The sequence below is a fragment of the Xyrauchen texanus genome, chromosome 4 (assembly GCF_025860055.1).
Source record: "Xyrauchen texanus isolate HMW12.3.18 chromosome 4, RBS_HiC_50CHRs, whole genome shotgun sequence".
NCBI lineage: Eukaryota > Metazoa > Chordata > Actinopteri > Cypriniformes > Catostomidae > Xyrauchen > Xyrauchen texanus.
This window is the reverse complement of record NC_068279.1, coordinates 25,110,067-25,243,363: the sequence shown is the minus strand read 5'-3', so window position 1 is coordinate 25,243,363 and position 133,297 is coordinate 25,110,067. Positions and strand designations below refer to the sequence as shown.

The window sequence follows — 133,297 nt, the reverse complement described above, 5'->3', positions numbered from 1 at the left end:
TGGGCTGGCCCGGACTCCGGGCTTCCGCGTGATGATTGGAGGATCTGTCGAAAGACTGCATCTCCTTTTGATTGACAGCGAATCTGTACTATAAGAAGTCACTGAAGCTATTTCACGCTCAGTCCCATCGCGGATTTCTCGAGTGTAGTCGAAAGACGAACTGCTGCAACCTATTTCTTTATATTTGTTTGGCGAAATTGCTAGTCAATTTGCATAATACATTTCACACAATTATACACCACATTCCTTGTTTCAGTTTTACCAAGTTTAATATATTTTGTTTTAGAGCGTTCGTTCGTTCGTTCGTTCGTTCGTTCGTTCGTTCATTCATTCATACAGTAGGCTAGGCTAGCGTTGTACGGGTGAAACTGCGCACGATGGCAGACGGTGCTAATATTGTCGACCTGATTTTGGCGAAGCCATTTGAAAGTCTTCCTTACGAGGAAAAAATTTGAATTAAACAGCAGGGCAGATCAACACCTAAGATTGATTTAGTGCAAAAAATAGGGTAAATAAGTTTATAATGTAGGCCGAAAATGAGCTTCCCCTCTTTAAAAGACCAGCAGCCGCCACTGGTCTACAGCCATGTCATGGCCTGCATTACTCTCAAAACATAAGCTTGTGAGCCAAGTAAACCATTAAAGCAATTTTGTTATTGTTGGTATGAAGAGTGCTTAACAAATATTGGATCATAACATGTCAGCCGTACTGATGTGGTTCCCTATCTGTCACTCACTCGACGTTGTGACGATGAGTTGACACTAGGGGTCGCTCCTGCGGAGCCCAGACATCTCTGCTCTTGAGAAAAGGCCAATGGATATTGGCGTGTGGAATTTGCATGCCACTCCCCCAGACATACGGGTTTAAAAGAGTGATGCTGCAAACACATATCAGATATCTTTTTGGAGCCGAGCAAGCATGTCACAGAGCTGAATTCCTCTGCTGCCTCCATTCATCTCTACACGCTGTTGGAGCGATTCTCCCCCTCACACACTACGTTGTGCTGAGCATGCACCCCTGGGCGCTTCAGCAGCAGAAAAAGTTCACAGAGTGAATAACTTCGTTATATATATATATATATATATATATATATATATATATATATATATATATATATATATATATATATATACCTGCCTATATATACATATATATATATATATATATATATATATATATATATATATATATATACACTCACCAAAGGATTATTAGGAACACCATACTAATACTGTGTTTGACCCCCTTTCGCCTTCAGAACTGCCTTAATTCTACATGGCATTGATTCAACAAGGTGCTGAAAGCATTCTTTAGAAATGTTGGCCCATATTGATAGGATAGCATCTTGCAGTTGATGGAGATTTGTGGGATGCACATCCACGGCACGAAGCTCCTGCTCCACCACATCCCAAAGATGCTCTATTGGGTTGAGATCTGGTGACTGTGGGGGCCATTTTAGTACAGTGAACTCATTGTCATGTTCAAGAAACCAATTTGAAATGATTCGAGCTTTGTGACATGGTGCATTATCCTGCTGGAAGTAGCCATCAGAGGATGGGTACATGGTGGCCATAAAGGGATGGACATGGTCAGAAACAATGCTCAGGTAGGCCGTGGCATTTAAACGATGCCCAGTTGGCACTAAGGGGCCTAAAGTGTGCCAAGAAAACATCCCCCATACCATTACACCACCACCACCAGCCTGCACAGTGGTAACAAGGCATGATGGATCCATGTTCTCATTCTGTTTACGCCAAATTCTGACTCTACCATCTGAATGTCTCAACAGAAATCGAGACTCAGACCAGGCAACATTTTTCCAGTCTTCAACTGTCCAATTTTGGTGAGCTCTTGCAAATTGTAGCCTCTTTTTCCTATTTGTAGTGGAGATGAGTGGTACCCGGTGGGGTCTTCTGCTGTTGTAGCCCATCCGCCTCAAGGTTGTGCGTGTTGTGGCTTCACAAATGCTTTGCTGCATACCTCGGTTGTAACGAGTGGTTATTTCAGGCAAAGTTGCTCTTCTATCAGCTTGAATCAGTTGGCCCATTCTCCTCTGACCTCTAGCATCAATAAGGCATTTTCGCCCACAGGACTGCCGCATACTGGATGTTTTTCCCTTTTCACACCATTCTTTGTAAACCCTAGAAATGGTTGTGCATGAAAATCCCAGTAACTGAGCAGATTGTGAAATACTCAGACCGGCCCGTCTGGCACCAACAACCATGCCATGCTCAAAATTGCTTAAATCACCTTTCTTTCCCATTCTGACATTCAGTTTGGAGTTCAGGAGATTGTCTTGACCAGGACCACACCCCTAAATGCATTGAAGCAACTGTCATGTTATTGGTTGATTAGATAATTGCATTAATGAGAAATTGAACAGGTGTTCGTAATAATCCTTTAGGTGAGTGTATATAAAACACACAAAAAGAGTGATATTTTCTCTAAAAGAGTGGCAGAAACGGAAAGCTTCTTTTTCAAGATGCCTTAACGTTTGTGTTTATTTCCTGGTTGCGGTCGACGTCTCTCCCTGTCTGATGGCCACGATCGCTGCCTTTTGTGTCTGGGTGCCACCCACACAGAGTCAGCGTTTGTGGATTGTTCATGTCCTCACTGCGAGGACATGACAATGGCTACGTTGCGGTCGCGGCTCGCCCTCGTAAGAGTGCAAGCCACCCCAGCGGGGTCGGTTAGCACTGGGGGCGATATGGGGACCTCAGTGGGAGTTTCTCCGCCGGGTATTCCTCATGAACCTCCCACACCCCATCACACTCGTATGCTCCAACTGAGCGCTGGGGCGAGGTTGCCGGTTAATTTCATGGTGGACCCGCCATCTCGTTCATTGTGCCTGACGAGGATGAGCTATCGATCGTGGCATCGAAGAGTGGGTTCGTTATGTCTGACACTAAGGACTCGGCTGGACTCCCACCCTCGGGTGCGGCGGCTCAGTTGCAGGCTGAATTGAAGCTGATGGCCATGCTTGCCTGGGCAGCAGTGAGTGTCGGGCTGTAGTGGAATCCTCTGCCCCCCATGAACTCTCGCGGCTCGACGATTGGTTCTTGGGGCCAGAGCGCAGTTCACGTTCCGCCCCCGTTCCTTTCTTCCCGGAGGTCTGAAATCCTTTCAGAGGCTCCTGGGGCATATGGCATCGCCGTGGTTTTGTCAATTTGGGATGCACCTGGCCATGACCCAAGTGGAACCCCAGATACCGTACCTCCACACGCCCAATCGCGCACTTCTTAGGATTTGCCCGCCCGCCGCAGCGATCTCAGGACGGCCCTCAGATGTTGCATGTGCCGCTGCCAGTCATTGCTATAAATTATGATATCATCTCAATAGGCAGCGGCGTAAGCGGTGTGAGGTCTGAGGATCCGATCCATAAGACGCTGAAACGTGGCTGGTGCCCCAAACAAACTGAAAGGAAGTGTCACAAATTGGTGTAATCCAAACGGCGTAGTGAAGGCGGTTTTCTCACGGGACACTGGTGTCGAGGTGATCTGCCAATAACCCTTCGTTAAATCCAAGGTCGAATAAAAACGAGCAGTACCTAACCGATCGAGCAGTTCATCAACACGGGGCATTGGGTATGCGTCAAATTTAGACACTGCGTTGACTTTTGGGTCACTTCCTCTTTTGTTTGAGCGTCCTGCGTCACTCTATATAGCCGATCTTTAATCATGGCAAAATACGGTTATGAAATGGCGATGCCCGGCCAAAGCTGTTGACCATCAATTACTCTCACTTGGTCAAGAGCATGTTTAAGGGTTTCGTCCCGCGACTGCTCTAGAGGGAAGTCCCCCTCAGGGAATTCCCTGAGAGGAGGGGTGGCCACCTCGCCCCTTCCCTCGTCATTCAGAGCAGCTGAGGACCGCCCCGGCTCCTCCTCCCCTGCCAGAGCATCGCACACCGCACACCTCTTTATGCAGGACCCATCCGCGCAAATACCCTCTAAAATATCTTTCAAACTCGGCCAATCAGTACCCAAGATTAGCGGATGAGTGAGGCGGGAACTAACCGCTGCCTCCACACTATGGTTTCTTCCCCTGAATTTAATCTCCAAAGTCACCATGGGATACTTGTGAACATCCCCATGCACACACCTCACCCTCACCAGTTTAGCTAAACCCAAAGCCCCGGGTTGAACCAAGCGTTGGTGGATGGTGGTCTGATTGCAGCCGGTATCCAGCAAAGCTTGGTAAATACCCCTCTGATCCTTACCGGAATCCGGTATGCTCCAGCCCGATTGGGGGCAGCCTGCGGGACGTCGGAGACCTGCACCACCGTCCCCACCTCCATCAGCAGACACTGATCCCGGAAGTGGTCCGGGTCTCCGCACCTCCAACAGGCCGGCCCAGGCATTGCGGCCGCACTTGTGCTGACACCTGAGGAGGAGAGCGGCTGAATGACGGGGAATGGGAGGGTACATTCTCCCAAGGCCGGGAAGCTGGTCTCTGGAAGTCAATTAAATTTAAACAGAACATTTCAAAACAGAACTTGTATCAACTAACACATCAAGAAATAACACTTGGCAAATTCCATTCATTTTCAACACATCTGTTTGTGTGTTTTACTTTAATAAAAGGAACTGTTACATAACTTTTATATAAGTGAATAATACAAATAAAATAATAAACCTTATTGGGGAATCAATAGTGATAATGAACATAAAAATAACTGATTAATTCCAAACCAAATCAGTTAGAACAGTAGGCTATGCAAATCATTGTTAATATTTATCATTCACAGTTTTTTAATTATTCATATTAATGAATATTAAGTTAATATAAAAAAGATTTTATGAAATATTGTTTATACTAAAGAGCAAATGCAGAGTTTAAAATGGTTTCAAATTACTAACTGCATCTCTGTATGTTTTGTGGGAGCTTAATTCATACCTAATATCTCCTAAAAGGTAAGAGAATAATACTCTTTTTTTTAGATCCCCAGTGAGCAGAGACAGACGCCAAATGAATGGCTTACAGTAAGTGTAAAAGGATCATTAATTTAAGTCCTCTCCTCTTTTCTGGGTGGCCCTTGTTTCATACTCACCACTTCGAGAGCTCAAGGCAATATATGTATGTCTGACTGTCACAGACTTTGCTGGACAGTCCCCGTTTCTGTCTGTTGGGCATGTTGGTGCATGTATCTGTGTTTGTCTCTCTCTCAGTATCATGTGTTGCAGGTGCCACTTGGAGAACGGCAGCTCCATTGCCAGGACTGCAGCTTGTTACTCCACTCATCTCATCATCAGCGGCACCTGGTTCTTAATACCCTTCCCCTATTTATTATCTCCCTTGTCTTCTGTTATTGTTTTGTGAGTTTGTTAGCATGTGAGGCTTTGTTTTTGTGAGGCTTGAGGGGCGGAGCCCTGGAAGGCTCGAAGGGCGGAGAAATTATGAAAATTATTTTTGAAATAAAAACAAAAAAGTAAATACATGTAATAAAATGTATATTTATATATTGAATGAAATAAACCAGTACAACAACCCTAAAATAAATCTGAAGTGTGTATTGTTTGGACATTTTATTCAGTGTACAAAAACTCATGGTAACATATTCTATGAAGCCCATATTTATAATAAGTTGTAAAGGCATTATACTACATTCATAATGTCTCTTAAAACACATTAAAATAGGTTATAACTTCTCAGAAATAATTATAACTACAGTAATAATACATTATCTTTCCCTATTCATAGTTATACTTAAGGGTATAATGCATTATAACACAAGTAACATCCCATTTTAACACAGAAGTTAATAAAGTTAATGGTATTAGTGCTGTATAATGTAAACAGTCAAATGTCTTTATGATGTGATCATATTATAAGTGCTCTTTGTCTGCTTTAAGTAAAGTTACAAAAGCAATATCTTCTTATAAACAGCCATGACATAAACGTTTAACACAATATTTTACAAGTCAAGCTTATACAGTTTTTTTTTATTCTTAAGTGCATTTACATGTGTGATCAGCATTCTTTTTTTTCTGATAGAGAGAATTTCTGATATATTTGAACCTTTTAGCTTTACAAGTGTTTTATGTAATATCTCAAAATTGACATTGAATGTGTGTTATTTTGTATTGTTTGCATGTGTAAAGTATATAACGTCCAGCATGACTTGTAATGTCTTATAACCACTTACAAATATATTATGGATGTTTATAAAAAGACATTGCTTTTGTCACTTTACACACCTTTAAATGTTTTAATGCATTATACTCTAAAGCTATAGTTATACATAATTATAATTATACTCTATAATCTATAGTTATCTATGAATTGGTAATTATTATAATGTATTTTAATTGTGGTTACAAAAATTTATTACTAATGCATTATAATGCCTTGACAATGCATTATAAATATTTATATGGTTTTCATAGAAAGTTTTACCAAACTCATGAGTGATAACAGACAATTTCAATGTAGGTTAAATGGTGCTTTCAATATTCTATGTGGTAGTTCTTCGAAATACAGGCGCATCTACTCAAACTTCCCCCTAAATTTATCTCATGGGATTGAAGCATTGCGCTTAGGTATGTGCATATAGGCCCTAATTTAATCTTAGAATGGAGCTATTAATAGTACACTGTAAAAAAGCCAACTTACAAAAAGTCCTCCCAATAAACATAAAACAGTAAATTGAACTTAGATATTTTGATTGGAAGTGTTCATGCGTGATACTAAGTTCATTCAACAAATTAGTTCCTTGAATGTTAAAAACGTGCAATGTTTTGTTGATCTTACTAAGTTGTTTTCGATTTCATTGAATCTCGCGATTCTCGTCAGCGCGTGCGCAGTTTGAACATTGAACGCATGCGCAGTTTGAAACATAAGCTACTTCAACACAGAGTTTCAAAAAGTTGATGCAGGAGCAGGGTTGCCAGATTGGGCGGTTTCACGCCCAATTGGGCGGTTTTGCAATCTTTTTTGCGGGCAAAAATGGGTTTGGGCGGGTGGATAAAAATTGGGCTGGTTTCGGATCAGTTCGGCGGGTTTTTGTAGCCGAAAGATCGGTACTTCAGATCCTTCTTTCGGGGACTCTCTGTTCAGTAGCCTACTCTCACTCACTCACACACACACACACTACAGGTCTGGCTGACGTGCCCCCTAAACTCACAACAGACACTCCCTCTCTTCAGCTCACGTCACGCACGCCGGCACCGCCCTCCCTCAAACACACTAGATTGCGCGGGGTTTTCAAACTTAGCTAGCTGACTGACACTGACAATATGCCAAAGTGGCAAAATATAGAAAAAGTTACAGGAAAGAGTGGGAAAGAGATCCAGACTTAAAGTCATGGATTGCACCGGGTGCAGAAGAAAGAAAGGCACACTGTAAATACTGCAACGCTGATATCCGTGCTCATTTAAAAGATCTTAAAGATCATGCATCCACCAAGAAGCATAAGGCAAGGTGCCAGCCAACGGTCAGACAGTTAGCAGAGTGGGTGAGTCCAGTAACCCTGACAACAATGACCAGAAACGACGAGAACTGCGGATAGCAACGTACATTGCATGCCACACTGCCATTAATGCTGTTGATGAACTATCTGATATACTGAAAGATGAGACAGGTGCATTCCAGATGCACAGAACAAAAATCTAAATCACCTCTCTGTATTGTTCCAGAGACATGGCTCTTCTCATTCAGCACTGCGGAAAAATATAATTTCGGGTTTGGCCTTAGAATTAATTAATATGGACATTTTTTCCATATTAATTTGTGAATATTTTAAATGTTTAATAAAGGGGCAAAAAGTCATAAACAATGCGTCAATATTTTTTATTTTTTTTATTTTATAAAAATAAATATTTATTATATATTTATTTTATTTATTATACAATATATATATTTTAACTGCATCATTTGCAGTTCAAATTCAAATTTTGGTGTTCAACTTTGTGTTTTAAAAATACAACAACCGTTAATTTTTGATTACAGGTTAAAAAAGGAAAAACGAATGGACGCAAAGTACACGGACCAATGGGTAATTTTAAAACTCGTTAATGATTATCATGTGTTTAAACGAGAAACCATAGCGAGAAACAAGCCAAAACAAATTTGGGCGGTTTTTTGTGCATTCTCGCGGTTTTAGACGAGGTTTTGGGCTGGAAAACCTTGCTGGCATCTGGCAACCCTGTGCAGGAGGTGAGAAGACGACGATAGCGCCAGCGGTTTCCAGAAGTTGATGCTGGTGAAAAGTGGATGACAGTGTCCTGCCTAATCAATCCGATTTTTTTCCTGCACAATAACTAGTATGTATTAATCATAATCGCCTATGTTATTTGTCATATAGATGTGTTGTGCTCTTTACAAACTGATGGTGTAACGTAATCACTCCTGATGTGGAGGAGTGGTGTCGTCTGATCAATCCAGCTTTTCTTTAAAATAACCGCTGTGAATTAATCATGTTTATAATCGTCTGTATGTTATTTGAAATATTTAACGAATATTGTGTTCTTCACAAACTGACGGCCTAATTTCATTTCACAGTGTGTTACTGATTTCGCGCACTTTTTGGTCCTTTTCGATGCTGATGTGAAGGAGTGGTGTCGTCGTGCCTGATCAATCCAGCTTTTCTTTAAAATAACCGGTGGGTATTAATCATTTTTATTATCGACTGTATGTTATTTGTCATGTGATTTTGCGCTGTTCCCAAATAGACGGCCTAAAGTTACTCTAATTTAGCAGTGTTTGTTACTGATTTCGCACACGGGAAATGTTTCAATCGTTTTAATAATAAGGTCATAGAGCATCTGCAGATTTTATAAACAAAATATATATTTTTTATTTTTAGGTGACTGACATTACCTCACATCGGAAAAGAACAGCTCTTAAGGGATTGCCAATTTTTCTGCGTGAGAAGCCAGCATGTTTACTCAAGATGTGCCTGGTAAATTACCATTTCCATTTCTAAATCCTTTTTTATACTATATTTTACATGTATTCAGGTTACTTACACAACAACGATGATGATAATAATTATTGTTATATGTAAATGTACATTTCCATTAATACCCCCCCCCCCCAAAAAAATGAAAGTTCTTTCATCTTTTACTCACCCCCAAATTCACACAGGTTTAGAACAATGTGGGGGTGAGTAAATGATAAAACAACTTTCATTTTTGTGTGAACTATCTCTTTAAGGCAAAGGTTGTAACAAGTGAATGCTTAACATTAATGAATGCATTGAAAGAAAATAGTATTGTTTTTTTAGTCGTTTTTGTGGGAATTATCCCTTGAGGCTGGAGTTTCTCCTAGAGTTTTTTTTTTTTTTGGGTCGAATTAATTGTGTTTGATTTCTATGTAGACACTGGTACGTCCAAGGATCTAGGTCAGTGGATTACAGGCATATCATTGCAATTTTCAATGTTGTTCTGACAAAAAAGTGCTGTGCATTTATAACAGCTGAGTAATGTTTGTGGTTTACTCAGATGCTTTCAATTGTTTTGGGTTCTTGGACACAATAGTAACTTGGTTTTGAGGAACTCTTAGGTTGATGTTAAATTATGCAATACAGTAGTTTTCACATAATTGTTCCTTTAAAAATCAACCAAAAATGTTAAATACATGTGAAAATGTGCCTCATGCCACAAGACAGCTAACGTATTATGGTGTACTTAACACTGTGGATTTCTCTAACATGCATTTGTACCATGCATGGAGTTAAGTGTAAAATGCATAGAGTAAAGAAGTTAAAATGCAAAGTCTGCCATACAGACTTGGTACTGTAATGTTGTTGTTGTGCATTGACACAAAGTGTTTAAATAATAAAAAGTTAAAAGTTATTTGACCCGTGTTATGGTCTGTCTTTAATTTAATTAGACTACTTAAGTAATTAATCCGTCTATATGCCTATAGATAATAGGCCTATTTGTGTTCAGTAAACCAAAAATATTGTTCCGTTATTTATTAGGTAAACATGACTATTTATGTTGTGACAACTTGCGATGTTAATGTAATATTTTAAGTTGGGTGGACTTTAGTCCCTGATTGTCAAGTTTACTCAAAAAAGCGCTTGCGATAAGTTGCCTTATAATTTAAAGTTGAATCAAATTGTTTTTTTTACAGTGTAGGCCTAAATGTCATTCATTCTATTATAAATAGTGCAAAGAATGCTTTGTAGTGAGCTGTTTATTATGAGATATAATTTGTACCTCCTGTTTTATTTATTTATTTTTGAGAATCGAAAACACGAGTCTGGAATCGACTCTTGGAATTGGTTCCATCGATTACAAAACCAGGAATCTGAGTCGATTCCCAAATTTCTGGTATCAAACAGCCCAACCAAAATCACATAATGGCAACATAAAAGTATATCAGACCACTCTGGTGGTTAAATCCATCTCTTCTGAAGTGATATGATAAGTGTCGGTGAGAAACAGATTTCTCCTGTTTTTATGATTTACATTCTTTGTGCATATCACCTTCTGGGCAGGGAGGAGATTTAAGATAAAAAAATTACTTAAATATTTATCTGTTTCTCACCTACACCGATCAATTCATGTCTGCCCACTGCAGCCTCGGTTTCCTGTTCTTAGCTAACAATAGTGGTACCTGGAGGTGTCTTCTACTGCTGTAGCCCATTCGCCTCAATGTTCGAAGTGTTGGATGTTAATAAATGCTTTGCTGCATATGCATATGTATGGTTACTTGGGTTACTGTCACCTTCCTGTCAGCTTGGACCAGTTTGGCCATTGTCCTCTGACCTCTGTCATTAACAAGCTGTTTTCAACCACAGAACTGCTGCTCGTTGGAGGTTTTTTTTTTTTTTTTTTTGCACCATTCTCTTTACACTCTAGAGACAGTTGTGCATTAAAATCCTTGGAGATCAACAGTTAAGAGAAATACTCAAACCAGCATAAAATTAATTACCACAAAAATAATTTTCTAGTTGTCTCTCCTTTAAATAAAAAATGAGAGCAAAAATGGAGGTAACAGGGAGGCACTTACAATGGAAGTGAATAGGGGCCAATTTTTGGATGGTTTATACAAAGAAATGTGAAGCTTATGATTTTATAAATGCACTTACATTCAGTGTTCTGTTAAAATTATTTGGGCTGTTAAGTTGTTTAAATAAAATTTTTACAGGCGTTTTACAATTTTAGGTTTTGTTGACACTTTAACAACAAAGAAGTAAATGTAAACTTTACACAGAAGTGGTTAGTAAGTGATTTTATCACTCTAAAATCTATTTTACATGCAAAATTTGTATTTTTGTGGCTATACTTTTGAAAAAGTGAGTATTTAAAAAAAATAATAATAATAATTGGGCCCCATTCACTTCAATTTTAAATGTCTCACTGTGACCCAGATTTGTTTTCTTTTTTTAAAGAAAAGGATGGACGAGTCTAAATAATTTTTTTTGGTAATAAATATTATGCTACAAATGCTTTCAAATGAGCTTAACTTTTATTGAACCGGAAACATTCCTTTAATGAAGATATGGCCTGTAAAACGTGTGGTTTGTTAAATACTTATTAAAAACATAATCTAAATAATTCCAAATTGATATAAAACTAGTTGTGACACACTTTATCTGTCAAGCTGCTCTTCTCATTATTATTAATATATATAAAAAAGTCTACGAGCATTTACAGGTGTATCTCCTTAAAATACTTAACTGCTCCTCAATATTTAAATCTGTACATGTTGGTTCCTGAGACACTGATGTTAATATTTGCATTTATTTATCTATTTATTTTTTGGAGACAAACATATCTAAGATGAAACAGGTTATAATTTAACTGAAATATCGTTGTGCTGTGACTATAATAATAATAAAAGTTCATTTATATAAGTTATTTATAATATAATTCATTATAAGCATAAACATTACACATAGCATAAACATACTTTACTGGTTAATTACACTAAACAATCAGCATGTCACTTGAATATTATTGAAAACAAAATTTTTATTTATTCTTAAAGAGATAGTTCACCTCAACATCTGTGCCATAGTCACCATACTGTATTTTTTCAGGTGCTGCAAATGAGATTTGATCAATGAAAATTTTAATTTCAGTTGATGGAATCCAGAATGACAGAATTTTCATTATTGGGTGAACTATTCCCTTAAGTATTCATGTACAGTACATACTATACATGGGCAAAGGTGAAAACACTTGAGGTCATAATGAGACAGTAATTCAACATTTACTCAAAGCAAAGACATGAACAGTCAAGGTCTTTGGGAAGCTCTAATGAGTCTCTGAAGTCCAATAACAAAATAAAATAAAACAAAACCCCATCATCATGAAATTACAGTTGGTCAGTAACAGGAACAAGATGAAGATATGATTACAAATATTTTGTTCAAATATGAGGTTTGCTGTTCATCATGGAAACATTAATAACCAAACAAACGTGCAGCTTCATTTGGTTTTTAAAGCATTGATGTTAGTCAAACATTACCATTACTGACTACAATTGTTGAGGAGAGCTATTGATCCACATGGTTAAAATTTGGAATTAACAGAATATGATCTTCGTGTGTAACATAATTCAATACACCACCCGGTTACAATTGGCTGTATAAATTATGTAACGAAGCTTCAGTTTAGGGGAATTGGAGAACATTCACTGTTTTACAAATGACTCACTGACCAACTAAAATTTTTAAGTATTCCAACATTCCAGTGTTGAGAAACAGCCCATAGACATCCTGATTTCTAAAGGTCAACCACAGTGAGTTTGCCAAGACAAAGACTCATTTCTGAGGCAGTCAGCCAACTCAACGCTCTAATGCCAACTTCTCGGAAATCTAAGGGTGACAGAAGAACTGAGTTAATGAGATCACAGTCCTGGAGTTAACAGAGATCTCTACTGTGCATTGATAAAAGAAGGACATCCATACAGTTAGTGTCCTTGACTTTGCTTCGGAAAATATATATATATATATATATATAAAGATATAATACAGTACTCTGTATGTAACAATAAAAGTTGTAGTGTGCTACATGGTTTTTGCATGACCTTATGTTATGTTGTAGGACCATATGTTTTTTTTTTTGAGGAGCTAGATAAATAAAATTACAGTTAAAACCTAACAAATATAGGTGTACCCCTGATGCATGGGTAAATAAGTGTATAATAATTAAATAAGTATAAATACCCAAATTAAAAAAAACTAAAACCCTGCGTATTGTACTAAGAGTGCATACAAATAAATGAACATTTCTAAAAATGTCATATCTTTCCTCCATTGGGTTCTAAACTCACATTCATATAAACCACCCCATTTCCTTTGCTATATTCAACAGTATAATGGGGCTTTTCCACTGCACGGTATAGCTAGACTCAACTCGACTCTGCTCGCTTTTTGGGGGTTTTCCACTGTGGATGGAACCTGACCACCTCGGTCGAGGTTCTAAGCGAGCCGAGACTACATGTGTCGTAAAAATCCTGCAGATCACTGATTGGTCAGGGAGAATAGTCACTACCAGCGTCACTGGATTTCCGACATACCACATCAACCCGCTAGTTTTAAAGTTAGCAACAGCGAAAACAGTATCATTTGTTCACGCGATTTTGGAATTATGAAAAAAGAAATGGCTGTGCGCAAAACCACGCCGTGGTCAATAAACAAGGTGCAGATGGTCCACTTGTTAGCAATGAGCAAAACGATAAAGTCTCTCAGGAAGTGTATCAGCTGTTGGCCGTACACGGCTACCACCGGACCTACCAGCAGTGTAGGAAAAAGTAAAAAAATTAAAAAATATAATAAAAAGTGACTACAGAACCATCAAGGAAAAGTGGAAGGGGTTCGACCAAATGGACTCTATCTAAACCGGCAAGCAATGGGAGGGAGAGTGCCCTGGACTGGTGTTGATCCACGTTGGAGGATGGTATGTTTTGTTATGTTAACTCTATACTCTGCTTGAAAGCTTCACTTTATTTAGTTGACCAGCTACTGGAACTTGCTTCTAAAATAACCAGGCCAATTTAAATGTTACACTTGTGTAAAATCAGCATGCAGCAAAATGAGCTAGTAGCAAACAGCTAGTGGTTGTGTTATTGTTTTGGTCAGTTTGTGTCGTGTTTAAGATGATGTCACGGCAGTAGAGGCGGCACAACTATGACGATCAGCCTATAATCCTACCCACGTTGAGGTGGAACTAAACTGCAATTGAAATGCACGCTCAAAAAATTAAAGCGAGTAGATTTGAGGCGAGTCGAACCGTAACGTGCATTGGGAAAGTGCCATAACGCTCCATTCACACACCACTTTGTAGTGAGTACAGTCAGCAGAGTGTACTTAATACCTGTTTAGATATGGGTGTAGTGTTTTTGCCCGACTGACACTGTACCATGTTAGTTTACTGAAGTGGTCCCTTGGTTTCAGCTGCATTTATTGTACCAAAGCAGTCTCTCGACTGGCCTTTAGTCTATGCTCTTCCATTACCTGTTCATGTATCCATAATCTTAGTGCTACATATTTGCTTTCAGTCCCCTTTCTTGTCATTCCAAGTCCAGTATCCCCTCTGAGAGGGCATCTATGGCTTTGGAGGCAGCGGAGTAGGAACGTCCTGCTCCTGAATCCATAAACATGTGAGGGATCTCGCTTCCAAAGTAAATCTTACTATTAGCAGCTATTGCCTTAAATTTCATCAGCTGGAGATATTCAGGAGTCAGTTTCAGCTTAGAGGAGAGAAGAACATGTAATATCTCATATAACAATTAGCAAAGGATAATCAGCCTGGCCTCATGAAATTTACGTGAGCATTTCCAAGCAAAAGTAGGTGAGTCTGTAATAAAAGTGTTAAAATGTATCGTTTTTAAATCATGCGTTAAAGTAAAAGTTTTTGTTATCATAACATAGCGGGGTGTAAATAACAGTGTTAAAAATAATCAGCAATTCGTGATTTGTGTGACAATGAATAAAACGCACAGTTGTTGTAGTGCCTCTAGTGTTCATTTCACCAGGAAACTGCAGCGAAACGTAGACAGTGGCATGTAAAAGTCAGTTTGCAAAAATGTTTATAGAGTAACGTTCATTCTATGAGGCCAGGTTGCGATAATAGGGAGCAAATTTGGAAATACTGTGGTAATTTACCTTATTGGCTTCAGCTGCTCTCTGTGCTGTGTAGAACTCTGCATCTGCTTTTGCTCTTTGTCTAGCAAGGAAAACACCATCTATAACATCAGAGAGAGAGATAAAGAGGAAAGGAGACACTGAGGGAGAGCAAAATGAACACCACAAAAACATTATTCTGTTTTAGAGCAGGATTTCAGCACTTCTGCCTCGTACAGTTCCCTTAGAACCTCACATGCAGAGCCGAGTGATGAAGGACTGTCAATAGCATTTTAAAATCATTGTTATTTAAAATTCACTCTAACCATCCCATTTCACATTCATCAGAGAACATATGCAGGCACCCACATGTCAGCACTCTAGTGAACAAACTGTCATTCAAATGACATCCCTTGAAGAGGTTCCCTGCTCTACATTTCAAGCATTTTGTCTAGTGTACATACAGTAAATCAATCCTATACACACCCATACCTACTTCAAGACTTTTTCAATAAATAGTCAAGTTTAGCATATTTGTTGCACTTTTGCCTGATTTGTCATGATTTTTAAACTAGAGTTCAAACCCAGCAAATATTATAACTGTAGATGTGCACTTTCCAGATTGATCATACTGTGAATTGTGAAATTTTTGACCTGTGTTTAACAAAATTCTAACCACTGCACCCCAGTGGCCGAAGCTGTAAGGTGAAATGTCCACAAGGTGGCACCAAAAGTGAGTTGTATTTTATGTTACTCAAGTGCAAGCCTCAACCTTAAACCTAACCTGTCAGGCCTTTATTTTGCTATGCTAGCCTGACATAGAGAACTGATGAGCCCTTTTAGATAAAGACAAATCTGGCAGTGTGTATTTGGAAGAATCTATGATGATGGACTGTTTTTATTTATTTTCTGTCCAATTCATCCTCCCCAGTGGATCACTGATTACAAATGAACAGTTCCACACTGCAGCACCTGCTATTAACATCAGTTTTGAGAGTTATTATCTCAAGTGGTTAGAGCTGAACATATTTGTAAAAAGGGTCCAAATGTTTTGTGATCCAATCACTCAAACTACTTTCAAAGCACAACTTATGTGACCACATGATGTATTTGATATGGATGTTAATATCAGGTCAAAGAATGTGAATCACCAAAAACAGAAGCAGAAGAAGAATGTGAAATTGAAGTGGAGATTGACTGAGCAGGGAGAATTTATAGTTAAAAAAATACTTAATTATTGATCTGTTTCTCACCCACACCTATCAAATTGCTTCCGAAGATATGGATTTAATCACCAGAGTTATCTGGAATACTTTTATGGTGCCCTTATGTGGATTTTTGAGCTTAAAAATATTGGCACCCATTCACTTACATTGTATGGAGCTACAGATCTGAGATATTCTTCTAAAAATCGTTATTTGTGTTGAGCTGATTAAAGAAAGTCATACACATCTTGGATGGTATGAGGGTGAGTAAATGATGAGAGAATTTTCATTTTTGAGTGAACTATCCCTTGAAAAGACCTCTTGCCAAAAAAAGGTAATAAAATAAACTCCACTGTAGGAGCCAGAAAGCAAGACATTCTGATGGCCAGCCAGACTACTTATGAAACTATAATGCAACACAGTGGAATACTGTATCCATGGCAGCTGTTAAAACAGCATTATGCAAGAGTAGTTTGCAGATGTCTCAGGAGATTGAAGGGCAATTAATTACTGTTATATTGTGGTGCATCTAAATGAACTGTTTTTACTTAAGTCACTAATTTGATTTGACTAAATCAACCTCAGAACATAAGACTACACAAATTAAAGCAATTTTAAGGGATGCAAATAGAAAACGAATCAAACAGAATCAACTCCTTAAAATAACAACAGCACAATTTCACTTTGTACTGTTTCTGTAGGATTCCAAAGGGCTTGGAAAAAAGTGTGTGTGTGTGTGTGTGTGAGAGAGAGAGAGAGAGAGAGAGAGAGAGAGAGAGAGAGAGAGAGAGAACAAGTGCAAACAGAAACAGGGCACAAAGAGGGCCTGGGTAGCTCAGCGAGTTGATGCTGACAACCACACCTGGAGACGCAAGTTCGAATCCAGGGTGTGCTGAGTGACTCCAGCCAGATCTCCTAAGCATCCAAATTGGACCGGTGGCTAGGGAGGGTAGAGTCACATGGGGTAACATCCTCGTGGTTGAGATTAGTGGTTCTCGCTCTCAATGAGGCATGTGGTAAGTTGTGCCTGGATCGCGGAGAGTAGCATGAGCCACCTCATGCACAATGAGCCACGTGATAAAATGCGCGGTTTGATGGTCTCAGAAGCGGAGGCAACTGAGACTTGTCCTCCACCACCCGGATTGAGGTGAGTAACCGCACCACAACGAGGACCTACTAAGTAGTGGGAATTGGTCATTACAAATTGGGAGAAAAGGGGATTAAAAATAAATAAATAAACAGGGCACAATGGAATGAAAGTAAGGGACACTGAATTACACCAACATAAATACATGTAAACCTACCTTCAATTTCTGATATCTTTTTCTCGGTTTCTTTTTCCATAACTTTCTGTTCAAAATTGATTTCAGACACCTGAGCCACCTTCTCTGCTTCTGCAGGCAAGAAGAGGAAGCAGAACACCATACTGTTAATTTTATGTGAGCTATAACTATAATTATTAATAATTATAATCTAATCCACACAACCAAATAATAACATGCAAGTTCACCGATGACAGCTTTTTTACTCTCCGTCTCTGCCTCCTTCTCTATCACTTTTTGGGTCTGAGCTGCAATCAGTAACTTTGTCCTCTCACTCTCCCTGAGAGATGCACATGAAAAGAAATGGAGAAAAAGAGAGGAAGACAGAATGGACACAATAGATTTTTTTAAAATTAGGTCAAAATGTGTCAATAAAACAAACATTTCAATGGATGATTATGTACTGACAAAGCATCTCGCAATAGAACTGACACAGAATGAGTGCAAATACAGAATGAGCAGCTACGTTGTTACCCATTTTGATCAATGAATGACAGTTCATCCAAAAATAAATATTAAATGAATATAATATAATATAATGAAAACAAATAAATATGTTGTTTCAAACCTGAAAGATTTTACTTTCTTCTGTTGAACACTAGAAAACTTTTGAAGAATGTATATGTTGCTCTTTTCCACACATTGGGCCTCATTTATGAAACACATGCAGAACCATTTTTTTGTGTAAATTGTTAGTTGGTACGAACAAAATTTACATCTGCTCCTGACCACGTGTAAATCGTATGTACAAAAATCAACTCTACAAAAGAAATTTATGTTTTGTGTTCTTTCAGGCAAACTGCCATGATTACATTTTGATGGAAGTGAAATGAAATACAGTAAGTGTATGTATATAATACATATACACTCACCTAAAGGATTATTAGGAACACCTGTTCAATTTCTCATTAATGCAATTATCTAATCAACCAATCACATGGCAGTTGCTTCAATGCATTTAGGGGTGTGGTCCTGGTCAAGACAATCTCCTGAACTCCAAACTGAATATCAGAATGGGAAAGAAAGGTAATTTAAGCAATTTTGAGTGTGGCATGGTTGTTGGTGCCAGACGGGCCGGTCTGAGTATTTCACAATCTGCTCAGTTAGCTGGGATTTTCACGCACAACCATTTCTAGGGTTTACAAAGAATGGTGTGAAAAGGAAAAACATCCAGTATCGCGGCAGTCCTGTGGGCAAAAATGCCTTGTTGATGCTAGAGGTCAGAGGAGAATGGGCCGACTGATTCAAGCTGATAGAAGAGCAACTTTGCCTGAAATAACCACTCGATACAACCGAGGTATGCAGCAAAGCATTTGTGAAGCCACAACACGCACAACCTTGAGGCGGATGGGCTACAACAGCAGAAGACCCCACCGGGTACCACTCATCTCCACTACAAATAGGAAAAAGAGGCTACAATTTGCAAGAGCTCACCAAAATTGGACAGTTGAAGACTGGAAAAATGTTGCCTGGTCTGATGAGTCTCGATTTCTGTTGAGACATTCAGATGGTAGAGTCAGAATTTGGCGTAAACAGAATGAGAACATGGATCCATCATGCCTTGTTACCACTGTGCAGGCTGGTGGTGGTGGTGTAATGGTGTGGGGGATGTTTTCTTGGCACACTTTAGGCCCCTTAGTGCCAATTGGGCATCGTTTAAATGCCACGGCCTACCTGAGCATTGTTTCTGACCATGTCCATCCCTTTATGGCCACCATGTACCCATCCTCTGATGGCTACTTCCAGCAGGATAATGCACCATGTCACAAAGCTCGAATCATTTCAAATTGGTTTCTTGAACATGACAATGAGTTCACTGTACTAAAATGGCCCCCACAGTCACCAGATCTCAACCCAATAGAGCATCTTTGGGATGTGGTGGAACGGGAGCTTCGTGCCCTGGATGTGCATCCCACAAATCTCCATCAACTGCAAGATGCTATCCTATCAATATGGGCCAACATTTCTAAAGAATGCTTTCAGCACCTTGTTGAATCAATGCCACGTAGAATTAAGGCAGTTCTGAAGGCGAAAGGGGGGTCAAACACAGTATTAGTATGGTGTTCCTAATAATCCTTTAGGTGAGTGTACACATAGACCTTTTTCACTGACTGTGATGATGTGTTTCTGCCTTAATCAGCAGCATAAATCTAGCAAACTTTTTATATGACAATTTTTTTTAAATATTGAGTGTAGGTTTATAACATTTTGCTTTGTTTTATATTACCTTGGAATTAGTTTTAAAAAACAAATTACCACTTCTGCGAGGGGGTTTGTATTACAGCTGCTGAGAGATTGACAGTAAATTTGGCATCTTCTCCCTTCTGACTGTCTTCATCTCTATTTATTTTTTCTTCTGGAAAGTCATTGAAATGTAATAGTAGACTTTATCTTTTGCTCTTAGAACAAATGGGTAAGTGAAAATAATATTTGCCTTGTTCTCTTATTCACTCTGTCGAAGTTTATCCTGCAATCATTTACTTCAGCGTTCCAAAACCCAGAGTGTGAAAAAGGTCAATTGAAAATGTTTCTTTGATGCTTACATTTATTTCTCCAAAGTATATAGTTTATTTCCAAATGTGCTTCAAAGATTTTATTTTGTTATTCCCAGCAGAATTGCTTGGCATGGGGAGAAAAGTTTGTGGGAAGACAGTTTTTTTTTTTTATACCCTCTTAGTGACTGGTTTGACAGAAATCATTTGATATACGCTCTATAATTTAGGTTTCATAGTTCAATATAGGCATTGACAAATTGCATTCAGTAGATAACGTATGTTCAATGCTAATGCTGTATAACCTATAAATCAATACATGTTGCAGACAGGTATGTACAACGAAAACCAAAAATGGTAAAAAGACCAGAAAATGGCAGATTGTGGCAAAGGGGGGCCAGGTTGGGCCGAGAGGACGCACGACCAGCCCCTAATCAGACCAATCAAGCCCATGAGAGGGATAAAGGCGGCCGGAGGTGGGAGTTCAGCAGAGAGAGAGAGAGCTACAGGCAGCAGCCCTGTATGCGTTTGTGTTATATGTCTTTTGCTTGAAGTTAATTATTAAATTATTATTTATATTGTCAAGGCGGTTCTCGTCTCCTCCTTTCCTTTTTACCCCATTACATTGGTGCCAAAACCCAGGAAGGAAGAGGGATGCGCCGTAGTAGAGTCCTCGCCACGAACATCCACCCCAAAGGAGCAGCCATGACCATCCATCGGGACTGAGGAGCCCGGCCACCCTCTAGTGGAGGAATAACCCTGGCCACGAGGGGAGGAGGGGCTCCCTACCGACAGCCTGCAGCTGCGGGAGAACCGCTGCCAGGAGTGGAGGAGACCCCTACCATCCACCAAAACACGCCTGGGCATTCTGTCCGCCAGGGGCCAGAGGACTGCCTCCGATCCACCCAGGGAGGAGCGGCTGTCATCCACTAGAGTGTGGAGGAGTGACCGAGGACCAGGCTACAGCGTATCAGAGAACCGGCGAGCATGTTTTTTCTCTCTCTCTCCTCTCTCTCTCTCCCCCGCTGTCGCACCATGTTGAGCTTTCCCTTTCTATTTTTTTTTTCCCCCTCCCCTTGCAAAGGTGGGAGGAGTGTGGCAAGGAGGGCGGGGCCGGGCATGATGACACGCCCGGCCCCTAATCAGGCTATTCAAGACCACGAGAGGGATAAAGATGGCTGGAGCCGGCAGTACGGCAGAGGGAGAGCTACAGGCAGCTGCCCTGTATGCATTTATGTTATATGTCTTTTGCTTGAAGTTAATTATTAAATGATTATTTATATTGTCAAGCTGGTTCTCACCTATTCCTTTCCCTTCTACCCAGTTACACAGATCTTTCATAGTTTACAGCATTTTGGTCAATAGAACCAGAGAACGTTAATGGTGGTGGACATACTCCTGCTGGCGTGTTCTGAACATGTTTTACACGTAAGCTTCATGCGATTTTTATTGACCTCAAAAAGAGCCTCTGATGACTGCAAAAACATGTGATGACAGTAAGTTCCTCACTTTCTTTGAGACACAATTGTGTTTGCTAAATAAAAATTTTAGGATGTGTATGCCCTTTATTCATAAAAACGTTTTCATTACTTTTCTGCAAAGATGCTAAAAGCATTTTCTAGCAAGTCTGGTGCCTTCTTGGTATTTTCAATGGTCGTGGATTAGGATAATTGTGAATAAATGTGCACATGCCCAATATTTACAAATATTTGGAATTCACTAACATACACACAGTGTTCCAAAGAAGGAAAGTCCTATGAGTTTGGAACAACACAATGATGAGTAAATAATGACAGAATTTAGATTTTTGGGTGAACTTTCCTTTAAAACTGCAATTACTTGTAGTTTGCTTCAACAGGCCTATTGTAAAGTGGGCTCATTAACTCACGTTAGTTCATAGTTCCTGCGAATGCTTTCTGGAATGTTTGGTTTGGTAACACGTACTGCCTGCATATGAGGGAGAGAAGGAATAAAGTAAGAGAAGTATTCATATTTTTTAAGGGCTTTGCTTTATGTCCAGATGGATTTGATCAAAAATATAATCCTGCTAAGCCAAACCTCAATATAGCATGACAAAGACACATCAACAAATACACAAAGAGGTCATATTCAGTTTACTTTCAGAGAACATGTCTTTTGTGGTTTTTAAACAGTAGATAATAATAATAAAAAAAACAAAGGTTATTTTTCCAAAATAAATCTTTCTGTTTTGCTAAGCCCTACTTGTCACCTATGTATTATATGGATTGTTATTGACTAGAACGGAAGGGAAAAATTATGAATGGATTGACAATATCTGCTGAATCCCACCTGAATGATGAGGCCAGGTGCGATGCTGGTCAGCTCCTGCTGCAGGGTGAGCTTTAGATTTTCATGTATTTGATCTAAAAAAAAAAGAACGATAGAAAAAAAGAGGTAAATGTATCAATATAGGATGAACTCATCGATTAGACTATCACAATGTACTATGTACAATTGCATATAAAACAACAGCTAAGAAGCTTTCAAAAGGTCATTTATGGATGTCAAGAAAATGTAAATGAACTACTGTATGAAGTTTCATTATGCCAAAGAAGTGAGTTATCTGAAATATTTATATTTTCTAATTAAAAATTATGCAAACCTTCCCTGGAAATCAATTTTTGTAGTATCATGACCACTTGGGCTATAAGCATCATAGATGTTTTTAATGACCAATTCTTGCATTTATATTTTTTGTTCCCACCAATATTTGGCTGCATCATTTGACATAACTTCCTTTTCAGCAGGCAGAAAAAGATAAAGTACTAAGAAAAAACCAACAGGGAGAAATTTTGCGATAAATGTTGTACTTTCTGTAAGAAAGGTTACATGCTAGGTCTGGTTTAGTCAGTCAATAAGGTTTGGACTATATGGTTTATGTACAGTTTAATCAACATATATTTTGAAAAGGTGAACCACTAGAGTGTGGAGGAGTGACCGAGGACCAGGCTACAGCGTATCAGAGAACCGGCGAGCATGTTTTTTCTCTCTCTCTCCTCTCTCTCTCTCCCCCGCTGTCGCACCATGTTGGGCTTTCCCTTTCTATTTTTTTTTTCCCCCCTCCCCTTGCAAAGGCGGGAGGAGTGTGGCAAGGATTTTAAACTTGGTTTTAAACTTGTTCCAGCAGTTCTAACAGTATATACTGTATATTGTAACTAGAGCTGGGTATCGATACCTAGGGGGAGTGGTGGCTCAGTGGTTGAGGCTCAGTGTTACTGGGTTACTGATCAGAAGGTTGAGGGTTCAAGCCCCAGCATCACCAAGATGCCACTGTTGGGCCCTTGAGTAAGGCACTTAAATCCAGGTTGCTCTGGGGGGATTGTCCCTGTAATAAGTGCACTGTAAGTCGCTTTGGATAAAAGCGTCTGCCAAATGCATAAATGTAAATGATACAGGTTTCCAGATTCGATTCAATTCAATTCCGATTGACAAGCTCTTGGTTTGTTTTGATTCAAAATTGATTCATATGAGTATATTTCAGATATAATGTCTCTTTTGCTGACATATGAAAGAAACAAATTATATTTTATTAGTTTTTCATCATTGGTCACATTTTGCCTTTTTTTTTTTCTACCCCTCATTGTGGCGTAGTGACTCGCCTCAATCCTCAATAAAAAAAAAATTACATTAATTTACAATATTTACATTGATTTGCTGAACACGTGCTAAAACTAGTACTGTCTCTTTAACAAAACTGGTATTTCTTTTAAGAGCATCTGTAGATGAACGCATGTTCACAAGAGAGGACTCTAGTGGATTTATCTCATCTGTGCTCAGCATGATTAGAATGACATTTTTATTTATTGTAGTTTTTGATCAACAACTTCCAATAGAAAACATAAAGGGTATTAAAAGACATTATTCAATGACAAATGGGTTGCGTAGATTCCGTTTTTGGACACACATTACACAAATCAACTTTTACTCTCAACACACAGTGAAAGGATCTCGCTGCTGAATACTCCACCACTATACTACACAATCACTGGTAAGTGAAATCGGAACATTTACCAGCCAGTTGCCAAATTTGTACATTTTGGTCGCATAGCGTGAAATTCGGTTGCATATGCGAATGTCTTCATCTCATGTAGTGGACAGTTGCACACAGAGTAAAAGATTGGGATTTAAGAATCAATATCAAAATTGTTCAAATAAAATGGTCATGCATTCGAAAATCTATATTTTTACCCACCCCTAACTGTAACAACTATACTATGGATCTTAGTCAGAGTGGCATCATATTACATTTTTTATGGGTATGGAAACAAGACTGTGAGGGTTATAATTTACAGTAGATGAAAAACTCTTGAGAAAGTTAGATATTATCTAGGACATTTATACAGTATTTTACAATGCATGTAATTGAAAATACTGTAAGTCTATGACTCATAGCCTTAAAATAATACATCCATATTAAAAATGGCACTCCTCTGAATGGATCTACACAAATAATAATTAAAGAAATGTTCAAGGTTTAATATGAGTCAAGCTCTTGCCAAAGAAAATAAATTTGTCGCTTAGATTCCCACACTTCAGAGGAATACTCTGATCCATTGCACAAGGCATTGAATGCTGTCAATAGAGTTTAACTTATAAGGAACATTCCTGAAATTAATTAATAAGAGAGTAGGGCTGGGCGATAAAACGATATCGATATATATCATGATAAAGAAAATCCACGATAAGCTTTTGAGGAATTTTCTATATTTACTGCATGTCACTAAAACACAAGCAGTTCGACTTTCTGTTCTAATTTTGTGAGAATTAATTAGATGTCTGGAATGGTTTTTTAAATTTTCTCTCGGGACACCCCTGAATCCACATTCAGCATCATTCCACAGTCACAAGGGCTTCTATGTCCCCTACTTGGGTATCTGAATCTAAAGAAATATAAAAAATATTTCATTTTAATGTAAAAATATTCCAACAAATACTGGACTGCTGTCACTATGCTTCAGAACAAACAGATGATCTTTTAACATTCATTTTCAATTGATAAATGGTAAAAGACGGTAAAATTGGTAAAAGATCCCACAGACCCCACTGCTTTGGCCATCTCTGGACCCCCTGTGCAGTTTTGTAGAGACTATTTTGACTGTTTAGAATTTATTTTTTCTTCTTTTTTTACGTCAACTTTGAAATAAAAAAAGAAAGTGCAATGTGTAAATGTATATCGTGATAAATATCAATATCGAACAATATGAAAAATATTATCGTGATAATAATTTTGGCCATATCGCCCAGCCCTATAAGAGAGCTACAGAAAAGGCCTTTGACAAGCACTACGGGTTTTAAAGCAGGGAAATCTTAACAAGCTTACGAGTTTCTAAATCATCAACTTTGGCATCAATATGTCCGTGGGTGGGTCAAAACTTACCGAATAAACCTATGTAGACCTCCTGAAGTGAGTGCACACTACAGAACTGATTCAACTCATGGTGAACTTTGTTGAAAATCAGGGCTTTGTCGTAGTCGGCAGTGAAGTTTCTTACAATGTCATACACTGCGGCAGAGGGGAAGATGATGTAAGAAAAGAAAAGGAACTGATGAGATGAACAGAGCAGATAAAAAAATTAATTACTTTCACAGTTCTACAATAGACAACTGTAAAGAAGAACAAAGTCATTTTACCTGCTGAAGGAATAAGGTAGTTCATCACCTCAATGCGATCAAAGTAGATCATTACACCTCCGCTGCAAGCCAAAAAATGCCATAAATGAATGAGTGTGAAAACCCATACAAAAAAAGAACTGAAGATGTAAATTTAATGTGGGGTTGCCCTGACTTCAGAAAGAAAGCATCGGCACTTATCTCAGAGATGACCAGCACTACCAAACATTAGTGAGCATTAAATCAAATTCGACCCAACAGCCTTATAGCTATTTAGCCCATTTTTATTTATTTATTTGCAAACTTGCATTCAGATCTGGCTACATGTTGGTATAGAACACTCACTTCTCACAATCCAATAAATTCCTGATGGATAAAATCAAGTTTTTCTCATTGAATCCCTATATCACTCAGAAATACAATTATGTCACATTACAAAATTAAAATGGGTTGTGAAAAGTGATTTAGATTTTGATGAGACCAACTGCATTGGAATACTTCAAAATTTGTATCTCTCTTCTTCTTGTTTGTGGCTTTCCAAATGGTTGTGGGGATTTTGATTAATTATTCATTTTGATTTCATTCAGTGATTGGTTCAGTGACCATTTCTGGAGATTGCATATGTATGCCAGTAGGTGGCGACAAATGAGCATCTTTTATGTAATGAATGAGTGAGTACTGTCCAGAAACAGTTGAAGGCGGTGTCCCACTTGCTGATTTTTCCAATGATTTTCAGGCGTTAACTTCATTAACATAATCACCGTCCAGAAGAGGGAGACAGAGTGAGCATTAGCATCTCTAAGTGGGAGGTGTTAATATCTTGACTGTTGGGACTCCCTGCTGAGTTAATGGCTTCAAAAACTGGAAAAAACACACCCATTTTGTTAAAAACAAATTATAATTCTGTCACTGAGGCAGGGTTTTGTGTTCTCATCAAGTGACCAATGAGCTTCTTCTGTTACTGAAGAACGGACAAAACAACAAGCTGATGTGAATGTTTTCATCGTACTCAGATTCCTCCATTTTTATTACACTAAAATCAGTCACAACAGTCTGTTTTTATTGGATGCATTTCTTTACTCACTGAAAGCTGCATGTGGACATGCATTCTACAATCTTTTACATTTAATACTTTGGTCTTATATTATTTTATACAACGTAAACATAAGCTTTATATTTGTAAACAGCTTTAGATGATATCTAAATCGTAATATTGTAGTCTACATTTATATAACATTATGTATAAATATGTATATCTTACAAGTTTGTACTTTTGTTTAATTTTAGTTCATGGTACTTTAATATACTTTTGAATAGTTCACTTTCTATCAAACGACACACATTTGTTGCCCAGCTCTTTGCACAATGTGACAATAAATGTTTAAAAGAAAAGGATGCAATTTCTTTTTACCATGTATTCTCAATAGCACATGTCTTTAACAAACAACCAAACATAGCAGATGCTGAAGATTCTTGGAGTAATATTGAAAAATACCTGTGTATTCAAAAGCTTCAAGTTGATTGGCTGTGAAAATAGGGGGTGAGAGTGAAGCGTTGAGAAAAGTCAAAGGCAGTCATTAAGTGTGACACTTTCCCTCCATTTTTAATTGGTAAGTGTGACCGGCTAACTGACTAGGATGGCAAGATCAGCAAAATCAGTCACTAAGTGTGACACCTCCCATCCAAATTTAGTTGTTCTGAGTCTGCTAGTGTGGAGCAAGCTTTAGCAGAGAAGGACAACTGGTACAACTGGAATGTCCAATGGATATAGAAAGGAAGTCCTGCCTTACAGGTAAAAGAGCCAGTAACCTTTTCAATACAGACATTCCCTCAGTCGACTTGAGAACGTGCACGTGCATTAGCTGAACTAGTTTGAGAGATGATTTTTTTTAGCGTGATCTAAGCTTTATGAAAGTATTGTTGTTAGACTTTACTGCTGATTTTAAATATGTTCTTTGTTCATAATCTAGACCAACTGTTTTGGAGATTTCAGTGTTTTCCCATTCAAGTAAATAGAAACTGTACTTTTGCCATGTTTATTGAAAATAGCTGCCCAGCTTTCCCAGGGGCATTCCAAAGATAGCCACAGAGTGGAATGTCTTGTCTTGAACGGGACTTTGATGAGTATGAGTGCAGGGAGTTGTGCATGATAATTTGGCTTCTTTTGGTAATATTTTAGCTGGCGGAGAAAACAATACATGATCTCACTGGCAAGTTTTGTCTGAAATGTAAGTTATTTAATATTATTGACTTGTTTGTTGAACTGTACAGTAGAATAAAGCAATATCACTCACATTAACGCTGTTATTCTGTATATCATCACGTGTTGGCATGTATCAACATGCATTTCACTAAATGTGTTTAAGCACGTGCACTAGCCCCAACTATTTATTTAAAAAGAATCAATAATCTATCAATAATCTCTGACATATGCTTGTCAAACTTCTTCTCACTATACAAACTCGTAGACTCATAGAGAGTTCACCAAACTGTAATTTTGCTATGTCGCAAAAGTGTTTGCATGCGTATGAAAGAAAATGTAAGCAACACAAAGTATTGTCACCACACCGTTAGTCTTTAGAAGATCTGATGCATTAACAATCAACATTACCTTGTGCCACATGGAACATTCTTTACTTCATCTGTTTGTAAGGTTGTCTGCAAGAAAAGAGATCCTGTAAGATACAGAAAACTTTAAGTTTGGCTATACTGCTCTCTGTTAGTCTGTCTTTCACCTGTACAGACTTAAATGTCGTAATAAACGGAAGCATCAGATGAAATCCAGGACCGCTGGTGGCAGTCAGCAAAGCTCCACCCCTAATAGAAGAGAAGCATTCTCAGCATCGGCTTGGTTTTGCTTCTGGAAGCATTTTATTGGAAAATCTTGAGCAACTGACCTGTAGTAAACACCCACATGTCCTTCTTCAATCTTAAGAAGGGCAGAAAATACAGCAGCTCCTACTATGGTGAGGATCACTGAGGCAACTGCTCCCAAAGTCATCCTGAAAAATAAAGAAATAGATTTACTAAAGAACAGGATTTACATGATTTATAGATTGGGAGAGCATGTGGAATTTAGTGACATTGCTGAGACTTTGCTTTTTAGAGGATTGAGCGAACCATCCAACTGTTCGTTTTATTTAGCATGACTGTATATTTGTAATAACCGAAAACTTATTTGATTCAACCAGCACAAGAGGGTGCAAAACTCATGTTAAAAGGGTTTTATAGATGGTAACGACAGACAAGAAGTCTGAATTCAGTCACAATTATTATTAAGTGCATAGCATAAGTGTAGATAAGTTATATTGGCTTACAGATTCCGGTGTTAATGTTCAACTGGTTTTCATGATAACTGGTGAACTTCTGTTTTACACCAGATCGGCCGCTGATTCGTTGATTCCGAAAATCATGCTTCTGACTCAATATTTTGATCTCAATTAAAAGTAAACTTACTGCATGATGCTGGCATCTGTGGTGCCGTGACCCGGAAGAGAGTGAGGTTTAGGGGGGTGAGTGTAACAGGAGCCAGCTGGTAGGTAGCTGTGCAGTATGTAAACCTCACTTTCCTGGCCTAAAGTGCGCTAGAGGCGCTAGAGGCTGTAGCCTTTAGAATCCTTGATAGCACCCCCTGCATCCCATGTTAGAGATGCCGGTTGTAGTCCCATTTGGAGCGGGTCGAGTAGGACTGGTTACATGTGTTCGGAATAAAATGGGAAATATGATCCAGCAGTGTGTCCGTGTTAATTTGTGCCTCAGTTTACAAGCTGGTGGTCTTGTCCGATTATGATATTGTTTGAAATATGAACATAAGATTCTCATCGAAACACTACACCCAAATATTATTCGATATCATAAAATCAATCAGTAACTGAATGAACAAACTTCCAACATAGGTCTAAATAGTGACATTAATGTAGATCAACATCATAAAATCAGAAAAAGTAGCCAACAACTAGTCAAATTGTTTACTTCACTGTCATTTCAGCATTTGATGAAATGGTTTGTCATGTTGGCATGCAATAGGTAATTGTGTCTAATAGTGTAACTAACTGTAATATTTAGTTACTGTAATAATCTAACAGACTGCAGACTATAACTATTTAAACTGCAAAAAGAGGGGTTAATTAATTTTATAATCGGATGATATTTCAAATCTCTGACGGTTTTGTGGTGACGTTCAACATATGAACAGTGGGTAAGTGAGGATGTGTCGATATTTATGTCTGAATAGATTCATAGATACAGATTGTTGTTCATTCAATTACTGATTGATTTTATGATATCACATCATATTTGGGTGTAGCGTTTCGACGAAATAATCGGACAACACCATCATCTTGTAAACTGAGGCACAAGTTAACATGGACACATTGCTGGATTATACGGTCAATTTTACACCGGACACACACTCATGTGAATACAAAGATGCCCCCATATATTGTCGCTGTCAATTAGCTCAAATAAAAAAAGTGTACTATAGTGTCGTGCTGATCATATTATTGATGACCTAACTCGGTTATTTATTTCTGGCGTACTTCTGCCGTTTGAGCTAATAATACCACTTGTTTTAATCTGTAGTGATGCCAGCATCATGCAGTAAGTTTACATTTAATGGAGATCAAAATATTTAGTCAGAAGCATGATTTTCTGAATCGTCGAATCTGCGGCCGATCTGGTGTATACGGAAGAAGGTCACAAGTTAACATGTAAACCAGCTCAACCGTAACACCAGTTTTTTCTTCTTCTAGTAAAACAAAGTGATCGATACAGTTTTGCTAATCTGTTCCTGTTACGCCAATATTCCTAACCAGAACAAGAATCACTTAATACAGTCGTCTGACATCTGCAAGACGAGCTGCTACAATCTAACTTGTAGAAAGCACGACTAGCTAGCCATAAAAATATGTACACTCTAACAACATAAATAAGACGCTTTGAACATTAACTTTATTAATTAATGTGAACTAAATGAGATGTTACCTAAGTACGTACTTCGTAATGGCCTGTGAAGACACCTGCGATGAGAAAATACAGTGACGCTTTTGTGCGTCTGACGTCATGACAGTTATGCCGTTTGGGTCAACCCACTTTTCAGTGTGTTTCGAGCATTGTACCACTAGATGGCGACAAATACATTCCTAAAAAGGATTGTGGCTGAGTGAAGTGAAGGCAGATATATGGAGAGTAGTGTGCTGTTTTAATTATGCCGCATGTACAGATGCTAGAAATAGAGCTTGGATGGTAGACTATATTTCTAATATTGACTATCTACCTTCATCTAGTCCTATTTTATGTTGTTCTTATGTATTCTATATGTTACAAGTTATAAGTTACATGGCCCGTGCATTTTAAGTCCTTTATTGTGATCTGAGCCATTAAGAAAACACAGTTTCATAATGAATAGGACAACCAGTAGACATCATGCATTTTATTTACCAAGAACCCCCAATTTGTCCCCCTTGCGAGGGCCCCCTTCCTAAAATATAAAGGCAGCTACATTATAATTTAACTTGTACACCAACACATTCATTCTATTTGAGAAAAATAGACATGATAATAAGAAAACATTAATGATTTTTTTATTATGAAATAATTGGCTTTTATTTGTTATTTTACTGTGGCCACTTCGTGACCGTGTGGGGAGCCAGAGGTAAGCCAAAAGGCAGGACTTTGATACGCCGTTCCCTTGAACACGAATCTCAAAAACCGCCTGTCATGTGATTTGTACATGAAAGTATGTGTTCTTCAGATCTATTGATGCAAACCAGTCCTGATGATGGACGTGCGATAAGATCTGTTTTTGAGTTAGCATTTTGAAAGGGCGATTAGCAAGCATGTGGTTCATGTGTCATATCTAAAATCTGTCTAAAAGCCATCTTTGGAAAAAAAGGTAGCAGATGTAAATCCCTTTGAGGGCTTTGCAACTCGGAACAAACTCTATCGCATATTTTGCGAGGACATTGTGAATTTCTAATGCAGGCACGTCCCTTGACAGAACCATCAAGGACAAAACGTCATTGAAGCGAGGCGGTCTGCATTCAAATTGGATCGAAAAACCCATGTTCAATCTATTTTAGCACCCAATCTGACATGCCACAATTTCATGTAACGGGATAGCGGGTGCTTTATATTTGACAGTAATAGTGATAGCGCGCCACTCACCATTGGGAAGCGGTTGTGTACAGTGTGTGAAATGGGGAAGCAAAGCAAATTCTCTAGAATGGCCTGAGCCAAAGTTAATAAGTGCACTAAGGTAGGCCTATGCATTTTTATGGTTTATGAGTGTGCAAACATAAAAGAGAAAATGTATGTGATCCTTATGAACAGAACCCAAAGATGGCTCAATTCAACTGTCACTGATACAGATAGTCCGGAGGACACCGTCTTTCTGCGTTTTGATAAGAAAATAATGGCTGTGACATTCTCTCTGTGAACAGCCGGGAACGACTCCTACTGTGTCTCTCGCAAGGAGATTTAATACATCGGAGCTCAGAATGGCCGTGTCCTGCATGGTAACGTGGTGGATAGAACACTATTTGCTGCACCGCGAACTGGAATGTATAACCGCACACTACCTTTTTTTTTTTAACACACTGAGAAATGTTCGGTAACGCATGCCATGTGACCGCTTAATGCATAGCTGATATTTAAAAGACAGGAGCATTTTGTGTGGAGTGTGGGTTGATTTTTATCTGAGATGCCCAGAAATGCACCATGGAATTGTGAAATGCGTGAGTGGGCACATATAACGGGCACATATCAGACGGGAGCTTCTCGACCAGAGTGAGTCACGCATCCATGCGCAGCACTCATAGTGTAAAGGCTCGAATGAGCAAACAATACACATCAATCACCCATCAATGCAAGCTATTCAACAATGCAAGGAAGCATTGCAATCTGGAGCTCTAGATTCCTATGAACCCTATACTTCCAGGGGGATTCTTCCCATTGAGGATTGAAAGTGCAATTTGCATCATAGTACAAAGACGCTAAATTATGCCCGTGGACGGCAGCCCCTCCAATCTGGGCACACAGAGTAGGTCGCGCACCAGGTCCCAGTAAGCTCCATATGAATCCCAGGAAAGAACGACACTACTTTCTGAACCATGGCAATTTGACTGTGTATGGTCTGCAGGAATCATTCATTCAGATGCAAATTTTCCGGCTCGACAGGAGGCGACCACTCAAGGTCCATCTCTTCGACTGCCAGGGAGATTCTTCCCATTAGAAGATGCATCACAGTATGTGCATCACAGTACAAAGATGCTAAAACATGCCTGAGGAAGGCAGCCTTCTCATCTGGGTATGCAGAGTAGGTCGCGCACCAGGTCTCAGTAGAGCAACTCAAGGCAGATCTCCTCAACCGGCAGTGCAATGATGTGGACTAACTCAATGGCGTGTGCTTTTGTGTGTGCTCCTCGCCCTCGCCCTCGCCCTCGTGGGGTAAGGGACAGCAACATCATCTGCTGCGAGTTTGATTTATTTACGCTGCGAGTGACATGGCATCATCCCATTCGTCAGATCCGTGGATGTGATAAGACATTTCCCTCCATCTCGTGCCAGCATGAGGTCCTCCCCATCGTCTTCCTGCTTGACCTCACAGCTCCAACTTGCCTCCTCATGTGATTGACAGTGCCTAGGTGGACAGGGTTCAAACTCCACTGACGTTATAGCATAGGGGCTTCAATAGATTGTTGGAGAAGGAATTCCCCATTGCATCAGCTGATGCAATGTGAGTGAACCATAATCGAAAGGGAACTCCAGCCTTAAGTCACAGCCAACTTGTAGGAAAGAGACTTATAACACTACTGACAACTATACTTAAACTTTAACCAATTTCAAAGCTGCCACCAAAATTAAAACCATTAAACAAAAATTTGATCTGGCACCAAATAGTTAAGACAACTTAGCTTAAACTTAAATAAACCCTTTGTAAGCTGTACGAAATTAGCGACTTTGTGGCAGGGTATATTTACAACTGCCAGCATTCATCAACAATAATAAGTAAGAAATTATATGCAAATTAGTTTATGAATCTTGGCTGTTCGGCCACCATTATATGAAGGATAATTGACAAATTATCAGATTAGAAATTTGAATAAAAATTCTCCACTATTAAATATGTAATACAACAGACTTGTTATATCTGCTCACAATTTATATATGATGAATTCTAGCTCAAGAAGGGAATTATGATTAATTCAGGGAATACTGAAAGAATTATGGTGTACATTTGCTTACTTGGCCATGCCGAGTAATACTATTCTCATGGCCATCGAAAATAATATCACAAATACAACCCCAATTCCGAAATATTTGGGACAGTATGAAAAATACTAATAAAAACAAAAAAGATTGATTTGAAAATTATATTCACCTCTTGCTATATTTATAGCACTACAACTACACATTTTATGATGTCTTTCCTTGTGAATTTCATTGGTTTTTGAAAATGTACAGTAATTTCAAATCAGATGATTGCAACATGCTCCAAAAAAGTTGAGACAGTCGCGTGTTTACCACTGTTAAACATCACAATTTCTTCTAATAACACTTGTTATGCATTTGGGCACTGAAGACACAAGTTTGTTAAGTTTAGAAAGTGGAATTTTCCCCCAATCTTGGATGATGTTTGTCATTAGCTGCACAATTGTACGGGGTCTTTGTTGCCATATGGCATGCTTCATAATACACCACACATTCTCAATTGGACACAGATTAGGACTGCAGGCAGGCCAATCTAGCACCCACACTCTCTGCTTACACAGCCATGCACTTGAAATCTAGGCAGCATATGCATTCATGGTGTACCCATGCTATGGGCACTGACACACCCCTGGCCCATACAAACACTGGCTTTTGGACCTGATGCTAAAACAGCTTGGATGGCCCTTTTCCACTTTGGCTCAAATAACACAACAGCTTTGTTTTTTGTTTTTTTGGAAATGTGGACCCTTCAGACCAAAAAACACAGTTCCACTGTTCTACTTTCCATCTAAGGGGAGACCGAGCACAAAGACGTCGGCAGCGCTTCTGGACAGTGTTGATGTTGGGCTTCTGCTTTGCATAGTAAAGTCTTAACTTGCATCTGTGGATGCAGCGGTGAATGGTGTTGACTAAAAAAGGTTTACTAAAGTTATCCAAAGCCCATGTTCATTATATCCATTACAGATAAATGCTGTTTTTCAAGACTGTCGTCTGAGGGATCAGAGATCACATGCATTCAGAAATGGTTTTTGTATTGCCCTTTACGCTGAGATTTGACCAGATTCCTTGAATATTTTAACTGTACTGTGCACTGTTGAGGGTGAAATGCACAAAATCCTTCAAATTTGTCTTTGGGGAACATTGTTCTCAAAGTGCTGGATTTTTTGTTGCTGGCAAATTGACAAGTCTCGAAAGGACTCTTGAAGGACTAGGCCGTTTTTGGAGGCTCTTTATATACTATAACACGATTTCCTCACCAGTTTACCATCTCCTGTTTCACATCGCCTTGTTATTTCATCTTGTCTAATTGTTATTAGTCTTAATTTGCTCCTGTCTCAACTTTTTTGGAGCGTGTTGCAATTATCTTATTTGAAATTACTGTACATTTTCAAAAACCAATGAAATTCACAAGGAAAAACATCATATAATGTGTAGTTGTAGAGCTTTCAATAAAGCAAAGGGTGAATATCATTTACAAATCACTCCTTTTTGTTTTTATCAGCATTTTTCAAACTGTTCCAACTTTTTCAGGTTTGGGGTTGTATGTTGAAATGATGAGATTATTTTTCAAAGTATATGTGAAAGAATCCACAGCAGAACACAGGGAAATGGGTTTCTCCTGGCACAGGTAAGATCTTGAATTGGCTGCTTCACTGCTTACAGCTTCACAAAACTCATTAGCTTCACAGATACAAACACTCATAAACTCATCAGTTTCACAGACACTATGGATTTCCTTGTGCCAGGCACTCTCTCTCTCACTCCGCTGGTGGCGTGGGTGCTTATATGCCGCTCTCCCCATGTTCACTTGAATTCGAGACAGGTGTTAGACATAATTTAGCTCAGGTACAAGCGCCTTTACCAATTTCTCTCTCTCCAGACGGACATTTGACCAAGTCCCCACTGTCATATTATACAACAGTCAAATCCTCTTTGAATACAAACAAGACTTTATTCTAATTTACAACATAAAAACTAAACTAACACACATAGACAAACATAAAACAGGTTGGTGAATGAGGTGTAACAGAATGTGAATGGAAATGACCTGTAACAGAGAAAATGTAACTTTATGTGGTCTATAGGCCAAGCCCTACAAACCATCAATTCTTAATTTATTATACCTCAATTTGCAATCGGGTTACCCAAAGTATTTAAATAAAATACCAGCACTTTCTAGGAAAAGTCTGGAAGTGTACTTGCATTTCGTTGTGTTGCTTTGGTTCTTTGGCTTTTTGGCTATGTCCGTAGAAAGTTCTGTTTGTTCTACGTCTGTTTTTTGGAAGCCGGATGGTTCAGTGCTGGAATGATCAAGGGAGATTCTTGACTCCCCATCATATGTGTGAGTAATAGAGCAGAGAATAGAACTCCTCTCAGAACTTAGCATTCCGAGATTTCCTGAACTCTACATTGTGGAGGGGTGTAGAAGCAAAGCCAGCCTAAGAAGGGCTAAGAGAAGAGCAAGAGCCAAGAGAGTAGAAAAGAGAGAGTCTGTCCTAGGAGGGGAGATTTTGTTGAGGTTGGCCACACCCCAAACGTGTCTTGAGCCAATCAGAAGTGTCTTTACAACGTCACACAATCACCTCTTTCCCTCCTTTATCAAATTTAAATTTCAATCCTTTGTGTAAAGGCCTCTTAAAATGCTTGTTTGAAAAAGTACATGTTTTAATCATATGTTTTATATCTTAAATAAAACAAATTATAACAACAACATGAATTCACCAATTGCTCTGGAGTGGAACCCTTTGAATAGAATAGATTGCCCTTTGAAGGTCTCTACATTGTTCTGTCTTTTCTGAGTGCTGAAGTAAAGCATTATTATTTTTATCCGACTCAAATTTTAAGTTGACCTCTAATTTAGATTAAATCTCTAATTACTTACTGATCATTCTATTAATATAAAATGTTTAGGTTATTAATTACTCTAAATCCTCTTCTATTTATTGTCCTTTTGATCTGTAATTCAAACATAGTCTTTAAATGACTTTCTCCTACTCTGCTCTCCTAGGTGACTCTCCTTCCTGGTTCTCCTGAGTGGTTTACTATATTTAAAGCTCCAATATTCAAACTGAAATTATATAAATGACTTTCTCCTGCCTGGCTTCTCCAGGGCAGTTTCTCCTATATTAAAGCTCCAGTTATGATATAAATTATTAACTGAAATTCTTTAAATGGCTTTCTCCTGCCCGGCTTCTCCAGGGCAGTTATTCCTATATTAAAGGTCCAGTAATTATATAAATATTTCGGAGGAATACAGAATATATTAAATATAACAATTTATTTGCCAGGTAGGATTTAAAACATAAGTTACAGATATTCAAATCAAAGCCAATTTAAGAACATGAGAGTGGTGGTGACATAGTGAGCTAAAGCACATACCTATTAATCAGATGATTGCTGGTTCGATTCCCACAGCCACCACCATTGTGTCTTTGAGCAAGGCATAAAGGCATCTGTCAAATGCATAAATATAAATGTAAATGTACCTGGCAGTTAAGAAAACGACCTGCAATTGCAAAGCATGGGAGATCTGATTGAAGATTCCTATTATTAAAGTTACACACATTAATGTGTGGGATCATCTGACTACAGATAACCTCGAGCTCTGGGCCAGCTTTCCTTAAATATCCAGACAGAATAAACATTGTGTACCAAATGTTATTATCCTTTGAACAATGAGAATTTGGGGGTGAATGGGTTCTTGGCTTCCTGGGGTTTCACCTTATTAACATACAGGCAAGGAGGGGGATAGACCTCCAGAATTATTCAGTATTTGGCAAAGACCTTATAACTTTGTTGTCATTAGGTTTACAAGCCTGGGAAACAGAACATTATACCAGTCGCACAGAGAACTCCTACATGATATCAAACATGCCGAGTTACATTACTTTTTTTTATGGTTTTCTTTCTTATATTTTCACATATACATCTTGTGTGCCTTGTGGGGGAAACAGGGGGAGAGAGAACAGCTGGAGTTTGTGTGGGCAGAACATGGATGGCAGGATGCCTCAGGTGGTCAAATGTTTGTTAAGAAGGAAGCTGGGTTTTCCACAAAGTGATGTCTTTGTTTTCTCTGGTGTAGACTTTAATTGTTACAACAAATAAACAAAGATAAATTATATTTTGCATAAATAACATATAGTTGTGTGCCTCCTTGTGGCACTTAAATTTGAAAGCATAAATATATGTAATGTACTGTATGTGGATTTTTGACATTAAGTGTGTAATTATTAATCGTGAAGTTATTAACTGCGAGACTACAGGCAATATTTGTACTATTAATAAATAATTAATAAAATTTGGACAGAATTGATACAGAGGGTGTAAAGATATGTAAAGGGCCCCATTAAACAAATAGTTTTTCTCATCCTCAGAGTCTGAAGCAGGACCAGCAGGAGCAGGAGATTCCACCGCCTGCTTATCTTTCGTCCTGTGTTCGTTTTCCATGTTGTTCTGACCCTGATCTTTATCTACCTCCTCATTATCAAAGTTCACCTTAACCTTCTTGGCCTTCTTCTTGTCTGCTTTAGTCAGAGGGAGCTCTGTTTCAATGTCCTCTGCTGAACAAAACGGAATCTGATTTCTAAGATGGGAAAACAAACGGAAACATGGCTGTCAATGACATGTTACACAAATTTAAACACATGCACTAAAAGAAAGTCACATAATTACCTAGGTAGTGTAGGTCAGGCTGTGCGGTCAACCTCCAATATGATGTTGTGAGAAATTTTTATACTCAGGCTGTAGTTGCTGAGATATGCAGCTTTACAAGCCATCAGGGATGGGAGCTCGTCCGAAACGGTCTGTCATATACCAGCTACCAAGGAGCTTGAATGGAGGTGACCCCCGATGAATTTGACAAATTTCTTGGGTTGCTCATTTACATGGGGTTTTCAATTCTCCCTGATTCCCATCGTCATTGGGGAACCATGTCACTTCAGGGCTCGTGGGCGATGGAATTTATGTTGCGTGACCACTACAAGGCTCTTTTAGCAGCTCTACATGTTGTGGACCCTACCACAGAGGAAAATCAGGATCGCCTTAGGAAGTTGCTTTATCTTATGGACCACCTCAAACAAAAATGCCAGCAGCTCTTTTACCCTAACCAAAATCTTGCAATAGATGAACGTATGTTCAAGTCTAAAGCTCGGCCAGGATTTAAACAATACATGAAGGGCAAGCCTACTCGTGGGGTTTTAAATTATGGGTAATTGCAACATCAGACTCGGGGTATACTCTCAACTTTAATGTTAACACAGGTAGTCATGATGGGCGTGTCACTGACTTGGCCACCATAGTAGTTGAATCGTTACTGCAGCCATTCAAAGACCAGGGCCACAATGTTTGGTTTTACAACATTTACACGTCCCAGGTCTTTAGTTAAGTTGTTAGAATTGGGAACTAATGCTTGTGAGACATGCAGGGTGAATAGTAAACAGTTTCCTGTTATGAGATGGTGTAGGATTGAGGGGAATATACTTGTAATTCAATGGAAGGATATGAGTGTAGTTACATGCCTCCAATTTCCACAATGCGAATGGCTCAACTGAAATTACTAGGTTTGTAAAAAATTATGGCGACTGGACAAAAGAAGTAGCCCTCCAGCCCACTCTCATCAGCGATTATAACAAAAACATGGGCAGTGTTGATAGGTCAGACCAAATGATAAAATCTTACAACTTCCTACAAAAAACTCAGAAGTGGTGGAAGACTCTTTTTTTTTTCCACTTCATAGACATTGCCGTCGTCAATGGTTTCATATTGTTTAAGGAATGGCAACACATTAAAATACCACCAGGGGACGAGCATAGACTGGTGAACTTAACCCAGATTTCAGAGAAAACCTGGCTTGTCAGCTGGGAGGTATCAATATTCACGCAAGTTTCCCTTTGTATACACTAAAGCCTGTAGTCCCTCCTTCGTCATCACTTCACACAACCCATGTCCCTAAATTTGAAGAGTCCTCTAAGAGATGTTGGCTATTCTATTGGAAACGTAGGACTGAACATACAACTAAAGTAACTTGTTGCATGCCAGAACATAATGGCAAAAGACTTTGCTTGGTTCGGAATAGGATCTGTTTTCAGTCTTGGCACTCAGCTGAGTGTGACCAGTTTCATGAACTTTTCGTGAAGTTTAACCCAAACAGATTATAACAGGGGTCTTCAACAATTTTCGGACCAAGGACCCCTTGGTGGGTAGAGAGACTGAGTCCAATGTTACATATTGAATAAAATTGAGCGTTGCGTTTTATGCCTATAAAAACATGTTTGTTAGGCTATCATATAATTGTATGTACATACTTTATGATGTTTATATTGCAAAGCTTAATGTATTTTGCAGGGTTTTTTTGTATAGCAGCAATTTTCTGACATGAAGTGACATTTGACATTTTTCTTGTTAATCACTGTTCCATATCCCCTCCTTAATAAAAAGAAAAAGAAGATAGACAGACAGACAGACTGGCCCTGTCCATACAGATGTAGCGCCCCCTACCCTTAACCACTAAATGGGTGGAGCACCCTAGTTCCTACAGCGTGTCTCTGGACTTTACAAATATAAATCCCTCCAGTATCCTATGAACTACTGTGACAAACTAAATGAATAAACCTTTTACATTTCCTTAATGTGTACTATGATTACCCGTTATGTATGAAGACTTCAATCCACACAAAATAAAGATATAACAATTATATTTATTAATCACAAATAAAACTAAATAAAATGACTTGTCTGTCTTTTCAGGTACAAAAAATAATAAAAGTGTCCCTTTAACAATACAATAAATAAAAAATAAAATGCAAGAATGCAAAGAAATGTCACATAAAATATTCCCAAAAGAACTATTAATCAGATCACATTGTGTTAAGTGAATAAATTAAATCAATATTCCACAATATATAGAAAATTTGTATTCTTCAAACTTATAACAATTTAACTCTTCCAAAATGAAAATAATAATCCCTAATGAATTAAGTTAACAATCAATAGGTATTTGTGGGCCCACATACCCTCACCCACCCACCCGTTGCAGGCCTGTTAGTGGCTTGAGAGCGTGTGGCCTTAAAACACACAAATGGCCTCTTCACTCTAAAGAGCACACCAAATAAATAAATGTCACCTGAACTCCTCTTTGGAATCCAAACAAACCCAAACTATCATCCACAAACTCTAATTAGATCTGTGATTTTTCCGTTATCACTCTCAGCAGTCTGCTGAATTAACGGCAAATCTTCTTCCCCTGGACGTCTGTAGTTTACTCAAACTCCAATGACTTAAAGATCACTAAATTACATTATGAGACACTTACTCACACAAATAAACGTACCCTCTGGATTAACTCTCACATTGCATCCGATACTCTTCGATGCACACAGTTCTCTCTCACATAGATATCTCACAAACTCACACAGCTTCATGTTGCGCTGTGCAGCGAACTTAGTTAAAACTACGTTATTTAAACTCTCATAAAGAAAATAAAAGCAATACTCACAAAAACAGTGTTATAAATGCTCATCATCTAATGAGATGAACTTAACACACTAGGTTAGTGGTAAAAAATAAATACTTTCTTTCCTGTAACCGCACGAGCAGATCTTATGACTTCTCTCTCAGATAAGCCGTCTTCTCACCCTCTCCTATATCCAGTCACAATCCCATATCCCCTCATAGAGGCAGGAATAAACTAAATAAACAACCAGTCATCAATTAAATGAACAAACATGCTGGCAAAAAACACATTTAGTGTTACAAACAACATTACAAACAAACTAATCTTTAAGAAATATACTTATTTATTTAACAAACAAGAAACAAACCCCAAAAATAAACTGTATTCATTAAATGCACATTATTTATGTTAATATTATCCCCATCTTAGAATAATAATACCAACCGTAAATAAAATAATGAGAATAACCCTACCCGGGTTAGACAGAATAAAACAATTATAAGGTTACTAAAATGGAGTCTTCATGTGAGTGAACAGTTTTATACATATATTTTAAAATGACATTTCATTAGGAGTAAAACTTTGCTAGAGAAAAACAATGACTAAGTGTACCATTAATTATATTCATTTGAGAGTCACCATCTTGTGTGTGTGAGTGTGTGTGTGTGTGTGAGTGGGTTTGGGTGCTTTACAAGGAAATTCTTTAGGTTACAAACTGGTAATTACAAGGGCATGTAACGGGCTCTTTGGTCCCGCCTAGTAGGGGGATATTACAACATTACCCTGGAAGACCTAAAAGTGACAGGATCTTAGTCCCCACCCCCGGTGCTTTGAGTCTCAGTATACACATTAAGTGTGTATATGTTTTAGCTTAAATATAGTATACAATACTACCGGAATAAGAAGCATGGGCTTCAGGCAATTAAGTGTCAAAACGGTGTCTTCCTGAAGAATAAAAAGTGATAACGCCAGCTCACGTTCCCACCCCCCTTAAACGTGTAAGTGAGACGCCCCTACTCCGAGGTATGTTCACAAATAATCATTAGCTCTATTATTTTTAACAATTAATTTATTTTCTTCTGAAATGATTTGTCACAATACTTTGAAATAAAATACTAAAATAGAAAATAACAGGTTCTGAGAATTTGTCTTATAAACTTTGTAAATTTTCAAGACATACATTTCAGACACTTTATATTACAATCCTCAGATATAAATTCTTCTGATGAATTCCAATATATGGCCACCTAAATTAACTCACCAATAACACTGGATGTTATTTAACAAAACTCAGAATAAAGTCAAAGACTCAAATTATTAAGTAATAAGCGCACTACAAGTGCACTAAAGCGATTCGCGGGAAAAACAACGTATCACTATGACACGGTTCATAGATGACTCCAAAAACGTAGTATGATTCTAAAAAACTTAAATTCTGTATTACGCCAGAATCACGATGTTTCTGAATGAAACTCACAGCTTTAGCAACTCTCGTGCTCTCGGCCAGTCTCTTCTCACCGTTCTCCGTCAAAAGGCTTAATCAACTGAACTTCGCTTCAACTATGTCTTCAGCTTCACACGATCACGTCAATGTACACTTAACTCACGTAACTTAACTGTGTGCCTCCGTCGTCCTTTACATTTTCATCGGAGAAAATGTCGACCTATTGCACAGCTATCACAGCGTTACTCTCTTCACGAGCACAGCGTGACTGTCTTCTTCCTCTTATATCCCCCTCTTAGGGGATAGAATCTATAGTTCATATAGTATAAAAATAATTATGTCTATGGACAGCGCTCATAAGGATAGCCGCACCAACCCGTGCGTGTGTGTGTGTGTGTGTGTGTGTGTGTGTGTGTGTGTGTGTGTGTGTGTGGAACGTTAAGGGCCATGCATGCCAACTTGAAAATCTTGATACACCAGGCCAGTAGGCTATTGTTCTGAAAGCAAAACGCAACTAATAATAAAATTAATTCTAGGCTGTCATCTGCTCAACGGCACAACGCGATCAATGCACGTTTACTCACGTGACTCTCTATTGCAGCGCTGCTGAACCTGATGTGTGTCGCACTTTGAGCAGCTCGTGACGATCATGGGTGCGTGAATGGTTTGTCTGCCCTGCACGCTTCTGCTGACCAGCTCAGTTTTGTCACAACCGTTAAGTGTTCCATTCAGTTCATAGCTAAACACAACAGGATGCGTGAATATGAGTAAGGATTAAAAAGAAAGAGGAAGTTTTGACATGCAGGTGCAAATGAACTTCAACATTTCGATGGATTAAAATACACCTATCTCTACGCTCGTGTGTGAGTGATTATTACAAGTACCAGTGGTGGATCAAATAATAATTTGAGGCCCTCTGCAGTACCACTGTGGACCCCCTGAGGGTCGAGAACAGCCTGTTGAAGACCCCTGGCTAATAAAATGCGAAAAACATATCTTAAATAAACAATCTAGAAACTCCTTGAAATATCTCATGATTCATACATTTTTCACCTTGCCCTTGAGACTCTTGATATTAGTAGGGTACAGGAAAATTCCACCATATACCAGCATCCTGTGCACATCAGCAACCATGGACCCTACATAGTGCCCTCAATATGGTGAACTGCCTTTCTGTAGATCAGAGAGAAAACTTTATCTACTCAGTGAGTGAAATGTATTAAATACTGTAAGTGGGGTACAATTTTCTCAATCTTAGCTGAACTACATGAACTTGTGGATCTGTGGATATGAACTTCTCTCTTTCTATCATTCAAAAGAGCATGTTTAGCCAGGGCTGGATTATGGACTGAGCCAAAGGAACATGAACACTAGGGCCTTGGTACATACAGCCCAAGTTGACCCCCACTAGGCCCTGATGACATTTGCCCAGGGGCCATGTGGGACCATGATCCGGCACTGTTTTTAAAAAATGCTAAAAGGCTAAAGGATACAGTATGCCTGTACTTCAGTGAGATGTGTTCAGAACAAAAGCTCAGCTAGTAGACACCTGGTTCCTCAATGGAGGCCCTTACCTATGATAGTTATGATAGTTTATGATAGTTAAAGTAAAATTTTTTAGTGAAGGTAACATTGTGGCGATTTACAGGATCAAGCATGAAGCAGTTGACTCCTTGGCCTGTGGAGAGAACCAGCATGGTGGCACTGCCATAGAGGGCATACCCTGCTGCCACAATGTTTCTGCCACTCGGCGATGGCATCCTTCTCTGAGGTCTCATCATAAGTGTCCTAGAGACAAACATGCACACAAAAAGACATATACATTTTATAAGTCTTCCAATGACTATAAAGAGATCTGTACGTATTGCACTTCATCTTGAGCACTCAACCTTTCTGTAGATTGCAAAAATGGTTCCAATAGAGGCTAAGCAGTCAATGTTTGAAGAACCATCCAGAGGGTCATAGCAAACCACATATTTGCCCTGGGTGAAAAATAAAACAATACAAGTTATTGTATGACATCATGCATTATGAGGTTTACTGGCTCACACACATGCAAAGCTGCAAGTATTAGTTACAAATAGATGTAACAAAGCAACTAAACAAATCAAATTTCAAAGACATCAACCAGGACACAGACCAAAACAAGCAAGTAATGTAATACTCCTACTACTATGGCTAAAAATTGTGATTAGAATGATAATATAAAACACACTTGTGTAAATCAATAAAATACAATGGAAACTGTATTGAACCAGCAGTCTGTGCCACATATGTATAAAACTGAACTGGGCCAAGCCCTGCTGGGGAAACATTGTGTTAAGTCATGTTAAGAGTAGGAAGTGTGTAAAGGGTTACACTCAAACAAATTTGGTTGAAATACTGTAGTTTTCAGAGGAAAACAACAAGGTACAGGTACAGAAATGTGTGTTTTAATATACACACTCACCCTTTTCTCTGGTTCTACAATTATGTATTTTTCATCTTCCTCAGACACCAAAACACAGGAAGTGAAGGATAGCTTGATCATGTTTATAACCAGATCATTGGACATCCAATTGGTCACTTGGTCACCTGTTACATTTGTGCTCCCGGCAATCCCATAGCAGAGAAAAAGAAAGAGAGATTATTAACATTGATTGTGCCAGTCATGGATAAAGAAAAAAAAAACCCAGATTTGACTCATACTAAAGGTGGTTGCAATTGCTTTGCAATTCCTTACTGTGTGGTCAGACTAAGGAGTCAATTTTTGATATTGTAGGCTTCAATCTGACTGAGAGAAACTTTGTCCCCTTTTTCAACAACAGACAAGGGTCTGAACATTGCCTCTGTGTTTGCTTGCATAGTAGCTGAACTGATCGAACATCATGGCTGTGCATATACATAATAAATATATAATATATTTTGCATGCACAATGAATCAAAATAAAAAACATTTTGCACATATGTAAAAGGCCCAAACAGTTCAACCAACTCTAGACAAAAGGGGCACTGAACTGACCATAAAATTTGGTACCTGCAAGATAGGATTAAATACTGAAAGGTTTCCTGAATTTAGCAAAAATAATGGGATACAGTAAATTACCTGCGATATTCAGAAATAACCTTCTTATTTCCTCCAAATGAAGCTATATCTTGCTAAACCTGCTGTTTAATGCTTTTTAACTTTCTTTGAATGCCTATACATTTTTGTCAGGAGGTAAAGATGCATCCCAGATACTGTACTTACAGGTTGGCAATACCAGCTTTTCTGACAGCAGAGGAAATAACTTTGATGGCTGTGCACATGGAGTTGAGAAGAGTTGTAAGCTCCCAGTCCTTTGGCTTTTCTGCCCTCTTCCAAGACAAACCTGGTGAGGGTCACCACATTGATATCGAATGCACATCTGTCTGACATGATTGCTTACAGATTTGCTGTGCATGCAGCTTCCTCTTGAGTTCCTGCAAATTTGTGCCAGAGAGAATGTATTGAAGGTAGTCTATGAGATCAGTTTTGCTCACTTTATTTGTGACTGAGTGCTCAGCGTTTTGGTTGTGTGTTGAATTCAGTATGTGGACACAAAGCCATTGCATGAGGATATCATTATTTAAGTGTTATATCGAATGTTTGCACTTTTTAGGCAATTGTTTATAGATTATGCAACAAATGGTATCTAGTTCTGAGTTTTCTGTGCTTTGTTGTCAATAATTAATTGTAATTAAATAGTATTAAGGAATTACCTTTATAAGTAGGCTGTTTCAAAATAAAATGACTCAAGATATTATATTCTATAACCTATTTTTTTTTTTTTGTTGTTGCAATATTCTACCATCTATTCTCCAAGATCACATAGTAGGCCTAGTTGTGGCTAATGATTGATCAAAGGCAGCGCAGAGCCGTCAGCAGAAACGTCAGCAGTTTTTGCGTACTTGATTAACGTGCATTTTAAAGGTCAGTGTGCTTGAATCAGCTGTGCCGGAAAAGCTGAACCGAGTGTACGATTTTTCCATTCATATTTATTTCTGGGGTCTAATAATGATGATAACAACAACAACGATGATGATGTGATAATAATAATAATAATAATAATAATAATAATAATAATAATAATAATAATAATAATAATAATAATAACAATGGTACTGGGGTCTAAGAGCCATCTGCAATATAATATTGCAGTTGTATTATCCAGATTGTCCATGATTATCGTTTTCCCAAAACATTTGTTCTATACACGGATCTATTTATAGGTCTGTGTTTCTAAACCTTTAAGACCGTCTTTTAGTACTTCCGGGTTACAGGGCGCAGTGGACAACCTAAATATTTGTGAGTAGCGCGCAGCTGCGCCAGTAATAAAACAGAAACGTCTGTCAGTAATGCTGGGGCGAAATATTTTCCATTTATAAATCAGGTTTGGCTTTTTCGACCTCATATGTTGAGCTTTAGTGTTTAGCAGCACGCAATCGTGAACATGTTTATGGTAGCCACGTAAAAAGATGAAGGGTGTACATGTGATATTAAGTAGTAGTATGCATGTAGCCTGTGCGGTAGATAATTGCACTGCAAGTGTAAACCCTATGACGTACTCTAAAAACCAGCCTTGTGCTATTACAGGACTTCTTCAGCTGCTAAACATTACTGTGGTATATCACACAACAGAAGTTAATTATGCTAAGTTTCAATGTGAGATCATCTGAGAAGAGGCATTGTATCTAGAAACTTACAACTTAGTTGAGTCGAAATGTAATGCAATAAAATGCAAAGACAAAAATTCAAAGGGTGCATTTGGTATAAATACTGCCATGCAACTTGGTGCCTCAATGCTTTAAAGCAATATTCCACCCCAAAATGAAAATTATTAATGATTTCCTCACCCTTCATGTTGTTCAAAACCTGTATAGCTTTCTTCTGTGGAACAAAACGATATTATAAAGAATGTATGAGTTGTTCTTTTCCATACCATAGAAGTCTAATATAAATAGTTTTTAGCCTCTTTGTCTCAAAGACATTTTATGTATATTTTCCATTATTCTTTTGATAATGGACTGACAAATACAAATTCAAACCAAATCACAATGCCACTAACACAAAATTGCCAACCTGCATTAGCCTATTATATCATTAAAGTATCTTTATTCAGAGTTCGGGCATATAATACGTTTAAATGTGGGCCAAATGTCTTTTGCTGAAAACCAAAATGATGTGCAAAGCCTTGCAAATCTAGTTATGTTCCCATGGTAAACTTGTAAATCAACAAACATACTTTCCATTGGAATTTCCTAATACTGGGATGCTTGTGGTAACAAAACAATAAATCTTCTGAATTATCATTTGTAGTGACTTACACAAACTCTGAAACAGCTTTGTGAAAAATTTTCAGCTGGAGTGTATGGTTTTTGAGGAAGAACTTAAATGACAATTAACTTACTGGTAATAAAATTCTTCCTAACGTTTTAATATACAGTACAATACACCAGTTACTCACAGTTTGGTTGATTTTCTGTCAGGATGGCCTCATTTGGCTGGAAACGTAAGGTGGGGGAGAGAGTTTCTAAGGCGACCGTGCAGCAGTTTGAGCAGGACACGGAGCAGGTAGTTGATGATGATGTGGAGAAGTGGGGAGTTGATTGGCTGCATGTGATCAAACGGCGGCGAGAGGTGCTTCTGGAGGATTGTGTTGCTAAGAGCAAGAGACTCAAGGATGAGGGCATACTACTCGCCGAGCAGGGCAGGTAAAGTTCTTACTATAAAAAAAATCTGTTAAATTTACTTTGAAAAAATTAACTTTTAAAATACATTAACAGTGTTTCGGGATGTAATTTTAGTGCCTCTGTATTTTACAGTTCACTACCCTACGTATTCATGAAATTATGTAATGTTAATTTACCAATTACCTACTAGGGCTACAAAATTTTGCTTTGCACTTTTAATTTTGTGTTAACCACCATAGAACTACAGGTGATAAAACAAAAGGCCACATGGCTTAAATTTAATGAAAAATGGACGTTCCTCTAGCAATGACCAATAAACATGTATAGCCAGTGTGCAGTGTCCCTCACACAAACGCATAAAACCAGCAGGGTAAAACATGTAACATAATGCAATAAACAGAAACCAAATAACATAAAATGTGACATAAAACAACCCAATGTATAGAACCGATATCAAAACTATGAAGTAACATAAACATTCGATTATTGTTTTTCCACTGTAATGTTAACACTTTTTTTTACTGTAAAAGCACATTAATTGTCTTGTTAATCATAATATAGATTTTCTCCATTAACTATAGTATTAGGTAAATCATACTTTTACCTCTAAAAATATATTTTTTAACAATATTTTACCATAAAAGTAAGTGTATTGTTAAAATTAAATATAATTTTAATTTTTCTGTTACAGTTACAACATTTTTGTTATAAAAAAAACAAACAGTCCAGATGATTCCAGTAGTTCAGTAGTTTTATTATCTTTTAGTCATTCAGTTTTGGGGAATAACAAGAAGTGTGTACAAAGATATTGTTTTTATAATATTTATAAATTATAAAATTTTCTATAAATATGAATTGGCAGTTTGAAGAATTAGGCCTAGTGTTTTTTATGGCAACATGAATTTAATAATATACTAGTGTCAGACAACATAGCTCTTCTGTCCTTCTACCTTCTGTACACTCTTTTAAAGCATCATGTGTTATTCTGTAAACCGTTCGCCCAACAAATTTACTTGTTGTGTCTGTTTTTGTGTTGGTCAAAATGTAAATCAGCTAGTTAAAAAAAAGTTATGCAAAGACTTAAAATGTCGCCACACAGTTTTGTTGACATATTATTATAATCCGCTCTGTGTGCTGGTCCAAAACTTCCTTGCTTATACACACACACACACACTTTGTTTTGGCAAGGGACAATATTTTACCACCTGCAATGTCATTTAGACATACTTGCCATAAACTGACAAGTTACATAATAATTTGATATACATATAGGCTTGTGGGAAAAAATGTTAACTTTCCAGGCACTTTCCCCTGCTATCTTACCCATTTTCAGTCAGTCTGTAATTTTTTCAGAGATTTATCTGTTAAAGTAAAGCAAAGCGCCAGATCATTCCAGGAAAAACTGACAGCCTTTCTCTTTTACGGTTATTCATCTGTTATTTAAGCAGGTCAGTGCTTTGGTTAGCTGCTGCTACAGGATGAAGAAATTATTGTCAATGACTTAAACCGTGATGAATGAAGCTGGTCTTGGAGTTATCTAGAATACCAGTACCATATGCATTCAGCAGATGGGGCTGTGTCTTAGCTCAATAGGTCCTTAAAATTCAAGTAGATGGTGATCAGACCTTTTGAAGCTCCAAAAAGAACAGGTAGTCAGCATAAACATCAACCAAGCAAGTCGAGCAGTTAAATTGATATCTTATAAAGAGAAACAATCACTCTTGGTGCAAAAAAAAACAAAAAAAACAGCATTTAAGTAGGTTTTAAATATAAACCTGTCAGCAGCAGTATATGTGTGTGACGTAATATGCTGAGTTCTCTCGTGTGACAAATTTGAGTTGGCATGTAATCTCACGTTCTTGAAACATCCAGGATAAGCACACAAATGCACCAATGTGAGTAAACAAACAGATACTAATGCAGAACTAAACCAAAACCAATGAAGCTTCTGTACGGTGTTCCTCCTACTCAGTTGTTAACAGCACTGCTCTTTTGGGTATGACACATTTGTGTCCGTTCTCGTGTGAACGTGCCAATGCGATTGTCACACGAGCATTTGTCTCTAAATGGCAGAAATGCATTATAGTTAAAAAGTACTTAAATATTGATATTTTTTGCACTAAAAGCGATTGTATCTCTGTATAAGACATTCTTTTAACAGCCATATGGATGATGTTTATGCTGACTCTCTGTGATTTTTGGAGCTTCAAAGGTCTGATCACTATCCATGTGCATTTTAAGGACCTACTGAGCTAAGATATTGTTCTGTTTTTCTTCAAATGTGTTTTGCTGAAGAAAGAAAGTCATGCACACCTGGGATATCATGAGAGGCATTGAATGAATCATCTCTAGGTCTGCACCCGCTTACATGAACACTTTTCAGATTTATGTTCCCTCTTGTTGAATGAGTGATGCCTGGTGGTACCACAGCATGTTCCAAGGTCACTTTTAAAAACCTTGTACTACTCTGGCGCTTTGTAATGGTAGAGCTAATTGGATTGTGTTCTCCCTTGGATGAATTGCTTTTGCTTCTATTATTCTCATTTATAAGTCCATTTGGATAAGAGCATCTGCTAAGTAAACACATGTTAATGCAAACCTCTTACTTAGGGTAGGGGAAAATGATTACGTCCATGTTGTACCTTTATTGCTGTTCTTTCTATCAGTGACCTTGGCTTTTCAGAAAGTTCAACAACAGCTGGAGAAACCTAAAGAGTAGTGCAGTGCATTTAATAGATGGTGAGCATTTTAGCACCTAAATGGGACTTTTAGTGAGAGATGTGTTTTAGCTGATCTGTGGTAGCTCAACCAATGAAGCTAGACTGGGCTGAAACAAAGGTAAGATATTGTCTTAGCTGTAAGAAATTAAGACATTGTTTAATTTGAACTTTCTGCTCCTGGAGTTTGACAGCTGTTCTTGTGATTTAATCTGCATAGCAGGTGTGTCTGTGCAAACATTAGGATAATCATCATCTATTTGAGCTGCGTGGGTAGTAGGAGATCTGCTGTAGCTAGAGAATAGTATCTCAACTCAACTTTCTTGTCTTACCAAGAGCACCCCCCAACTTATCCAGAACAATAAGCCGAATTAGGCCACTTGTATTTTCTCAGTGCCTGAAGAAAGGCTATAAACGTCATAGCCAGCCATTGCTGTGGGAGGATAAAGGAATAGCTTGAATTTACTGGAAGATGGTACAGAGGCAGGGATTAAAGTCAAGCCATAATTATTATTGCCTTAACCAAGAGACTTAAGTCCATGAGAGGTTAGGGAACCGTGTTACTCTTCACTTTTACAGCCTTTTAGTTCCTTCTGTCTTCTCTGTAACTCAATCACTGTGTGTCTCCATCTCTCTCGTCCTTGCTTTAATTCCCTTAAGAGCTCTAGTCTGACATGTTTTTTAATGGCATTATTAAACAACACTTTGGCTCTAATTTAGCAATAGTGCGCTATGGGCTGCTGCCACTCCTGAAGTGTTTACCTTAGCACTATGCCAATATGTGAAGCACCTGTTTTGCAGAGGAAAAAAGACAATCTCTTTTGCACTTTCAAAGGAAGGCTAGAAAGTGTTTGGCAGACATGTGATGTCCCTTAGGGTTTGTTTGCAGCTGGTCTGTGGTAGCATGTTGAATTTATTTAGTGCCAGATCAAGTGGAGTAAATGACAGGGCCACTGATTTTAGTGTTTATGGATAATTAGCTCTGCGGTTCGCCTTAATGTTCAAATCTAAACTAGCCACGAACTTGCTGCAAACTTGCCGCTTGTTATTTCCTTATGCAAATGAGCATGTGATTCACCGCAAATGTTTGCCAGAAGTCTGCAACTTTTCATTGGTAGTGGTGAACCTCCGGCAAACCACTGGCAGCAATGGACAGTTTTCCACAATTTTGCCGCAAATCTCAATTGAATGTGAAAATTATCTGTGGCGAATTTGCGGTACATTTGCTGTGAACTTTTAATTTTTGTAAGGGTGTCTGCGTAGCATCATTCACTGACGCGCTGTCGCTGTGCAAGCATTTTATATATTTACTTATTAAACACCGCCTTAAGTGATTCACAGAGCTATTGCACGTCTTCAAGTGGCTGATCACTTCACTTTTGGTGTGGGGTTTTTAATGTGAACCTAGGGCAAACTAGAAATAGAATGGATATCAGATTTTATCAAGCAATATGTCACCTCAACTTTATCTTATTTTCTCATTGCTGGTAACTGTAGTGAGCTCTCTGCTCACTCTTATTTTAAATTGTTACAAAAGACTTATAAATGTCTTTTTTTATTTCTTAAAATTTTAACCTTACACCTAACCACTAAATAGATTTAGCTATTATTGCTGCTATTGACAATGATACTCCCTTAAACATTGGTCCTGGCTAATACTTAACATCAATAAGTGAAAACACAGCAGCCCCTGAAGAGTTGAGTTGCCCCTGCCAACCCTTATAATACAATTTTTGCTGAATAAGTGAATTGTGTTAATGAAATTACATAGAGCTGGTGGAGAGGAGGTACAGGTCAGTACAATATATGCACGCACTATATGTCTGCTTATGAAACTCTCTTTCTTGATGATCTCATAACTGGAATGGTGTGAATGAGCATATATAGAACATATTTTGCTCATTGCATAATGTGTGGGGATGCTTTTTTGTGTGTGTTTAAAATGTTCTCACTAATGTAGTTGAACATGTTGTAAACCAACTAGGGAGGATATTTGACCTATCATGTTTTAACTTTTTTTTTAGCATTAGATTTAGGACTAGGGTTAGATGATAGAAAATAAATTTTGCCTAGTATAAAATCAGTGGAAGTACATGTATATAAAATGCCCTCACTAAGATAGCGAAACAAACCTGTATGTGTGTGTTATCCTTGTCTATTGAAAAACCGACAGGGGCAGATGGCTTGAGTCAGCATTTCCCCTCAGCAATGTTGACATTTATAGGAACTTTCTCACTGTTAGGAGCTATTTCCTGGTAAACTTAAATTTCAAGTTAAACTTTCTTACCATGTTGCCAGAGACAATTTAGCCGAGATGGCCACTTCTAATAAAATGAATGGGAGAAATTGGAAAGCTCAACAGTCAATGGATGTAGAAAGGAAGGTAAAAGGAGACAATCACCTTTTAGGCACAGATATCACCTGTTTAACTTGAGAATGTGCATGCACGTCTATACAAGCCAGGAAAATTTGAGGTAAAGAAGCACAGTTTATGATAACCAGATTTTAATGCTGATTTGAAATATGCTCTGATTGTAATCTTGACCAACCATTTTTGAGATTTCAGTCTTTCCCCATGCAAGTAGATAGGAGCTGTACTTGTATGCCGCTTGTTAGCATAGAAAAATAGCTGCCCTAGAGCATTCCAAAGATGGGAGCCAAGTGAACTGACGCGCTAAAAATAATTTGGTGTCAATCAGTGCAATGAAATGAGACCCTTTTTAAGTTCCCATTGTAGAATTGATTATACTTACGCATTCTCTACATCTGAAGTTTTGGTTTCAGGTGTTAAAAGAGCAAAAGTGCATATGTTATGTTGGCACATTTTGCAACCAAACAATAGCAAAACAACAGCACATGAGGTACTTTTGACTTCTTCAGCAATTTTCTAGTGCTGGACTAAACTGCATTTTCCATGTTGTCTGTTTGGTTAACTTATTGTCTCTAATGATTTAATTGCCCTCATGAGATTCCAAACCTGTATGACTTCCATGAAATCACAGGAAAAAAAAGACTTCCTCAATTGCCATTTGCTTTCATTCTGACTTTGTATTTTTGGTTGAACTGCCCCATAAAGCTATAGCTCTTGAACAATATTACCCAGTTTTTTATTTTATTTTGTATTATTATTATTTCTCTGTGGTCACAGTAGTGATATATATTTTTAAATCTGCAATTTGAATGGTTGTGTTTACAGAAGGTTTATTAAGCATTGGCAGTTCAACAGGAGCAGGGGAAGTCTAAGGCACAAATACACAGTGACAGACAGTGCATTGACACAGTGGTGTCATAGTGTCACATACATCAAGAATGATGGTAATGGTGCATAATATTTCCCAGCTTCACGTGACCCCTAGTTCAACTTGACTACAAAGAACATCGCCTTAGAGTCTGTGTCCCAGTATCCTCAATAATGGAGGACTGGGGGTATAGGTTGTCATTTCAATGGTATACTGTACCAGGTCATCTCATTCTACTGTAATGTTATAGGTGTTTTGCATGTTGTTTTGTATTCACTGCAAGCCAAAATTCCCAATTCAGATTTTCAGTTGAAATCAGATTTGTTTAGGTGATCTCTTAAATGTGTCCCCTTATGCATAAAACACCTTGCCCTTGCATGTTCATCATAACATAATCAACAAATTAATATTGTTATTTTATGAAATTCCACTCTTAAAGGTGCTGTAAGCGATTTTAGCCATTCTGAAACTTCTACGAGACTGAGCTGTTAAATTAGACACTGTCCAAAACACAGCCCCCCCCCCCCCCCAAAAAATAGCATTGTGACAGTCACCGAACAGTAGAGCACCGAACAGTAGAGCAGCAGATCTTCTCATGGTTGTCAAACACAACAGTGGCAAAATAGTGCCCTCAGCTGACAACTTTTATGAATTTTAATATGACTTTAAACCATAATGTTCCACCTCAACTACTACATTATGAGAACGTGCAAAATGATTGACAGGCTGAAAGCATGTCAGAGTGTTCTGATTGGCTGATCAAAAAAGTGTCTGTTGCCCTCCGTCACATTTATTTTTTTGCTGTTTACACAGCCTATGCTGTCACAGAACTGGTAAGAGACAGTTGAAGTCAGAAGTTTACATACACTTAGGTTGAAGTCATTAAAACTCATTTTTTAACCACTGCACAGATTTAATATTAGCAAACTATAGTTTTAGCAAGTCTTTTAGGATATCTACTTTGTGCATGACATGTAATTTTTCCAACTTTTGTTTATAAAGAGATTGTATCACTTTTAATTGACTATATCACAATTCCAGTGGGTCAGAAGTTTACATACACTAAGTTAACTGTGCCTTTAAGAAGCTTAGAAAATTCCAGAAAATGATGTTAAGCCTTTAGGCAATTAGCCAATTAGCTTCTGATAGGAGGTGTATTGAATTGTAGGTGTACCTATGGATGTATTTTAAGGCCTACCTTCAAACTCAGTGCCTCTGCTTGACATCATGGGAAAATCAAAAGAAATCCAATTCAGACCTCAGAAAAAAAAAAAGTGGACCTCCACAAGTCTGGTTCAGCAATTTCCAAATGCCCGAAGGTACCATGTTCATCTGTACAAACAATAGTTTGCAAGTATATACAGCATGGGACCACGCAGCCTTCATACCATTCAGGAAGGAGACACATTCTGTCTCCTAGAGATGAACGTAGTTTGGTGCGAAAAGTGCAAATCTATCCCAGAACAACAGCAAAGAACCTTGTGAAGATGCTGGAGGAAATGGGTAGACAAGTATCTATATCCACAGTAAAACAAGTCCTATATCGACATCACCTGAAAGGGTGCTCATCAAGGAAGATGCCACTGCTCCAAAGCTGCCATAAAAAAAGCCAGTGCACATGGGGACAAAGATCTTACTTTTTGGAGAAATGTTGAACTGTTTGGCCATAATGACTATCGTTATGTTTGGAGGATAAAGGGTGAGGCTTGCTAGCAGAAGAACACTATCCTAACTGTGAAGCATGGGGATGGCAGCAGGATGTTGTGGGGGTGCTTTGATGCAGGAATGGACTGGTGCACTTCACAAAATAGATGGCATCATGAGGAAGGAAAATTATATGGATATATGAAATCAAATCCCTTTATTGTCACTCAACCATATACAAAAGTGCAACAGTGGGTGACAGTTTTGGGTGTGTTTCCAAGCAACATAGCAGTATGACAATTACAGTAAACATATGATTTACACATAACATAGTTTACACATCTGTAACACAACATACACCTAATAATATACAATAAACAGTATACACAAAATAAGAAGACTGTACACAAAAGAAAAAAAAGAATATACAGTATACACAAAGAAGACTATACAATAAAAATACTCTGTGGTCTTCTGCTGATGTAGACCAATTGCCTCAAGTTTTGACATGTTGTGCATTCTGAGATGCTATTCTGCATCTGTACTGAGGGGTTATCTGAGTTACCTTAGCCTTTTTGTCATCTCAAACCAGTCAGTCAAGGCATTTCCATCTGCAGAACTGCCGCTCACTGTGTTTTTTGTTTTTGGCACTATTCTCAGTAAACTACAGCCGTGGCCAAAAGTATTGGCAGTGACATAAATTTTGTGTTTCACAAAGTTTTCTGCTTCAGTTGTTGTGGTGTTGATTCACATTGTTTCTAGATGATTGTGCAGAGTGATCCGATGCATTTTAAATGATAGCAAAAGGCTTCATTGGCCAAATAAATGACCTTCAACACAAAAACCCAAATTGCACTGTTTTTTGGCCCTGGCCACTAGTCAGGTGAAATCACTCAATCATTCTGATTGGATTATAAGAGCAGACTGATTGCTATAAAAGGAGGGAAGAAGTACTTCCGATCATTGTGTTCTTGTTCGCAATAGTTACCTGTAAAGAAAGACTTGCAGCCATCATTGCTTTGCATCAAAATGACCTCACATGCAAGGAAATTGCCGCATAGAATATTGCACCTTAAAGAACCATTTACCGGATCATCAAGAGGTTCAACTGCAGCGAAGATGGCTTCAGGATGTTCCAGAGCGTCCAGCAAGCACCAGGACCGTCTCCTCCTGAGGAGTTTGCTGTGGAATCATGTCACCACCAGTGCAGAGTTTGCTCAATATTGGCAGCAGGTTGGTGTGAGTGCATCTGCATGCACAGTGAGGCGAAGGCTTTTGGGCAATGGCCTGGTGTCAAGAAGGGCAGCAAAGAAGCCACCAAGAAAAACAAAGGACAGATTGAAAATCTGCAGGAAGTACAAGGATTGGACAGCAGAAGACTGGTGCAATGTTATTTTCTCTGATAAAGCTCCCTTCCGACTGTTTGGGACATCTGGAAAATCGATAGTCCGGAGAAGAAAAGGTGAATGCTACGAGTCCTGTGTCGTGCCAACAGTGAAGCATCCTGAGACCATCCATGTGTGGGGGTTTCTTTTCATCCAACGGAGTGGGCACTCTCACAATTCTGCTCAAAAACACTGCCATGAATAAAGAATGGTATCAAAACTTCCTGCAAGAGCAACTTCTCCCAATGATCCAGGGGCAATTTGGTGATGATCTGTGCCTTTCCAGCGTGATGGAGCACCATGTCACAAGGTAAGAAAGATAATGAAGTGGCTCGGAGATCATTACATTTGAAATTTTGGATCTGTGGCCAGGCAATTCCCGGATCTTAATCCGATAGAGAATCTGTGGTCAGTCCTCAAAAGCCGAGTGGACAAGCTGAAGCCCACAAATTGTGATCAACTCCGAGCACTAATAAGGCAAGAATGGATCGCCATGAGTACGGATTTGGCCCAGAAGCTGAAATCCAGCGTGCCAGGGCAAATTTCAGAGGTTATGAAGAACAAGGGTCAACACTGTAAATATTGATTATTTGCACGTATTTAATGTTTTCGCCAAAAAAAGTCTTTAAAACTTATGAAATGCTTATTATTGTTTTCCAGTATACCAGAAACATGTGAAAAAATCTAATCTTCAAATACTGAAGCAGCAAACTTTGCAAAACACAAAATGTATGTAACTGCCAGTACTTTTGACCATGGCTCTAGAGACTGTTATGCATGAAAATCTCAGGAAATCAGCAGTTACAGAAATACTCGAACCAGCCCGACTGGCACCAAAAATCCTGCCACAGTCGAAATCACTGCGATCATATTTTTCCCCCATTCTGATGGTTGATGTGAACATTAAATGTAGCTCCTGACCCTTGTCTGCATGATTTATGCATTGCAGTGCTGCCACACGATTGGCTGATTAGATAATCACATGAAAAAGTAGGTGTACATGTCTTCTTAATAAAGTGGTTGTGAGTGTATTTCTTTTTATTTGTACTTTATTGATTTTCTTATTTGCAAACAAGAAATAATATAAACAATCATGTACTTGACAAACAAACCACTAAAACAAAAACATACAGTTAGTCAATAAATTGGTAACAATACAAGTTATAAAAAAATAAATGAATAAATAAAATAGTAAGAAAGGTAAAATTAAAAAAGGGGGCAGGGGTGTTTCCAGCACCATCATTTCCCACTAGCAGCTATATCATATTTGCCATGACCATTATTTTTGTCTCGCCATATGCTTGCTGCTACTACTGTGGATTACGGAAATGCTAAAATTCTCCCCATTTATCAAAATAAATATTTTTTTATTATTCAAGTTTTCAGAGTGCTGTCACTCGCCCTTAATCTGAAAGCCACTCAAAAATCAGAGACTTTCCGTAAGATTGGCTGCCCAACATGATGCAGCTCTGTATCCACTGTGATTCAGTTTTTCTTTTACATGACTAAAGGCAGAGGGTCACCAAGAATGTATAAACTAGGAGAGAAATAATTCAGAGTCTGTGATGTCTTTAAAATATAATCATGCACCTCTCTCCAAAAATACTGGACTTCTGAACATTGCCATAAGACATGAAATAGGTTGCCCTCCTATCTCTGGCATCGCCAGCATTCAGAATTATCCTTAAAACCAGCCTTCTGGGTGTTCAATAGAATCTGTGTAAAATTTTTAATTGTATGATATGTGTTCTAATATGTCTAGACATCGTTTTTAAATTCCCAGTGATCCTTCCCCATTCTTCGTCTTCAAATGTGCATCCCAAATCTTTTCCCCAAATTATCTTAACCGCAGAACTAATATTTTGTCCCATTTGACTAATAAGGAAGGAATAATATTTAGATGCCTCATGGCCAGTACCCATGATATTCCGGAGCATCTTGACCGTGTTTTTACCCCTGGGAACGTGGGGTGGGTGCAAAGATACTTGTGAGCATGTGTCTCATCTGTGGATATCTCCTGAACTGATCATTAGACAAGCTGAATTTTTGTTTAAGTCTCTCAAAAAATATAAATGCATCATCCTCGTAAAGATCTTCTAGAAAATTTATATTTGTATAAACCCATTACTTCCATAGCACAGGTGTTCCACCTAATAACAACTTTGGATTGGCCCAGATAGCAGACGAAGGGCTTAAAAAAATCTGATGATTACGCACTGTTAATGATAGTTTTGTTATCAATAAGGACTCAAATGGTATAAGCAGGCAAACAGATTTTTCCATGGATAGCCATGGGGGAGCTCGCTCTGGAGGTAACATCCATTGTCCCTGGTGCCTCCAAATGCATAATGATACAGAGATAGCTTGGGGAGATCTAGTCCTCCCCTCTCAACCGGGAGATGCAGTTTCCCTAGCCGCATTTGAGGCTTCTTCCCATTCCAAAATTACTTAAGTTGTGCTAAGACTCTAAGGTTACATTTGTTCATTCTCTGTTTAAAATTATTTTCTTCTGCTTTGATCTGCCCCTCCAGTACAGACAACTTATTGTGCTCTTTTTCTTGGCTGAGGCATATTGTATAATGACCCCTCTAATATATGCTTTTAGTGCCTACCATGCCACCTCTACTGATGTGACTGAATTTAATGTTTGTAGATAAATAAAACTCAATTTGGTCTGAGTAAATCTTTAAACACCAGGAGATGTAACAAAGCTCAATTGAACCTCCATCTTTATGATCTTTTAATAGTGTCCAATGGTATAAGATCAAGAATACTATTGCATGGTCTGAAATCAATATGTTATCAATCGTACAGTTTAGCATAGAGGGTACAATGTTCTTAGAAATAAAAAAATAATCAACATGTGCTATGTGGAGACAAAGAGAAAATAGAATCTCTGCCAGATGGATTAAGCAACCTTCAAGCATCAATGAGGCCCAAAGACGTACACACTTGCTTTAGCATAAAGGCTGATCTAGGGGCCCGTGTGCTGACCGGATGGCTGCGATCTAAAATAGCATCAACTACCACATTCATATCTCCTGCCCATATGACTGGATAGTCTCCTAAATCACTCAGGATGCCTTCTGAATTGACAAAAGAATCAGGGTCATCACCATTTGGAGCATATGTATTGGCCAGAATGTGTGGTCTCCTCTGTAACTCCAGTGCCAGTGTGTAACTATGATCCTTTCCTCTTTGTCACACTTCTCCGTTATACATTTGAATTGCAAGTTTGTATTTACCAGGGTGATTACACCTCTACTCTAACTCAAGCCGGTACTGTAAAAAACATGTCCAACCCAGTCTTTACATCATTTCTGTGACTCCTGTTCAGATAAGTGGGTTTCTTGTAAAAAAAATTAAAAATAAATAAAGTTTTCTAGATTTGAGATTGATCAGCACCTTTTTCCTTTTAATAGGATTCCCCAAACCTTTAACATTCCACGTAGCGAGCCATAACTGCAACTATTTTGGACTGACTTGGCCAGTTAGATAAGGTGTATTAATGGTTATCTTTGGAACCTTAACATAAAGGTGCATAATGAACTCCCAAACAAAGAACTTTAAAAACACAAAATAAAAATAACAAAACTGCAAACCAGCACATTTGTCCATGACTGCTCGTTGAATGTGGTACATATCCATCACAGCACTACATTGTTATAGATAACTGACAACTGAAATCTAAATACAGAAATACAAAATTCTTAAAAAAAAAAAATGCACTTTAACATGTACAGGATTGTAAATTATAGCAGAACCTTATAATAAAACAGGGAGGCCCACAAATCCAACATCTGAACATACCTATTTGTTTAGCCCCAGTTCAACAAAAGTCCATTAATCGGTGTACCATTTGTAATATAGATAAATCCAAAATAGTATTATTTTGGTAGTCCAGGAAAAAGCTATCTCCAACAGAGTGTGAAAAAATGGAGCAGAACATAGGGCCATTATGCAATAGAGCCAATGCTCAGATACCACAAATAAAGGCCAGGTCTCTCTTGGGATCATTAAATCGCTTAGGACCGTCTTTTAAATCAATCTTGAGCACTGCTGAGAAGATCAGAGTAAATTTGCTCTGAAGATCATGTAAAGCTTTCTTGCACTCTGTAAAGACGTTCCGTTTATCCTGTATAATCTTCAAAAAATTCAGGGAATATGAGTACGGAGTTGCCGTTCCATTGAAGCTGTCTCTTCTCTCTGGAAGCCTGCAGAATCAGGTCCCTCATCCCAGAACGCATGAATCTAGCAATAACTGCTCACGATCTTTCTTTCGGCTGAGGTCGAGGGGCATGTGCACTGTGTTCATGTTCAATGTCGCTGATTCTCTCCATTAATGCTGACAGTTTTCCTGACATATATATGGTAGCCTTGCAAATCTCTTTCAAGATTTTCTTTTCCACAGACATTTGTTTTAGTATATTAAAGGTCCTCGTGATGTCCTCTGCTACATTCCCCCTACTCGCGAGGGGTTGCACTGTCATTCCCGGTGACATTATATAACTCTAAACTCATATGTATATATATATATATGTATATATATGTATATGTATATATATATATATGTATATGTGTGTGTGAAAAGAGAATTTTTTTTTGGATGTGATCTGGTTTTGGTGCTAACATAACTGTCATCAGCTAAACCTCTGCCAATTAAAAAGTGGTGGTGTAGTGGTCTAAAGCACATAACTGGTAATCTGGTAATCAGAAGGTCACTGGTTTGATCCCCACAGTCACTACCATTGTGTCCTTGAGTAAGGCACTTAACTCCATGTTGCTCCGGGGGGATTGTCCCTGTAATAAGAGCTCTGTAAGTCGCTTTGGATAAAAGCGTCTGCCAAATGCATAAATGTAAAATACACAGTTGTAACTAACATTCTTAAGGCATATTGCTTAGTTCCAAGAGCAGTTGGCACACTATTATGTTTGTGGGTCTCAGTAGCTGCTATTTTCCTGTTTCAAATCAAGCCTCTGTTCTCACTGCCATTGGCCAAAGATTTTGTAGAATGTTATTTATAGCCTGTGTTTAATGATAAATCTAATTTAAGGGGTTCTTTTCATGTACAATAATGATGACCTTTACAGACCTGATAGAGACTCATTTTGTCTTCTTACTACATGGGTGAGCTGTTTTTTTTATGTTTTTTGTGGATACCTTGTTCATGTTAGTTGTAACACAAAATATTTGTGGTTTCATGAAACCACACCCAAGCAGGCTTTCACACTAACATATACACCACATGGTTTTGTTATTGTAGCTTTTTTTTTGCTTCGAGCAGTTCTGAGAACAAACATGACAAGACGTTTTCGGAAACGTTTTCTGTCTTACTTTTCTACTAATAACTCTGAAGATAAATTGTGATCAATCCTTTTAGGAACTGCAAAATAATTAAAACATTTTGTAATTTAAAACTGCTATTTAACATACTGGCCTTTGTACCCATAACAAGCTAAGATGTCCCAACATATAACTATATTTGATACAGTAAACATTTCATGCATCAGTGTCAAGTTTCATTCATCATGTTTTGTGGATTCAAGTTTTACAGTATATAAAACTTTGGTGTATGTTTGAAGTTATGTGATGTGTTTAGGCTTATAGATTCCATACTCACTTTTGAGAAGATGATAGGAAGATTTGAATGCACCTTTCCTCGTACCTACGCCCACTTTTAAAGCTTCAATAACAGTGTACTTTTAGCCTTTCCACAGTAGCTTATATTGTGATGTGTTTCACAACCACCACACACCTAACTCCTACTCCAGAGTAGTGCTGAAACGATTAGTTGATGTTATCGACAATGTCGACAATAAAAAAAAAAGTCGACAAACCTTTTCGTTGTTGAATAGTCGTTTGATCTCATTTAAAGTAACATGAGATTATATGAAACTAATGATGGCGCGAGAGCAGCACTGCAGCTCACGCCTGACTGTAGAGAGGAAGAATTACACAGATCACAGTCCAGATGCACACTAAACTTTCCAAACAGCTTCAGATGATGCAGATCTCAAAGCATGAGGGAATTTAAATACAAAATAAGTAAATACAGAACCATTCTCATTGTGGAGTAAGTGGTGCCAGAGCTGCAGCTCCTCTGGAACAAAACTTGCGTGTCGAGTGTCATTAAAGGAAACATCTTTACATCTGTACGTTACATCTTTAATGCAGTTATATTTAATGCATTATAGCTTTATTAAAATTCAAATAATAATGAAGCAGGTCATGTAAATAACTACCAACTCAGAAACTGGCACTTCTCTGTGAGGTCAGCGCCTCTTCTATGAGTTTCGCAAAGTGTCCCGAGGACAGTTTTTTTACAGGAGAGATTGAAACTGCACATTCCCTTGAGCACGCGCACTTGCTGCAGCTAGATCATAACGTGATGGCTCGCGACCTATTGAATTATAATAAATGTGTCACTGTGCATTTCTTATCATGAAGAATATTGGCAAGACACAACTTTTAATAAGAAGGAGTTTGTTTTTTTGTGAGTTAAAGATGGATTGAAGTGAACAGAAAGGTGAGAGAAGGTGGTCTTTGCCCCATTATACACTGCAATAAAATACGTTTTTGATTTGTTTTTGTTTTGGCTTGTTTTACAATGTAAATATATAAAACTCCTTTAAAACAACATACATTTACTTTAGCAGCTATACTGCAGAAGATAAAAATTGTTATCTGAGAATTGTATATAATATAAAAAATGCAAATATTTTAAAATATCAAAAAATCCTTTAAAAAACGACGAATTCATCTGAGAAGCAGCATATAAGATATTTAGACTTGCTTTTAGAGAATAGATCTTGAAAATAAGTATATGTTGTATTTACTGTACTCGCAGAAGTATAACCAATAGAAAAAATATACTTACTGTATACACTCACCTAAAGGATTATTAGGAACACCTGTTCAATTTCTCATTAATGCAATTATCTAATCAACCAATCACATGGCAGTTGCTTCAATGCATTTAGGGGTGTGGTCCTGGTCAAGACAATCTCCTGAACTCCAAACTGAATGTCAGAATGGGAAAGAAAGGTGATTTAAGCAATTTTGAGTGTGGCATGGTTGTTGGTGCCAGACGGGCCGGTCTGAGTATTTCACAATCTGCTCAGTTACTGGGATTTTCACGCACAACCATTTCTAGGGTTTACAAAGAATGGTGTGAAAAGGGAAAAACATCCAGTATGCGGCAGTCCTGTGGGCTGAAAATGCCTTGTTGATGCTAGAGGTCAGAGGAGAATGGGCCGACTGATTCAAGCTGATAGAAGAGCAACTTTGCCTGAAATAACCACTCATTACAACCGAGGTATGCAGCAAAGCATTTGTGAAGCCACAACACACACAACCTTGAGGCGGATGGGCTACAACAGCAGAAGACCCCACTGGGTACCACTCATCTCCACTACAAATAGGAAAAAGAGGCTACAATTTGCAAGAGCTCACCAAAATTGGACAGTTGAAGACTGGAAAAATGTTGCCTGGTCTGATGAGTCTCGATTTCTGTTGAGACATTCAGATGGTAGAGTCAGAATTTGGCGTAAACAGAATGAGAACATGGATCCATCATGCCTTGTTACCACTGTGCAGGCTGGTGGTGGTGGTGTAATGGTGTGAGGGATGTTTTCTTGGCACACTTTAGGCCCCTTAGTGCCAATTGGTCATCGTTTAAATGCCACAGCCTACCTGAGCATTGTTTCTGACCATGTCCATCCCTTTATGGCCTCCATGTACCCATCCTCTGATGGCTACTTCCAGCAGGTTAATGCACCATGTCACAAAGCTCGAATCATTTCAAATTGGTTTCTTGAACATGACAATGAGTTCACTGTACTAAAATGGCCCCCACAGTCACAGATCTCAACCCAATAGAGCATCTTTGGGATGTGGTGGAATGGGAGCTTCGTGCCCTGGATGTGCATCCCACAAATCTCCATCAACTGCAAGATGCTATCCTATCAATATGGGCCAACATTTCTAAAGAATGCTTTCAGCACCTTGTTGAATCAATGCCACGTAGAATTAAGATAGTTCTGAAGGCGAAAGGGGGTCAAACACAGTATTAGTATGGTGTTCCTAATAATCCTTTAGGTGAGTGTATTTAAGATACATTTTCTTAAAGCAAGTCTAAATATCTTATATGTTGCTTATATGTTTTAAGGATTTTTAGAAAATTTTAAATGGAAAACAAGACAAAAACATTTGATAAGAGGAGTTTAAAAGTTTCAGTAAACTTAAAAGTATTTTTCTTCCTTTAATTTAGTGAATGCAATTTAGAGGTATTATTAAAAGATGATTTTGTCCTCTTTGTTGTTAGTAAGCACGTTTAATACAACCTTATAATTATCAAAATAATCAAAATGAATTTCTTCATAGGAAGCCCTTATTACAAGCAAGGTAATTTAAACATTTGTACTATTATATAAATATCAAATAGCTATAGCTTTTCAGTCATTGTAGGAGATTGTGGAGGGCCCCATGGCTTTGTTCTCTTTTGAGTAATGTTATAGTCACAGTTGTTATTTTTCTCCTCTGCTCTGATGAGCTATTAAAATGTTGATTTATACTAAATTCTCAGTTTGCCTTTTCTGGAGGGAAAAAAAGAGAAGACATGTAGTGACACATGTAAAACACACGGAGACATTGACAAAATTTCTGTTTTTACCCCATGGGAAAACGGTTCATGCCTAACAGGGAAAATGGCACAGAGTGCCAAAATGGTTGATTTTGCACATTGCGTGTGCAGACATGTGTTCCATGTTTGGGGTCATCATGTGGTTATACATTTGAACAAGTGAAGTTTCTTCCCTTTTCACTTTTCTAGCCTTCTATGTTTAGTGTTTTGAATCAGAAAACTCTCATGTTTAAATAATAGATATTTTTTTTTCTATGTTTTTAAAGCTAAGCTTAATTTGTTCCCAAGAAACTAAGTCAGCAACTCAGTATGATGGTTTGTCTGGTCATTGGCAGAATTAACGTTTAGGAATGTTCCTTAGCTTGTAATACAACAGTATATCACATCTATTTACTAAACTTGTCCCTCTTTAATTGGTGTTTGCTCTTATTGTCTGTTGAAGTACTTTTCCTGCAATATGGACTAGAGTTACAAATACTGATTCCCCAGAATATACAGTTAAATACCAATTTTCAAACATCCATTTCTTTAGGAAAACAGATTTTGCTAGAAATGTGGTCTTTGAGTGTTAAAATAATGAGGTTCTTACTAAGCAACCTGTTGCTTACAGATGTAAGATTTATTGACTGAAGGTCAACTGTGTAGATTTATTTGTAGATGTATATGTACATGTGTTTGAATTCATGTATGTGTATTTACACTAATTGTTACAGTATGTTTGAACATAGTGTATTTACTATGTGCACTGGATCTTTTAAAGGAATATTCCAGGCTCAATACAAGTTCAGCTCAATCAATCATCAGCATTTATGGCAAAAATCCCTCCTTTAAAAAGAAGATTTAAAAATTTTTATTAAATCAAGTTTACAGTGAGGCACTTTCAATGTAAGTGGATGGGGCCAATTTTTGGAGGGTTTAAAGGCAGAAATGTGAAGTTTATAATTTTATAATAATTTTTGAGCTGTAAAGTTGTTACACAGAAAAGGTTTGTTAGCGATTTTATCACTCTAAGTCAGGGGTATTCAATTAAAGTTCCAAGACGTCCGGTCTCTACATTTCCTTCCCAGCAAAGGTCTGGGTAATAATACGTAGCTTACATGGTGTCAGTAGTCAGATGGCTTTGAAATTATATAATATGTATTTTTGAATAATTTTTATAACTTGCCACATTGGCAGCAGTAGTACATAGTAATACAATTTGTACAATAGTACAAAATAATTTTAAACCATAAGAATAGTCTCTTCAAATCTGGTCAGGGATGAGGACACTGGGGGCTGGAGACATCATCAACCAGAGGATTCAAATATTTCATCAAGACATCATCAGCCGAGGGCACTTGGACACGAATGTTAAAAGATACGATCATCAGTTTGAAAGACAGCAGTCCAGTTTTTGTTTGAAAAATTTTACATTCAGAAAATATAGTATGTGTATGGGATATAGGAGGCATTTTGACAGATAAAGAAATACTGTAAGGGGGTTCAGCGGTGTCCAATGAGAGAAAATTAATACAAATTAAAAAGTCTGAATTGACCATTTTTATATTTCCCTTAAAGTGAGAGTCTACAAACAAACAAATAATACAATTCAGACAGATGAAGATCAATTCAGTTTGCTTCATTTTTGTTTTCCACAGTGTGTTTAAGGTCTCGGCTTCTTTGGTTAAAATAACTCACGCCTGTTCTACGTAGAGTAAATCAGGTTTATGCGTACCTCATGTATACGTACCTATAGCTAGGAGAGACCCAGATTAATTAATTGTATTATTAAGTTGAAATACATTTTATGGTAATTGAAATTTTGTATAAGAGTGTTCTGCATGTATGTGCTGTCAGGTTTTGCCTACATTGTACAGTCCCCATCATGACAGAAAAACAAACGTGTGTGTGTGTGTGTTTGTTTTAGGAACTGGGAGGCATTAAAGAGATGGGACGAGGCCCTTCAGCTTACACCAGACGATGCTGTGTTATATGAAATGAAGTCACAGGTAAGAATCATTTAAATGGTCTGCAGTTGTGGAATGTACTGGCACATATACACAGCTGGTCTGCTGACACACTCTTTATTTCTGGCTGTTATTTTCATTTTCTCCTTTCCATGTTCCACTCCCCAAACACTGATCTGTGGAGTTATCTGTGGCTTTATAACAAAACATTTTGACATCTAGGTTTTTCCCCCATGATCTCCCTTCTCATCTCTCACTCTGCCATGTACTGGTACCACACAAACAAACTGTATCTTGCCGAGAGAAAACTATAGACTCACTTTATGTCTCAAACTATGTTTAATTCTGGATGGAATTATTATTCATTTAAAACACTGCAGATTTTAAAGCGAGGTCCATAGAAGGCAACACATTTTCTTTGCCATTTCTCATTCTTGTTCAAGGGATAGTTGTGATAGTGCAAGATTATGGCATTAACTCACAAGTTCATTAGTCACCTTTACCTGGGATTAATATTCCATCATACATGTTAGTAGCCCAGATACCTAACTATCTGGCTGCTACCTATTTGTGAATAAATGTGTTGAATACAATTTGAAATTTGAAGCACATGTTGACTCTCTGCTTGTAACAGTTTGCTGTTTAAAATTAGTTGTAGAGGACCTACTGTACACGTCTGGTCAAAAGTTTGGACACACAGATTCTTGAAAGTAGGCATCATTTGTCTAGACTACAGCTCTACAAATGCATTCTCTCAAACAACTCAAGTCAAGTTGTTTTTATTGTTGTTTAACCATTTACAGTTAGTACAGTACACAGTGAAACGAGACAACGTTCCTCCAGGACCATGGTGCTACATAAAAACAACATATGACAAACACAGAACCACATGAGACTACACAGACTAAATAACATTTCTACATAAAGTGAACGTGCAAATGTGTGCAAAAAGTATGGGACAGTACAATAAATTACTAAAAGGAACAGGACAATAGGCACAGTAAGAGACAGTGCAGCGCCGACCAGTACACATTTGTAACTCCCTGAGATGTCCACCTGTGAGGCGTTACTGTATATGCTGGCTGCTTTTCCTTCACTATAGAGTCCAACTCATCCATTTAATAATCAATAAATATTACAATATCTGTTTGGCAAAAAAATTAATACATAGGCACAATTAATTTTTATTTTCATAACTGATTTCAAGCATTTGAGCATCTACATCTAGGCAAATCTAGCAATCTATGCTAAAAGTTGCTACTTTGAAGAATTTAAATGTGAAAATAAGGCTACATCCACACTAATCAGTTTAAGTTTTAAAGTCTGTTTTCAGTTTCCTTATGTCATTGTTTTCAAAGTTTTGGGGTGGAGGTGGTGGTGGCATAGTGGCTAAAGCACAGGGCTGTTAATCAGAAGGTCGTTGGTTCCAACCCCACGGCCACCACCATTGTGCCCTTGAGCAAGGCACTTAACTCCAGGTTGTTCCGGGGGATTGTCCCTGTAATAATTGCACTGTAATTCGCTTTGGATAAAAGTGTCTGCCAAATGCGTAAATGTAAATGTAAATGTGGAGGAAAATGCTGTTTCAGTGACGATAAGTGATGTAAACGTATCAAAATCAATGCATTTTCAAACAAAAGTGTATTAGGGTGGATGTGGCCTAAGATGAGATGGGACTTTATATTTTTGGCTATTCGTACATGGGCATATTTTATATTTGTCTTTTAAGCACGTAATCATGAGCTTTTAGATTAAAGATTATAAGATAATTTGAAACAAATTCAGTGCAAGTTGTAGACTAGTAGAGTAATTGGGAGTTATAAGTGGGAGTTACTGTTTAATATAATAAATATAGAATAAGTAATATTAACATTTCATTGATTTGATGTTTAATGATGGAATGTTGTTTAAAGTTAGAAGCGTGGATAATTAATAGCAAACCTTTTTTTACAATGATGAATGACACTGTTTATACTGTGTAATGTGCAAGGAAATAAAAATTTTGACGACCATGCAGACAGGCTCCACCTTTAGTGTTAACAAGCTGGAGCAACGACTTCTTTCAGTTACTGTGTACTCGTGGCAAGTGTTTACGTACCCCAGCTTTTAAAAGCATTTTTAAGTGGACCCAAACCTTTGCACGTGTGTGTGTGTGTGTGTGTGTGTGTGTGTGTGTGTGTGTGTGTGTGTGTGCGTGTGTGTGTGTGTGTGTGCGCGCGCCACCTGAATTTTGTGATTTCAAATCAAAGAATAGCTATTTACACTGGCCAAGTGTTGGGGCAACTGCGTTTAGAAAGTGTTTGAAAAACATTTGCATAACTCTTACAAGTAGTCACTTTCATTAGTCAACAAATAGATAGCATTATTGTTAATATGTGTGAATAAGAGTTGCCCAATTTTGTTACAGGCTTTCAACCTTATCTCATCTTTTATCGCTTTTTTCATTTCTCTCCTCATTCTCTTATCTTGCCTTTCATATCTTTTCTTTTTTCTTTTCCTTTTCCTTTCCTTTTCTCTTCTGAACATAATTAATTTCTATCTAATTTCAGCTTTAGCTCTGACAGTCCAGATAAGACCCTTTTGTCTGGAAATTACAGGACATCTTGGTTCTGACAGAGACCGATATTATGTTTTCTGTTGATAATTTTGACCATATCTTTTAGCATACGAGTTGGATACTTTTTAAATTGCTGCTAATCACGGAGTATTGATTGATATTTTTTAATTAATTATTTTGTTAAAGCTTTACACTAAGGTTCTATTTGTAAACATCAGTTTACACAATTATTTAACATGAGCTAACAATGAACAAAAACAAATTCAGCCCTTTTCAACATTTACTAATACATTTTTTAAATGGAAAGTAAATGTTTATATTAGATAATGCAATTTATACTAACATGAACTAATAATGAATAACTATATTTGTAATCAATTAAACTTTAACAAAGATTAATAAATGCTGTAACAAATATATTGTTCATTGTTAGTTTATTATACCTAATGCATTAACTAATGTTAACAAATAAAACCTTATTGTAAAGTGTTGAAAAATCTCATTAAAATGTCATTATATCTCCATTTTAAGCACCTTTTGAAAATTCAACATTTATAAAATTTTGTTTAATTGATTTGCATCTGAGAATTTGCTCAGTGGCTCAAAATCATATGTTGCTTGCTCACTCGTTCATTCATTCAAGTATACCCATATAGAAATACTCACTGAGGCAAGTATAGGTAAACGTACCCTTATTTGCTCACTACTTTCACTAATACAGGTTGTATTCAGAAGCAGTCATTAGATCCAATCACCTTCTCCTTTCTGTCCTCTGGCAACCCTTTTCTGTCTTCCTTTTAGTCACCCCCCCCATGCATCTTTCCCTCTCCACTTATGGTTTCCTTTTAATGCCCCTTTCATCTTTCTTCATATTATCCATGGCAAGTGTTTTGGTTATAATATCTCGGTATCATTGTCTGTTGCTCTGAATTGTTTTTGATGTCATGGAGGAGTGTGCTTGAACTGACAGTTTGAATGGTGCACACCCATCTTCTGATTGATCTCTACTCAAAACCAGTGCTCAAAGTGGACTGATATCAGTGCTGTTACTCCTTCCCTGAGTTTTTCTCCATCCACCCAGAGGTGGGGCGCCCATGAGCATTTCTCCTTCTGGGCGACAGTACCGCTATAAAAGAATAACTGTGGTATGCTGCTAGTACTGTTGTGTCTTTTTTTCGTCATTGCAGGTACTGCACATCGGTGGCTACTGGCTCACAATGTTGGGAAAGCTACTCAAAAATGTGGTACTGTGGTACTACTACAGTACTTTAAAATATGGTTGGTGTATTTATATACTATTGTATTTACATGAGACCTTAAGGTAATTCAAAGAACACAATGGTACTACCATGGTACTTCAATATATTATTACCTTATTCATATAACATTGTATTTACATGGTGCTTCCTTGTAATGGTACATGTCCAAAAAAATGGTAATGCTATATCACTTTAAGATATGTTTCATGTAGGCTACTCTTTTGGTTGTAAAATATCTTTACCTGCAATAGCCATTCACAAGCTGCACACCTGTGAAACTTAATAAGACCTTCTTCATCACTGGCAAACAATATGACGCATTTGTAGGTTTGGTTTCCATTGATTGCAGATAAATATCCACTGCAACTAGTGTTCTTTTTGTTCTCCATGTTTTAAAGTATTCTGTGACCATGTTGGTGAGTGAGAAACCGCTTCAAATGATTCAGTGCGTACGTGTGCTGTCTGAGTGAATGCAAACCAATTTAGACCTTTTTGCTATCCTGAGTGAGATTAATTTATGGTTTGGACATGTCTAGTTATGATTCAAAACCACCAACAGTAAATACTGGACACGTGGCAATGACACATGCAAAGATTTATGTCAATACATTAAAGCATGGCTGAGATAGAGCCTCAGATTCTGTTTGGCATCATGCCATCAAATTCAATGACATGTTAACCGAAAATGGTTTAGTATAGCAAAAAGCTTTTAATAACTGTTTACAAGTAAGGTCTGAAGATAAACTGGCCCAATTATGGAGAAGATCCAATAAACGCTTAAAAGGTGCTCGAAAATAAGTTTTTAATTAAATTCAAAATGGCGGACATTAAGTGCATTGGCAAGAAAAATTATATGAACCTTTTAGAATTAGTTGCTTTCTGCATTAATTGGTCAAGTCACAAGTATAGGTATAATGGGATTTAGCCAACATCACATACAATTCTAATTTTTCAAGTTTTTACTTAACACATCCTGTTAAACATTCACATTGCTGTGGAAAAATAAAAGAAACCCTTGGATTTAATAAATGGTCGAGCCTCAGTAACCTCAACCAAATGTTTCAGGCTGCAGATTAGACCTGCACAACCTTCAGAAGGAATTTTAGACCATTCTTCCTTACAGAACTGCTTCAGGCCAGGCATATTCTGGTCTGAATGGGTCTGATGTGAATGGCTCTCTTGAGGTCATTCCTCAGCATCTCTATTGGGCTGTGACTGGGCCACTCCAAAAGTTAGATTTTTTTTTTTTTTTGATATTCAGTAGTGGATTTACTTGTATGTTTAGGGTCATTGTCCTGCTGCATAACCCAACTTCTACTGAACTTCAGCTGGCACACTGCCACCCAGACATTATCCTGTAGATGATCTTGATAAACTTGGAATACATTTTTCCAATGATGATTGCAAGCGGTCTATGTCCCGAAGCAGCCTCAAATCATGATGCTCCCTCCACCGTACTTCACCGTTGGGATGATGTTTTTACGTTGAAATGCGGTGCCCTATTTACACCACACATAGTGCTGTGTGTTCTTCCCAGATTATTCAACCTTTGTTTCATCAGTCCACAGAATATTTTCCCAGTAGCATTGTTGAGTGTCAAGGTGGTCTTTGCCAAACGTCTGGCGCACAGCATTGTTTTTGCTGGAAAGCATTGACTTCTTTCTTGGCCATGGACACCACGCCTGTTTAATGTTTTCCTTATAGTAGATTAGTATGTATTCTGTATGTAGTATTATTCCTGAAGTCTTCAGCTGTCGTTCTAAGGGTTTGGTTTTTCTTTTATACCTGATTGAGCAATCTGCATGTGCCCTTTGAGTCATCTTGGCTGGATGGCCACTTCTAGGTAGAATAGCCACATTACTAAATTTTCTCCAAGTTCTTTCTCCAGAAGATGCTTCTTGTGAAGAAATTAAATGAAAATTTAGACATGGCAAATGGGTTGAAAGATTTTTAATTGAGATTTCATAAACAGAACTTTGGTGATTGTTATACCTCGGATCTGTTCCATGGTTAAAACACAAGATCAGATGTCTCTCTCACATCATTGTTAATGAAGTGTTTTCAAAGAATTATTATTATTATTAAAAATGTTATTTTAAATAATTTTAGTCACAGGTTAGATCAGCTACATTTTGCATATAGGAGTAATAGGAGTGTGTAGGATGCCACTCTTACTCTTTTAAATCTGATGTACACTGCTGGTCAAAACTTTTGAAATGTTTCTCATGATCTTAAAAATCTTTTGATATGAAGGCATATGTTTAAATATTTGAAATTAGTTTTGTAGACAAAAATATAATTGTGCCTACATATTAATTTATTTAATTACAAAACAAAAAATTTATTTAGAAAAAAAGGTTTGGACCGACTTGGACTGGTAAGTGCCCAGCATACTGCTTCAATACAGTTTAAAAAGCATCTCGGGGTGAGACCTCAAGAAGTTGGGTGAGAAAATGCCAAGAGTACATGTCTGCAAAATCTAAGCAAAGGGTGAAAAAAATTATAATAAAGAATGAGTATGTGTTTCAAAACTTTTGACCGGTAGTGAATAAACATAGAAATTGGCAAGACATACGCACGTTTAGTATTTGTTGACTTGTCTTCAGCGTTTGTGTATTGAAATAAAATTCAACCACATATTTTAGCAGAAAGAATGTGGCTGCTGTGTGTGTGTCTGTGTGTTTGTGTTTAAGTTGATTTGAGTTAATTTATGTTATTAAAACTTATGTTGACTGTTCTGCCGGTTTCCGCCTTCTCCTTTCCCATCGCTTACCCTGTTGCAAACTTTTTAGAAATAAATATTGGCAAAACCAATGACATGATAATAGATTTCAACAAAAGTGTTAGTACCTGTACCGAAATTATTATTGAATATAATGAGGTTGAGATGGTCCGTTCCTATAAACATCTCAGCACAGTTATTGATAAAACTTAACCCTCTGGGGTCTGAGGGCATTTTGGACCATGGAGAAGTTTTGACATGCCTTGACATTTGTGCTTTTTTCAGTTGCTTAAAAACACATTAATGGCTAAAGTCTGATAACACTGTATTCAGCACAAACTGGGCTACAATAATATGTGAGCAACATGTATATACATGTTTGTATTTTTGAGAATGTTTTTTTTTTAAAAAACAAAATTTTTAAGTCATTGAAATAAGGCCATATAACACATACTAAACATTTGTCCATAAGCTTTTTGAGAACTGGATCTTGTAGCCTAGATTTTTGCTACATAATGATGTATGATCACTCATTCATACAAAACAATATAGTAATTAAATTTTGTAAGACACTTTTAGTGTTAGAAAGGTCATATGCGAGGATGCGTGAACTATCGTGAATATTGATTGTAATTAACACCTGAGGATACAAAGACACCTCCCCTGGGCCTATCACTGAGGAATGTGACAGAAAGAGAATGAATGTAAGGAGACTTAATGATCAAAATCAAGTTTTAAGTTAAAAGAATTTATCTGACTATACATTTTCTTTACATAAAGACTTTACTTAATTTTAGACCTACACTACCATTTATAAAGAAGTCTCTTCTGCTCATCAAGGCTGCATTTATTTTATCCAAAATACAGTAAAAACAGTAATATTTTGAACTATTTTTACAATTTTAAAGAACAGTTTTCTATTTGAATGTATTGTAAAATGCAATTTCTGATCAAAGCTGAATTTTCAGCATCATTACTGCAGTCTTCTCTGTCACATGATCCTTTAGAAAACATTATAAGATGGTGATTTTCTAATATGGGCATATTTAAAGTGCATTTTACTAATTTACACCTGAACCCATATTTGCAAGCACAAGCTTGGTTGATGATAATGAGGCAGCATAAACACTAATTAAAATATAATCTAAACATTCATATTATTTTTATATCATATTACATATCATATTTATATCATACAGCATACAATTTATTTCAAATGTCAATACTCTGAATCCTGGCTGGCAAGTCTAGTAAAATATGTACATGTTTATATAAAATTGCATGTCAACTAATTAAAACTAAATGACTTACTCGTCCGAAATTGTATCCTCGGCTGGATCAAGTCACTCTTCAAAATACAAACATTCATCGGAGTCCCGCACTTCTTCTGAGGAAAGTTTTAACTCTTCATCACTATCCAGGAGTTTTCTATGCTGTCTTTCAAATGCACAGAAAAATGAAAGAACTTGTTGTTTTTATGTCAAAGTCGGGGCCTTTACCATTTGCATTAGCTCTGCTGGTGGGTGATCACATTAGAGATAATTCGCTGAGCCAGGTGAAACTGTACATCGCTTTGTTTCATACAGATTACATTGCAGGAGAATATTTGTTTTACATTTGAATTGTTTTATTTAAAACAATTAAAGCAAACCCAGAGACTTCTTACTGCTCACCCTTTTTATTTTCTTTATTTTACAAAAGCACAAGGTTTTGTTGTTATTGTGAGTGTACACAAATAAAAGTAGACCCTTTATAGTCTCTAATGATGTCTTACACTTATCTGTATGCCCCAAAATTATTGATGTTTTTTCCACTGTAATGACGAAAAAAATCTAGCAGGACACACAGCCACGCCCGTTGACCCCAGGGTTAAAGTGGGAGGAAAATACAAATTTGGTTGTGTTAAAGGGACAGAAGCATTTGTATTTACTTAAGAAGCTGAAGTTGATGTGGATAAAACTGTACTTGCATTGTTTTACAGATCTTTTATTGAATATGTCTTGACATTTATCATCATCTGTTGGTTTTATGGAATGAATGTTAAAAGTAGAGCGCAGATGCAGCGAATTGTGAATTTGGGATCGGGAATTACCGGTGTAGAGCAGCTAAGTGTGTCCGCTCTATATGAAAAGCGTTTGACCATAATGATTCTACTCATATCCTTCACTCAGAATTTGAAGTCCTCCCTTCAGGTAGGTGATACAACATTCCTAAGTTTAGGACTGTAAGAGCTTAAAGATTTTTTTAGTAAATGCTATTCAGCTGTTCATGTTTATCTGAGGTAGGGGATAAGTAAGAAAGTTGGTTATATAAAGGTTGAAATATGGTGCTGTACTTTATTATTTCAATTTTTATAGATGTGATTTGTACCTGATTTATTTGTTAATAAAAAATGTAGGTGTTTGTCATCAAATGCTGCAACAGAATAGAATTTGGCCTTTGAAGGGACAATAAAGATTTCAAAAGTCAAAGTAGCTCTATTCCACACCTCCAATCTCGTTTCATTTATTGGTTGTCAGGTTTTGTAACCTGGATTCGTAACACGACAGAAATTTGTTTCTAAAATACCAAGATTTCCTTGAGAATTGCACATACATGAGTAGTTAAAAAAAAAAAAAAAAAGAGAGTTTTTTCAGAAAATTTTAAATGGAAGAAATATTGGCCGTCATGAAGACAAAGACTAACATACACTGTAGGGGCACCACACCAGGGACATTCACATGGGAGTGGCCCAAGCCACTGCCCCTTTGCCCTCCTGGGCTGAGGTGCCCCTCTGGAGAAAGAAATTATATTTGAAAATGTTCACTTTGCAGAAGCTTTTTATCCAAAGCGTCATAGCGATTAAGACATGATGAAGAGTAAAACACACTCTGCGTAATTTTTTTATTGTTGGTTATCTAAATCATAAGGTTATAATATATAAGATAAAGGATAATAAAGTGAGCCCTTATACTGTTGCTGAACTGAATATATGAAGCAAGCTGTTTTCTACAATTTACGGTGTATTAAAGTATACAGTACTTTCACATATAAAGCCTATGCCAAAACAGTTATTGTAATTGAACTGCATAATGTTAAATAACATTAGGTCTGCATATCAGGTATCACATTATGCTGTGCATATTGTATATGTTCAAATTTTGTGTTGCACACTGTATAGTAGTACACTTTCATAAAAAAAGAAGATGAGACAGAAAGAGCTGAGGAAGGCTGCTAAAGGAAGTGTTTCTTTGCAAAGCTGGATTCAAAACCCCAGCAAGCAAGCAGGTGAATCATGTGATGAAAATATATAGCAAAAGATCATGCACAGTGCACACTGTGTCTCCAGGAAAGTATTTTTCCTCAAAATCATTTGCCATGGGAGGAAGTAATGCATAACTTTGTGTTTGCAAGTAAAGCATATTTAAACAAATGTAGTTATATACATAATTTTGCATTAGTTGTGTATTTAGCATATTAATATATAGACAATACTATTACAATCACAAGGCACCAGGTCAGAGAGTCAGGTACTGGTGAGGGGGAGGGGATCAGATTGATCCACTGCGCCTCAAAATGTCTGTCAACGGCCATGGTTTTGGGCTGTGCACACTGATTGCAGTAGAAAATACTAATGGTCTTTATTTCCCCAGTCTTGTAAACCAAACCTGAAGTAGTGACCTTTTCCAGGTGGATCATGTGATCACATCGGGGGAGTCACCTAAAAAGTGGTGATGAGTGAATGTGTCTCTATAGCTCCAACATGGGCAATGCTGAACTTATCTCATTAGTAATCTGATACCATTGGACAGGCTGCTTGGTTCTGGTCTTGTCCTGTCTATGAGGTCTTTGAGCAATATTTGTCATCAAAGTAGAGTCTGCATAAGAGTTATTTTCAATCTACCTTCTCAATTGGTTTCTTATATCTTATTTTCCCTCTCCTCTCACTCTGTTCCCTGCATCTGCTCATTACACACCTGTTTTACAGTGGAATTCACCTCAGCATGTGAATATAACATTTTCAGCCAGTCTGCTAATTCAAAATGAAATGCTGCTGGAAACCACATCACATAATAACCTGCTTTGGACAAGCTGGCTTATATATTTAATTATAAGGTTGACCTGATTTCAAAGGCTTTATAGGCTGTAAGTAAATAAAACATTGTAATGGAAACGCCTGTTATGCAAGCATATCCTAGTGCTGCCATGTAATGTGTTTGCTCATTCATTGTTTTTTTTTTAATTGTCTTTATATGTAGTGTATGTTGTGCATCTAATTGAGGATCCGGTTTTATTTCAGTTACGTTTTTGTGTGTGATAAGAATTTCTTGGTCTTTAAAACCAAATGTCAAATAACATATGCTTGGTTATTGAGTTAATAGTTTATGTCCTTGAATAGCATATGGTTGTTAAGGGTGTCGAATTGTTTCCTGACAAACCAAAAGCAAAACAGTTTTCACTACAAAAAGATGGGGAAACTCTTAAAAAGACACAATCAACACGTGTTTACTAAAGATTTAGAAAGCAATTACTTGTGAGTTGTTCTAACAGAAAGCATACGATTCTTATTGAAATTGAAAACATTAATTTGGAAATCATTGAACGAGTAAAGCACTGACTCCTGAAAAACTTGTCTTTGAGAGACAGAATGATTTTTGTCAGATACACTATTATTTTGGGGAAACCCACTTATTTGGATATTTGTAAATGTGAGAAGAGAGCTGACTAAATGGTTTCAGGAGATTTCATCACCTCTAACCTTTTAAAATGCAACCCTTAGGTGTTGGTCATCCTTCAAGAAGTGTTCTTGGCTGTGCAGTCTGCGGAGATGGCGACCGGACTCCGCCCCCTCTGGTGGGAGGCGTGGCAAACTCTCGGTCGCGCCCAACTAAGTCTTGGTGAAGTGGAGCTTGTAAGTACAGAAACTATATTTACAAAATAAAATAAAATTGCCCAGTAATGGACCAAAGTAACTGTAAATGTATGCAGTGCAGTAGACAGTGGATACATAATCATTATATTTGACATCAGTTTATTTCTCCTATGTCTTTCGTTATCCATTTTCCCTTAAAAATCTCTACCTTCCCAACTTTCTCCATCTCTATGTCTCCTCAAAAAAAACATTTATGTTTTTATTGATTCCTTTCTCCTTTACTCTCATCTGCCTCACAGCAATTTTTTTGTATTTAAACTTTTAGTGTTAACCCTTCTGTTAAGATAAAAAAATTATAACATCTGTCAAAATGACCCATATAGAGTTCAATAGGTTTTTAATAGATTTACAGCACTCTTGTCTATAAATTATGAACGTGAATTCTGGCATTTGTTACCTGAATGTTTTCACACTGAACACAGGCTTACATAGCAGCATTTTAACTGGAAATTCAGTGGTGGTACTACAGGTGTACAGTAGATATACAGAAATCCTTACCTTTACTGTAAGGATTTACACTACTTAAAATAAGCTGATACTTACATTACTTAAAATTTTGATCTTTGAAAGAAAACAGAATCATGGTTTATATTTAGCAAGATTTCAACCATATGAATATTGCAAAAAGAGCAATTATTATTGTACAACAAATACATTGTCTGCATAGTGAAATTAACATTTTGCAATTGAACTAGAAATCTGTGTGTGTGCGTGCATGCAAGAGTGTGTGTGTGTGTGTGTGTGTGTGTGTGTGTGTGTGTTTAAGAGTGAAAGAGTTTAAGAGATGGTGACACTCTTTACTCAAGAGAAGCTTTACAGCTGCATTGAAAACCAGCAGTATTTCTCCCCGGGTCAGTTTGACCCAAGCAAAGGTGAAAAGTTTGACAGTCCATACATATAAACAAATATTGTAAAAACTTTTATGACGTTCATTATGTTGAGGATTACCTTGTCAAAATGACCTGACCATAACAGGAGGATTAACTTTCCCCTGTTGGTTCTCTGTGCTTGTCAGTCAATATGAGATGAATGGGAGTCATCTTGCCAGTTATCTTTCATTCAGCAGTGTTACTGTGATAAAATATGTGCTTGAGCACATCCAAGCCTAGGAGCATAAAAGATTGCAGAACACTGCCACACCTTACATGCCCTAACCTGTGTGTAAATTTGTGCATTAGACAGGTGATGTGCTTGCTTACTGAAGAAATAAAAACCTTGCGGATCCTGCAGTTCTTTGGCACTTAACTGCTTGTGTGTTTGTATATGTATGTGTCAATGCATGAATTCTATTCTAAACACCAAGCTTGAAGTCTTGGCTAGAGATAGAGTGAATACTTTCCTATTTCGGGCCAAGCATGTCATGTCAAGTCATTGAGTAAAGAGAAGAATAACCGGAGGATGACAGAAGCCTCAAGAAAAACATTCGGACTGAAGTTTACATGCAGTATTTATCAAGAGAGATTTAGTTTTTCTAAAGATGATGGAACATATTTCCTAGAACTGTAGCTATGGTAATTGTTGCCGTTTATTTTCCAAGCAACATAGATATTATTATTCATACATCTTTGCACAAAATAAGTAACAAAAACTTTACAAATGTAACTTGCAGGCCTGATTATGACATTATTAATAATTTACTCACCCATGTGTTATTCCGAACGTGTATGACATTATTTTTTAATTCGGAACACAAAAGGAGATTCAATTTAAAAAAAATTCAATACAATGGCAGTGCCTCACTTTAAAGCTTAAAAATGACCCCAAAATAACATTGATGTAGTCCTGTTATAGTATGTGATGTAGTATTTGATTTGTGTGTCATATTTCAAGTCTTCTAAAAGCCATACAATAAGTTTAGGTGAGAAACAACCTAAAATGCAAGTCATTTTCCAGTTAAAAACTTAACGTCCATTGCATGTTCATGGATGAGTGCTTATAGGAGCTCATTCACTTTAAACTTTAAAGTGAGGCAATTTATGGGTTTGAGTGACCTGAGGGTAAGTAAATAATGACAGAATTTACAGTTTTGGGTCAACATTTAAAAAAAATGTGAACCATATAAAATATATATATATACCTGTACAGTGCATCCGGAAAGTATTCACAGCGCTTCACTTTTTCCGCATTTTGTTATGTTACAGCCTTATTCCAAAATGGATTAAATTAATTATTTTCCTCAAAATTCTACAAACACAATACCCCATAATGACAACGTGAAATAAGTTTTTTTTTTAATCTTTGCAAATTTATTAAAAATATTTATTAAAAAAATCACATGTACATAAGTATTCACAGCCTTTGCCATTGAGCTCAGGTGCATCCTGTTTCCACTGATCATCCTTGATTTTTCTACAACTGTCTATATAAGGTTCCACAGTTAACAGTGCATGACAAGGCTGAAACCAAGCAATGAAGTCCAAGGAATTGTCTGTAGACCTCCGAGACAAGATTGTATCAAGGCACAGATCTGGGGAAGGGTACAGAAAAATTTCTGCAGCATTGAATGTCCCAAGGAGCACAGTGGCCTCCATCATCCGTAAATGGAAGAAGTTTGGAACCACCTGGACTCTTCCTAGAGCTGGCCGCCTGGCCAAACTGAGTGATCGGGGGAGAAGGGCCTTAGTCAGTGAGGTGACCAAGAACCCAACAGCGTTTCTCTGTGGAGAGAGGAGAACCTTCAAGAAGAACAACCATCTCTGCAGCACTCCACCAAACAGGCCTGTATGGTAGAGTGGATAGACGGAAGCCACACCTCAGTAAAATGCACATGACAGCCCATCTGGAGTTTGCCGAAAGGCACCTGAAGGACTGTCAGACAAAGAGAAACAAAATTCTCTGGTCTGATGAAACAAAGATTGAACCCTTTGGCCTGAATGGCAAGTGTCATATCTGGAGGAAACGAGGCGCCGCTCATCACCTGGCCAATATCATCCCTACAGTGAAGCATGGTGGTGGCAGCATCATGCTGTGGGGATGTTTTTCAGCGGCAGGAAGTGGGAGACTAGTCAGGATCGAGGGAAAGATGAATGCAGCAATGTACAGAGACATCCTTGATGAAAACCTGCTCCAGAGCTCTCTGGACCTCAGACATGGGTGAAGTTTTTATCTTCCAACAGGACAACGACCCTAAGCACACAGCCAAGATAACAAAGGAGTGACTATGGGACAACTCTGTGAATGTCCTTGAGTGGCCCAGCCAGAGCCCATACTTGAACCCGATTGAACATCTCTGGAGAGATCTGAAAATGGCTGTGCACCGACGCTCCTCATCCAACCTGATGGAGCTTGAGAGGTCCTGCTAAGAAGAATGGGAGAAACTGCCCAAAAATAGGTGTGCTAAGCTTGTAGCATCATACACAAAAAGACTTGAGGCTGTAATTGGTGCCAAAGGTGCTTCAACAAAGTATTGAGCAAAGGCTGTGAATACTTATGTACATGTGATTTTTTTTTTTTTTTTTTTTTTTGTGGTAAATTTGCAAAGATTTCAAACAATCTTCTTTCACGGTGTCATTATGGGGTATTGTTTGTAGAAAGTGAAGCGCTGTGAATACTTTACGGATGCACTGTATATCAATGCTAATATCTTACGAATTTTATTAGCTAGAAATTGCTCTCCTCAAAAAAATCATGAATGACTGGAAAATTCATTTAAATTATTTGGTCACAAATAGTGGGAACCCTGAAAATTGTAAATAGAAGTTTTTCTTAGACACAGCTGTTGTTTATGTTCCCTGTCTGGATGTGCTTTTACAGGAGGGATGCAGGTTTGTTTATTTATTTAATGTTATTGTTCTAATTTCATAAAAATATCACAATGGCACAAAAATAGTTTCAAATCCAAACAACTCAACAGCACAATTCAGGATTCAGTGCCATTCAGTCTGTTGCTGCTGTTGATTATTCTTTATTTTGAGTGTGATATGGTAAACTGATTAAATCATCTACTTTCTGTTAAATCGATCAGGCCCCTGGAGCAGAGGACGTCTCCCAAAGCCATCAGATGGCTTTATTCCTCATTAAAGTTTTTCCTCTTGACAAGGGCTAGATTCTTGGCTCCAGCTCGCACTGGCAACAGCTCAATAATCTTCATCTCTCAGGGCTTATATGTGATCTTGTGTTTCTGAAGTAATGGGCCATTCCTTCAAATCAATTGGGCATTTATGAATGTAAACTTGTCCACTAAATGCTATTTATGAAATCATTTTTTATCCATGAGATTAAAAAAAAACCCTCTCTTTGCTCTGACTCATTCTCTCTCTGGGTGACTTATTTCACAACATTAACTATACTTTAGATCTCATATAGAAATAAATGAGCATATTTTAGAGCTGTTCTCCATGGTACGTTATCTCTTGAGAAGCAGTCAAGCTGCTGTAAAACTGGTTGCACACATAAAACCCATCTTTATTGAGTAAATGTTTAGCTTTCTGACAGTCATTGTAATACTGTGTGGATGTTGTTTATTGGATGCTCTTATGTAGAATACATCTGTGACACATCTGCCTACATTTCCATACTGTAGTTGTTGCTTAAAGACTGTATTGAAGTAATGTGGATGTTGTGTTCCTAATAACGTGGTTTTTAGCTCTAACCATCTCCTGTTGTTTGCATACATGCACAGACTGTGGTTTCTTTTTAAGGCTTATTATAAGATTATCTAGTCTAGTCTTAAAGTGGTATTTTCTTTTTTTTGGGAGGTAAATGGTAAATGACTATTGTGTGAGCATGCATGATTTAACAAATTTGATTTAGTTCCCACAGAATGCTGCAGGATTTTATCATTACAACTCAAAGAACTAGTTAGAACCATTAATTCTCAAAATTGATAATAAAATATATAAATAATATTAATTCATGCTCATTTTGGAGTATAAGGTATGTGCTCTCTTTGAAGTACTACAGAGCTACTGTTCATGACATTATATTTTGGCAAAACACAACATTGGAGTGCAGAATCAGTATTCAGTTTCCTATTGTCTGCCACTGTCTGTGTGGTCATATTATCCATATTAAATTAAATAAAAATAAATTACAAATACAAATGAAATGAATTAGGCTTGTGGAGAGGGCACTAAACCAAGTGTTTAAATTAAAGATTATTCTCATGCGGAAAATATGTGTTGTAATTTTGTTAAAGGTGGATGTGTCAAACAGTGCCCACACATCTAATGGTAGATCCATCTGGAATAATCAAGCTTGAAAGGTCCTAATAGGACCTTGGTTATATACAGGACAAGGCTTTCAAGGCTCTGTTAGTAATAAATGAGCACAAACTCATTCATCTCTTCAGATATTGCCATTTTCAGCACCTCATTTTGATTGTAACCCTATATAATTCATGTGATTCAGCTATTATGGACTGTATTTTCAAAGCCTTATGATTAGTAAAAATGAGAATGTCATTCAGAAATGCAGCAGTGTAGAATTAAGATGAAAGTTAACATTTGATAGATTTTGTAATCAGATGGGAATGGATACATATTACCCATTTCTATATTGACTTCCCTGTAACAGTTCAAGGATGAGCAAGGAACAAGCTGAACAGTAAACAAAGTTTTAATATAAAACTTAATGCAAACATAAACATCTACAGACACACATGTAATGCGGCCGAATACTCTCTCTCGAAATGGTGCTTCTGGCTCCCCTTTATATAACTGTCCCTCTGATCAGCTGATTCTACGCCCTCCTCCTTGTCACAACCCCTTCAAATTAACAGTTTGTCTTGACCCCTTAAAGGAATGGTTCACCCAAAATGAAAATTCACTCATCAGTTACTCACACTCATGCCATCTCAAACTCGTATGACTTACTTTTTCTGTGGAAAACAAAGATTTTTTTAAAGAACTTATGAACAATACGGGGTACATTTCTATACTTTAAAATGTACATTTGTCCTCACAAGGCTGACGGGAACACACACACACACACACACACACACACTAAAATAATAATTTAAATACAACATCTTATTGATGTGCAATGATGCCCAAATTTAAGTACCTGGCATTCACGTGAAGTGTCAAAGCATTTCCCTCTTGAAGCCTGCACTGTGTTCCAATTGGGCCAGATGTCAAGTTAAAAAGGACATATTGTACATTTTAATATGCTTTCACCCAAAGCGATCGAACGCTTCAGAAAACAAGGATTAAACTGCGCAAGTCTTATGGATTACTTTTGTGTTGCCTTTATTTCCTTTTTGGAGCTTGAAAGTTTTGATCCCCATTTACTTGTGTGGTATGAACAAAAACACCTCATACATTCTTCAAAAACTGTTTTGTTTATGTTCCACAGAAGTAAGAAAGTCATACGAGTTTGGGATGTCATGAATTATGATGGAGAACTATTCCTTTAATTCTTGTAAAGATAATGCAATGATAATACGATGATGACTTTGTGGTAACAGTTTGGGGAGTGTCATTTTCTTGTCCAGCAAGTTCCAAAATATTTATTTTCTCAGTCTGGTGTGTAAGAACTTGATTGTGTTGCACAAAGTCCAGACCTTAACCACATTGATCACCTTTGGGTTGAATTGGAACACTGACTGCAAGCCAGGCCCCATCGCCCAACATCAGTACCCGACCTCACTGATGCTTGAGTCTGAATTGGAGCAAATCGCTGCAGCAATATTCCAACATCAAGTGAAAAGCCTTCTCAAAGAATCAAAGCTGCTAGGAAGGACCAGCAATGTTTTTTTCAATTACAGTGCATTCATAAAATATTCAGACCTCTTCATTACGCCATAATGACAAAGCAAAAAACTGATTTTAGATAACTTTGCAAATTTATTAAAATGAAAAATTTAAATATCACTTGACACATTCAGACTCAGTACTAAGATGAGGCACCTTTGGCAGCGATTACGGCCTTAAGTCTTTTTGGGTATGATGCAACAAGCTATGCACACCTGGATTGGTGGATATTCTGCCATTCTTTTCTGCAGATCCTCTAAAGCTCTGTCAGGTTGGATGGGGACCATCGGTGGACAGTCATTTTTAGGTCTCTGTTGATATGTTCGATTGGGTTCAAGTCCGGGCTCTGGCTGGGCAAATCAAGGGCATTCATAGAGATGTCCCTAAGCCACTCTTCCGTTGTGTGCTTAGGGTCATTGTCTTGTTGAAAGGTGAACCTTCAGCCCAGTCTGAGGGCCTAAGGGCTCTGGACCATTTTTTAATTAAAGATGCACTCAGTGATTCCTGAGAAACACTGTTGATATTCAAACTCAACTGCCAAAACAAACACACCCCTCCCTTCAGTGCTCCTTTGGAAGCTCCGCCCCCTCCAAACAGACAAGCGAGCACAAAAACAGCATACAAAACACAGCAGCTAGAACAAGCAAGAGTTATTTGTTTAGTTTGATTTTACAGTAACACATACAAAACCACAGTGACTGAAGAGGGTGCTACCAAACATGTGTTTTTAAATCAAAATCAGCTTTATTGCCAGGTATGCTTACACATACAAGGAATTTGTCTCTGTGACAGGAGCTTCCAGAGCACAACAATACAAAAACAGCAGCAAGTATGCAACCGATAATAATAAAAAATTATTATACACATACGTGCATAGTGCAATTCTAATACAAATCTGTTATCTGTTATGTACAGTGCAAAATACAAATCTGTTTTTTACAGTGCAATTTTTTTATTTTTTATTTTTTTCCAGAGGAATGAAATGGCAGAAGTGTTAGATAAATATATAAAAGGCTAAACTGTGTATTGCACATAATTATTTCTTAATGGGGCAAATTTAACTGTTCATGAGATGGATGGCCTGAGGGAAAAAACTGTTCCTGTGCTGAACCAAACCAGACAGTTATTGAAGTGCAGAGGACAGACTCAATGACTGCTGAGTAGAACTGTATCAGCAGCGCCTGTGTCAGGTTGAACTTCCTCATCTGTCGAAGGAAGTACAACTTCTGCTGGGCCTTTTTCACAATGGAGTCAGTGTGTGTCTCCCACTTCAGGTCCTGTGAGATGGTAGAACCTGAATGACTCCACTGCTGCCACAGTGCTGTTTAGAATGGTGAGGGGGGTCAGTGCTGGGGTGTTAATCCTAAAGTCCATAATCATCTCCACTGTTTTGAGTGTGTTCAGCTCAAGGTTGTTATGACTGCAAAAGACAGCCAGCCATTCAGCCTCCTTTTGTATGCAGACTCATTGTCATTTCGGATGAGGCAGATGACAGTGGTGTCATCTGCAAACTTCAGGAGCTTGACAGAGGGGTCCTCGGCGATGCAGTCATTGGTGTAGAGGGAGAAGAGTAGTGGTGAGAGCACACATCCCTGGGGGCACCAGTGCTGATTGTACAGGTGCTGGAAGTGAATTTCCACTGTCTCACAAGCTGCTGCCTATCTGTCAGAAAGCTGGTGATCCACTGACAGATAGACATGGGAACAGAGAGTTGGTGTAATTTGTTCGGGAGTATAGCTGGGATGATGATGGATGAACTGAATTCCACAAAAAGGATCCTTGCGTATGTCCCTGGTCTGTCCAGATGTTGCATGATATGATGCAATCCATTGTTGACTGCATCATCCACAGACCTGTTTGCTCGATAAGAAAATGTAAGGGGATCTAGAAAGGGTCCAGTGATGTTCTTCAGGTGGGCCAACACCAGTCTCTCAAATGATTTCATGGCCACAGACATCAGGGCGACAGGTCTGTAGTCATTAAGGCCTGTGATTTTAGTTTATTTTTTTTGGGACAGGGATAATGATTGAGTATTTGAAGCAGCATGGACTTCACACTGCTCCAGTGATCTATTGAAGATCTGTGTGAAGATGGGGGCCAGTTGGTTAGCACAGGATTGAAGACACGCTGGTGAGACGCCATCTGGGCCTGAGGCCTTCCTCATCTTTTTGTTTCCGGCACACATCATCTTCACAGATCTTAAGTGCAAGTTGAGTAGCAGGAGGGGGGAGGAGGGGTTGGAGGAGGTGTTTGTGTGAAGTGAAGTTCAGAGTGGGTGTGGGGTGTGAGATTCGGCCTTTCAAATCTACAGTAGAACACATTCAGGTCGTCAGCCAGTTGTTGGTCTACCACAGGGTTGGGGGTAGGAGTCCTGTAATTTGTGTGTTGTTTCATGCCACTCCACACTGATGCAGGGTCATTAGCTGAAAGTTGCTTTCCAGCTTCTCAGAGTAATTTATTTTAGCCACTCTGATTTCCCTATTCAGCGTGTTTCTGGCCTGGTTGTACAAGACATCCCCACCCCTCTGCCATGGCGAAGCTGTCTGAGTTTTCCTGTAAACCATGGTTTATCGTTATTGAATGATAAATAAGTCCAAGTAGGAATGCACATATCCTCACAGAAACTGATATATGATGTAACCGTATCTTTGAGCTCGTCCAGGTCTGTGGCTGCAGCCTCAAACACTCCAATCCGTGCAGTCGAAGCAGGCTTGTAGTTCCCTCTTTGCTTCATTGGTCTATCTCTGTACAGTCCTTACTACTGGCTTGGTTGATTTTAATTTCTGCCTGTAGGTTGGAATGAACCAAACAGTGATCAGAGAGTCCCAAAGCTGCTCTAGGGACAAAGCGATATGCATCCTTTATTGTTGTGTAGCAATGATCCAGTATATTCCTGTCTCTGGTGGGGCATGTAATGTGCTGTTTGTATTTGGGCAGTTCACGTGTGAGATTTGCTTTGTTAAAATCTCCAATAATAAGAATAATAATAACTGAGTCTGGGTATTATTGTTCTGTCTGTGATTTGATCAGTCAGCTGTTGCAGCGCTGTGTTCACACACGCGTTTGGCGCGATATACATACTCACCAGAATAAATGAGGAAAACTCTCCTGGCGAGTAGAAAGGCTTACTGTTAATAAAGAGCGTTTCCCAATTGGGACAGCACATTCTCTTTAACGAAGTTACATCTGTACACCAACCTTTATTGATGTAAAAGCATGTTCTCCACTCCACGATGCGATCCGCTCGGAACAGCTGAAAGCCTAACAGATGTAATGCTCTGTCCAGAACGGCTTCACTCAGCCAGGTTTCTGTGAAGCAGAAGGCAGCAGAGTTTGAAAAGTCCTTGTTTGTACGTTTGAGGAGATGTAGAAATTTGTGTGGCTATAAAACCCTTTGCAAATGTTGTGCGGACAAATACCATTAGACGATTAGAGTGAACAACAACACCGCAAGTAATGTAAATAAAGTTAGCTATGTATTGTGTTAACAAACTGTTGTTACAGTAAGTTGCTGCTGCTAAGATGTCTTGCAGAGAAGATGAGACTTTTAGTAAACAAAAAGAGTTTTACACACACCAGCTCCAGACACTCAAAGCTCTCCTGCTACTAAATCTAACATCACAACAACAGCATATATGGGTTCTGTTAAACAGCAAAATTTATGTTATCCACCTATCGAGAAGGAAAAGAGCAACTTCTGCATCCGTCTACAAGCATTTTACATCTCGGAGGTCTCTCCACCACTGAAAATCCTCATCGATGTTGACGCTGCTCCTAGCCTTTGACTTATCATAATCCTTCTTTTATTAGTTTATATTCTTCTGACCTTTTCTCTTGGTCTGTTTCTCAGCCATTAGTCCACCTTGGAGTTTAGGAAGTTTGCATCAGCCAGATTTGCTGTCGTTCTTCTAATGAATTTCCCTCTCACTCTGTCCCCACCCCCATCCTGTGCACGCGCAAGAACCAAACCCCTGTTGCTGATATTTTACCCATTTACAGAGCCAGGGCTGTGTACAAATACTAGAGTATATAGAGACCCACAGAATGGACAGCTAGCAGACTGTGAGGAGATATTTGCAGAATTTGACAAAAAGTGTATTGGATTAGAATTACTGAGTGCACCTTATCACTGTATTTTGCCGTCTTTAGATTTCCTTCAAACCTGGCCCATCTCCCAGTCCCTGCCACTAAAAAATACCACCACAGCATGATGCTACCACCACCATTCTTCACTGTTGGGTTGGTATTGTGCAGGTGATGAACATTGCCTTTTTTCCTCCTGACATGACACTTGAAATTGAGGCCAAACAGTTCAATCTTCATTTCATCAGACCAGACAGCCTTGTTTCACAGAGTCTGACAGTCCTGAAGTTGCTTTTTCCAAGCGGGCTTTCATATGAATTGCACTGAGGAGAGGCTTCCATTTGGCCATTCTGCCATAAAGTCCAGATCGGTGGAGTGTTGCAGTGATGGTTGTCCTTCTGCATGTTTCTCTCTTCTCCACACTGGAGTTCTTGACCATTGGGTTCTTGGTCACCTCTCTTACCAAGGCACTTCTCCCCCGATTGCTCAGTTTGGTCGGGCGGCCAGCTCTAGGAAGAGTACTTGTTGTTCCAAATTTCTTCCATTTCAGAATTATGGAGGCCACTGTGCTCTAGGGAACCTTCAATGCAGCCGAATTGATTATTATTATTTTTTTGTAGCCTTCCCCAGATCTGTGCCTTGATACAATCCTGTCTCTGAGCTCTGCAGGCAGTTCCTTTGATATTGTAGCTTTGTTTTTGCTCTGATATGCATTTTCATCTGTGAGACCTTGTAGACAGGCATGTGCATTTCCAAATCATGTCCAATCAATTGAAATACCCACAGGTGGACTCCAATCAAAATGTAGAATCATCTCAAAGATGATCCAGAGAAATGGGATTCTCCTGAGCTAAATTTTATGTGTCATAGCAAAGGATCTAAATACAATCAATGTGATATTTCTGTTTTTTCGTTTTAATAAATAATAAAAGTTATAAAAAATCTAGTTTATGCTTTGTCATTATGGGGTATGCAGTGTAGATTGATGTGAAAAAAATAATTTAAAGCATTTTATTTAGCATAAGGATGCAACAAAAAATTAATGTCTCTGAATACTTAATGAATGCACTGTAAATGACCAACAGGATAATATGTTTGTAGTGGTTGGGTGTCCACAAACCTTTGTCCACATAGTGTATATGCACATGCTAAATGGTCTTTGTGTTCATTCCAGGCTGTGCGGTCCTTTCAAGTTGCAGTGCATCTTTATCCATCCCAGTGTGCCCTCTGGGAAGAGGACTTAAACTGGGCTTTACAGCTCCAGAAGCAGAAACAAGCCATCCGCCAAAGAGCCACAAAGGAAGATGAAGCCCGGCAGCTCTTTGTGGAAGCTCCTGAGCTGAAGAGTGATTATGATTTTGAGAGTGATGAAGTAATTGAGGCCTGCTCATCCATGGCTGAGAGACAGAAACAGTTTGAGGATTTAAAGAAAATGGCAATTGTTGTGAATGCACAGGGAGTGGCCAAGGAGGTGGTTGTCGAAGATGACAAAAGACCCACTTCCTCATCACAAAGTGTTTTGGTGAAGGCACGAGGACTCTGAGAGAAATTATATGTTTTTGTCTCTTCTGTGTATATTGTTTAGAGTATGTAAATACTGTTGATTTGATCCTCAAACGTTCTGATTGGCTTTCTTGTAGTGTATAATGCATTTAAAGTTGCCAGTGAATTTGTGGTGTGCTGTTTTTTGTTTTTAAGTAGGATTTTCTTTTTTTTTCTTTTTTTTTTGCAGAAGAAGATAATAATGGAAAAAGTGTTTTAGTAAATTTTATTTAGTTCCCATAGTGTACTGCAGGATCAAATTTTGTCATAACAGCTCAAAGAACTAGTAAGCAGCCATTAATTTGGTTCAAATGGAGAGTTTATGTCCCTCTTCTATGTGTATTGTTTAGCGTTATTGTGTTTTGATTGATACTCCAGGTTTCTGATTAGCTTTAGTGTACTGTGTAAAACAGTTACTGTTGTTGGTGAGCTTGTATTGTGTGTACCAGATACTCAGAGAAATTAAAGCATCAAAAATGCTTACTGTGTGGACCATTTTCATCAAACAGAGCATAAATTCCTTCCTTTTACTGATGCGTCAACTGTTTTTCCATTTAAATACAGATTCGCTTTTAAGTTCCCACAAAAGCAAAACAATCCCCTCTTAATGTACGCTTCTGATTAGGAATGTCATCATTCACAGTCAGCTATGTTGCAGTTCCGTTTTATATATCAACCTCCTCTGGGAACTGGAGCGGTTTAAAAGCAGTATGAAACTCTGCTCGGCCAAGACCGAGCGGGAAAAGCAAACTATACACCCACACACAACACAAACAGAAATGGATCTCTTTTGCTCTATTAGCATTATTTTCTGTGTTGGGATAGTGAAACTATTAAGAGATAAAGATCATTTTAATGCTGTATTGAGTTAGGCTACGAGCTGTAGAGCATGCAGAAGTGGAGGGAGGTCATGCAGACCACAAAGAGAAGTTATTTAGCCCATACCGTGGGGAGAGATATAATAAATTGACTATTTGTCATTATAGAGATATATGATGGACATAGAAAGCAGACTGCCTCTAAGTTGCTTAGTTATCCATAAAAATAAATGTTTTAGGTCTTCATCTGAGGATTGGATCTATCATTTGGTTCAATAGTCAAACAGAATGGCTGTTGGGATATATCTGTAAAAAGTTAAGCTCCAGGCATTGGCCTCTGTAAAGATGGCAGAATTCATACTAACATCTGGACTGCTTTACACATTTGTTTTTAATTTGTCACACAGGGTATAAAATCACATATACTGTAGGAAGATGATTACATGAAAAACAAGGTGTGTTGCTCTCTTACAGTGAAAGATGAATAAATATCTGCAGAATTACTTAGTTGTTAATGCTAGTCTAGAAATGACACAATTTTAATTTTTGTGTGGTTGATATATTTTTGGAAGAAGATCTCCACTCTATCGGACGGTCTGTAAAATGCAATTGAATGGTGTCCAAACTTTGAAGCTTCAAAAAGCATGTAAAACAGCATAAACGGAATCCATTCTCCAGTGGTTTAATCCACATCTTCTGAAGCGATCCAATCGATTTTAGGTTATAACAGTCTAAAGAGGTGAGAAGTACACTCACCTAAAGGATTATTAGGAACACCTGTTCAATTTCTCATTAATGCAATTATCTAATCAACCAATCACATGGCAGTTGCTTCAATGCATTTAGGGGTGTGGTCCTGGCCAAGACAATCTCCTGAACTCCAAACTGAATGTCAGAATGGGAAAGAAAGGTGATTTAAGCAATTTTGAGAGTGGCATGGTTGTCGGGCCGGTCTGAGTATTTCACAGTCTGCTCAGTTACTGGGATTTTCATGCACAACCATTTCTAGGGTTTACAAAGAATGGTGTGAAAAGGGAAAAACATCCAGTATGCGGCAGTCCTGTGGGCGAAAATGCCTTGTTGATGCTAGAGGTCAGAGGAGAATGGGCCGACTGATTCAAGCTGATAGAAGAGCAACTTTGCCTGAAATAACCACTGCTACAACCGAGGTATGCAGCAAAGCATTTGTGAAGCCACAACACGCACAACCTTGAGGCGGATGGGCTACAACAGCAGAAGACCCCACCGGGTACCACTCATCTCCACTACAAATAGGAAAAAGAGGCTACAATTTGCAAGAGCTCACCAAAATTGGACAGTTGAAGACTGGAAAAATGTTGCCTGGTCTGAGTCTCGATTTCTGTTGAGACATTCAGATGGTAGAGTCAGAATTTGGCGTAAACAGAATGAGAACATGGATCCATCATGCCTTGTTACCACTGCGCAGGCTGGTGGTGGTGGTGTAATGGTGTGGGGGATGTTTTCTTGGCACACTTTAGGCCCCTTAGTGCCAATTGGGCATCGTTAAATGCCACGGCCTACCTGAGCATTGTTTCTGACCATGTCCATCCCTTTATGGCCACCATGTACCCATCCTCTGATGGCTACTTCCAGCAGGTTAATGCACCATGTCACAAAGCTCGAATCATTTCAAATTGGTTTCTTGAACATGACAATGAGTTCACTGTACTAAAATGGCCCCCACACTCACCAGATCTCAACCCAATAGAGCATCTTTGGGATGTGGTGGAACGGGAGCTTCGTGCCCTGGATGTGCATCCCACAAATCTCCATCAACTGCAAGATGCTATCCTATCAATATGGGCCAACATTTCTAAAGAATGCTTTCAGCACCTTGTTGAATCAATGCCACGTAGAATTAAGGCAGTTCTGAAGGCGAAAGGGGGTCAAACACAGTATTAGTATGGTGTTCCTAATAATCTTTTAGGTGAGTGTATATTTCTCAATCATTTCCAAGTCTTCACTGAATGATTGTTAGATATAATGCATTCATACAGATTTCATGTTGCCGGATTGGAAGCAGATCTGTAATTCAAATAAAATTTTCTATACATAATTTTTTTTTATTTAGGCTCTATCCATTTTAATTCTGATCCCAGAATGTACAAAAGTTAAGTTTAATAAGGGTGGGTGATATACAAGTTGCAGTGTTGCCCGACCTCGCAAAAGCCCAAAGCAACTTGCCTCACCCATAATAGGCGAAAATAAGCAATTACATTTTTCCAATGTGGGGGATTAGTCAGGATAGAACTGATAACAAGCATAGTTTACAGTAGCCTAAATAAAATAATGTATTTTTAATAAATATATTTGTAATATGAAATACATAAAAAAATATTTAAAATATACATTTGGCCGTCTAAAATCAATTACTAGCCTTAATCTCTCTCTATTGCATGTATGCACACACTGCGTGGACACGTTTGGACTAAAGATCACTTTGTGCAGGCTAATTATTTTTATTTGTTTTAAACCTTGGTGAACATGCACAGCCCATGTTCATCTGGACCTAATTAAGTCCTGAATATATATAATATTATATATATATTATACTGATTAGACTTTTCCCCCCACTTTTATGCATATATCCAGGGCATTCTGACACCTCTTTTAGCCAGGAAAGCCATCCTCAGGAGCGTCCATTCATTGCTCTTGCCTCTTTAGCTGTAAGAAGTCATATGAAAACAAAATTGTCACTAAGTAAGGCCTAAATAAAAAATGTGTATGTATAAATAATTTTATTTGAATTACAGATCTGCTTCCAACCCGGCAGCATCAAATCTGTATGAATGCATTATATCTAACAATCGTAAAGACTTGGAAACAACTGAGAAATATACTTCCTACCTCTAACATTTTTCTTTGTATCTGGAATAACCATCATTATATATACTAAAGTTGTTAAAAGGTCTTCATTGACAGAAGGCTAGATCACCAAGGTTCAGTTAGGGAAAGAAATGTGTGTTGCATCCGGAATAAGTGAATTTCCAGAAATATAAAAATGCATGTCTTAATGATAAGAAATATGAAGCACCTCACTTCAGTTTCTTTATTTTCCTTAAAAGTGACTTTTGTAGACAATAAAAAACTGTTTAAACAGTAATGCAAAAATGGATCAAATAATGAATTATCATCCTACAAATTACTTAATCAATATTTTGCCTTCGATTGTCAATAGAAGTTGAGAATGTCTTGTTTATTACAGCTGCAGTCAATATGGCAGAATAATTGCTTTGTAAAACTGAGAACTTTATGATGACTTTTTTTAATGCTACTTTGCTCAGATTATCATAATGGTTGTTCATTAAAAAGCAGACTGGGGTTCTGCTTTCAGTTATCTATTTGACATCTCAATCCCACAATTTATTTCTGAATTAGATAGCTATTGTGCATTTTGAATAGTCTATTCATCAAAGGTATTAAGTAAGACAAGTTTTAAAATTCATGTCTTGCAATTAGTCTGAAAAGATCAATAGAGGTAAATGTACATTGTAATGTTGAATCATTTATACACACGCAACAGTTTGAATCACACCTTGCATTGTTTTTGATGCACATAAAATATGTCAAATGAAATAAAACGTTTCCTATACTTGCTTTGACATGGATAGATGCATGTGAACTTCTCACAGAGAAGAAACACCTACAGTCTAAAAATTCTTCAATAAATAAAAAAAAATACAATAAACAATTCACATTTTAGCATCACAAATATATACAGATTGATCAGTTCCTCCTTGATGACCACTGACTGATCAAGGCCAGAGTGATCAGTTTTTGTCAGTTAGAAGCTGATTTTTCAGTGGTTACTAGGGTTTAAAAGTGCAAAATATGACATCAAAAAAGACATTTTAGATGTCAATAGCTTTCATCTCATTGGTATACATTCTATCATCTGTATCTACATAAAAAGAAAAAAAAATGAAATGCTGTGAATTGTTGTGCTCACATTTTGTATGTTGTGATGTAGTGCTAACATATTTTGTAAAGATCATATTGTCTTTAAACGTGTATATAAAATTGCTTGGTATATTCACATAATAATGTACATATTATGGGATTCCAAAGAATGTACAGTTATGTCAAGCTATATTGTACTCTTTTACATAGTGGACATTTGTTTATGCATCAATGTGTTTATATGATTGTCTGCTCAGCTTAATGCAAGAAAATGGAAATATTTTATTATGCAAGCTGCAGGAGCTTCAGCATGAGAAAAACAAACATGACACTTTGGCCCACTGGCTGGTTTAACTTATGACCTCATCAAGATCTTAACAGAATATCTGCAAAAGGGAACTTAACGTAGAGGTATTTGCTCACAAGGTCATCCATCAAAACGGGGTGGGATCGCTTTCCCTCCCCCTGAATCAAATTCTGAATTTTCTCTGGTCAAAATTAGCCTTCTCTGCAGTTTTCTGTCTAGTCGAGACACATTTATCAGAGCTTTTGTATAATCCTTACAGCATATACTCTTGCTTAACTACAGACATATCTTTTTTAATTATTTCCAGAAAAAGAAGCCAATGTACCTATCCAATAAAATCTCTCAGATGACTTAAAGGGATAATTCACACAAAAATAAAAATTCTCTCATCATTTCCTCGCCCTCATGCCATCCCAGATGTGCATGACGTTCTTTCTTCAGCAGAACACAAAAAAAGATTTTTGAAAGAATTTCTTAGCCCTGTAGAGCTACATTCACGCAAGTAAATGGGTGCCAACATTTTTCACTTTTAAAAGCACATAAAGGCAGCATAAAAGTAATAACTAACTAGTAATAACTTCCAATATTTAGCAATATTGATATAAATATTTATGTCAAATTTTGCAATACATTCTTATACCTACCCAGTAGGGGGAGATATGCATGAAGAATGTGAATCACCAAAAACAGAAGAAGAAGAATGTGAAAGTTAAAGTGGAGATTGACTGATCAGGGAGAATGTTTAGTAAAACAAAAAGTACTTAAATGTTGATCCGTTTCTCACCCACACCTATCACATCGCTTCTGAAGATATTGATTTAACCACTGGAGTCTTATGGATTGTTTTAATCTGATATATGGAGCTTCAAAATTTGGGCATCCATTCAGTTGCATTGTATGGACAAAAAGAGCTTAGAAATTCTTTAAAAATCTTAATTTACAGCAGATGAAAGGAAGCCATATACATATGGGATGGCATAAGTGTGAGAATAAATGATGAGAGAATTTTCATTTTTGGGTGAACTATTCCTTTGACTTGATTAATTTTAAGTGTTCTACAAACCATCCAGGTTGGTTACAGAAACTTTAGTTTAGTACTTTGACTGGTACAGTTCTCTTAAATATCCGTTCTATATTTTTATGCATTCTTTGGGAGTTATGGTTCCATTTGAAAACACTCAGATTGAGCTCTTGAAATGTTTTCCACCAACAGAAATCATGCTCTGTTCAATCAAGCTTTTAATAAAAATGAAGAGTTTCTATTGGGCACTTTTGAAAAGCTCCCTCCACATTGCTGGCATTCTGTTCAGAGCATCTTTCATATGTGCCTTTCTTGTAAGGTAAGAGCCTCATCTTTAAATGTTACTTGTAAGGGCTGGTGCTTGGAAAACTGTATCTCATTTGTGCTGGAGTGTGTGAGCAAGTGCGTTTTCAGAAAGTCTGTTCTACTTTCCCTCCCTTCTGCCCTGTTATTGGAGCTGTGTCCACTACTGAGGTCCAAGCCCTTAGAGTCACACAGAAGTGCTTGTTTGGTGGAAGCTGAACAAGTCCCACTTTGCATGGAATGAGTGGAGGACCCTTTCTCCTGCCCCTCCTCCAGAGGGTGAATGTACATCTGTGATGTGCTGATAACTTCTGGCAGCTTAGGCAGCACCATCGACGGCAAATCCCTAGACACAACTGACAAATTGCGGACACCACAACCACAGTGAAAATCTGTAGTGCTCCTCCCATGACTTCGCCCACCAATACGGCAGAAGAGGCACTTTATCTTTTCTAGAAGCTTCAGCACAACTGTCTTCCTAAGCAAGATGTAGATCCAGGGGTCAAGAATGGGATTTATAGAGGCAATTCGGATAGCTTTAAGGTCTGGATTCTGCTCCTTTACCATCTCCACAGGGTAACGGTAAAGCTGGTTTACAAACACCTGCACCTAGATGGGAAAAAGAGATGTGATTTAATAATTGTTTTTTTATCTTTATTTATCCTAAATCTGTTTCTGACAGCAACAGCTAATTTATTGGTACTTTTTATTATTTAAACTGTCAAACAAGTAAAAACAAATTGATGAACAGGCCGATTGCATAAAACGTTTTTAGACTCTTACTAGTTACTCGTCTAAAATGTTGGTTTTTTTCAGTCAGTTGCATAAAAATTAGATCAGAGGCCGGTTGCATAAAACTGTTTTAGACTAGTCGTACTAGTTAGTCGTCTAAAATGTTGGTCTTAATTTTTTCAGTCAGTTGCATAAAAACTTAGATCAGTCTAATTAAAGACCAAAATGTAAGACAGCACACCTCAGGCTAACTTTTGTTTACATTCCATTTTGCCATTGAAAATAACTGTCAGCTGAGCCAGTGGGGGCTGAAAGGGGCTTGAGTTGAGACTTGGTTGAAGACTTTGACTTCAAAAATGGTAACAAAATGTTGTGTTTTTAATTATTTGGGTTAAATCACTAAATGTGTTCATTAAAATACATTTTGAAGCATTGTAGTCCTCTAATAAGCAAATATTCTCAGCGAATAAAAAATGTATTGAGCGTCCACTGTCGGCCATTTTTTTAAGCTGTTCAGTGTCTTATTTTTCCCACAATGCAAATTAGACTGTCTTACTAAAGACAACTGTGAGCTTGTTTTATGCAACAGGCTTTCTATGGCATCTTTAGCTAGTCAAACTAATTGTTAGATGCAGTCTTAAGTTAATGGCTATGTTTATGCAACCGGCCCCAGAATCATTTAAGACAAAAATGAAAGACAGCACACCCCAGGCTAACTTTTGTTTACATTCCATGTTGCCATGGAAAATAACTGTCAGCTGAGCCAGTGGGGGCTTCAGGAGAGGGCTGAATGGGGCTTGAGTTGAGACTTTGAAGAAGGCTTCAACTTCTATGATGGTAAAAAAATATTGTGTTTTCAATGTAAATGTCTTAATTGTCCCACAATCCAAATTAGACTGTCTTACATAAGACAACTGTGAGATTGTTTTATGCAACAGGCTTTCAATTATGTCTTTAGCTAGTCAGACTAATTGTTAGACAAAGTCTTAAGTTAATGGCTATGTTTATGCAATGTCACACCTGTGGCCATTTGCATAAAACTGTGTTGGAGTGTTGGGGTGCAGTGCCCCCATTTCAGTAGGCATGCCCCCCTAAATTGGAGTGGTAGAATGGTAAGAGTGGTATTCTCATTTTCCATCCCACTGAGAGTAAAGTGATCATAATAAATAGACCAAACTAATTTTATTTAAACAAAACATCAATGCATTATGACTGCATAATAATATTTAGCATGGTAAAGTTTAATTAAAGTTCAATATTTATTAAATGTTCTCTTATGGTTCATAAGAGATTGTCTGAAAAGTCCACAATCTGTGCTAAATCATCACTGGTGGCCAAGTGTTTAATGCAACTGCTTTGCAAGTTCTGTCTTAAACACTTATTAAAAAGGCATTTACACATTCTAAAGACTGTAAATTGTATGCATAACTTACACTTTAATTGAATTAATGAATGAATGAATGGACACCTTCAACGTTTTAGTGCTGTGGGCATAGTTGAATTACGGACCGGGGAAATGGGGCCCGTGATAACCAGGGTGTCTTGTGGCCCATCAACTTTGAAAATAAATGTTTTTCTTAAATTTGTGAGAGCTTAGATAAGTCCCCCTCAACAGGGCCCTGTGACTATGAGGGCCCCCAGCCCTCTTATAGGACCCTTTTGCCTTCCTGTTTCTAATGACATTTTTTGAGCAACTCTTTAACCTTTAAACGCTGTGCATATCATATTCCATACATTACTTTCTAAAGCCTCTACATCATCATCATGATGTGTATGGAATGTCTACTGTCTCCTGGTGAAAGTTTTCATGCTGTAATGGAAGTAGAACACCTATTATGTAATTTTCCAAAATAGCAACTATCATGTTTTGGTGCACTCTTTTTTTATATGAAATATTTGTTGATTTTGATTTTAACAATTTATTTATTTTTTATTTTTTAAATGATTATTTATTGAATTCAATCAACATGTGTTTAAAATGTCATTATTGTGTAGAAAAATATATTTAATCAGGTTTGAAAATATAATTTTCAGACTATTTTTTAATTATTCAGGCTTTATAATGTTAAACTTTTTTCTTTGTATAAAAGGGCTGTTGAACAAAAACGTTTATTATACAATGTATTGCTATAAAGTGCATGTTTGCCCTACATTACAAAAAAAAAACGACTTAGAAGGTTGGGAAACTTTAAAATAGTTTTAAATGCTTGAAGTTAGAAATTATTTCAGGTTTTACAATAATAAAGAAAGAGAAGAGAACATAACATATTAAAGCAGATTAAAGGGCTTGTGTGAAACTTTTGAGAGCTGAAGTTTGAATTTATGAACATTCTGAAACAAGACTTGTATTTAAATATTCTGTCAATGTAATGTATAGTCTAGGGGATTTTTGGCCACTGTGAAAAGGCTTAAATTATGCCGTAGCAGGGCTTTGCAATGGAAAATAATAATAATAAAGCTGTAGGGTCATTCCAAACAGAATTGACTCAAAAAATGACCAAATTACCACTATTTTGTAGGTATATATGGTATGGATTTACCAATATATACAATAAGCCCTACACCTTTCAAACCTTCGAAGCTCTTACAATAGAGGATAAAGTTTTTGGAGGAAATAGGGTTTAGGGATGATCACCTCTGAATGGAACACACCCCATCATTCAGATGAGTTGAAGATAAAGCAGCGCGAGCCAGAACTGTCTGATCTCTTTGCCGAATTTCACCAAACGCACAATCAACCGGAAAAGAGAAAACAACGCTGCAGAGTTGATCCTGCTGCTTCTCTTGGGAACAACATGACCGAGAATTACTAAATAGTTTACAGGGAAGATAACAAACACCATTAATCACTCACATACTTAACGCGCTGTGCACCAATCACAAGGGAGAGGCACAAATGTGCTCAATAACGAAGAACTGAGCTCAATATTAGCAACCGCATTCTCTAATAAGAGACACACCAAGCGCGCTCAGTGCGCATACACTGACAGACATTATAATGATAAGGAAAAAAACACATTAAAGCATCTTATTGGTTACATATAATTACGATGCATGCATCTTTTTTAAACTCATAGTAACTGAGATATATGCATTTAAAAATGTATTTGTTACACTGGACCATTTAAAATGAACTAGTGAATTTAAAAATGTGCTAAAAAATTCTTAAAAGAATCTTAAAGGAAATTGTGACCATGTACAAGACTGATTTTAGCCTACTGATGAAATGCTAACCTTAAATCTTGATGCAGCCTATCATTAATTTTACCCAAGAATTAAACTGAATTAGTCATTCTAAAGAACAGCATGGCTTAAAGATTGTGAGTAAATCCATAATGTTAGGGTGTACTGACTCATTGAAACCATTATCATGAGCCTGTTTGTTTATATATTTAAAAAAAAATAATAATTTTGTGAATCTTTGGTTATCTTTAAAAAACTGCATGTCCGCAAATATTAAAACAGCAAAACAAAAGTTGATATGTGTATCTGTCAAAATGGTCAAGAACTTTCAGATTGTGAACAGTAGATAAACTTCTGCTTTTTGCTTAAATGTGAATTTCAGACAGATTTGCTCCAAACAAATGTGCCTTTTTTATTTATTAATAATACTGTAACTATAGGCTGCTATCAATATTACAGTATATTGCATAATCTTATTTCTATTTACAGTTAACTGCTCATAAAGTCATATTGTATAAGCCTACACGTTTTATGCAGTAGTTAGAATTTTAAGCATTTCGATATGACCCAATTGCATTTTCGTTTCTCAATATACAGGTGAAAGTCGAAAAATTAGAATATCGTGCAAAAGTTCATTAATTTCAGTAATTCAACTTAAAAGGTGAAACTAATATATTATATAGACTCATTACAAGCAAAGTAAGATATTTCAAGCCTTTATTTGATATAATTTTGATGATTATGGCTTACAGCTTATGAAAACCCCAAATTCAGAATCTCAGAAAATTAGAATATTGTGAAAAGTTTCAGTATTGTAGGCTCAAAGTGTCACACTCTAATCAGCTAAACACCTGCAAAGGGTTCCTGAGCCTTTAAATGGTCTCTCAGTCTGGTTCAGTTGAATTCACAATCATGGGGAAGACTGCTGACCTGACAGTTTTGCAGAAATCCATCATTGACACCCTCCACAAGGAGGGAAAGCCTCAAAAGGTAATTGCAAAAGAAGTTGGATGTTCTCAAAGTGCTGTATCAAAGCACATTAATAGAAAGTTAAGTGGAAGGGAAAAGTGTGGAAGAAAAAGGTGCACAAGCAGCAGGGATGACCGTAGCCTGGAGAGGATTGTCAGGAAAAGGCCATTCAAATGTGTGGGGGAGCTTCACAAGGAGTGGACTGAGGCATAAAATGTCATATTCCTCTTGTCAAGCCGCTCCTGAACAACAAACAAGGTCAGAAGCGTCTTACCTGGGCTAAAGAAAAAAAGAACTGGTCTGTTGCTCAGTGGTCCAAAGTCCTCTTTTCTGATGAGAGCAAATTTTGCATCCAGGCACACAATCCAAGATGCTTGAAGTCCAGTGTGAAGTTTCCACAGTCTGTGTTGGTTTGGGGAGCCATGTCATCGGCTGGTGTTGGTCCACTGTGCTTTATTAAGTCCAGAGTCAACGCAGCCATCAACCGGGACATTTTAGAGCACTTCATGCTTCCTTCAGCAGACAAGCTTTATGGAGATGCTGACTTCATTTTCCAGCAGGACTTGGCACCTGCCCACACTGCCAAAAGTACCAAAACCTGGTTCAATGACCATGGTATTACTGTGCTTGATTGGCCAGCAAACTCGCCTGACCTGAACCCCATAGAGAATCTATGGGGCATTGCCAAGAGAAAGATGAGAGACATGAGACCAAACAATGCAGAAGAGCTGAAGGCCGCTATTGAAGCATCTTGGTCTTCCATAACACCTCAGCAGTGCCACAGGCTGATAGCATCCATGCCACGCCGCATTGAGGCAGTAATTAATGCAAAAGGGGCCCAAACCAAGTACTGAGTACATATGCATGATTATACTTTTCAGAGGGCCGACATTTCTGTATTTAAAATCCTTTTTTTTATTGATTTCATGTAATATTCTAATTTTCTGAGATTCTGAATTTGGGGTTTTCATAAGCTGTAAGCCATAATCATCAAAATTATATCAAAGAAAAGCTTGAAATATCTTACTTTGCTTGTAATGAGTCTATATAATATACTAGTTTCACCTTTTAAGTTGAATTACTGAAATTAATGAACTTTTGCACGATAATATTCCGAGTAATTTTTCGAGTTTCACCTGTATGTATAACAGTGAACCCCTTAAATTTTCACTAGGTACATTTGTGATAAATGACGAAACACTTTGTATTGTCATAGAAATTCTTCTAGGCTATTAAAATCCGTGCTACTGATCTAGTTGTTTAACTTAATTTATGGGCTTCCGTGTACAAACTGATATTTATTAATGTAATTTTCCTGTCCGTACCCATATGAACACACATTGTGCAACTGCTCTAAAGTATAGTCGACTCTCACTTCCTAAAAACAAAGAAAGCCACCAAATCACACTTACCACTAATGGAATGGAACATATGAGTACGACTATAGAGGTTGCTATGAGGACGATGACCATATGTATCTCTGCGCCAGCCAGATGGGCGAAACTCCGCCTGCGCCTGATCTCTGCGATGCGCCCCTGATCCATGCCAAGCGAGGTCCTGCGCACGAAGCGCTTGTGCATCATTAACAGCGCCGCGCACACCAGCACGTTACAGATAACGGTGGCGAGGATGAGAACGGAGCTCACGCCTGCATACATGTAGGAGAAAGTGGCGTTCGTGCTGTCGTTGGTCCGCCAGTCGATGAAACACCACGTTCCTGGATACTGATGCACAACACTCCCCAGTCCCATAGTGGGAAGAGAACAGAAGAGCGCATTGGACACATAGATGGCCATGAGCGTCAAACCTGCCACCCTCTGGTCCACGTAGTGGCTGTAGAAATACGCGTGATTGATGGCGAGGTATCTCTCAATGGACATGGCACAAATAATACTAAGTCCAGCCAAGGAGAAGAAGAGCAAAATGAATCCGGAATACTGACATAGCGGTTCCCCACCGGGCCACACACCATTCACGTAGGTGGCAATGGTCACAGGACTCGCCAGCAGCGTGCCCAACAGGTCGGTTACAGCAAGTCCACACACAAGAGTGTAAAAAGTGGTCTCCTTTTGCTCTTTCCGTGACTTTCGAAGCACTACAATAGCAATCACGTTGCCAACAACACCGAATATAAACATAATGACCGGAATGGTCGGGTCCCGACTGTTCTGCTCGTTGGTCATCACCGAGTTGTTTCTCACAAGCGTGTTGATGGTGAAGTCAGAAAGGTCACTTTACAGGCGCTTTAGATGCATATCTCTTAAACTGAGGACTCATCAGATCGCGCGCAGTCAGTGCGCGATGCCAAAAATCCCACAATCATACTTTCCTCACAATCAAATGAAGTGTATGTACATTTAATGTGTCTTTACGGATAAGCATACATTACTAAATGTTTCGCATAAGGATACATTTTGAGTCGTATATACACGCGATTTTTTCCACAAGTCGAGTCCTCTGTGTCTGGTTGTTTAGGTGTGGAGTCCACAGTTGCCTTCTGTCTAACTAAACTGACACACGTTTTTTTTTTCTTCTTGAAAGCTTTCTGTCAACTCCGCCCCCGAGTTTTAGTGCGCAGTCTTGCACCCTCCTGTCAGTGCAAGTTGACACATACAGTATATACTGGCCAAAAATTTGAATAATGTACAGATTTTTCTCTTATGGAAAGTGGAAATTGGTACTTTTAGTCACTAAAGTGGCATTCAACTGATCACAATTATAGTCAGGACATTAATAATGTGAAAAAAAAAATTTCAGCATGTCTTAAACTACTTCAAATAGTTCTCATCAAAAATGCAGCAAAGACAGCTTTGCAGATCCTTGGCATTCTGTCAGTTTATCCAGTTACTCAGGCTACATTTCACCCCACGCTTCCTGTAGCACTTGCCATAAATGTAGCTGTCTTGTCGGTATTTCTCACTCACCTTACAGTTTAGCTGATCCCACAAAAGCTCAATGGGGTTAAGATCCATAAAACTCTTTACCAATTATCTATTGTACAATGTCTGTGTTTCTTTGCCCACTCTAACCTTTTCTTTTTGTTTTTCTGTGTCAAAAGTGCCTTTTTCTTGGCAATTCTTCCCATAAGGCCAGCACCCCTGAGTCTTCTCTTTACTGTTATACATTAATCTGGTGTTGAGTGGGTAGAATTCAATGAAGTTGTCAGCTGAGGCCATGTGAGGCGTCGATTTCTCAAACTAGAGACTCTGATGTACTTATCCTCTTGTTTAGTTGTACATCTGGCATTTCACATCTCTTTCTGTTCTTGTTAGAGCCAGTTGTCCTTTGTCTTTGAAGACTGTAGTGTACACCTTTGTATGAAATCTTCAGTTTTTTGGCAATTTCAAACTTTGTATAGCCTTCATTCCTCAAAACAATGATTGATGAGTTTCTAGAGAAACTTTCTTTTTTTTGCCATTTTTGACCTAATATTGACCTTAAAACTATTGCATACTGTGGCAACTCAAAAACAAAAACAAAGACAAAGTTAAGCTTCATTCCCCTTCTGTCACTCACTCAACGTTGTTTCGAATGAAGTGACACAAGGGGTCGTCTTGGGATGCCAAACATACCTCTGAACCTGAGAAAAGGCCATTGTCAAGTTGGCAGACAGAATTTGCATGCCCCACCCCGGACATACGTGTATAAAGGGAAGCGGGGCAGCATGTGACAGTCAGAATTTTTCTTCGGAGCAACTTTGAAACCTCCGCCCCCCCTCACGGCTACTCGATCGGTTCCTCGGGTCAGGACGCCTCGCAGAGCCGCCCCCCCGGTTCCGTTCTTCCCGGATGTGCATGACGAGCCGACGCGGTCATGGAGGGCACCTTTTACTGCCCAGAACTGACCCCTCCGCTCGTCCGCTCTCACTACCCTGGATGGCGGGGTGGCCCACGGGTACACAGGTGGACAGAGCAGTTGCGATCCACTTGTGTCCCGAGAACGCCACCACCTGGCTGGACCACCCAGTACTCCCCTCCAGAGCCTGTAGAATGTCGTCATCACTGACCTCGAAAGTCTACAGCACCACCGGACAGTCCACCTCCGCCCTGAATGCCATGGCTCTCCTGCAAGTTCACCAAGCCAAGGCACTCAAAGATCTGCACCTGGGTAGTTCCGACCCCGACGTGCTGCAGGAAATGCACTCTGCCACCGACCTCGCTCTCAGAGTCACGAAGTTCACAGTGCAGGCACTCGGGTGGGCAATGGCCACTCTCATGGACCAACCTCGCGGTTCCTCTAAAACAATTCCAGAGGCTCCTGGGGCATATGGCGTCCTCAGCTGCGGCCGTGCCGCTCGGGTTGATGCATATGAGACCGCTTCAGCACTGGCTACAGATTCGAGTCCCGAGATGGGCATGGTGCCACGTTACATACCGTGTGACAATCACCCCTTCTTGCCTTCAGACTTTCAACCCTTGGACAGAACTCTGCTTTCTGGGGACTGGAGTCACCTTGCAGCAGGTGTCCAGACTTGTCGTGGTGACCACAGACACTTCTTGACAGGGTTGGGGCATCGTGTGCAACGGGCACGCTGCCGCTGGCCTCTGGACAGGACCCCAGCAGCGTTGGCACATCAACTGCCTAGAGTTGTTGGCTGTATCTCTTGCCCTATGGAGATTTCTCCCACTAATCCGGGGCAAGTGCATCTTGTTCCATTCAGACAGCACTGCGACGGTAGCGTACATAAATTGCCAAGGCCGCGTGCACTCTCGTCATATGTCACAACTCTCCCGCCATCTCCGCCTTTGGAGTCAGCTGTGAGTCAGGTCGCTGCGCACCACTCACATCCCTAGCAACTGCAACACAACGGCAGACACACTGTCGTGGCAGGTTTTGCCCAGTGGAGAGTGGAGGCTCCACCCCAAGATGGTCCAGCTGATATGGGACCAATTCGGCAAGGCACAGATAGATCTCTTTGCCTCCCAAGACAACTCCCAATGCACGCTTTGGTACTCCCTGATAGGAGCTCCTCTCAGGACAGACACGCTGGCACACAGCTGGTATGCGGGTATGCATTTACCCCAGTGAGCCTTCTTGCACCGGTGTTGTGCAAGATCAGGGAGGACGAGGAACAGGTCATCCTGGTGGCCCCTTACTGGCCCACCTGGGCCTGGTTCTCGGATCTTACACTCCTCGCGACAGCACCTCCTTGGAAAATTCCCCTGAGGAAGGACCTTCTTTCTCAGGGATGGGGTACCCTCTGGCACCCACACCCACACCCAGACCTCTGGAACCTCCACGTCTGGCCCCTGGATGGGATGCGGAAGATCTAGTGGATCTATCACCTGCAGTTGTAGACACGATCAACCAAGCCAGAGCTCCCTCCACCAGACAACTTTACACCCTAATGTGGCGCTTGTTCGCAAATTGGTGTTGTTCTCGAGCCGAAGACCCGCAGAGGTGCGCAGTTCGGTCATTGCTTTCATTCCTGCAGGAGAGGCTGTCTCCCTACACCTTGAAGGTGTATGTAGCTGCTATCGCAGCCCACCACGACGCAGTAGATGGCAAGTCCCTAGGTAAGCACAGCTTGATTATCAGGTTCCTGAAAGGTGCCCGGAGACTGAACCCTGTCCCCGGCCTAGCCTGTTCTCCTCCTGGGATATCTCTGGTCCTCTCGGGCCTTCAGGGACCCCCCTTCGAGCCGCTTGATTCAGTTGAGCTCAAGGCCCTCTCCCTGAAGACGGCCCTCCTGATCGCGTTAGCCTCCATCAAATGGGTTGGGACCTGCATGCATTCTCTGTCAGCGACACCTGCCTGGAGTTCGATCCGGCACATTCGCACGTTATCCTGAGGCCGCGACCGGGCTATGTGCCCAAGGTTCCTATGACCCCCTTCAGGGACCAGGTTGTGAGCCTGCAGGCAAGCTGCACTGGGAGGAGGCAGACCCAGCCTTCTTGTTGCTGTGTACGTGCTTTGTGTATCTATTTGAACCGCACGCAGAGCTCTAGATGTTCTGAGCAGCTCTATGTCTGCTTCAGCGGACAGCAGAAAGGGAACGCTGTCTCCAAACAGAGGTTAGCTTACTGGGTCATTGATGCTATTTCCTTAGCTTATCACACCCAGGCCGTGCCTGCCCCCTTGCTGATTCGAGCACACTCTACGAGAAGTGTGGCATCCTCATGGGCACTGGCCCATGGCACCTCCTTAGTAGACATCTGCAGAGCAGCGGGCTGGGCAACACCCAATACCTTTGTCAAAAGGTGATGTATTTCCGGTGGTACGGTCCCCGCTGCCCCGGTCGCCATGCTTTTAGAATCCCCCCTCATTAGGCTGGACCTACCACAGTGCCATTTCCCACATACGGCTTCACAACCCTCGTGGTGTATTTGCCACATTTACCTCCCCCTAGACTGGGCAGGATGTGGCCTCCGCAGGGTCTTTTCCCCTGAAAGAATATGTCCAGGAAAGACTGCCTTCCCCGATGCATTTCATAGAGTTAAGATAGCCCCAGCCGATTCACGTCCTATGTGAGAGGCATAGTGAGAGAAAAGGCGCGGCTGCCAGGCTTGCTCCCACGCTAGTCATGTAGCGCCTGTTCCACCCTCCAGGGTGCAGGGAACCTAAGGTCTGTATGTGACACCTCTTTGGGGGCATTGGGGAGGGCTACATGCAGCCGGCACAGTTGCCTCTAGCCCACAGTAGCCTGCTTGCACCTGTCTCGACAGTTCATGTAACACGGTCAGTGCGTGCCATTTTTATATGGGACCCCTTGTGTCACTTAAATCGACACAACGACAAGTGAGTGACAGAAGGGGAATGTCATGGTTACTGTTGTAACCTCCATTCCCTGAGGGAAGGAACGAGACGTTGTGTCCCTCATGCCACAGCACTAGACCTACCACTGCAAACGGCCGTACCTAATTTTCAGCTCCTCAGTGCAAAATCCTGACTGGCACTCGCTGCCCCGCTTCCCTTTATACCCGTATGTCCGGGGCGGGACATGCAAATTCTGTCTGCCAACTTGATATTGGCCTTTTCTCAGGTTTAGAGGTACGTTTGGCATCCCAGGAAGACCCCTTGTGTCACTTTATTCGACACAACGTCTCGTTCCTTCCCTCGGGGAATGGAGGTTACAACAGTAACCATGCCGTTTAATGAACCAAATAGCTTTCAACTATTTGATATAGTGGCAAGTGATTTTCTAGTACCAAATTAGCAATTTAGCATGATTATTCAAGGTTAATGTGTTGGAGTGATGGCTGCTGGAAATGGGGCCTGTCTAGATTTGATCAAAAATGACTTATTTTTTTCAAATAATGATGGTGCTATTTTTTTTACATCAGTAATGACTTGACTATACTTTGTGATCAGTTGAATGCCATTTGGTGAATTAAAGCTCCAGTTTCCTTCCGAAACAGCAAAATCTGTACATTATTCGAAACTTTTGGCCGCCAGTGTATGTCTCCAAACAAAATATCTAGTAATATTTATCTACATAATTCACATGCATTGCCCTCTCTTCCTTAGTAATGTGAATGAAATTACAAATAAACAAAACACTTACCTTGCGCTATGGTCAGTGTTAGATGGTCTGAAAATTAGACCACTCAAGCATATCTTCATGTGGTTTAAAGTATTAGTTCACCCAAAAATGAAAATTCTGTCACCATTTAACCAAGTCGTACAGCTTTGGAACCGCATGGTGTCAGAAATTTCATTTTTGGGTGAACAACTGCATTTCTTTAACACATTTTGCCAGGACACATTTAAGTTGCAAGAATGTTTTTGAAGACCAACACAATGACTCATGTATTTATTTTTTGTGGTATGCCTGGTATCTACTGACATCCAATGTCTATTGAAGCTATAATGTTCTACAAAGCTATACATGCACCAACTGCACCATTATCAACATAAGAGAACACAGTGTGGTGTGATTTCCTGTGTGGTTGATAAGTGGAAACAGTTGACTTTTTGTGTCACTGCTCTGTAGTATTTGAACATATACAAAGAAAGCCTGTGGCCATAAGGTGTTGCAAAGTTCACAGACATGTCATGCACCAATCAAAAGTCAAAAGGCATATTTACAAAGCTGAGTGTAAAGCCTCTGTTATTGTTGAATAATCATGCTCTGTGCTCCAATTCTGTGTAAAAACGAAGAGCTGTATAAAAGCCGTTCTAAAATACTAGTGCTCGGATTGGAGAAAAAAGCAGGCCTACACACCATCATAAAGCCTGACTGAGGCCTGTAGGAACACTCAAAGCCTGATAACACAGAATCAGCTGTCAAAATCAAACAAAGGGAGGCTTAACAGTCTACAGTCCCATCAAGCCTTGCTCACTTTACACCTAGGCATGAAATTCTGAAGGATCAAACTCTCAAATCCTATTGAACGAAATGCACAACAGAATGCATCCCTCAACCATGATGGCATCGAGAGTAGAAAACCCCAGCGATTCAGCCTAGGCTTCGAGCAACAGTATGCACTGCATATATTTGCAGCTCTGCTGCTCCCAGGTGTTTCCTTGTTGCCCAAGGAAGTAATGTACATAACCTAACTTTGGTCATACAAGCTCCATCTCGATGGATGAGCCGCAATCGCTAAACCGGCTTTGGTGCCGTTACCTGTTCTCTCTCTCGTACTAATCGCACACACACACACGACCCCTCACAAACGTACCCGCTCACAAATTCAGCAAACAGATAACTTGGCGATAGAGCTCAGCTTTGTTCCTGTTATCATACCAGTGTGAACCAGGAGACCAAGCAGGCCAGGGCAGACCAGGTGGACGGTCAGAAGACCAGGATACCAGGGCAGATCAGGCGGATGGTGAGGAGACCAAGGAGACCAGGGCAGATCAGGCGGATGGTCAGGAGGCCAGGGCAGATCAGGCAGATGGTCAGGAGACAAGGGCAGATCAGACGGATGGTCAGGAGACTAGGGCAGATCAGGCGGATTGCCTCGAGACCAAGGAAACTAGAGCAGATCAGGCAGACAACCAGGAGACCAAGGTGACCAGAGCAGATCAGGCGGACGGCCAGGAGACCACGGAGATCAGAGAAGATCAGACGGATGGACAGCAGATGAAGGAGGCCAGGGCAGATCAGGCGGATGGCCAAGAGACCAAGGAGGCCAGAGGAGAAGTCGTGGAAGGCTCAGGGGCAGAGCTGTGGAAGACTCCAGGGGGTGGAGCTGTGGAACACTCAAGGGGCAGAGCCACTGGACAGGGGTTAGCAGTCTAGACGGCGGCCACTGAACAGGCTTAATGAATGCCGAGAACTGAACATGCTCTGGGAACTGGACAAGCTCTGGAAAATGTACAGACTCAAGAAACTTGCCAGACTCAGAGAACCGGACCAGCTCGGGGAACTGAACAGACACAGGGAGATGGACAGACTCGTGAAACTAGACAGGCTTGTGAAACTGGTCAGGTTTTTGAAACTGGAGAGGCTTGGGTCACTGGACAGGCTTGTCAACAGCCTTGGGTAACTGGACAGGCTTGTCAAAAGCCTCGGGTAACTGGACAGGCTTGTCAATAGCCTCGGGTGAACTGGACAAGCTCGGGAACTGGATAGACTTGGTGAACACAACCACTGTGGTCAGGACAGCTGGCAGCGATTGGGAAATGACCTCCATGGCCGGGAGTCCTGGCAGCTCACGACCTCCTTGGTTGTGAGCACAGGCAGTGACGGGGGAACGGCCTCTGTGGCTGTGAACACTGGCAGTGGCAGGGGAACGACCTCCGTGGCCGAGAGCACAGGCAGTGACAGGGGAACGGCCTCCGTGGCTGTGAAGACTGGCAGAGACAGGGGAACGACCTATATGGTCGTGAGCACCAGCAGTGACAGGAGAATGACCTCCGTGGTCAGGAGTGTTGGCAGCAACTGGGAAATGGCCTCTGTGGCCGGGAGTGCTGGCAACGACTGGGGAATGGCCTCTGTGTCCGTGAACCCTGGCAGTGACAGGGGAAAAACCTCCGTGGTTGTGAGCACAGGCAGTGACAGGAGAATGACCTCATGGCCGTGAGTGCTGCCAGTTACTGGGGAGAAGGAGCCCTTCTCTTCCTCTTCCAGACGGCCATCAGCACTGCTGTGAGAACAGCCTCCGTGGCCGAGGATGCTGATACTGGAAAGGATGAGGCTTCTGGCTCTGGGACAGTCGAGGTTTCAGGCGCTGGTTCTGGAATGGTCGAGGTTACAGGCGCTAGCTCTGAAACGGACGAGGCTTCAGGAACTAAATTATATTTGATGGGAATAGATATGTTTCTTCTTATTTTCAATAACAGTTATGTACTTTGGGGTGTTCTGTGTCATATTTGATGTAGTTTAGTTAATATTTATTGCATAATTGTAATTTCTCATGTGTTACCCTGATGGTGTTAAGTGTGTGTGAGTGACACTGGGTCCTGTCTCTACATGTTTATTGGTCATTGTTCCTGGAAGGGCTACTCTTGATCAACTTCATGTCATCTCTTTTTGTCCCTTCTGTAATTACTACAGTGATTAACAACACATTATAAAGTGAAAAGATTTTTACAGTTTCAGATGTTTAATATATTAAGTTTATCATTTAATAATATAAACAACGGTACTGCAATTTAAAATATACTGTAAACTGTCAAATTTACTGGTTGTTCTGTAAAGTTGTTTACATTTTTACTGTATTTTTTACATAATTATTGTGGCAACCACAGTTGATTTTACAGTGTTTCTTTAAACATTTTTGTTTTCAGAGAAGAAAATTCTGCTTTAAAAATCTATTGTTTTAGTCCAACCTGGTCTTTGGCAATGTGAGAGGGGTCTTCAGTTATCAGAGGGGTTACCAGGATATCATGTTTGGGGGCATTTGGCTTGTTTGGGGGGGCAACATAAACAATTGAAAAAATTGGTGCAAAATTAAGCTATATTACACACAATCTGTTTTAGTGCATATCTTTTTCTAAGCCAGGTACCCAGAGATAGGCACAGGGCTCCTATTAGACTATAGGGCTTAAACTGGATTTTTGTTGTGTCAGACCTCACTCATCTGCTAGCGATGGAAAAATATGCACAAAACAATCCACTTTTAAATTGTAATTTATCATAAGATGCAGAGGTGTTTCCAGCATTGAAGGACATCCGGGGTTTAGCCCAGACAATTTTATTTTCACACTAGCAACCACTTCCCTGTAGTCCAAAGCTGGTGAGAGGGTATTCTTTGAGTTTTGCTCTGGCTGGGCCTGTTTCTACAGTTCCTAAATCTTCCACTCTAGTACTATCCTCAACATCCTCTCTCCTCCCTGAATCATCTGTGATGCAAAAGAACAGATACAGCACATAACGTATTGCAAATCAGCTTCAAACAACTAATTCATCAAGTGCTACATATGTCAAATTGTGGACCAATACCATTGAAGAAAATGTATTGGGAAGAGCAGATCAGTGGGATTGCCCTAATATCTATCATGATTCTTGAATTTTCATGTACATTAACATAAAGTCATCACAAAAGAGTTATATTATAGTGAGTAAAGTGAGGTAAAAAAAATATTGAATATAAATAATTTATATTTTTGACATAAATAGTCAAAATGATGTATAAGATCCTAAGTTAAAGCAATACATGAATGATTTTGTCTAAGTTCATTGACACACTATGGCATCGAACTGTATATAATTCTCATAATCTCTATGAGAATAATTCATCTGTCAAAATCCTTTCATTAGGATCATTGAGATAAACAATGTTTCACTTTTAACTTTCTCTTAAGTGAAGTGACTGATTAATTGTTACCAGTTTCCATGCCTGATTCTGGCACAGCTGCTGCTCCTCAGTCTGTTGCTCATCTTTGCTACACTCTACAAAACCATTGAATCAAATCAAAGTGTATATTTCCTACAAATTAATATCACAAAACAAGTCACACATACATTTTAAGTTAATGCTTATTGGTTATCCTTAGCGAAAACAACACCTGATAAACAAGCAAAGTACGCTCCGAACGGGGCTCGAACCGCAGTGTCCAGCATGAGAGACGACTGCGTTAACTCAAAGCTACCAAGCTGCGTTAATCTGTACATGTAGGTTAGAGGCTACAACTGTTGAGGTTTAGCCTACTGTGGGTGAAAGCCAGCTAGATGATGATCTTAAGACTTTAAGGACAAAAACAAATGTGTATTCTTACCCACTGACTTCTTTCGGAAAAATCCCCAAAGCCTCATTTGCTTAATTTTTGCTGTCTTTCCTGCTAATTGCCGGTAACTCGCCACTAAGTAACGTTAGTTGATGTCAACGACTGTGCAAGCTCCTCCTCTACCTGCTGCATATTCAACAGAGAGGAAGAAACGGAGTCGCCCATAGGCTACCGACAGCAAAGGAACTTATTCTATAGGCTAGATTATGCCTATGTCTATTTTTACAGGCTGTATGCAGTATGTGCAAAGCCAAAGCACAATGAAATAAGGCAACATGATTTCGGGGGTTTACATGGGCTTTTGTCCGGTTTCATATTTGTCAGTCAACTATTCAAAATACATTCGGGGCTACACTCAAAACAACAGATGGACAGATTATTTCTCAAATTCTCAGGGGAGGCAGAGCTTATCCTAGGGGTGGCACTGCCTCCCCCAGCCTCCCCCTAGACACGCCCCTGACAGTTATCTCATTAGCATTTGATAAATATTTCCACAAAAGCTTTTTAATGGTCAACTTGGCCCACTGTCACTACCGTATAAGATCATGTACATCATCAATGTTCAATAGTTAATGACCTTGTCACTTTAACAACCATTAAAATATTTTCGCATTTGTGCTCAGTAATTCAAGAAGTCTTAAATTAGAAAGGGTCATTCCAGTATTTTGCAATCCTGCTTTATTTAGACAACCAGAAGTGCATATTTTTTTCTGTCTCCCTTAACCATCACTATCTCTGATCGGATTTATTATATCATTAGTGCTCCATGACCCAAATTGGGGCAGATGAGTGAGACATCTAAAACATAAAGTTTTGTGAGGCCTACGGAAGAACACTTACACATACCAAATAATTATGCTAATCGTGCTAATTGCTGTTATGAAATTTCATCAAATATATAAATAGTACCTAATCATACTTAAATGAAAATGTAAATCACCTTATTTTTGATGCCACTAAAATGCACAAGAGTGACATAAGATGAAAAGTTAAAACAACAAGCTCGATGGAACAATGTAGATCACTTCCTGTTTTGCTCTCACCCTAAGTAAGACCTGATGTGACCACTTCCTTCAAAAGTTACAGTTAATACTTGTGTACTGGAAAAGTTGTCTTTGCAAACATTGCTTGAATGAAGCAATTCAGTGGAAGGTTAAAAAAGGAACTGCAGTTAACTGACAGAGAGAGTGGTCTGTGTGTCATACCCTTTGAAGTCTAGAGAATGCATGTACAAGAATGACACATATTGCATCAGAATTCACATACTTTTAGAAGAAGTACTGTGTTCAATGAAGAACGAAATTCTGAGTTTATAGCATTACAGTTGAAAAGAGCCTTCCCAGTTGCAGTTCTCTTCCATTTTTTAAATTCAGTGTTTTGAATCTGTGGTGTCTTGGGCTCCTGTGGCATTATGAGATAGTTAAGTGTCCAGTCGATGTCCGTTTAACATACTGCTTTTGGCATACAATGTAGTAGAGAATTAGGCATATTCGGATGCATGGATAGTCTGTGCTGCAGTTCAGTGGTGCTAAAGTGGGGTAATAGTGTGAAAATTAAAAAATACAAAAAGATTTTCATAAAAACAACAACACATATGCATGCATGTGTGTATGAGTATTTGCTTAAGTGAATGGCTCGATGGCCGTGGCAGGCGTGGGCACTGGCTCGTTGGCCATGGCAGGTGTGGGCACTGGCTCTTTGGCTGTGGTCGCCTGAGGAATAAGTGCCCTTCTGAGGGGCACTGCAGCAATATCAGCCTCTGCTTCATGGCGGTCCGTAGCAGCAGGCTCAGACGAGACGTCAGTGTCCGTGTGGGGGGGTGCCCTGTTCCTCGGTTTGGGATGAAGAATGGAAGTCCTCTGAGGTACAGGCTGATGTAAACTCCTACCACTTCATAGCCAGCCTGGCTGCCTTGAAAAACCTCCATTCTCACCCCAATCTGGGATACAAGATCTAATTGGCTCATTCAGACCCACACAAAAAGGCTCACCTAGGTGGGCCTGATTGTATCCCAGACCCGAGGACAAAGATACAAATTTGATGGCATATCTCCTCACGGACCTGTCCTCCACCCATAACTTGAAAAGCTGCTTAATATGGGCAGTGAGCTGGCAAAAAAAAAATCTCTCTCTGCTGAGTCCCTTAGAGCCAGTTCATAATGTCAAGGTTATGCCGAGATGAGGACCAAAACGCAGAGTTAAAAACAAAAAAATACTCGATTTAACAACTCAAACTGCCAAGAGGGGAAAAACAACAAAAACTACCCCATAGGTGAAAAAGGAATCCAGGCTGGGGCACAGGTGAAACGGGGAACAGGACCAACTGGACCGAACTAAAACCAGAAAGGTGATCAGGACCAACAAAAACACTGGGAGACACAACCAGGACCAACAAGATAACAAGACAAACTGGCACTGGACATCACACACAAGGAGACTAAAATAGGGAGAAATCAAACCGGTTGATATAGGGCAGGTATTACTAATGAAACAATAATGAGCATTACAAAAGATTACTTAGGAGGTTAGGAAAAAGAAAATATTGATATTTTACTTTGTGTGGTTCAAAAGTACTGGTTAAACTAAATGTCGAGACAAACTATAATATTGATCTGACAAAATTTTGTCTGAAAGTTTAAAATAGTTTTAAATGCTTTAATTTAGAATTTTTTTATAGGTTTTACAGTAAGAAAGAAAGAAAGAAAGAAAGAAAGAAAGAAGAGAACATCTTAAAGCAGATTAAAGGGCTTGTGTGAAACGTTTGAGAGCTGAAGTTTGAAATGACCAACATTCTGAAACAGACTTGTATTTAAATATTCTGTCAATGTATTGTAGTTTAGGGGATTTTTGGACACTTTGAAAAGGTTTAAATGATGCCTTAGCAGGGCTTTGAAATGGAAGAGTTATAATGGTAACCAAGCTGTAGGGTCATTCCAATCAGAATTTCCCCCAAAAATTACCAAATGACCACTATTATCGAACCCCACACCTTTTAGCTCTTCGAAGCTCTTACAATAGAGGATAAAGTCTTTGAAGGAAATAGGGTTTAGGGATGATCACCTCTGAATGGAACACACCCCATCATTCAGATGAGTTGAAAAGATATAGCAGCACGAGCCAGAACTGTCTGAACTCTTTGCTGAATTTCACCAAACCCTTGCATAGTTACTGAAGGATCCCACTGTATTTTTTAAATGAATCAATATTTAAAGTGTTTGATGAAGTAAAAATATTTCATAATTTATTATGGCCCCTGTAAATATATGAATTTGTATGCATACTTTGTAGTATTTACACTGAGTTTACATTATGTATAACAAATGTTAAAATAGTACTGTCTCTTTAAAAACCACATCCATGCTGTGTGTTTGAATTAATCTGACTGTAAATAAAAGAACAGGTATTAAAAGAGACTTAAATCAATAGATTGCATAGATCTCAATTTTAAAAGATAATTGGACCGGGGGAGCCCTAAAAAAAAATTGTCCTGGGGCCCTTGCTAGTCATAATCCATTCCTGCCTGTAAGGTGAAACTAAGTTTTATGTATTATGCACTTCATCTTCTTCTTCTTTTTTTTGTAATAACTTGATTGTGCCCTTTGTATAACCTGTCCCAAGTATCTATAATGTGCAATGCCATCTATTGAACTGGATGAAAAAGAGCAAATTATACGAACTGCATTTCCTCCATATATGATTCTCTATAGAAATTAGACACACACAAAATTTTTTAGAATATCTCTTTGAACTCAACACAACAAGGCTATTTCTGAACTCTTGACACCAGTCCACCACTGGATTGACATTTATTTATGCGGTCATTCACCATGCTTGGACACATTTTGAAAAGAAAGTTAAGCCAAGAGAAATTCCTCTGTTCACCCAAGGGTGCATTCTTACTAAAGAATCACTCTGATAAGTCATCTGATTACTGGAACGACTGTCCCTGTTTGGGAAAGGTTTAACTTTACTGTGTTGAAAGTTGCAGACCCTATGTGAATGTGTGTGTGTGTGTGTGTGTGTGTGTGTGTGTGTGTGTGTGTGTGTGTGTGTGTGTGTGTGTGTGTGTGTGTGTGTGTGTGACTTAATCGTCTTAGTGTTCAAAATTCAAGTGTGGTGTTTCAAAGATAGGAAATGAAGAGTGTAATGACATGTGATGAGGAGGAGGGCGTGGCCGGGCCGTGAGGGTGCATGCCTGGCGCTAAGTTGCCCAATCAGTGGTAGAGAGAGATAACAAGGAGCCGGGGTTGCCAGAGAGAGAGAGAGACACACTTTGTTTGTGTGTGTGTGTCTGTGTGTCGGTGTTCTGCTGAAAAGCAAAGTTTTATGTTGTGTTTAATTTGAACAATAAAGTCTACGTGTATTGTTCAAGCTAGTCCCAGCTTCCTCGTTTCCGCCCAACAGTGAACCATGCTACACTGGTGCTGAAAACCGGGACTGGAGGAAGACTTGCCATCAGAGAGCCCTCGCTGCTGAAGAAGGATCGTGACACAGAGGAGAGGATGGGTCCGATGGTACTGGTGTGGTGCATTGAAATTAGGTCTTTGTAATGGAATGGTTGTATTTTCAATAAAAAAATGCTTTAACGCATTAATGTACTTTAGATAAGTATGTAAACACACACATTTCAGACAATGTTCTTTGTGGTTCGTGCTGTGGGCAGACAGTGTGACTTCATGCTGGTGCATCTCTTTTAGTTTATGTGCTTGGAAAGTTAAGGTATGTTTACGGTTAGTATGTTTTACTATGACAGCTTCAGTTGTGTTGTGCCCTATGGCACATTTAAATTTGCTGCTGTGGTAAGAGCTGACAGAACCCCTCTTTAATTACTCTCTGTGAGATCGGTGGGGCTGGTGTTTACAGGACAAGCCTCAATCTGTTCATTCCATCTTTCAAATTAATCCATAAACATCCCACTTGACTGTCTCTGTAAGAGAGAGAGATGAGAGAGTTAAAGATGAATTAGCCTTAGCTGTTCAGAGACAGATACTGTGGCAAATAGTTTATAATTAAGGAAGAGGACACACTTATTTAGCCCATAGTCTTCTGAAAGAATTTCAGCAGTAGGTTATAAATATTAATTTAACAGATTGTTTTCTCATTGGACCCCTTGATTTATCTCAAGCAGTTGGTTTGAAAAGTACATGAAGTGACCTGATAAGATGAAAAATTGGAAGTAATTGTTTGTCTTTCACATTTAGTTTAGAGAATATGCAGTGACACAAATTGTGCTGGAACGTTTTCTGTTACTGACAGAAAACTAGCACAACCTGCCGGTTTTAATTAGTTTTAGACTGACTCAAGGCTAATTAACATGCTTTGATCAATATAATTTTTTATAATTTTATAATGTGTATGTGTGCATATACACTTGTCATCTGCCACATATTTGTGTGCTGCTTTGCACAAGTGTTTTAATATGCAAGTGTCTTTTCTTATCGTGGGTCATGGGCTTGGGTCATGTTGTTATAAAAGGTCAATGTGTGTTCAATGAACTGTATGGCAACAATGGTGGAAATGTTGAATAGCTTTTTGTTGCCAAGCTTTAAGGTATCTATCCACCTTTTTCCTGACTTCTCCATGGGCGGCACCATTACAGCGAGCTGCATCCTCTCGGATGCTCCGCTTTTCCGCTAAGTTGTTGTTATTGTACGCTAGAGCTATGTGTGCTGTTAAAGGATGTTATAACAACTACAGGTGGCTTAAACATTACTATAAAATTAATGTTTCAACAATAAACCCACCCAAAAGCTGTCATTGTCTGAAACTTTGAGTCACACCAGATGCAGTAAGCAGAGGTTGCATTAACATAATTCTCTGTCATTTGCCTCAAATCGGCAGATTTTTAAATGAAACCAAGGGAGAACATATGTCCTCTTTTCATATACATGCACTCTTTGTTGGACCTTAAAAAGTGTCCGGTCGGATTCAGATTCCCAGATTTGTCCGTTTTCATATTGAAGTGCTTTCTATAGTCATCATCATACATTGTGTGTGCAACAAGAAATCCGGTGAAATCTAGCACATCATAAATGTGAATTCTCTCTCAGTGTGCTGAATGTATGTGTCTCTCTCTCTCTTTCACACACACACACACACACACACACACACACACACACACACACACACACACACACACACACACACACACACACACACACACACACGTTGTGTTTCCATGTTTTATGGGGACTTTCCATAGACATAATGGTTTTTATACTGTACAAACTTTATATTCTATCCCCTAAACCTAACCCTACCCCTAAACCTAACCCTCACAGAAAACTTTCTGCATTTTTACATTTTCAAAAAACATAATTTAGTATGATTTATAAGCTGTTTTCCTCATGGGGACCGACAAAATGTCCCCACAAGGTCAAAAATTTCGGGTTTTACTATCCTTATGGGGACATTTGGTCCCCACAAAGTGATAAATACACGCTCACACACACACACACACACACACACACACACACACACACACACACACACGTGCAGAAAGCGTGAGTGCCCAGTATAGTAACTTTAACATATAAATGTGTGTGATTGTGTACTTATTTATTCAGCGATTGCCGTCGAAAGCGTCCATACACAGATTTTAGTGAGAAAGCGATTTGCGTTAAGTAAACAGGGAGTGTTCCATCGTTTTTGACTGTCGTTAGGGAGTATGCGCTAAGCATAATGGGTAATCCCTGTGAAAATCATGGATACAGAAACAAAAAAGTCTGACAACTAGCCCCGGTCTCCCCTTATACGTTTTATTCTCTTAACTGCATGCACTTAAAAAAAAAATAGTGTTGCATTGAAAGTAAAATACCAGCAGCTGTGGTTAATTGAATTCATCATAAAAATAAAGTGACTATGTTTCAGGCGTTACAGGAAGTCATATTGATGCATGTATATTTTATGGTTCATATTATTAAATGATCTGAACTTAATACACTAACCTTCAATAAAAATCTTAATTTATCTTTTAAAATGTAGTGTTACAGCATAGTAACTGAGTAAATTCATCAGGAGTACACATTCAAGGAGCAATTACCAATACACATGCAGAGACAGTGCAGTGTCACTTACACAAACACATAGCACCATCAGAGTAACAACAATGCAATAAATATTGTCACAGCCTGACTATAAATAAAGACTACCATTATTTATAGTTGAACATGAGTGCATTTGCTTTGAAATTTGTCATGAGTAATCACAGAAATGTAATGTTTAATTCCATTTCTGTGATTACTCATGACAAATTTCAAACCAAATGCACTCATGTTCAACTATTACTCAATAGTAGTTTTTTAATCAGCGTGAAGATCTGTTTCTCACCAAGAGAAGAAAGGTCTGCACGCTGTGTAACATCAGACATTTAAAAACAGCTCTTAATACAAGACGGCTGTTTTCAAATGGATTCAGTCCCTCAAATGCACTGGCCATATTCCATCTTCTAATCACTATGTTTTCCAGTAAATCAGACAAAAGCTGCTGGGTTTCTGCTATTACTGTTTGCCAAGAGGCTATGGCAAAGAAGCTGTCTTAACCATGCTGTTTTACAAATGCTCTCAATGAGTGTCAATGAGTACTGCTTTCTCTGTTGAGCTGACGGATTTGATTAATTCAACCTAAACCGGCATTCAACAGATCAACTGAACATGACTGTTGTTGTTATAAAAGTTGTAAGATGAAAAAGATTATAAAATATACAGGCCTCTACATTGTATAAATGAAATCATACACTCTTGAGTTTGGCTGCAAAAGAAGCAAAACAAGAAATTAACATTCTTTTTAGTCTTGTATTTCTAAGTGCTCTCTTTGGAGTTTAATGCCTTTCCTGTAAAAAAATGACATTTCACCCAAAACATAATAATTCTGTCATTTTCTCACCCTCATGTCGTCCTTAATTTGTATGACTTCCTTTCTTAGTGGACCACAAAAGAAAATGGTATAAAAAAATAACACCTCAGCCACCATTTACTTTCATGGTGAATGAAATTGTATGGAAAAAAGATGCAATGAAAATGAATGGTTGCTGAAACTATCAGTCCTTAACATTCTGCTTAACATCTCCTTTTTAGTTCCATGGAAGAAAGTAATATGGGTTGGGAACAACATGAAGGGGAGTAACTAATGACTGAATTTTCATTTTTGGTTGAACTATCTCTTTAATAGCATGTGTGCAAAAAAAACTGAAAGTTGAATGACAGGTTTTCTCTAATACCTCTTAAATAAGATTATGTGGTCCCAGCCAATTCTCTGTAGGTCAAGGCATTAAAAGCAAACAGACCTTTTTTACTGCTTCAAATGTGTTAGAATCCCAGTGTAATTGCAAATGTGAAGAGCAAACTGCATCCAAACACAGTTCAGTTAAACCATTAAAACAGTATAAAGTAGACAGCAAAATTGTCAAAATAAAAGACAACTCTATTTAGACATCAAACAACAACACATTGTCAACAGTTATGTCATAAACTTGACAGATATGCCATCTTTGAAACAATAAACAATGACTGACAACATTTTTTTTTCATTTTTGACAGGCTAGCAGTAGGCTACACATTTATTAAACACATCTGTAAGCCCACATATTACAGATGTGGGAAGCTAAAATATTCTATTGGAGGAATTTATAGGCTGACCTTCTGAACCAGAACCCAGTAGCTTGTAACACACTGGTGTGGAGGTTTGTAGAAGTGTGTGTTATATAAAGACTCAAAAAAAGTGTGTGTTTATCTCAAGATAAGGAACAGATTGCAGATAGAGCGAAGAAAAAAAATTACTGTGAAAATTTTCATTGGAAAAGGCACATTTTACTGTACAAAAGCTTTTTATTTTTTGCGTGAAATGAGAACTTGTTTCCAGTGAATTGTGTTTAATAAATGATATATTGATTGATAAGTTGGAGCGGTTAGGAATGGTTTATAAACACGCAAAATGTAATCATCTGGATAAAAGTGGGAAACCCTTGAAGCACTTCTAGTAGGGGTGGAAATGGTAAATGGTCTTCACTTATATAGCGCCTTTTTAACTTTAACAGTATTCAAAGCGCTTTACACTGTGACTCATTCACCCATTCACACAAACACTCATACACCAATGGAAGCAGAGCTGCCATGCAAGGCGCTAGCCTGCCATTGGGAGCAACTTCAGGTTCAGTGTCTTGCCCAAGGACACTTCGGCATGTGGAGTTGTGTGGGCCAGGATTCGAACCACCAACCCTGCGATTAGTGGCCGACCCGCTCTACCAACTTGCATTTGTATCTCCATAAAATGTGTAATTTCTCCATAAAAATGTTTATCCACAAATGGCTTAAATAAATGTGACTGGTGGGCAGACATTGGCTGTGAAGGAAAATGTATTCTCTTTATAGTGAATGCTACAGAATAGGGAGCGATTTCAGACTGTTCTGAAGGGAACTAACCAGTTGATTACAGTCACCTGTGATTAAACAACACACTCTCATGGAGAAATTGAGAGGATACGTATGACTTTTAGAATTTGGCTAATATTATGATATCGTACGACCTTCACTATAGAGCCAATGACGTCACTGGACTTAATTTCCATCTAATATGCGACAATAACTTCCTTCTGTCACACAAAACAGCTTCCTATCATGTTTACACACTCTGCTGATCAGTTAGGTTTGCGTAAGGGCATAATATTAATAAGCATGTCCTTAACACCTGGTGCGTAGAACTCACGTTTACTTCAGCATTAGACATCCAGGCATTTGCATGTGATGAAATTGTACAAATTTATATGAGTGAAATTATATGAAAACATACTAAATTGCCAACTCTTAATATATGTAAACATTTTCATGAGATCGGGTTGCTTTAAAGCAGGGGTGGGGAACCTTTTTTCCATTAAGGGCCATTTGAGTATTTACGAAATGATTTGCGGGCCATACAATTGCTTGCAATTTCTGATTGTGGGTTGAAAATCATAATTTCGTCAGAGTACACGGTTATGCTGCGTTTCATTCAAGTTGGATTTGAGATATTCCTGCTTGATATCTCCGACCATAAATGCATTCCATTCCCATATATTAGGAAGATGACATTTAAGAAAACTAAACTGCAATGGTCTCGTTAGCTTAGCAGGGGTTCCACTCTCATTAGCGATGTCTCCTAGCAACCCAACTGATAAACAATGCTGCAGCGGTGTATTTGTGCTACAGGTGTACGATTATCAAAAGAGATTATAATGTTTGATACACCTGTTTCTGCAGGCGTTTGTAAACAAGCTTTAATATCATGTAATGTGGAAACGTTTATCAATATTACTTAATAAAATGAATGTTTATCACTTACTTTGTATATCTCCCTGAGTGTGGACATGTTTGTATGACATCATGCACCTGCACCTCGGTGAAATCGGAGTTGAGAATTTCTGCACCAGCCTACAAGTTGTAATTCTGATTTAAAGTTGCATTCCATTGCACTTTTCCTAGTTTGAAGTTATAAAATCCGACTTTCCGAGTTGAATGAAATGCAGCACTACTTTTCAAAACTTGATCCAACACTGAATGCATAAGCAGACTAATTTACACTTAAAACTCCTGATGTTGCTATAACAATGCAAAAAAGCAGATACCAATTTACTTGAAGTGAAAATCAGCTCTCCTTTCCTGTTTAATAAATTTAAGCAGTCACACAGTCATGCAGAACATCCTGTGTTTTGGAATCCATAAAGATCTCTTTCTCACTGGCAATAGCGGCAGTTATGTCAATCTTGCGCTCTTCGCTTTCAAATTACTTCACTTAAAGCGTGATTGACTTTAATCTGACTTTAGTTGCTCATTCATTTGCACTGTCGAGGGATTCTGTGGAAATTGTGAAGGCCTGACGGGGTGGAGCTCAAACTCACGTGCTGCTCATTAAGGCCTTCAGAATTTCATAAATGATGACCATGATATCATATCTTGTCCATTGCAGGTAATCCCACATGCTCAAAGCCAAGTGTGACCACAGCTTAAGAATACATTTTAAATGTTAAACAGCTTCATTTAAAGTCATTGCTTAGTGTTTTCAAGGCAGTCAGTTTCCTGTTATTCTTCAAGTTAAGTTGTCAGGATTTGTGAAACAGTTGTCACACTTTGCTTGTAAGCATCAAGGAATAAATTCTGACTGGATAAACTTTTTGTTTATCTCTATTTGATTAATTAAGAGTGGAAAGCGATTAAAAATCCATAGGCAAAAATGTGCCTTTATTTATTTGTCATGTTAATCCAGCAGATAAGGCTTTGCTGGCCCTGAGAATTCGCCACTGGTGTTGTCATCATTTAAAATAATTTTTAAACATTATTTGAAAGGAATTTTTTTTTTTTTTTCAGATTAATTGAATCAAGGCCATTTTTTGTTTTTTCAATTTATTTCTCAAATGGCCTCACGGGCCAGGTGAAATAGTCTCGCAGGCCTTATTGGAACCTGAGGCCTGGTGTTCCCCATGCCTGCTTTACAGCATGGCTACAAACTTTAACAATTTCTCTAATCCATCTACAGAACTTAAGATGATGGGCATCTGACACAATGGTGTTGGTGCATTATTAATATAAATAGCTGGAGGCATGACCGATAAGGAAGAGTGTGTAGAAAGTGAGCCACAAAACAGAGAACTCAGAACTCCCTGACACAGTTAGCGTGTGTGTGGGGGTGGGTTTGGGTGGTTTACAAGGAAATATTTTTAGGTTACAAACTGGTAATTACAAGGGTATTATGCAGTAAATGTGGTTTATGATGACATTTCTAGTGTCCCCATAATTGAAATCGCTTAAAAAAACATACTAAACAATGTTTTTTTTTTTGTTGTTTGTTTTTTTTTTTAAATGTAAAAATGCAGAAAGTTTAATGTGAGGGTTAGGATTAGGGGTAGGGGTAGGGGTAGGTTTAGGGTATAGAATCTATAGTTCGTACAGTATAAAAATCATTATGTCTATGGAGGGTCCTCATTGTGCATTTTTTTGCATTGTGCATACCTTTAGGAGCTTGGTAAGATCCCAGGCATTCATAGTTTTTGTTTTGCCTAGAGAACAATCATAAAACAAATGATGGCTTAAATTATGCCTGTCATTACTGTGTGTGTTATTATCACAAACTTTAGTAGAACAAGTCTTGACAGTTACCAAGTATTCTCCCTCAGGAAATCCTAAAACAACGCAGCAATCATTAACTCAACCACTGAAGAGAACATATTATGCTGGTGATTTGTGTGATTGTGTGTGTGTGTGTGTGTGTGTGTGTGTGTGTGTGTGTACTGTTTGAGTATTTGTGAGTTTGTGGATGTGGCAGCATTAAAGAGGTTCCTGAAAAATTCTAAAATGCGAGACTACAATTGTTTAAATACTTCAAAGACCAAAATGACTTACAGAACATTAACAAATAGTTAAGTTGTCTTTTAAGCTTGCTAAATTTAGAAGACATGTCTGAAAAGGCATTAAGGGTACATTGAGTGTCTGGCTGAAGTAGCTGCTTGTCAAGTTTTTGAGTAACACACTGAAGTTTTGTTTAGTAAAAGCCATTTGAGGACTTTGAACACCATTTACAGACATTTCTCACAAAGAAGATGCACTTCTGTAAAACCACATTTGCATCCAATATTTATTAATGAGTTGCATATATTTTAGTAATGTTGATCTTGTTTGTGTAAACATTATGCAGCAAAACTATTTACACTTATGTAACACATATATTTCTCAGGACTCTAAAGCCTAATGGTTAATTTTATTAAAAAGACAAAAAAGTTACTCTTCACACTTCGCTCTTTTAACTTTCATTCAAAGCTTTTGAATGCAGGAGACTGAAAACGAAAGCACATGCTAAGAAGTTTAGTGAACTGTGACCTGCAAATTTGAATGACGAGAAGACTTGTGACTAATGGAAGATCAAAACTTCCTCTTGGCTCAATACAAAGAATACTTATTTCATAGCTGTGTGTTTTTATTGTGGCAGGAAATCGAGTAGATGATTCATTTTAAAATGAAAGTAATCTTATTTTTTATTTGAGATTAATTATTATTAAAACAAGAAGCCCTCAACCACGGATTCTGTGGAAATTGTGAAGGCCTGACGGGGTGGAGCTCAAACTCACGTGCTGCTCCTTCAGGCCTTCAGAATTTCATAAATGATGACCATGATATCATATTTTGCCCTTTGCAGGTAATTCCACATGCTCAAAGCCAAGTGTGACCACAGCTTAAGAATACATTTTAAATGATAAACAGCTTCATTTAAAGTCATTGCATAATTTTTTCAGGGCAGTCAGTTTCCTGTTATTCTTCAAGTTAAGTCAACTAATTAGGTTTTACAGTGTAAATTATAAATCTTTGGACAATTATATATTTGCATGTGCTAATTGCACACATTTGAGAAATTTTGGAGAGTGAAGTAACTAATTAGTAACTATTATGATGTTATAATTCTAGCCATCTGATAATTTTGATTTCTGATTTTGTTAACTTAATCGTCATCTTCCGAATATTGTTAAATGGAATGCATTTATGGTCAGAGATATCAATTAGGAATATCCCACGTCCAACTCTAATGGAACACAGCATAACCGTGTACCCTGACGAAATGAATGATCATTATGAGCGTCACCAGCATAGGAGGCAGGCATGTTAACAATGAAGCTAAAAGCTACAGCCTATTGTCACGAATGTAGGTGAAGGTAGACAAGGAGCGAGGATCTAGATGCAGCGGTTCTTTATTTGAAACAAAACAAAAGGAAACAAACACTACAAGAACAAAGGAAATACCCGCGATGTGGAAAAATTAAGTAAAACTACAAAAACAACACGAAAGACATTAGAAGGGTTTTAACGGGTAGGAGAAACAATGACGGAGAGCATGGAAACAAGCATCCACAAACATTAAAGACCTACAGGGGAATAGAGAAATAAACAGGGTTATATACACAGAGGTGATGGAACTAAACGTTACGCAGGTGAAAACAATGAGTGAGTGCTGGCAGGTGGTGAGGGCAAGGAGAGTTGGGAAGTGTAGTTTTCTAGACAATGACTGGTGAAAACACGGACCAGACCACAAGGAACGTGACATGGAATGTGACGTGCTGAGTGAAAAAGAAAACACGGGGCAGACAACACAGGAACGTTACACCTATAGCGTCAGTCGCTAGTGCGCCTCTTGAGGCCAAGGGAGAGAAGTTTACACATACCACACAGCTATCACTTACCAGCTGGCTCCCGTTACACATGCCAGAATAAAAAGCATTATTTTTTAGATTTTCAAAACTGCAATGATGCAGCACGAGCACTTCTTAAAATCAAATGCTTAACATCTTTACCTGCAATTTATCTGTTTACCATTTCCACGGCTGACTGAGCAGTCAGTCAACTGTGTCTGGCTGAAACTCTCTTTCTTTTATCTTACTCTTCATTTGAAATGCCATATATAGCACTGACAAGGGGACAGTCTAGACGGTCCTTTCTCTATCAGGAATATTCTAAGGAATTGCACACCTTGCTACCATCTACTGTATATTGCTGTGCAATCATATCATGTAGCTGGACTCACAAGACAAGTAAAGTCGGTGCCACACTAGCTGATTTTTCCAATTATTTTCAGGTGTGAACTTCATTAATATAATTGCCAGCCAGGCAGATGGAGACGGAGCATTCATTAACGTTATTCAGCTCCCTGCTGAGTTAATGGTTCAGCAGCACATCAAAACTGTTAGAAAAAATCAGTGGCCGAGTTCAGAAAGACATACTACCCTACTAATAATACTATTTCAGCCATTGAGAGATATGGCAGAAGTAGTAAGAGTAGTATGGGTACCATTCCAAACTCACCCATTCTGTCGCAGAGGTGGGGTCTTGTGTTCTTGTCAAGTGACCAAAGAGCTTCTTCCTTACTGAGAAACTGACAAGACGTCAAACTGATTTGAACGTTTTCATCGCACTAAACTGCATTTCTTCATAAATGCTGATTATAATCCATAGTTATTCTGTCACAAGCGTTTTTCCTGCCATTTTTCCAACACAAAAATTACACCAGAAAGCGGAGCCACAACATTCTGTTTATTTTACATGCTGTAATTTCTAAGCATATGGACACATGCGTTCTATGGAAAGCGTTGAGGGGATAAATATACAGTCACATATTTTCACAAGGTAAAGATACTCCATGAATCGCACTCCTGGATTGTTTAGAGCATTTGTTTCGGAACCTGGTGCGGTTAGTATAGACATGAACACGGCAATCGCACTTGGATCTGCGCCAAAACAATCGGTCCAAGACCACCTAGACGAGGTGGTCTCAGTCCGATTGCAAACCAGCTCTGGAGCAGTTTGCTTATAATGAGACAATCAATATCCCTTCCTATATTGGTAATATCCGTATATTGGTAATTTTAGCACTTCTCAATTTAGCAATTTAATCACTTCTCTCTTGTGGATAGTGTCACCGGTAGTCACCGGTAGTATGGTGTCAGCGACTTTATGACAGAAATAAACATGGCTACACACATACACATATTTTATGTTTGTGTGCATGCACAGGAAAGACAGTGAGCTTCTTGACTGTGAGAACAGGCAAGGGCGTAGGTTTGGTTTGAAAGTTGGTAGGGACATATAGCAAGGAGGACATCATTCAAAATGCAAGAATGTATAATGTCTATAGGCACAATATTTCCTCATATAACAAGTCTCATTCTCTTTAATAAAAATTAGCCTGTTATTTTTTTTCACTAGTACTAATTTGATAACGAAGGTCTAATTTTATTTCCTGTATTTTCTTTTATTTTAAGCACAGGTTTTTCCTATCTACCCCGATGTTCTTCTCCAATTTGAACAATAAGTCAAGTCAAGTAAATTTTATTTGTATAGCGCCTTTCACAACACACATCGTTTCAAAGCAGCTTTACAGAAGATCAGGCATTAACAGACGAATGTCTATAATGCCGTTGAATCATCATTGTGTAATTACATAAAATACGATTGTTTATTGTGTTTAAAAATAAGTAATTAAATAATAATTGTATTAATAACCCCAGTGAGCGAGCTGAAAGCAACTGTCCAATAAAACATATATTGGGTAACTGTATGCTCTACGTTGTGTGCAGAAAATATTAAATATTAGTTAAAAGTGCAAACATCATTGTACTGACATAAACTGACTAATTTTGATGAGCTGCTGGCTCGACTCTCTCACTGTGTCGGCATAGAAACCCACATACTAGATGCATGCCAGTGGTAATATTTTATACTCCCTGTATCTTTATAAACTTTACAAATTAATGCATTAAAATCATACCGCAAGTTAATTTGTATTCCAAAACATATACATTGCATCCGGAAAGTATTCACAGCGCTTCACTTTTTCCACATTTTGTTATGTTACAGCCTTATTCCAAAATTGATTAAATTCATTATGTTCCTCAAAATTCTTCAAACAATACCCCATAATGACAAAGTATTCACAACCTTTGCCATGACACTCAAACTTGATTGGATTCCACCTGTGGTAAATTCAGTTGATTGGACATGATCTGGCGCCTGGCCAAACTGAGCGATGGGGGGAGAAGGGCCTTAGTCAGGGAGGTGACCAAGAACCCGATGGTCACTCTGACAGAGCTCCAGCATTTCTCTGTGGAGAGAGGAGAAACTTCCAGAAGAACAACCATCTCTGCAGCACTCCACCAATCAGGCCTGTATGGTAGAGTGGCAAGACAGAAGCCACTCCTCAGTAAAAGGCACATGACAGCCCGCCTGGAGTTTTCCAAAAGGCACCTGAAGGACTCTCAGACCAAGAGAAACAAAATTCTCTGGTCTGATGAAACAAAGATTGAACTCTTTGGCCTGAATGGCAAGCGTCATGTCTGGAAGAAACCAGGCACTGCTCATCACCTGGCCAATACTATCTCTACAGTGAAGCATGGTGGTGGCAGCATCATGCTGTGGGGATGTTTTTCAGCGGCAGGAACTGGGAGACTAGTCAGGATCGATGGGAATGATGAATGCAGCAATGTACAGAGACATCCTTGATGAAAACCTGCTCCAGAGCGCTCTGGACCTCAGACTGGGGCAAAGGTTCATCTTCCAACAGGACAACAACCCTAAGCACACAGCCAAGATAACAAAGGAGTGACTATGGGACAACTCTGTGAATGTCCTTGAGTGGCCCAGCCAGAGCCCAGACTTGAATCCGATTGAACATCTCTGGAGAGATCTGAAAATGGCTGTGCACCGACGCTCCTCATCCAACCTGATGGAGCTTGAGAGGTCCTGCAAAGAAGAATGGGAGAAACTGCCCAAAAATAGGTGTGCCATACTTGTAGAACAATACACAAAAAGACTTGAGGCTGTAATTGGTGCCAAAGTTGCTTAAACAAAGTATTGAGCAAAGGCTGTGAATACTTATGTACATGTGATTTTTTTTGTTTTTTGTTTTTAATAAATTTGCAAATATTTCAAACAAACTCCTTTCACGTTGTCATTATGGAGTATTTTTTGTAGAATTTTGAGGAAAATAATGAATTTAATCAATTTTGGAATAAGGCTGTAACATAACAAAATATGGAAAAAGTGAAGCGCTGTGAATACTTTCCAGATGCACTGTATATATGCCATGCAGCCACATTGGCCACTACTAAATCCTTAATTTGGAATTGCAATCGATTTGTCTGTTTAGTTATTCAAGCATTTAAATATCCTGCACCTCTAATACACCCCCTTAACTAACACAATCACTGAAATTCAAAGGTGTCTTCCTTAAGAGGGTACTTACTGCCCTTAAATGCAGAATATTCCACTTGGCCACATACAAAACTCAGGATGTTTTTTACTTCGTTTTAGAGGGATGGAAATGCGCCCATCTTCAGAGAATGTAAAATAAACACAAATGACTGTGACAGCTGTATTATGTCAGAACTGACTGCATGACTGTGTTATGGTAGTAAATTTGACATGCATTCACCCTTTGGTAGCAGGTTCTCTGCTATCTAAATATGTGCAAGAACAAAACAAGAGAGAGAGAGAGAGAGAGAGAGAGAGAGAGAGAGAGAGAATTTAAGTTCATCTTTATTATTACAAAAGTTTACAAATGATTTATATAAACAAAACAAAACAAATTAAAAAAAATACATTCCTTTTAAAACATCAA

At 38.6% G+C, this 133,297-nt stretch overlaps 3 protein-coding genes, 1 long non-coding RNA gene and 1 pseudogene across 11 annotated transcripts; 2 read left to right on the top strand and 3 right to left on the bottom strand.

Annotated features, from left to right (window-relative positions):
• The first annotated feature begins 8,122 nt into the window (after window positions 1-8,122).
• On the top strand, window positions 8,123-9,733 carry LOC127640856 (uncharacterized). The gene is made up of 3 exons (XR_007970133.1): window positions 8,123-8,260; window positions 8,499-8,598; window positions 8,803-9,733. It is a non-coding gene; the product is annotated as an uncharacterized LOC127640856 (long non-coding RNA).
• A 1,956-nt stretch (window positions 9,734-11,689) lies between these two features.
• Window positions 11,690-36,364, bottom strand: LOC127640686 (erlin-2-like). Of its 7 annotated transcripts, XR_007970110.1 has the most exons (13): window positions 36,085-36,360; window positions 28,569-28,673; window positions 28,407-28,488; window positions 28,283-28,329; window positions 25,693-25,754; window positions 25,439-25,564; window positions 22,351-22,424; window positions 21,929-21,987; window positions 17,737-17,828; window positions 17,531-17,620; window positions 15,064-15,143; window positions 14,413-14,648; window positions 11,692-12,771 (listed from the first exon to the last, which is right to left on the bottom strand). XR_007970110.1 is itself a non-coding variant. In XM_052123384.1 (12 exons), coding segments are annotated over exons 1-12 (999 nt in total). In that variant the 5' UTR covers window positions 36,087-36,361; the 3' UTR covers window positions 11,690-14,468. The 7 variants fall into 7 exon arrangements, 6 of the variants coding, with proteins under 6 accessions (XP_051979344.1, XP_051979363.1, XP_051979355.1 ...); XM_052123384.1 differs by having other exon boundaries at window positions 11,690-14,648; window positions 36,085-36,361; XM_052123403.1 differs by lacking the exon at window positions 36,085-36,360 and adding an exon at window positions 30,667-30,727 and having other exon boundaries at window positions 11,690-14,648.
• Window positions 36,321-46,173, bottom strand: LOC127641086 (fructose-1,6-bisphosphatase 1-like; annotated as a pseudogene).
• An 884-nt stretch (window positions 46,174-47,057) lies between these two features.
• On the top strand, window positions 47,058-92,274 carry LOC127640740 (tetratricopeptide repeat protein 33-like). 2 transcript variants are annotated; one of them, XM_052123462.1, is made up of 5 exons: window positions 47,058-47,167; window positions 48,264-48,488; window positions 68,001-68,082; window positions 79,338-79,469; window positions 91,440-92,274. In XM_052123462.1, the coding sequence occupies exons 2-5, from the start codon at window positions 48,265-48,267 to the stop codon at window positions 91,806-91,808; spliced, it is 807 nt and encodes a 268-aa protein (XP_051979422.1). In that variant the 5' UTR covers window positions 47,058-47,167; window position 48,264; the 3' UTR covers window positions 91,809-92,274. The 2 variants fall into 2 exon arrangements, with proteins under 2 accessions (XP_051979422.1, XP_051979428.1); XM_052123468.1 differs by having other exon boundaries at window positions 47,059-47,082.
• Window positions 92,275-95,710: 3,436 nt separating this feature from the next.
• LOC127640584 (prostaglandin E2 receptor EP4 subtype-like) lies at window positions 95,711-105,551 on the bottom strand. The gene is made up of 2 exons (XM_052123223.1): window positions 104,474-105,551; window positions 95,711-98,786 (listed from the first exon to the last, which is right to left on the bottom strand). The coding sequence occupies exons 1-2, from the start codon at window positions 105,242-105,244 to the stop codon at window positions 98,172-98,174; spliced, it is 1,386 nt and encodes a 461-aa protein (XP_051979183.1). The 5' UTR covers window positions 105,245-105,551; the 3' UTR covers window positions 95,711-98,171.
• Window positions 105,552-133,297: the final 27,746 nt, after the last annotated feature.

Excerpts from the sequence above, each read along its gene's own strand:
- LOC127640686 (XM_052123384.1), bottom strand. Across the intron at positions 22,425-25,438 it reads GGTCTACATAGGTTTATTCG|ATCAAATACATGAAAATCTA; the intron begins GTAAGTTTTGAC and ends TTTTTTTTTTAG. Across the intron at positions 15,144-17,530 it reads AAAGATATCAGAAATTGAAG|ATGGTGTTTTCCTTGCTAGA; the intron begins GTAGGTTTACAT and ends CTGATGTTATAG.
- LOC127640740 (XM_052123462.1), top strand. The coding sequence starts at position 48,265 with ATGGCCTCATTTGGCTGGAAACGTAAGGTGGGGGAGAGAGTTTCTAAG. Across the intron at positions 68,083-79,337 it reads TATATGAAATGAAGTCACAG|GTGTTGGTCATCCTTCAAGA; the intron begins GTAAGAATCATT and ends TGCAACCCTTAG. Across the intron at positions 79,470-91,439 it reads GTCTTGGTGAAGTGGAGCTT|GCTGTGCGGTCCTTTCAAGT; the intron begins GTAAGTACAGAA and ends TGTTCATTCCAG.
- LOC127640584 (XM_052123223.1), bottom strand. The coding sequence starts at position 105,244 with ATGACCAACGAGCAGAACAGTCGGGACCCGACCATTCCGGTCATTATG. Across the intron at positions 98,787-104,473 it reads TATGTTCCATTCCATTAGTG|GTGCAGGTGTTTGTAAACCA; the intron begins GTAAGTGTGATT and ends TTTCCCATCTAG.